This window comes from Notamacropus eugenii, chromosome 4 (assembly GCF_028372415.1).
Source record: "Notamacropus eugenii isolate mMacEug1 chromosome 4, mMacEug1.pri_v2, whole genome shotgun sequence".
In the NCBI taxonomy this organism is placed as follows: domain Eukaryota; kingdom Metazoa; phylum Chordata; class Mammalia; order Diprotodontia; family Macropodidae; genus Notamacropus; species Notamacropus eugenii.
The window spans coordinates 99746764-99890942 of NC_092875.1; the positions used below are offsets into that span (position 1 = coordinate 99746764).

The following is a 144179-nucleotide window of genomic DNA, read 5'->3' on the forward strand; positions in this document are numbered from 1 at the left end:
CTGTTGAGTCAGGCAGAATTCTATGCCAAACTAAGTGTGTATCCATATTCCTCTATCTTTGAACTAATTCTGATGAGAGTGAGACTCAAATATTGCTTGCCTCCTCATTCTTCCCTTCACTGCAAAATTTCTTTCCTGTGTATCTCTTTTATGTGAAAACAATTGCCATTCTGCCTCTTCCTTCCCCCCTTCTCCCAGTGTATTTCTCTTTCTCACTCCTTCATATTTTTAGAGATCTTTTCAATACAATCAGCTCACACTCATGCCCTCTGTCTATGTAGACCTCTAATAATGATAAAGTTCTTAGGAGATACAAGTGTCATCCTCACATGTAGGAATGTAAACAGTTTAAACCTAGTATGTCTCTTCTGATTTCTCTTTCATGTTTATCTTTTTATGCTTCTTTTGAATTTTGTGTTTCCATGTCAAATTTTTTATTTGATTCTTGTCTTTTCATCAGGAAAACTTGATAATCCTCTATTACATTAAATATCCATTTTTCCCAGAAGGATTATATTCAGTTTTGCTGGGTAGTTTATTCTTGGATGTAATCCTAGCTTCTTTGCCTTCCTGAATATAATATTACAAGCCATCTATTCCTTTAATATGGAAGCTGTAAAATCTGGTATGATTCTGATGTGACTTAATGATCTTTCTGGCTGCTTGCAACATTTTTTCCTTAGTCTGGGAGTTCTGGAATTTGATTATAATATTCCTAGGAGTTTTCTTTTGGTATCTTTTTCAGAAAGTGATTGATAGATTCTTTCAATTTTTATTTTACCCTCTAGATTCAAGGTATAAGGGCAGTTTTCTTTGATAAATTCTTGAAACATGATTTCTAGGTTCTTTCTTATCATGGCTTTCTAGTAGTGTAATAATACTTAAATTATCTTCACTCAATTGATTTTCTAGGTCAGTTGCTTTTCTAATGAGATAGTTCACATTTTTTTCTAATTCTTTTTTCATTCTTGTGATTTTGTTTTGTTTTTTCTTTCTGTGTCATGGAGTTATTAGCTTTCAGTTGCCCAGTTTTAATCTTTAAGGAATGGTTTTCTTCAGTGAGCTTTTTTTACCTCTTTTTCTATTTGACCTATTCTGCTTTTTAAGAAATTATTTTTTTCAGTGAATTTTTGTACTTCTTTTATAATTAGGCCAATTCTGCTTTTTATTAAGGTGTTACTTTCTTCAGTATTTTTGTACTTTTTTTTAAATAAACTGTTAATTCTCTTTATAATTTTCTAACATCACTCTCTTCCACCCCCCACTCCCATTTTTTCTCTACCACTCTTATCGCTTTCTTTAACTCTTCTAGGAATTCTTGTTTGGCTTGAGTCCAATCAGAATTTTTCTTTGAAGTTTTGTTTGTCGATGTTTTTACTTGTTGTCCTCTTCTGATTTTGTGTCTTGGTTGGTGGTACTGCCACCATAGTAGTTTTTATGGTCAGATTACTTTCTTTTTTTGCTTTTTGCTTATTTTCCCAATTTACTTCTTTAATGTGAACTTTATGTTTGAATTGAGTTCTGCTTACCTGGGGACAGGGAGTTACTTCTCAAGATTCTCTTTTTTGTTCTGCTGCTTTGAGAGCTAGTTCTGAGAGTCTGCAAGTTTTCAGTGCTTCCAAGATGGCATGATACAAGACAAGTATAGTCACTGCTTTCTGGTCTTTACACAGGAAGGAGTTTTGTTTCCCAGTAGCCAAAAGCACTAGTGCTTATCTTGACCCTAGAACTGTGACCAGATCTTCTGCTCTCCTGCAGGTGCCTATTCATCACTCCTCTCTGCCTTGGAAGTGTAACCAAATCTTTACAAATAGTAACTCATTTGAGTCCTGTAAATTGATGTACATGCTATTTGTTAGCCTTATTTTACAGATAAAAATAAATTAGTCAGGTAGAGCTTGTTATTGCCCATGGTCACAGAGCTCTTAAATATCTGAGACCAGATCTGAACCCAGATCTTTCTCTCTCATGTCCAGTGGATATTATTCATTGTTCTACTATGCTGCTTCTAAATGATAGTGAGGAAGAAGAGGAAGAGGAAGAAAATAATAACTCTTAAAGAGTTTTACTTAAAGTCCTCAAGTGAGGGGAAAACCAATCCTTCCTGTGGCAACCCAGTATATTTTTGGATAACTGTGACAATAAAGAAGTTTTTCTTTGTATCAACCAAAATGTATCACCCTCTCACTTCTACCTATAGTTCCTAGTTTGCCCTCTGGTGTCAAGCAAAACAAATTCAATCTTGCCTTTACAAAACATGGCAACCTTAAATAGATGGTGACAGCTCTCATGTCTGATCTGAGTTTAGTTTTCACTAGGCTAAAAATCCCTTGTTCCTTTAGACTATTCATCTCAGATGAATTTACATTTACAAATGATGATCAAAAAGAGGAAGTGATTTGTCTAAGGTCACACTATGAGTTAATGCCAGATTAAGGACTAGGAATCTGTTCTTTTATATATTTTTCAGACAATCTTTCCAATAAATCTAGGTACTTCTCTCCAGCATCATTATACTATGTTATACTACATGTATTTTATTTTTCCCTGTTACATATAAATAGATATTTTAACATTCTTTCTTTTAAATTTTCATTTCCAGATTCTCTCTCTTCCTCCCCCCTCTTGAGAGGGCAAGAAATATGACATAAATGAATCATGTGTAGTCATGTGAAATACATTCCATTTAAGTCACACTGTGAAAGAAAACACAGCCAAAAAACAGTCCAAGGAAAATTTAAAAATTATCTTTTATCTTCATTTAGACTCTACCAGCATGCTATAAATATTTTAAAATAATACTATACCAAATATATACATATACAGCATGCCACAAAGGTCTTAGTTCAGTTTTCAATCTTTAACAGCTTAAAAAAGCTTAACAAACTCTAATACCTTAAACCTGCCCAAAGCATTCTGTGATATTCTGAGATATACTGTGATGTACTGTATGTGATATACTGTTATATTATACTATTATAAAATAGATATAGTATAATATATGCATATATAGAATATAATTGTGTTCATATGTAATATGTAAAGTATCATAAAATTCAGTGATATTTTAAATTTTATTAGTTTAAATCATTACAAAATCTTAATATAATTTACTAGTTTAAAACTGGACTAAGATTTGTATGACACCTTGTATATTTACATATAAGAATACAAATGTCTATGTGTAGCTTTTAACTTTTCAAATAGCTCTTATCACAAGCTATCTTTATAACCATCCTTGATGTGTAAATAGGTAGCTATATTTTTTGTTTTGAAAAGATGAGGACATCCAGAGAAAATTAGTGAATTTTTTGATGTTCCCAGATACTTAGTAATAGGCTCTGGCTTGGAACCCAGGCTTCCTGATAATCAGAGAAATATACTTTCTACTGCACAGCTGCCCTCTCTCATTTAGGTGACAATAGCCAAACCCTGTAAATATTATTTAGCAAAGCTCATGGAAAGATTGGAAGGAGTTTGCAACAGATGGGCGTCTCAGTGAAGATATTTCATACAGACAGGTGGTAAGCTTGGGATCAATGATGCTGAAAGCAGTACAGATGAAATAAACAAATAAGATGGTCCAATATTGCCTTCTCTTATTTACCAGATGCCTCAGTCTCCATCATTGGAACAAACAACTACCCAAGGAGGTAAAGATTCATTTTCTAATTGCTGAAGGAGTGGCAGAGGCCTGCCCATTGGGTATGCTTTTCATTGCCTCATGAAAGCCATATTGACAGAGGGAACACAAGTACAAATATTCCCTCTGCTGAGCTCAAGGTCTTTTCTCATGTACAATTCACCTTGAACAAACAGCTCTGGTTTGTTTGGATGTAGTAATTCTGCTTCTAAATGCTTATAGCATTATGGAATATTAGAGCAGGAAGTGACTTTAGAACACATAATAATAGAATGTTAGAGGTAGAAGTCAAAAATAAAATGTAGACTATTAAAATTGAAATTATTGTTAGAAAATTGAATGTTAAAATACATACCCTTAAATGTTTTGTTTAAGTCCTTATGTCCTCATTGCCTACCAAAGGACTTTTGAGTTTTCATTTCATTTTATGTTATTTTGGGCACTGATTTTATAAGTTCATAAATGTGAGAAACTCATTTTGGAAACTTCCTTCCATAGTGCACATGAATGACTGTCAATGATTATTTATTAAATTGTATTGAAATTGATTTGAAGACTGTATATTACAGCTAGAGGAGACTTAAGAATACATGGAGTCCCAGGTCCCTTGCAGTACAGATGGGATGATGCGTTGAAATGGAACTTGCCTGGGAATTGGATAGAAGGTGGTCAAGTGAAAAGAGTACTGGATTTGGAATCAGGAGAACTAAATTGAATCCTAAGCTTTTGGTCAATTTATTTAATTTTCCCTGGCCTCAGTTTCCCCACTGTGACAGGGAGTGAATGAGTCATCCTGATCCTGTCATTCATTAGTTAGGTGATTTTGACCAAGTTGTCCAACCTCCCCTAGAGTTCATTTTCCTAAGATGAGAAGGTAAAGTCTTAGCAGGGACCTGAAAACACAGGGATGCTGAATGCTGGGGTAAACTGATAGGGTAAAGAGAATGAGAAGTACATGAGTTGCCAAGTTGTGTGACTAGCAAATGATGAAATCAAAATTTTAGACTTCTTATCCCAATCCCAATGGTCTTCCCATTATACTCAACCTCATATCAACATACAAATGTGTTACCAGGAATCATGATACAGTAACATCGCCCAACTACCTTTCAGCAATATAGCATGAGTTTATTTATCAAGTCAATTGGATGAGAAGCAACACCCACTGCCACAATTACTGTCATACACACAAAACAAAGAAGGAACATATAATGGAGATATCTGGATAGGGGCAAGGGGAAAAGGAAATTTTGTTAATAGAGGGCACTTCTCAGAGGTGCATAGATTGGTGGGATATAACAGTAGGGATCATCGAGGACAACAGAAAAATTAACAAGAAGATGAAGGATTTCTAAAAAAAAAAAAAAAGTTTTATCTTCTTCATGGTACTGATGAGAGTTAGTCCTAATATATTAATTCATGATGAGTTTTAGAAGTGTCCCTGTATATGTTAGAGAAACATGGCATCATGGAGTTGGCAGGGGTCTTAGAATACAGTTGATTTATCCCCTATCTGAAGTATGAATCCCTTACACAAAGGAAAGATTATTGTAGTAAAGGCAGCTGCCTTTCCCATTATCACCAGTAATAATTGCTAACCTACTGCCACCAAAAGGCAGATAGATAGAAGAACCCTAAAAGGAGCAACACTCTCTAATCCTGCTCCCTCTCCAGAATTAATGGTTCTGCTTCTAGCCCCAAAATCACAGTCATCATCCAGGGAAGCAACTTCTATTGACAAGGACCCAACCTTCTCAACTAGCTGCGACACAGGGCAAGCAAATAGGTCTGGCTGAGGCAATAAGACTCCTTAATTGGGAAAAGGGAGGCAGCAGGTATCAGACAAGTCAAATTGCCATGAACACTGATCAATATCTTCCTGACAAGGAGAATATAGAACTAGGATGGTCATTAACACCATGATTTTAACCTTGAAGGAAGACAGAGATTTTAAGAATGGTATATAAGAAAAGAGTACATCCCAGAAATGAGAGAGGAGCAGTGCACACAAGTACAAGAAGGAATGCTGCTTTTGAATCATGGACAGTGAATTATTGAATTTGGCAAGTAGCCTAGTTAGAACATAGAGTGTGTGAAATGGAGCAATATGAAACAAGACTGAAAAGGTGGGAGAAATCAGAGTCAAAGGCTTTAGAAGTAAAACTGAAGAGTTTGTATTTTATTTTACAAACAATGGGAGCTACTGAAAGAAACAATATTAGCAAGGCTACAACATTACTCTGGGAATCATGAGGTACAAATATTATACCTACTTTATATATGAGGAAGCTGAGGCTTATACGATTTAAGAGACTTGATCAAGATTATATGAAGAGCCAATGGCAGAGCTAGAGCTCAAACACAGGTCTTCTAACAGCATCTCTGTTTCTTGTGTTTTCCTCAACACATTCATCCATAGGAAGATTAAGCTAAAAGTCACAGAAAAGTAATGTAGTGCAGAAATGTAGGGATTAGAGTTTGCAAAAGTGTTTCTTTTCAAAAATCTATGGCAATAATTTTAATCCCATCCTTAATAAATTTTCTAAGATCTTGAACTTCATATCCATGATGGGCTTGCTATTTGTGGGAAGAAGAAGAAATAATCACAGAAAACATACTTCATTTATCAGTTTCACTGGTTTGTTATTCAATTCAACAAGCATTGATGAAGGATCTACTATAGGTGTAAGTGTGTAATAAGGACTAGGAAGATACAGATGAATCAGACAACTTCCTTGTCCTCAACAAGTTACAGTCTAGTGGAAGAATCATATATATATATATATATATATATACTCTACTAGACTACACTATATATAGTATATAGAATATATATATATATGAGATTCCTCTACTAGACTATACTATCTATCTATCTATATACATATACATACATATATACATATATACACCGAGAGAGAGAGAGAAAGAGAGGTCAGAAGAACAAGAGTTATTTGCCCATTGTCAGCAATGTTTAAAAAATTTTCCCTCTCTGTTACTAGTCATTGGAGATTTCAAAACTTGCTTTAAACATCCCAGAAAGATTAGATAAATGTGTAGTGTATTTTTATATAAAAAGTTATAATTAAATTCCCTCATACTGTGTATTGCACTATAGATGGTGGCTGCTTAGTTTGCCTCCTTTTTTTTTAGTTCTCAGTATTAGGTGGTATATGTTAAATACTCAGTCCAGATAAAGGATTACAATAATAACCTCTGGAAATGAAAGTTTACAAAAGTGGAGGATTTGAACCTGGAAAGGTATTTAAGAGATCAACCCAATTATCTCTGCACCAACTTCAATAAATTTCTTGAAAAAGTTTTATATATCCAATGCCTATACATTTTCACTCTCCTCGTTCCTCTCAATTTCTTGTTATTGGACTTGACTCTCACTATCCAAATGAAACTGTTGTCTCCAAGATCATCAAATGACTTCTTAGTCACTTAATCGAATGTCCCTTCCCTTTTCAGTCTTCATTTGTCTGTAGTTTTCAATACTGTTGATCTACTCTTTTACTTGACTCACAAGGCATCATGCTTTCATATTTCTTGGTTTTGTACAGATCATGTGTTATTTGGTTCTCCTTCTACGTTCTTATTATTTCTCATTTGCCGGGTTTATTGGTTCTTTGTCATCTTCTCAATGTCTTAGTATGGATGTTTGTAAACTTTCTTTAGATCTATTCTCTCTACATTCTTTCCCTTGCAAATTACATTCACTCCCCTCAGCTCCTTGCAGAAGACTCCTAAAGATATATCAGATCACATAAACTGAACTGAGCTCCAGATCTATAATACCAATTACTTGTGATTCCAGTCCATATTGTGCTTATTGGCCCCTCAACATGTCCCAAATTACTCTCTTGTTTTCATGATTCTCCTTTGACTTCTCTAATTTCTCCTCTTCCTTTTTACTGGCTTCTCCTCATCTTCCCAATACCTTAATATAGGTGTTTATAAACAATCTCTTTGTTCTACTCTCCATTCTTTTCCTTGAAAATCACACCTACTTTGATGATTTCAACTTTTCCCTCTCTGCAAAAGATTACCAAATATACACCTATAATAGTAAGTACCCCAACATACATGGAGGGGGAGTGTGTGGCTGTTATCACAGGTTCTTTGATCTGCTTCTCTAAAAGGAAAGGCAACTTTTGAGGGGTTAATAATCACTTAAATCAAGCATAGATGTCAGAGAAAATCAAAATCATAATTTCAGAGAAATCAAAAGTCAACAGATGGCGCTTTCACATTAACATACATGCATCTTTATTAGAGAGGGAAACACCAACACCTGGGCTTTCCAAGCCAGGCAGGCTCCTTAGCAGCTTCCCAGAGTCCTTCTCTGGCCAAACAAACACTTTCAGTCAGTTAGCCCCAAAGTAAAACCTCGCCTTCAGAGTATTTATATACTTTTCAGAGTCAGAGGGCATGACCCTCTGACCCAGTGACTCAATAGAAAAAACAAAACATACTTGGAAACTTCCTACAAAATTCCCCTAATCAAGCTTCCCTGGGCAGGCCCATCAATGGGTGGGGAAGATCTTCTTTAATCACATTATTCAATTAGAGGCACTTTTAGCAAAACAAAAACAGCAAAAGATTCTACTTTGCTTGGCCTTACACTGCATCAGATCACAAGAACTATGATCTGAGCTCTTGATCCATTACTCTAGCCATGAGATATGTCCATTTAGATAGCCTATTGGTACCTCAAAGGTGATATGTCCCAAATTATTATATTAACTTTTCCTTCAAATTTGTTCTCCTTATGGCTTCATATGTTTATCTATGATACCACAATCCATTATGTTTCCTATGTTCTTAACTTTAACTACCTATATTCTTAGTTTCTCAGCTCTCACATCTAAACAGTTAATAAGTTTTATTGATTTCACATTTCGTCATCTCTTATATCTATCCCTTATTATCTATTTCTATTGATACTATTCTAGAATGTGTACTCATTCTTTGCCAGAAGAATGCTCAAGTTTTCCCACTTTCCCCCTTGTTTTCTCCAGGTAACCCTTCATAGGGCTACTGGAATCTTTTTTTTTTTTTTTTTTAATATGTAGATCTAATCATGTGACTCCTCTATTCCAAAACCCTCAATAGTTACATATTACCACTCCAAAAGTTCAGAATTCAAAGTCCCTGGCACACAAGACCTTAAGACTCAGGCAATGCTATCTACCAGTATAACATAGTGGGTAGAGTGTTAAACTTAGAATGAGGAAAACCTGCATTCAACTCTTATTTCAGGCAACTTATTAACAGTTTGACCATGAGCAAGACACTTCATTTCTCTGACCTTCATTTCCTTTTCAGAAAAAATATAGAGTTTCATCTATGTGGTCTATAAACTCTTTTCTAGCACTAAATCTATACTCTTCTAAATTCAAACCTTATTTCATATTACTTTCTTTTGTACCCTCCATTCTCCAGGAAATATGACTACTGTCTTTCTCTTGAGAGACACTGAGCTCTTAGATCTCTGTGCCTTGACACCTATGGTTTTTCATGTCTGGAATGCCCTTGACTCACCCTGTTCATTTATTGAATCATGATCAAATGTTATATCTTCTCCCCAGGGGTCCAAGGCTTTCCTCCTCAAGCCTCACAGAGTAGTCTGTTTTGTACCTTTTAATATATGTGTATATTATGTAACAGTTTGCAATATAGCCAATTTTATTTGTTTCTTATCACCATGCTAAATTGTGGATTCCTTGATATCAGAGACCATTTCTTGGCCTAATTTTATATACCTCCCAATATTTGGCAAAGGACTTTAAATATAGCAGTCACAGGCTAAATTATTGTTCTTCTCTGACCCTTAAAACCTTTGTGAACCCGAGCAAGTAATTTCACTTCTGTTTGTCTCAATATCCTCATCTACAGATGTGTATAATGAAAGATCCTACTTCCCAGGGTTGTTGTGAGTATAAAATGACAAAAAAATTTTAAAGAATTTTATAAATCTTAAATGCTAAGTATTCATCATCATCATCACCACCGTCACTCTTTTGGTTATCATCATCACTATGATGTGATTTATACATAACACAATTTCTTCATTTTATAATTGGACATATTTGAGACCCTATATAATGAAATGATTTCCTGGACGTTACACAGGTAAGTGGCATATCTGGGATTTTTATGCATGTCTGTGGATTCTCAATCCACTCTTTCTGCAATATCCTTCTGCCTCACATAATAAATGATTTGCGTTAGTGAATGGAAGGGGGCAGGAAGTTGTCATGCTTCTTCAGGCTAATTATTGTCAGTTCATTTAGTGATCCCTCATCGACAATTTCCAGCTCCCTCATATTCTAGTAACCTTCTTCTGTGGATGAGGGGTGTGTCCGTAGACAACATTTGACATGAGGAAACTTCTGGGGGTGTTAGCGTACTACAAATTCAATATGAGTCAGGACGAATTTTGAATTCTTAAATATTTTCATAGACATATTCTAATCCCTGTTCAAATTGTCCAAAGGTCCAGAATGTAACCAAGTTAGAATTCAATGATATTCACACACACACACAAAAAAAAAAGTTTTGTAAACTTGGATAGGCTGCCATTCTTCATTACTTCCAATTCAATCTAAATATAAAGTCATTTATAAAGCATAAATTACATGAGAAGCACTGGAGCCATAGAAACAAAAATATAATGAAAAGAAAATGAACAATCCACATCTTCAAAGGACTTGTATTTTTTCTAATAAAGTGGCAAATTTTATCCCATAAAGTTAAGTTTAAGTCTCTCTGTTCAAGTTAACAAGCATTTATTAATTACCTACTACATATCAGGCACTGTGCTAAATCTTAGAGATACAAATGAATGCAAAAATTACATTGTCCCTAACCTATAGGAGTTTACAATTAAACCTTTGTTTGTTAACAGTGTCAATGTCATTCTAGATATTAGCAAGGAGATGTTTGGAGAATAAGGCAATTTACTATTATATCTTTCAAGGACTCTTACATTAGTATTTCACATGAGAGATATACAATTGGGGGGGAACTTGTAAGAAGATGTTATATCATATTCAATTTTTTTTTCCAACTGCAGCTCTGCTTGGTCACAAAACAAGATGTTTCTAGTTGTCTGCTCCCTGGGGTCCCCCTTCTTTTTGTGGGTCTTCTCTTACTAGATTGCAAATTCCTTGAGGGAAGGGATTGTCTTTTATATTTGTATCACTAGCATTTAACAGAGTGCTTGGCATAGAGAAGGTGCTTTATAAATATCTATTAAAAGCATTGAATTTAAATTTTTAGTGATCAAAAAATAGTAAGCAAAGTGGCATCTTATATTCTCCATATTATTTATTCAGTTGTATGTTTGTTAAAGGTGTGACCTGTTTCAGAATATTGTTTATAAAGTTTGTGAAAGATCCATCAGTTTCTTTCTGATAAATTCATCAAAGTTATTATTAGATATACAATTTATTATCACAAGGATGGTTAGAGACTAGAAAGAAAGTTTATGGGTCAATGGTTACTGATATTTTCATGGTCACCCTTATAGATATTTCTTTAATATATTTTTTCCATAATAATGAAAATCTGTATTCCTCTTCCTTTTCTCTCTGCTCTCAAGTTCTTTGTAATTTCTCTATAGCCTGAGAATCAGTGACTGTATACGCGCAAAATTCTGTGGCTTCCCTCATGGAGCACCTACCTCTGTGTAGCCTTGGTTCAAGTCATTTACTTTTCTCAACTTTTTAAATTCCTTTTTTATATCCTTATGCAATGTATCCGTGACTGTAATGTTAGAAGCCAAATGAAGTGACTTCACTGGCATAAAAAGACAAATCAAGCAATTATCAATCAATCAATGAGCATTTTTTAAACACTATGTGGTATTAGGTACCATACAAGGCACTGTGGATTCAAAGACAAAAATGACATTTCCCTCAAGGAGTTTACATTTTATCAGGGGAAACTCTGTGTGTATGTATGTATATATGTGTGTATTGATTTAAATACTTATATACATATGAACAAAAAGGTGTGTGTGTGTGCATATCCATACCTATATATGAATATGCATATACCTATATGTATACATATATGCTTACATGCAAGCATATATACAGCACCACCTAGCTGCCTGTATGTGTGTAGATACAGCTCATACACACAGGGTTGCTTCATTGGTTGTTGTCCGTTTTCAGAGGACCAAAAATGACATCACCATGATAAAGTGAAATTTCAGTGTGTTGGACTGTGGCTCATCAGAACAATACAAGCTCAGAATGCTCTACCACAGGCTGGACACAGATAGTCTGTGTGAATATTTGGGATGGAGACCTCAAATTTGCACATCCTATGTTTACTTTGTGCTGTCTCAATTTTGTTTTTCTCATAGAGTACAGCACCCTTTCTCATGTGGGCATGCCATGCTGAGCAGTCCTGTACCAGTGTCTCCCATGTTGCACAGTCAAATCCAAAGCTCTTGAGAGAGACCTTGAAAGTGTCCTTGTATCGTTTCTTCTGACCACCATGTGATCACCTATCCTTTGTGAGTTCTTCAAAAAATAGTCTTTTTGTCAAGTGTGTATTTTGCATTCAAACAACGTGGCCAGCCCATCAGAGTTGCGGTCTCTGAAGCATAGTTTGAATGCTTGGTGGTTCAGCTTGAGCAAGGACCTCAGTGTCTCTAGTACCTTATCCTGCCAGGTGATCCTCAGAATCTTCCTAAGACAGTTCAAATGGAAACAATTCAGTTTCCTGGCATGGCACTGGTAGACTACCCTTGTTACACAGGCAGACAACAATGAGGTCAGCACAATGGCTCTGTAGACATTCAGTTTGGTAGTTAGTCTAATACCTCTTCCCTCCCAAACTTTTCTTTGTAGCCTCCCAAACACTGAGCTAGCTCTGGCAATGCATGCATCAACCTCATTTTCAATGCATTCATCCCTGAAAAATACTCGATTTGTTGTAACCGATGGTTCCACCTACGGATGGTGTGGTGGTGGTTGATGGAGCACCTGTGTTTTCTTGGTGTTAATTATTAGTTCAAAATTATCACAGGCAGCAGAGAATTGATCCATACTTTGTTGGATCTCAGCTTCAGAGGCTGCATTGAGTGCACAATCATATGCAAACAGAAAATCATGCACCAACACTCCCTCCACTTTGGTCTTGGGTTGTAGCCTTTTCAAATTGAAGAACTTACCATTGGTACAGTAGTTGACCTTGATGCCATGTTCATCCTCATTGAAAGCATTTGACAATATGACTGAAAATATCATGCTAAATAGCATGGGAGCAAGCACACAGTCCTGTTTCACTCCATTGGTGACTGGGGACGCATGAGAGCATTGTCCACTATCCAAAACCTGGGCAAACATGCCATCACGAAATTGATGTACAATATTGATGAACTTCTCTGGGCAACCAAATTTTTGACATTAGCCCTCATGACTAAGAGTGTCAAAGGCCTTGGTCAGATCTACAAACAATGTGTACAGAACTCTGTTCTGTTCCTGGAATTTCTCCTGGAGTTGTTGGGCAGTAAACACCATATCGACTGTTCCTTGGCCCTTTCTGAAGCCACACTGGCTCTCTGATATATGACCATCTTCCAGGTGAAGGATCAGTCTATTAAGGAGGACTCTAGCAAGAATTTTGCCAGCAATGACAATATCATACACACATATAATGCACAAACATATACATGCATATATAACATAGATACACATGCACAGACATCTAGGTAGTGCCTTAGATAGAGCACTGGGCTAGAAACTAGAAAGATTCATATTCCCAGGTTCTAATCTGGCCTCACACAGTCACTAGCTAGGTGACCCTGGGGAAATCACTTAACACTGTTTGCCTCAGTTCCTCATCTGTAAAATGAGCTGGAAAAGGAACTGGCAAACCACTCCAGTATCTTTGCCAAGAAAACCCCAAATAGGATCATGGAGAGTCAGACACAACTGAAGAAGACTGAACATCAACTATAACCACAACAAACATATACATATATACCTACATGTATACATATATATTCATATATATATGAAAAAGACTTAACATCAACTAGAACACAAGCATATACATACACACACATATACATACATATTAAAAAGACATCAATTAGAACATATACATACACACATATATACATGTAAATTCACACATGTACACACATGTATACATACACACATACATGCATTCATGCATATATACATATTTGATAGAGATTGAGACTGGCCCGATAATTTCAATTCTATAGTGAACTTCCTGGTGAGTAAATTTCCTCTAGTAATGAAAGTGGCCAGGATGTATCAGAAGCAGCACTTGAAACAAGGCGTTCCTGGCTTCAAGGTTATCCTTTATACTATATTTCCTCACATATCACAGTCGATCTCTCTCTCTCTCTCTTTCTCATCGTAAACATGCATTATAGTTTATATCATTGTATTAGATTAGCCTGTGGCTGATTATATTAGACAGTGCCTGGCATAAAGTAGGTACTTAATTAATATTGATTGTTATATTTTCTATATCTGTGTGTATATACATATTTGTATATATATGTGTGTATTTACATGCCCTTTGATGATGTCCATGTCTATATTGAGCTTTGGAAATTGACTCTTGCCCAACTTATTTTGTCTTTTCTATGTATTTGTCTTTTCTTTTGTATGGCGGGTGCTGTCATAGTAAGGGAGAACATTTTTCATCAAGAAAGTATTTTAGGTATTCCTCTGATCTTACATAGTATGAGATCAACCAAAAATATCCACTGAACAACTACCATGGGCCTAGGACTATACAAAGCATTCTGGGGGATTGAAGAGTAGCTCAAGGCCATCAAGGAGCTTATATCCTAGTTAGTGAGAAAAACATACACAGGAAAAGTTAGAAATAAGCACAAGGGAGTTTCCTTCAATCCTAAATCATAGGGTCCATACTGAAGTTTATTGTAAAGAGTCTTCAAGAGTCAGAATACCTGGGTCAAAATTTAGGCTCTGCCATTTAATGGTTGTGTTTTTTGGACAAAGCATTCCCACTTTCTGGATGTCAGTTTCCTCATACATGAAATGGAATGGTTGAACTAGACTAAGATATCTAAAGTCTCTTTTATTCTAAAGACTGTGATCCAGTTATCAGTGCCTTTTGCTGAGAGATGAGGAAGGTCATTAAAGGCTTATACAGTAGAGAAGCCTTCATGGAATAGGTGCTAATTCAGTTGCCATTGAAGTACAGGTTGGACTGGCAAAGTTAGGAAGGAGGACGAAGTATATTAAAGGATGGAGGAGAACAGTGAACAAGGGGGGAAAAAAAGATGCATGTGTATGGGTGGAGGTGTGGGGATGGGGGTGTAGGTGGCTGTGTGCATGTGCCTATGCGTGTGTGTATGTGTATGTGTGTGCACTTATGTGTGGTACCCATGTCTGTACATTTAGAGAACAACAAAATGATTTATATGGTTAAAGGACGTGATTCATTTGGAAGCTATTATGAAAAGGATTTGCATTTGCTACTAGTAGAAAATAATGTTAATATTATTTTAACCTTTTCTAAAATTTTCTTACTTGGCAGCTAGGTGGGAGACAAAAGAGAGCTCCAGGCCTGGAGACTGGAAGACCTGCCTGATTTCAAATCCAGCCTTAGGTACTTATTTGCGCTATGTCCCTGGGTAAATCACTGAAATTCTATCTTCATCAGTTTCCACATCTGTGAAATAGAGAAACTTATAGCTCCCATCTCACAGGGCTGTTGTGAGGATGAAATAAGATAATATTTGTGCAATCTTTGCAAACCTTAAAGTGCAATGTAAATCTTTCTGAGGGGAAGGGTAGCATTTAGCCACAACAACTGAAGAGCCAGAAAGCAAAACAAAACGAAACAAAAAACTTGCCCCCAAATCTTTGTGTGGTACTAGCAAATGGTTTAACATCAGAAAAAAATATGATTTTGTGCATGGAAATGCCTATTAAAGAAAGTATTTCTATTACTGCAATCTGAGGACCATGGAAGGAAAGGGAAAGGGAATAAGCATTTATATAACATCTACTGTGTGCTAAGAACTATGCTAATCATTTTGTACATGTATGATCATATTTGATCCTCACTACAACTCTGCAAAGTAAATGTTACCATCTCTATTCTAGAGTTGAGGAAACTGAGGCGAACTGAAGTTAAATGAGTTGTCCCAGGTCACACAGCTAGTAAGTGAATGAGGCTGAATTTGATCTCATATCTTCCTGATTGCCGGTCTAGGACTATCCATCAGATACATGGAACTTTACATCTTTCACTTGAAATCTTGTCTACATGTTATCTCTGTCTGTAAACTGTGAGATCCTTAAGAGCAGAGATTGTCTCTATTTTTCTTTTTATAATCCCCAAACTTCAAATAAGTATTAATAAATGTTTTACCATCCATTCATTCACTGGTTGTATGAAATAGGGATTGAGTTCTCAATCAATCAGACAACAATTGTTTATAAAATATCTCCCTTGTTTCAGGAACAGTGCTTGTGCTGGGGATAGAAGACAAAGCTGAGATGGTCCCTGTTCTTAAGGAATAATCATAACTATATTCACTATGTCTCACAGGATTGGTGTGAAGATCAAATAGGGTAATAAAATACATATGCATATATGTATGTGTGTATGTTGGTTGCTGTCTTTTCTTCTCTAAGCTGACCAAAATGCCATCACTGTGCTGGAGTCAAGTTACAGCATGTCCCACTGTGGCTGATCAGATCACTATGAGCTCAGAATGTTCTACCACAGATTGGGCATTAATATTCCACGTGAACATTTGGGGTGGGTTCTCTAAGCTTGCTCATATCACATTTCTTTTGAGCGACTTCAATTCTGCTTTGCTCATAGAAGACGGCACCTTCTCTTATGTAGACATCCCATGTTGGGCAGTCCTGTGCAAGTGTCTCCCATGTCACACCATCAATTCAAAGTTCTTAAGAGAGACCTTGAGAGTGTCTTTGTATTGCTTCTTCTGATCAACCTGTGAATGCTTGCCCTGTGTTAGGTCTTCATAAAATAAACTTTTTGGCAAGTGTATGTTTTGCATTCAAACAATGTGACTAACCCATTGGAGTTGCACTCTATAGCAGAGTTTGAATACTTGGCAGTTTAGTTCAAAAAAAAGTCTGGAACTTTATCTTGATAGGTGATCTTCAGAATCTCCCTAAGACAGTTCAAATGGAAGCAATTCAGTCTCCTGGCCTGGTGCTGGTATACAGTTCAGGTTTCACAGGCATACAACAATGAGATCAGCATGATGGCTCTGTAGACCTTCAGTTTGGTAGTCAAATATCTCTTCTCTCCCATACTTTACTTTGAACCCTTCCAAAAATGAGTCTTCTCTAACAATGTATATGTGTCAACCTCATTATTAATGTGTATGTCCCTGGAAAGTATACTGCTAAAGTGAACTTTTCCACAGCATTCAAAACTTCTCCATTTGCTGTATCTGATGGTTCCACATATGGCTGGTATGATGGTAGCTAGCTGATGGCATACTTGTGTTTTCTTGGTGTTGTTAGGTCAAAATTATCACAAGCAGTAAATAATTGATCGATATTTTGTTGGATCTCAGTTTCAGAGATTTTCTTGAGTACACAGTCATCTACAAACAGAAAATCATGCTCTAACACACCTTCCACTTTTGTCTTGGCTTGTAGACTTTTCCAGTTGAAGAATTTACTTTCAATGAGGTAACAGACCTTGATGCCATGTTCATTCTCATTGATGGCATTTGATAATGTGGCTGAAAACATCATGCTAAAAAACATGGAAGCAAGCACACAGCCTTGTTTCACTCTGTTGGTGACTGGAAAGGACAAGAGCTTTATCCACTACCCAGAACCCAGGCAAGCATTCCATCATAAAATATGCATATATATATATATGCATATATATATGCATGTGTGTATGTGTACGCATATACACATATATATGTATGCATGTGTATATGTATACATACATATACATGTGTATATATATATGCATATGTATATAAGATAGACTTGTAAAGTATAATGTTTTATATGAACAGGTTTATGGACTAGACTTGCAATTTCATAGGTAGAAATAATTCCAAGGTATGGAATCCTCCTCTGAAAATGTAGATTATCACCTTCTCTCCCACTTATAAGCTTAGAACCTTGGAATACTAGAGACTATTAATTAAATGGCATGCCTAGTGTCACATCCAACATGTGACAAAGAATTGAAACCCAGGTCTTTGTTATTTTGAGTCTGGCTCTCCATTTGCCCTGTCACCCATTTGTATACAAATGACAGCTATTGTTTTCATTAAAAATTGGAGGAAGGGGAAAATCCCAAAGAACTTTGAGTGTTGGTCTTCATAAGAAAATATGTCCCAATCAGGCTGGTTTGCTTGGGGCTTATTGAATCCGCCTTATCTGGAAATGCCACCAAATGGTGGGTTGAATTTGCATACCGAAGTGTCTTGTTCCTCATATATGAATGATATCTTTAGCTCAATTGCATCAAGACCTATTTATTTCCTTACAGTATGCAAGAAGACGTTTATGTGTCTAGTTCATGAGGCTGATATGAAACACTTTTTTTTCCCTTTTGCATCTGTTGCCTCCCCATAAATAACCCAGTAGGTTCCCAGATACAGTTTCTTCAGGTAACCAGCTGTGATACCCTCCAGTGATTCATAAGACTAAAGTGTTTATGGGGTTTATGGAATTTAATTGATTATGAAGTTTACCAAGGGACACAGGAGAAAACCAGCTAATGGATGATGTTTACTTTGTGCCATTCTCATTGTGAAGGGCTCAGCATCATAAATTAATTTCACCTCTTCATGGCTCTGGGTAGTGAAGCTCATGTGATTCAAGGGAGAGTCAGAAGGAAATGTGAAAGGGTGTGTGTATAGTATGGGCACAGAGAAGAAAGAAGGTCAACTCTTGCTTGAAAGCTTCACATGACCACTGTACCATATGCTTGGGATTCATTCTCATGGCCTTATTTCAGAGCAGAGCTTTAGCTAGCACAGGGTCATCTGGACTTTGCTCCAATTTGTCAACACCTAAGGCATGATATTTCCTTTTTGGGGAGTGTTTATGTGGGGAAGGGATCACAACTACAATCTCCACATACCTTGCTCAATGGTTTTCCAGTCTTCTGTGTCTCAGCTTGGTGATTTTATTCCAGACATCACTCCCTACCCACCCCCACCCCATCTAGGGCCCTGTTCTACTTCACCATCTTATTACCTTATGGGCTCAGGAGTATTGGCCAGACCCTCTAGGAGACAAGTTGTTCTTACAGTTTTGACCATAACCAAGGTCATATTTCCCTGTGTGGAATTGCCCTCCACTACTGCCACCCTCACTAATCTGGAACTAACTTAGTTTGCCTCTGATGCCAAAAGCCTTAGTTATATCTCTGGAAAAATTCTTAGAACATAGAACATAGGTTGGTTGGTTGGTTGGTGTCCTTCATTCTTGAAGAGAACCAAAATGACATGACTATGTTCAGATCAATAAACAGTGAGTTCAGCTATGGCTGATCAGACCAATATATGCTCAGAAGGCTCTACCATAGGTCAGGCACAAACAGTACATATGAACATTTGGAGTGGAGATATATCTAAATTTAGAGATATAGAGTATCAGAGCTGAAGAATTTTAGAACAGAGTGTTCAAATAGAGTAAACACTATTGCAGAGAGAAGGGACCTGATGCAGTGTGATCTTAGATGTCTGAGGGAGGAAAACTAGAACCAGTCATATGGTCACTACTGAAGTTCAGACCTTCCTCAGGTCTTGCCTATGCTATTGCATCAGACTTAATTCCTGATTCCAGTCTCTCCCCTCTCCAATCTGTCTTGCTTCATAGTTACAATCAAATCATCATCATCATCATCATCATCATCATCATCATCATCATCATCATTGTCCTAAGGCAGGAGTCTCACAATATTATTTCACTTTTCAAAACACTTTCAGTGACTCTCTATTGCCTCTGGGGTAAGATGTCATCTCCTCTGTTAGATATTTAAGCTCCTTCACAATCTGATTCCAATTTACCTCTTCAGTCTTATTTTATAGCAACCTAAATTGAAAGTTGAAAAGGACCATACGGGTTATCTAGCAAAATATTCTCAAAGTAACTTTAAGGTCCAGGGTAGCAAATGACATTATGGAATTCAGACCCTGGTTCTTTTACTTCAAATCCAAGGCATTTTTCCATATATCGCAGTACCTAGCTTTTTTACATTATTACTAAAATACGGATCCAGCCACACCACTCCTACTCAATAAATGCTAGCGGCTCGCTATTACCTCCAGGATCAAATATAAAATCCTCTGTTTGGTGGCCAAAGCGCTTTATAATGTAACCCTTTCATATTTCTTTTCCATTTTTCTTATACCTTTATCACTTTCTTGCACTCTTAAATTTTGCTGTTCCTTACATGAAACATTCCAAGTCCCAACACTGTATCTTTTCAATGGCTATCTCTCGTGCTTAGAATGCTATCCCTCCTTATTTTTGCTTCTTGGTTTCCTTCAAGACTCATGTCAAATCTCACTTTTTTCAAGAGAATTTACTTGACTCTTTTCCCTCTCCCTTATCCAACCCTATTACTGGTGCATTTTCTCTGAGATTAATTTCCATTCCTACTATTTTTAAGTTGTGTGTCCATAGTGGTTTGCATATTGTCTTTCCCATTAAATAGGACTTTTTTTATGAACAAAGAATAAAAGTTTTTGCTTTTTTTTTTTTGGTATTACCAGTGTCTAGTACATGGCCTGAAGCTTAACACTTAGCAAATGTTTATTATTTGATGAACTGGTTGATTATTCCTTTTCATGAACTTTGCAATCCAATCAAACTGTCTACTAGTTATCTTTAAATTTTGTTGCCTATCTCCCTGAATTTGCATTCCCCAAGCTGAAACACACTTCCTTCTCATGTCTGATTCTTATCATATTTACCTTTCTTTGTGGCTCATCCCTGCTATCATCTTCTCAATGCAGCTTTGCCATATATATTCCTGGTTCTCAGTATTCTCTTTCTTCACAAATTAGCTTGAATTTCTTATCTTTGTACACTTTTTAGCCACCATTAAAATTAATCTCCTTGAAAGCAGTAGATATTTTTCATGAATGTCTCTGAATAATATCCAGTTCCAAGCACATTGACTTGCACATAGTAGGCATTTTGTTGAATTGAAATGATTGAATGAATCTAAGAAATGAAATCAGATATGGATGATAGAAATGGAGCTGGAAAGGAATCTTAGACACCATTAAGTCCAACATTTTCATTTTACAGATAAGGAAACAAAATCAAAAAAGAGTGTCCAGGAGTACACAGCTAGTGTCTGGAGCAGGATTCAAAACCAGGTCTTCTTTATTCCAAGTCCAACACTTTTTCCACTCATAAATGAGATTTTCATATCAATTTAACTAGCACTTTGTAGGGACTTAGTAGATTTTTAAATTGAGCTTAATGGAAATATCCACAAAGATAAAAGAGATAGTGATGTATTTTTCAAAATGTATTATCAAAACATGAAGTGACTTCTAGATCTATGCTGTTTTCTACCCTATTAGGAGATCAAGATGTTGAAACCAAAGACAAACAAGGTGTGTAGAGAGAGGAAGAGTGAAGTTTCTCCAGGTGACCCAGTGGAAAAAACACTGGGCCTGGAGTCAGGGAGACCTAAGATCAAACATGGCCTTATATATATGACCCTGGAAAATTATTTGATCCCTATCAGCATCAGGTTCTTCATCTATAAAAGGAGGATAGTAATATCAAATGGTTTGCCATTTCCTTTGCCAGTTCATTTTACAAATGAAGAAACTGAGGCAAACAAAGTTAAGTGACTTAGCCAGGGACACAGAGTTAGTGTTTGAGGCTAAATTTGAGCTCAGGAAGATAAAGTCTTCCCAACTTCAGTCCCAGTGCTCTAGGCACAGTGCCACTTAGATACCCCAAAAAGTAAATACTCATCATCATCACCATCATGATCATCATCATAAATGAGGCTTCTGATAAAATTTCAGTGGGGCAGGACAAAGAATGTGGTGAACCATATGGCAAGTAAAATTTTCTGGTGACACTCTCCTTTGCCAATTTCTTTTCATTGTACCATAGCCTGATGACTTTACTACCTCAGGTAACATAAAGCTTCTAAATTCTCTAACCGTGAACACTGACAAATATTGCCTTTCAAGTTGCCAGTGTATAGAAAATCTAAAGGAAACCTGAGTTGTTATTAATATTAATAAATGACAGTGATAAGAATAACAAAAATAGCATTTGTGAAACTATGGTTTTGAAATATTTTATAGATTTTCTCTCATTTCAATGAATCAATAAACTTTTATTAAGTATCTACTAGATGCCAAACATCTGAGAATACAAAAAGTGGCAAAAAATAGTCCCCATACTAAAGGAGCTTACACTCTTATTGAGGGGTGGGAAATAAGCATTTAGGGTTAGGGTTTAGGGTTAGATAAATAAGAAGTAATTAATATAGGGAAGACACTGTAATTAAGAGATTTGAGAAAATATTCCAATAAGAAAAGAGATTTAAGTTGGGATTTAAAGGAGCTAAGGAGATCAGTAGGCAGAATGGAAGAGGGAGAGTGTTTATGGGCATAGGGGACAGTCAGAGGGAATGATTGAGGTGGAGAGATGGAGGGTCTTAATCATGGAACATTTGAACTTCCCAACAGCTCTGTGAGTTAGGTACTATTCTTATCCTCATTATATAGATGAGAAAAAGGAGATTGACAGAGGTTAAGCGACTTGTCCATGATCACGGAGGTAATAAATATTTGAGTCAGGATTAGGTTTACCTGACTACAAATCCACCACTCTGTTCACTGTTTCATCTAGTATGAATGAGGAAGTGAAATAACAATAATCATTATTATTACAATGTCAGACACTATGCTAATCATGAGATATAGTCAATGAAATAAGACTTCAAAAAACATTGGAAACCCATAGGTGAAGAGGGAAGGGACTGCTGTGGAAAATGACAGGTCTCTAGGCATTATACCTCAAAGTCTCATCTATTTGGCCCCAGGCCCCAAGGTCATGGTCCAACTCCAAGAGGAGGATATGAGTGGATGGTGTAGAGGTAACATAGTTCCAAAATATTCGGGAAGTATTTGTTTCACAACTGCTCTAGAAAGTTATTTGTAATTACTCAGATTAGTTGGGTAAGTCACCAGATGACACTCCAAAACCTGGATTACCTTCTTTTTTCCTTGGGCAGAAAAAAGTTTGGTGCATCTGCTGTAAACAGAAAGAGCATTTCCAATGCAAAGGCAAGACCATGTGACTCCTCTACCTAAGAGCTCCAGTGGACTTTCTATTGTCTCTGAGATAAACTATAAATTCAACCATTTAGTTTTTAAAGCCCTAAACAACCAGACCCCAAGCTACTTTTCCAGACTCATTGCAATTTACTCCTTCTTTTTCATTCTGTTACTGAGCCAAACTGGCTTCCCTTCTCTTCTTCACACAGAACAATCCATCTCCCATCTTTGTTCCTTTGGAAGACTTGGAATTCACTCTCTACTTACCTCCTTTTCAGAAAGTCCCTCTCTTTCTTTAAGATGCAGTTCAGCTGCTGCTAAGTAAAGTGAGAAGAACCAGGAGAACATTGCACACAGTAACAGCCACATTATGAGATAACTGACTTTGATAGATTTGGCTCTTCTCAGCAATGCAGGAATCTAATACAACTCCAAAATACTCATGATGGAAAATGTCATTCACATCCACAGAAAGAAATATGGCATCGGAATGCGGAGGAAGTATGCTGTTTGCTCTCTTTTTTGTTTAGTTTAGTTTAGTTTTTTTTCTTTCTCATGGTTCCTCCCATTTGTTCTAATTCTTCTATACAACATGACTAATGTGAAAATATGTTTAATAAGAATATATATGTAGAGACTATGTTGGATTGCTTGTTGTCTTGGGGAGGGAGGAAGGAGGTGGAGAGGTAACATCCTAGGTGGACTGCACTTTACCGGGAACATCCTCTAATTACTGCCTTCCTGAGAAAATTCAGGAACCTAAGATGTTGTCTTAATGGCTTCCTCATGCTATGTTTATCAAGGAATTTCCCTTCTTCTTCTTTCTTCTCTATTTTTACTGTGCTCTAAGTTCTATGAGATTTTATGGGGAGGAAAATGAAGAAGGTGTTTTTAAAATACAGCCCTAAGACTAGACTCAAAGCGAACTTCTTATTAATGATTCCAAATATATTTAAAGATCTATGTTTCACCATCATCTTTATTACCATCAACTAATAATCATGCTGCAGTGTGACCCTGACATCATTAGAGGATGCAGATTATAAAGAATTCTGAGAATAAAAAAGCCACCAGGTGTTTCTTCTCAATGGAGACAATGACTTCGCCAGCTCTCCCTTTTTGTTCAATAACTTTTCAATTATTTTGACTACAATTCTTTTTAACAGCATGTAGCTTCCGTTGATGTCTAACAGACAGGAGAGCTGCTGAGTTCCTTTAAGAGCACTAAATTTAGAGCCAGAGTAGCATAGATATATTGCTGAGAGTGTCTTTATAGGCCATCTAGTCCAAACTCCTCTTTTTATAGTTGAGGAAATGGAGATCCAGAGAAGTCATTTGCCCCAAATCGTATCGGTATCAAATAGTCAATCAATAAACATTTACTAAGAGTCTACTATATCTCAGCCATTATGCTAAGTGCTAGGGATAAAAAGAAGAAAGGAAAAAGACATTCTATGTTCTCAAGAAACTCAAAACCTAATATGGGACATATCATGAATAACACATATGTACAAAAAAATGATATATACAGGATAAATTAACTTGACTTTGAACCAAACTCAGTTGCTCTGATGTTGAATTCTTTGTCTTGTGCCATGCTGGATTTACATCTAGATTTTCTGCTTATACCCGTTTGACTTTGGCCAAGTAATTTCCTTTCTTTGAACCTCAGTTTCTTTAGCTGCTCTACATTCTATAATTTATGACCTTATGAAACTATAAAGTTTGGAGATTACAGTTTTTGAGTACAGATTGATAAGATAAATGAAATGACAAAACCTCCCTTGATTGAGAGTCAGACAACCTAAGTTATTCTCCTTTGACTTCCTGTGTAACCTTGAGCAAGTCTTCTTCTTCTTCTCCTTTTTCTCCTTTTTCTTCTACTTCTTTTTCTTCTTTTCCTTCTCCATCTCCTCCTCATCCTTCTTCTCCTTCTCCTCCTTCTCTTCATACTCCTTCTTTTTCTTCTTCTCTTCCTCCTCCATTCTTCTTTCATTCATTCTTCTTCCATGTGAAATAGATCAATCAGATAATTAACACAAATTTATCAAAAATCCTCTATAACTTAGCTACTATTTTATGCACAGGGATACAAAAATGAATGCTGTTTTTGGCCTCAAGAAACTTGCATTCATCTAAGGGCATACGACACACTATGGGGAAATGGTGATCAGGGAAGGGAGGTTTAGTTTAGATCAGAGGTTCTTAACCATATGTGTGTGTGGGGGGTGCGAGCATGCACCCATGCACATGAACATATATGTCATGAACCCAATTGTAAATCTGGTGAAGCCTATAGATTCTTTTTCAAAGTCATGCTTTTAATAAAAAAAAAAAAAACCCTAAGAAAGATTACACAGGGAGATAACTAGATTAAAATAGTTTTCACAATATTTTTTTTAAATTTACCAACCCCAGGTAAAGACCACTTGGTTTAAGGTATGATTATAAGTATTCATGAAAAGTGAGGAAATCAATTCCTGCTTTGTCTGTTACATAGGATTATTGCAACTATCAAGAGAAATACACATACATACATGTTCTAAAGCACTTCGTAGTAGTAGTTTGCAATTGAAAGGTGGTGCAATTGTTGCAATAACAATGTTAATAATTATGGCCATTTTTATTTTAATTGAGATTGTTATTCTTACAGTTATTGAAGGCCTCCTCTAGGATGCCTTATAACAGTAAGACCATATAAATGAAGGTCATAAGATTCTGTCCAAAGTGAACCCAGTAACAAATTTGATATCATCCGGGAACCAGCCTTACTATGAACAGAAAAGTTCAACCACAAAGGATTTTTAAAAGGATTTTTGGTATTTTTTCACTTACAGTCATTCCTGAAGATGATCTTAGTAGGGTGTGAAAGGGATATCAGAGTAAAGGACAGTAACAGAGACCCTTGAAGTATCATAATAGTACACTAATGTTGCAGTAATATGATTATCATTTATCTCTAATTTGTTCATTTTTCCAGAACATCTCAGAATGAAATTTCTATTTCCAGCAGCCCTAGTGAAGTTTCAGAGGAAAAAAAAAGAACATGAATCACAACCAGTTTCCAAGAAACTGCATTTGGTTGTCATAAACAACCATGTGCATAAAACAGAGAATGACTGTGCACTGATATTTGCATAATATCTAGATGGGGAAGGAACATGACAGATGGGAATATGGAGGGAATTAAAGAAAAATGAATTTCTAGAATGAAATGAAAAACAAATTAAAATCAAAAACTATACTTCTCTATCAATGTGGAGGTGACTTCAAAACCAAGTTCCATGGACTGAAGAATATTAGGACACAGTGGGAAACAGACTATCTTTCTTGAATCTGTGAGGTTACCATATGTGGGAAGTGATTAGACTTCTGGAAAGGTGTCTGCTTATGTGATATATTATCAAGGGTCCTGGGAAAGAGGAATTATATACTTCTCTAAAGACAAAAGATTTTATTTTGGGACCAGTTCTCATCATCTGTAAAACAGAATGAATGGTGGGGTTAAATTTGATCATTGTTTTAGGTTCATTCCAAATTTGTCATTCTATTTTCTAATATACCATATTTTATAATCTATCCCTGTATTTTCTAATATACTGTATTTTAAAATCATCCCCAACTTTAAAATTTTATTTCCAGGTCCTTTCTAGCTCACATAATCTATGTTCTTACATTTTATGTTCTAAGTTCTCTTCCAGTTCTAAAATTTTAAGTTCTAGGGCCACTTTTAGCTCCAACATTAAATATTTCCAGTTCTATTGTCCTGTCTCATTGGCCCTTATTGGGGACAGTGATGATATAGTCTTACATTTTCATGGGTCTCCCTGTTTTTTCCTTAAAGAGGAAGACAGTAGAACCATAAAAATAATGTCATCACCAGTTATCTAAAATCAACTGAATGGGCAAAGTGGCCTTTGCTCTCCACTTGGCATATACTTTCATCATTTTCTGCCACACCAAATATGGCCCATCATTCAAGATCCAGCATGACTTCTACCTTCTTCATGAAAGGTTCCCCAATGAATTCAGCCCATAGTTTTCTTAGCAATCTCTGAGTCAGAGTACAATAGAAACAAAATCATTTTGAAATTAAAAGGGATGTAAGGGCTAATATAGTTCAACTTCATTTCAAAGCAATATCCCAGACACATGGTTTTGTATTCCTTGTGATTTTATTCTGTTCTCATTCCAGTTGTTCTGTATATAGAAAAATGTGTAGAGGGGGAGGAGCCAAGATGACGGAGTAGAAAAACACATATACGCTAGCTCCGAACCCACAGCCAATAAAATATCTGTAAAGAAGAACTCTCAACAAATTCTGGAGCAGCAGAAGCCACAGAACAATGGAGTGGACAAGATTTCCATTCCAGAGAGACCTGAAAATGTGACGCGAAAGGTCCTTCATGCAACAGACCCGGAGCAGAGCCCAGCCCTGCCTTGGCCATGCAGCACTGAGAGGAGCAGATCCAATCAGGCTTCAGGGACAGAATCTCCAGCAGTCACCCAGGTCCCTCCACCCACAGGTGACAAGGGTCGGTGAGAGGGTCTCTTTGGCTGGTTGAGAGGAGAGTGGGGAGTCCCTATAACTCAGGCCCCCTCAGGAGGCAGCAGCGGGGTGGCAGTGGACAAGGGCTCCCAAAGTAGGCAGGAGCTCAGATCCATTGTTGAAGGTCTCCGCATAAACTCCCTGAGGGAACTGAGCCCCATGAGGCGGCTCTGCCCCCACCTGAGCACCTGAACTTAATCTCACACTGAATAGCAGCCCTGCACCCACCCAAAGCCCTGAGGCTGGGAAGCAGCATTTGAATCTCAGACTCCAAGCACTGGCTGGGCGGATCTGGAGGACAGATGAGTGTGGAGAGGAAACTCAAAAGTCAAGTCACTGGCTGGGAAAATGCCCAGAAAAGGGAAAAAAATAAGACTATAGAAGGTTACTTTCTTGGTGAACAGATAATTCCTCCCTTCCTTTTGGATGAGGAAGGACAATGCTTACCATCAGGGAAAAACACAGAAGTCAAGGCTTCTGTATCCCACACATCCAAATTAAATATACCATGGGCTCAAGCAATGGAAGAGCTCAAAAAGGATTTTGAAAATCAAGTAGGAGAGGTGGAGGAAAAACTGGGAAGAGAAATGAGAGAGATGAAAGAAAAGCATGAAAAGCAGGTCATCACCTTGCTAAAGGAGACGCAAAAAAATGCTGAAGAAAATAACACCTTGAAAAATAGGCTAACTCAATTGGCAAAAGAGGTTCAAAAAGCCAATGAGGAGAAGAATGCTTTCAAAAGCAGAATTAGCCAAATGGAAAAGGAGGTTCAAAAGTTCACTGAAGAAAATAGTTCTTTCAAAATTAGAATGGAACAGATGGAGGCCAATCACTTTATGAGAAACCAAGAAATCACAAAACAAAACCAAAAGAATGAAAAAATGGAAGAAAATGTAAGATATCTCACTGGAAAAACAACTGACCTGGAAAATAGATCCAGGAGAGAAAATTTAAAAATTATGGGCCTACCTGAAAGCCATGATCAAAAAAAGAGCCTAGACATCATCTTTCCTGAAATTATCAAGGAAAAGTGCCCTGAGATTCTAGAACCAGAGGGCAAAATAAGTATGCAAGGAATCCACTGATCACCTCCTGAAAGAGATCCAAAAAGAGAAACTACTAGGGACATTGTGGCCAAATTCCAGAGTTCCCAGGTCAAGGAGAAAATATTGCAAGCAGCTAGAAAGAAACAATTCAAGTATTGTGGAAATACAATCAGGATAACACAAGATCTAGCAGCTTCTACATTAAGGGATTGAATGGTGTGGAATACGATACTCCAGAAGTCAAAGGAACTAGGACTAAAACCAAGAATCACCTACCCAGCAAAAGTGAGTATAATACTTCAGGGGAAAAAATGGTCTTTCAACGAAATTGGGGACTTTCAAGCATTCTTGATGAAAAGACCAGAGCTAAAAAGAAAATTTGACTTTCAAACACAAGAATGAAGAGAAGCATGAAAAGGTAAACAGCAAAGAGAGGTCATAAGGGACTTACCAAAGTTGAACTGTTTACATTCCTACATGGAAAGAAAATATTTGTAACTCTTGAAACTTTTCAGTATCTGAGTAGTGGGTGGGATTACACATACACACACGCACACGCACACAGAGACAGAGAGCACAGAGTGAATTGAATAGAATGGGATCATATCTTTAGAAAATGAAATCAAGCGGTGAGAGAGAAATATATTGGGAGGAGAAAAGGAGAAATGGAATGGGGCAAATTATCTCTCATAAAAGAGGCAAACAAAAGACTTTTCACTGGAGGGAAAAAGAAGAGAGGTGAGAGAAAAACATGAAGTTTACTCTCATCACATTCCACTAAAGGAAGAAATAAAATGCACACTCATTTTGGTATGAAAACCTGTCTTACAATACAGGAAAGTGGGGGAGAAGGGGATAAGCAGGGTGGGGGGTAGGATGGAAGGGAGGGCAATGGGAGGAGGGAGCACTTTGAAGTCAGCACTCTTGGGGAGGGATAGGATCCAAAGAGAGAACAGAAGCAATGGGGGGCAGGATAGGATGGAGGGAAATATAGTTAGTCTTACACAACACAACTATTATGGAAGTCATTTGCAAAACTACACAGATATGGCCTATATTGAATTACTTGTCTTCCAAAGGGAATGGGTGGGGAGGGAGGGATGAAGAGAAGTTAGAACTCAAAGTCTTAGGAACAAGTGTCCAGTACTGTTCTTGCTACTAGGAAATAAGAAATACAGGTAAAGGGGTATAGAAAGTTATCTGGCCCTACAGGACAAAAGAGAAGATGGGGACAAGGGAAGGGAGGGATGGTAGAAGAGAGGGCAGACTGGTGATAAGGGCAATTGGAATGCTCAGTGTTTTGGGGTGGGGGAGGGGACAAATGGGGAGAAAATTTGGAACCCAAAATTTTGTGAAAATGAATATTAAAAATTAAATAAATTAATTTAAAAAAAAAGAAAAATGTGTGGTTCAAAACTAGAAAAATATACCAGATGGCCACTGATCTCTGCTTCCCTTTCTTTACCACCAGATTTATTGATTTTCCATCAATATTGCATATCTTAGTACTCACTAGGAAATTTGAACCCTTGCAACATCTCATCTTGTGAATTTTACATCACCTACTCCTCTACCCCACCTCAACCACATGAAAAGTTGTTCATACCCTTGATCTTGTTACCATTTATAAATGCTTCAGTGTTCATAAGCTGAAATTCCTTTGTCTGATCTCAATCTAATGTTGTTCCCACCTCTGTCTGCCTAACAAACCCAAACTTGTTCATCTACATTTTTTATCTAAAATCTTGTTCTTTCTGAGATTATCACCCTTGTACCATACTTCTCCTTTCCTCATCTAGACCCTTTGGTAAACCAATTTACCTCAACACTGTTTTCTTCTCTTGAATAATTCCCTTGATGTCCTTTGTCAGATCACTGATTTCATCCCATCAAGCCTCAGGCATGGATCCCTCCCACCCCTGCTTCGTTGTCTTTTATACATGTACTGTTGAATTAAACTAGAGAAAAACAGAAAAGTATACTGACTGGATCCACTATAAATTTATGTTTCATAACCTCAACTGGGCCCTCACTGCTGCTAAATAATCATTTTATAGTTAATTAATTCACTGTCCCACTTACACAGCAGCTCTTTTCATCCCTCCTCAAAATCCAAATATTCTCTCTCTCCTCACCCTCTCTGCTGAGAACCTTGCCTCATGCTTTACTGAAAAAATGAGGACATTCACTGTGAACTCCCTCTTTTCTCCTCCTCCTCATCTCATATCACTCACATGCTTTTGATGCTACCTCCTACTTAACCTATTTCATACCAAAAGATGGCCCTTTTCCTTTCTAAAGCAAATTTCTGAATAAGGACAAGTGATCCCATTCCATCTCTTATTCTCTATTATATTTCCCCCTTTTGCATCTCACTTTGCCACATTTCCAATCCCTCCCTGTCCACTGACTGGTAACACCTCCTACACAGCCTACCTACATGACCTTGTCTTCCCTATCCACAAAAGCCTTCATTTGATCCATCCTTCCCATCTGGCAGTCATATATCTCTTTTCCCTTTTTTTTTTTTTTGCCTTATATCTTTGAGAAAGCTATTTACAACTCTACTTTCCTGTCACTCTCTTCTTAACTGTAGAATCTAGCTTTTGATCTCACTGTTCAACCAAACTGTTTTCTCCAGTTACCATTGATTTCCTAATTGCCAAATCTAGTGGCCTCTTGTCAGTCCTCATCCTTCTTGTCCTCTCTACATAATTTGCTTAAGGGCTCCTCTTGACCCTCCTAGCTTTGGAGTCATTATCAATAGTAACTGTGGCTGTTTCCCACCCAACCTCATGTCTTTCTTTTTCTTGACCTCGTTAAAGGGGCCATGCCCTGGTTACTTCTTAAACAGGCCTATTCAATGAATGGGCATTGTCTCACACTAAGGGAATACCTGAAAAGTCCTGGGCCTAAAGGGCCCAAAGTCTCCCAGTGCATCCTGGGTCATCTCCAGTCATTCAGAGGAATATCTGGTCACTAGATTCAGATGGGTCTGGAGGAGTACTGAGGCTGGTGACATGCACAGCCCTCCCTAACTCAAAACAAAGTCAAGTGCAAGTCATGTCATCATTTCTCTGATGGCATAGACTTCTTTGGTAATGAAGGACGAACACATATTTTGACACTCTCTTGATATCCTTTTCTCTCTGTTTCAGAATATTGCCCTCTCCTGGGTTCTGCCTATTCACTAGATCACTCCTTCTTACTGTTCTTTGCTGGATTCTCATTCAGATCACATCTACTAACCATGTTTGTCCCCACAGGACTTTATTCTGGGCCCTCTTCTTTTCTCTCAATATATTACTTCATTTGGCCATATTAGATCCCACTTAATTTCCATTTTTATGCTGAAGATTCTGATATCTCTGTTGACCCTCAGTCTTACATATACAACTACCTAGTAGAGATCTCCAAATGGATGTCCTATAGACATCTGAAACTGAACATATCTAAAACTGAACTTATTATCTTTTCCCATAATCTTTCCCCACCTCTTAACTTCACGATTTCTGTTAAGAACATTATCATCTTCCTAGTTCCTCAGGCTCAAAATCCAACTATTGCTGTTCAGTTACATTCAACTCTTCATGAACCCCTTTGATGTTTTCTTAACAAATATAATGGAGTGCTTTGCCATTTTCTTCTCTAGTTCACATTACAGATGAGGAAATTGAGGCAATAGGGTAAAGTGACATTGCTAAGGTCATATAGCAAGTAAGTATCTGAGACCAGATTTGAACTTGGGAATATGAGTATTCCTGACACCAGACCCAGCATCCTATCCACTGTACCACCTAGTTGTCCCTCACAAACCTAGGCATCATGTTTAACTCCATTGTAATTCCTTCCCTCTCCATTTCTAATCTTTGCCAAAGCTTGTTGATTTGAATTTTGTAACATCTCTTGTACATGCCCCCATTCTGTCACATTACAATTACCCAACTATAGGCCCACATCACACTTGGACTATTGTAATAGCCTGTTGTTTCCTCTCCGTGCTGCAAGAGATAGCCTACTAGAGTCCACAGTCCATCCTCCACTCCCTAAAATGCAAGACTGACCATTTTACCCCCTTACTAAGTAAACTACAGTGGCTCCCTGATACTTTCAGCATAAAATGTAAAATATTCTGTTTGACATTCAAAGCCCTTCACAATCTTGAACTGCCCTACCCCAGTAGACACACACATACCTTTCTAGTCCTCTTATATATTATATACCACCATTCTCTCTGCAAATCAATAACACTATTCTTCCTCCTGTACCAGAAACAATCATTCTATCTCTCAATGCCAGACATTTTCCCTAACTTATCATCCCTCCCCAGAATTCTTTCCCTCTGCCTGCTGACTTCCCTGATTTCTTTCAATTTCCAGCTAAAAGCTGGATCCTTTTAGAGAGCCTTTTCCAATCACCCCTTAATTCTAATACCTTTTCCTTTTTTCTTGTCCAATTTGTCTTATATATAGATTGTTTGTACATAGTTGTTGCATGTTTATCTTAAATCAAATTGTGACCTCCATAAGGGCAGGGATCTTCTGTTGTCTTTGTTTGTACCCACCCCCACAGCACATAGTAGGCATTTGATAAATGTTTATTGACACAATGAATATGCATTGGTGTGAGTGTGCGTGTGTGTATGTATCTGTCTTATGATGACATTTGGATTATAAACCTCTCAAAATAACAAATTATGGAAGCTAACTCACTCTAGAGATGGAAAGGAAAGGAAAGGAAAGGAAAGGAAAGGAAAGGAAAGGAAAGGAAAGGAAAGGAAAGGAAAGGAAAGGAAAGGAAAGGAAAGGAAAGGAAAGGAAAGGAAAGGAAAGGAAAGGAAAGGAAAGGAAAGGAAAGGAAAGGAAAGGAAAGGAAAGGAAAGGAGTATGGAGGGAGGAGAGCAAGGGAGAGAGGAAATTCTTACAATCTACTGGTTAGATTTAACATTTATACTGACTGTCCAGTGTTCTTATCCTTATACAGGAACATTTTATTTTCCCTTCGGACCTTGTTGTCCAGATTATCCACAGCCTATCTCTAAACACCATTTCAAAAAAAGCTCCAGGTATACTTTCCTTAAGCTCTCCACCCAAAATCGGTAGAACTTTGTCTTTGTTCCTTCGGCTCAGGATTATTCACCTTTTCTAAAATTTCCAAATCAAAGTATCCATCCTTGACTAATCTTAGAGTATAATATTTCCTTTCCTTTCCTTTCCTTTCTTTTCCTTTCCTTTCCTTTCCTTTCCTTTCCTTTCCTTTCCTTTCCTTTCCTTTCCTTTCCTTTCCTTTCCTTTCCTTTCCTTTCCTTTCCTTTCCTTTCCTTTCCTTTCCTTTCCTTTCCTTTCCTTTCCTTTCCTTTCCTTTCCATTCCTTTGCTTTCCTTTCCCATTAGTACCATAGAAACAACAGCAAGTCCGGAATACATGCTTGCTTTATTTAATTGAATCATCTCATAAAACTTTCTTTTTCCCGTTCTCGTGGCCCTTATATTTTCATTTACATTATAATTGTCTTTTTAGGCAGTTTCATTACATTTATTAGATTATAAACTCAATGAATGACTTAAGCAGAGTAATAAGAAGTAAGCAAGGAAAGGTATATGAAGGCCACGACTTTTACGTGGAACATTGCTATACTAAAAGGTGAAAAGATGTTGACAATTGTATCTCCATTCTCCAGTAACATACATTTTATCCAGACCTTGCTTCAGTCAGCACCTGTGTTCCTCTAAGCTCTGAGGAGAGCAGGGTGATAGCACCTATTGCTAATAGTCTCAGTGAGGGCATTCATCTCTTCTATTTTGAGACTAGCTTTAGGCAGGCAAAAAAAAAAAAAAAAGAAGTTCAGACATGGGGATGGATGTTTCTAAATTGGCTCATATATCAGAAACATCAAGTTGAGTATTTAAGAAGGAAGGAGAGAAAGGGATACAGGTGAGACCCCATTGTACAGCAATGTGGGACTCCTGGAAGTCTAGGTACATATGTAGATATCCTTTCAAGCCTTTGTGTATCCCCATGTCCCTGGAAAGGTCTTGTGTATCATATTGTTTCCAAGTGTCAAATAGCACCAAAAACACTAAAGGGCCAGCTGATCACAACTCCAGGTCACAGCATCAGCGATAGCTACAACCCTGCAATGTCTCTGGACCCCTCCTCTAGTTTTTTGGGGACCTTGGGTCAGAAAATGAGCGTGACTCCACCGGTCAGCAGTCATGGGAGGTTGATACCTGCTTCAAGTGTTTGGTCATGTGCTATAGGAATAGGGAAGACATTTCAGGGAATCTGGGACTTAATGGCATTTCTTAAGTCATAGGCTATGGGTTACTACTTGTCACTGTACTTACAGCTAGGACCACAGGAGTGCCTCCATACACCTTCCCAGCTCTTCCTGAGATCCCTATACAACTTGCTGTATTTTTCCATTCATAATACAGTGTTTCCAGCTTCATTTTGTGTTTTTTCCACCCTGAGAGGAGAAGCAGGGAGAAGCAGGAACAGATTTATTTATATATATATATACATTTTTTTTTTTTTCTCCCTGCATGGGGTGGAGCAGGTTCTCAGCGATAAGAAATGATCTTGCCAGAGGCTGTGGCAATTCTGACTTTCCAACTGCCTCTGTGTGATTTCAGACAGATCAGGCAACCAATGAAGACTTTTTCCTCCTGTCAGTAGAAAAGAATGTTTTTATTCAGGTGCTATAAGGAGAACAAAAGCCAAAGAAGAGACCCTGAAATCAGTTTTTTTCTTGCCCCAAGGAGAGATGAAAACCAATAATAGGAAGAATTTTTGTGACTTCTCTCCAGTTTTAAAGAAAGAAAAATACCTCGCTTTTGCAACATGCTTTGTAATTTAATTAGGTGTTTTCATAACATTATCATGTTTCATCCTTATAAAAACTAAGCAAAGTCATTTTCCTCTGTGAGCTGTGGATTCCTCATCTGTGAAATGATGTAATTGACACATGTAATCATTAAGCTAGGTGATGCAGTGGATAGAGTGTCAGGTCAGGAGTCAGGAAGGTTTGAGTTCAAATCCAGCCTTATATACTTACCAGCTATGTGACCATGGGCAAGTAATTTATTTTTTGCCTTAGTATTTTTTTCATCTGTAAAAATGGGATAATAATAGCACCTAAACCCCAGGGTTGTTGTGAGGATCAAATGAGATAATAAATGTAAAGCACTTAACACAATGCAAGGCATGTAGTAAGTACTACCTAAATGTTGTATAAAAACAAATCATATTACTGCTATTAGCATTTAATCTAACTTTCCATATTTTGTAAGGTTCTATGTCTTAATATTCTATGCACTATGCTGTAACATCCTTTTCAAATCTAAGAATCTGTATTCTACACCTTCATGTTTGTTCTATGTTAAAAGTTTCTTCAAGCGATTTCTCATAATACTCTACGGAGATTTCTTTCATAACATTTTATGTTCTTTCCTGTTCTACTTTTCTATGATTCAAAGAGTCTATGTTAATCACAGTAACAGCTGAAGAATCTGATATTGGCATGGGTGACCTAACTCCTGAGGCATGCTGATAAAAAAAAATTAACAACTGATTGTCTGAAAACAAAAATGTAAGCCAGATACATTTTTACTTTTTCTTCCTAACTTTCAGTCTAGACAATCACTACAACAATGAATCAAGCCCCCATTTGTCACATTTGCTGATTTCCAAGTTGTTAATGCCCACACTGATTATTTAACAATTGGCTGAGCTGTCTCCTGTACACCTCTGCTTAACTCCCAATATAGTAAGAAGAGACATTATTCAAATCCAACTCTTCTGACTAGAGAAGTTTCATATCTCCCACACAGGGGATAGAGTACTGATTTTTGAGTCAGGAAGAATTTACTTCTATTAATGCCTCAAATATTTCCCAGTTGTGTGACCCCAGAGTGGTCACTCAAATACTCCCTTAATTTCCTAATCTGACAAGTGAGAATGATAATAGGCATTATCTCTCTGGATAGTTGTGATCATCAAATTAGGTAACAAATGCAAAACCCTCTACAAAACTAAAAAGTTAAACATACTATTACTATTATTCTAAATTAGCTCCTAATTTTTGACATGATTTTATTTTTTTCCTATTCCTTTATTTTGGATCAAATGCAAATTTTTCTTTTTGGAAATTTAAAGTTCTTTGCAACCTTGCACCAACCTACTGATTATTATTGCTTTCTCTTACTTAATTTTTCAACTAAACTGGTCATCTTCATGTTCCCCACATGAACCATTCCATAGTCTGTCTTTGTGCCTTATCACAGACTTTCCTGTTTCTTGGAATTCACTCCTTCCACATCTCTGCCTCTTAGAATTCCTAATTTTCTTCCAAGCTTAGTTCAAATTCCACCCATTTCATGAGTCCTTTCTAATACCCCATAGTTATTATTGGCTCCACAAGTAAATTATCTTGTATGTATGCTATCTCTCCTCTGATAGATTTTAAAGTCTTTGAGAACAGGGACTCTTTCATTTAGATGTTTGTACTCCAAACAACTAGCCCAGTATATGCCTGGTGCGTGGGAATCACTTACTAAAAACTTATTGATGAATTTAGTGATCTCGATATTGAGATTAGGGCACTACCTAAATGACAAAAAAAGAAACTTACAAAATCACAAAATGTTAGAAATGAATGGAATCTTAAAGAATAAAGCCCAGTAGAGGAGAATTAGAAGGTCCATAAATCAGAGAGTATTGGAACTTAAAAGGACCTTGGAAGAAAAAATATTATACTATAGGATGTAGAATGTTATACATTCTGACAAAACTATTATCTAAATTCAACCCACTTACTTAACAAATAAGGAACAGGTTTAAAATGAAACAGATCACTAGATTGGAAACCATAAGGCTTTGGTTCCAGTCATATAACTAGTTGATTGATTTTAGGTAAGGAATTTAATATTTACAAACCTCTGTTTCTTCGTCTCTCAAATGAGGACTATAATACTCTTATGTTCTCATAAGATTGTTGTGAAGAAAGTGGATTTTATTTTTAATATTATAAACTGAAATAATTAATATTTTTACTATAACTCCCTTGTACTTATAACATTGTAAATTGATATACTTAATATAATTTTTATTATTAATTCTTTTTTTAATTCCACAGAATATTAATTAAATCCATGCAGGTTCTCCTGAAACCAGTCCCTCCAAGCCTTACAGTCTTCTAGTGACCAACATTGTTTCATTAAGTTGGTGGATGTCAACTTGGCAAGGACTGTTCTCCATACTTTTGAGTTTGCTGGGTCACCTTCACAACTGAGGCATTGGAATAATGGTTCAGTGGAGGACTTGTGCTCTTGTTAATGTTTCATTATCATCATGCCTCCTTGTGGGGTGGGAAGTAACCCTGGGTTTGCCAAAACTAAGTCAGAGGACTAAACTTTGAGAAGTCCTACAAAGTTGAAAAGATTCTTGATGAGATAGTGTTTTCTGGGGAGCAGCCCCATATATACAGAGAGACTCACTGCCAGAAGATTGCCCATAAAGTAATGAATTATTTGGCAATAGTAATTATGATATTTAAAGACTTTGTAGTAAGTCATTTAAGAATTGTGTTCTCCCCTCTAACCAAATTATAAAATCTGTTCAAATATAAGTAGTGTTATCAATGTACTCAGAAATGCATAATCACTAAATGTATGAGGTGGATAGGTCCTGAGAGAAAATCTAGTCCAACCAAGACCAAAAAGGAACACTCTACTATAATCTATTCAAAAAGTAGTTCTCCAACTTCTGCCTGTTAGGAAGAAACCATAGTAGAACAAGTTCTGCCTTTGCATTAAGAATTCAAATCCCACCTCTGATACTTTCTACCTATACAAACTTGAGTAAATTACTTAACCCTGGACTTGTCCATCTGTAATATGAGAGAGTTGGACTTGGTGGCTTCTGAGATCTAGATTTATGACCCCATGACCCATCAATGTAGACTATTTCATTTACTCCTCGGACCTGTATCATTATAGGAGTTGATCTTACGCTCATTTAAGATTCTGTCAAATTAAACACCAACTCTGGGAGATTCTAACTAGGTGGAAAGGTATCATGTATTGGCCTAGTGATAGACTGCATTTTCTAGGTGAAGACCATTTTAAGAAATCATTCCTAGAAATTTGACATTGAATTTGACATTTGAATTCATGAAATCATGGAATTAAGTACTGGAAAAGAATGTTAGAGATCCCCTTATCTAATTAGCCCATACCCAGTTTTTACAAGTGAAGTAAATCAGACCTAAAAGGAGAAAAATAAAAGAATCTTGCTCAAAATCATTTAGGTAGCAAATGGAAGAACTAACATATTGACTCAAATCTCTTATCTCAGAATAGTCATGCTTTCAAGTGGTAATAGATGAAATGGATGATGATGATGATGGTGATGATGAAGGTGATGTTTTTAGAGATGGTAGTGGGAGTGATATCATACTCTATAGCATAGGTCTTATAAAACAGTAAGTTAGCCACAGGAAGCCAAGATTACCCTCCCCTTTGCTTATAATTTAATTGTTGTTATTTCCAATTGTATTCCTACACTACCTATCTGAACAGTGGCATTATTCCATCCAAATATATCAATCAAATGTAAAAGAAAAACAAGACAAAATAAAACAAAATGCAGAAATTCTCAGCAGATGGTCCTAATTTGTCAGCTGTGTCATTACCAATCTAGGAGAGTAGAATTTTTTGCACCAGGAGATGATTCTTGAATTATATGTAAATGCACCATTATTGTCCTTAAAACATCATCAGTACTAAGGCACAAAGTGAGTTAATTTCCTTCATTTTGAGGTGTGCCTGTGACATCAAGGATCTGAAAATTTTCACCAATTTTAATCTCAATATTCAGGTCAGGTACATGTTCTATGTAGAGCATAACTTTGTATTAGGAAAATTAAATCAGAAATTTCAATTTATGGAATACCATTAATCCCAAAGCATGTAGGGAAGCAGCAAAATATTCCAGAATAACATCATGACGCTGGAGTACTAGTACTAGCCTGACAATTAGAACAGGAATTAAAATGGAAGGCCCCTTAGAAATCATCTCTTCTAATCCTTTCATTTTACTGGGGAGGAAAAAGGAAACTAAAAAAGAATGTCTAAAGTCACATAAGCATTAACAGAGCTGGGATTTGAATTCATGTCTTCTATATTCAGATCTCATGTTCTTTGCAGACTTCATTCACTATTTTTCTCTGTGAAAGTCAAACATTGGCTTCCTGTTCCATTCAATCTGGATACCAGTCACTCACCTACTCAGTTTATAGGGTTTGGATAAAAGCCAAATAAAAATAATTATCTGGAGGTACTTTGAGGGTGACCTATAAAGTACAATGGAAAGAACACTGGACTTAGGAATTAGGTGATGTGGGTTCTAGTTTCTAGATCTGCTACTGTATGAATGTAATGAAGTCATTTCTGTTATTTTGGCCTGTTTCCCCTTTTGTAGAATGTGGTGTTTGAACTTAATCACTTCTAAGGTCTCTCAAGGCTCTAATCCTGGATCAATTTCTATTCTCGTCTCTGATGTTGATAAGAATCACAGGGTGTTGACAACAAAAACAGCCAGCATTTATTTAACACTCAAAGGTTTGAAAAACATTTTACAATGTTATCTCATCTGTTATTCATAACAACCTCATAAGTGGTTATTAATATATCATTTTATCAAATATTAATATATCATTTTATAAATTAGGGAAGTGAGGCAGAAAGAGTTAAGCAATTTTTCCCTTAACATAAAAGGATTAAGTGCCACAGATGGGATTTGAACCCGGAAATTTTTATTCCAAATCGATCACCTGAATCATGATGCCATCCAACAAATGACTTCATTTAAGGAACTTAATTCCTCGGTCCTTCAGTATTCTCCTCTGTCAAGTGAGAGAATAGGACTAGATCATCTTTAAAATCCTTAAAAGCATTAGTACAGTGTGACTTTTTCGTTACGCTGTCATTTATAAAGATTATTTTTCTTTTGACACAACCTGGATTGGCTTGCAATGCCTGAATTGAGAATACATTTGCTCTTTGCCTCCAGCAAAACAAAATCGACGTTATGCAATGCCTCTCTCTGGAAAAGCATTAATGCATAAACCATAGACAGTGCAGGCTATTTTTGATGAGATTCTTAATCCACAGAGCATGGACATGTAATTGTTAACATTTTCATTTTCATTAGCAGCAGGCCTTGTGTTTAGGGTACTCCAAGAGATGAACATCTGGTGTTAATAATTTCACAACATTCAAAGCTTAACCAAATTACAACCTATTGTTCCAAGCAGATGGGATACAAGATTATATAATATGTGTGTGTATATACATATACATGTAAATATGTACATATATATGAGTGTGTATATGTGTATGTATATGTGTATATATTCATACTATATATGTGTATATATATATATACATAGATTTAAAATACTGCTTGCACAAACACAAACATGCATACACAAAATACCTCCTCGATTATTTCTCTGTAACATGCATCTGGACTCATTTTTCACAATGTATAATGAATTGGCTTTCAACACAAAGCAGCTATTGTGAGCAATCTTTTCATATTTAAACATATTCAGTAATGATTATTCATGTAAACAGGCTTTTTGTAGCTCAAATTAATCCTGGAATTGTTTTGACTGCTGTAAAATCTTTAACTCTGACAGCAGATAAAGCATGCAGTCCCTTTGCTTTAGGGTCTGGAGGAATAAGGAGAGCAGTCATTATCGTGAGGATGATAATAATAATTCAATTTGATAAGCATCTCTTAAGTGCTTATTATGTGCCTGGCACTGCCCTAGTAATGAGGGCATAAGAATGTAAATACATAGAGAAATAATAATGGTAAACAAACGAACAAAAAACTCTGTCTGAAAGATCATATTCTACTTATGGGGTTTACAGCAGGATATATACAGAAGAGTGAATGTACTGCATCAAAAAAGTAAAACAAATTAATTCCCAAGAGACAAAAAAAAAAAGCTAAAAACTGGGAAAGATATTATGTAGGTGGTGGTGCTTAAATGAGCTTGATTGGAAGTCAGGGATTCTAAGTGGGTAGATGCAAAGCCATCAGCATTTATTAAAGGCCTATTGTGTTCTAGTCTCTGTGTTCAGTGCTAAGGATAGAAATTTATCATCTACCTATCCATTCATCCATCTATGTATCGATCTACCTATTTATCATCTATCTGGCTATCTACCTCTCTCTCTCTCTCTCTCTCTCTCTCTCTCTCTCTCTCTCTCTCCAAATTTACCTGTCCTCAACAGATAACAGATTTTAAAATTCAATTAATTAATTAATTAATTTGATTTTGATAAGTTCTTCATTTTTATATTCTAATAGAAAAAACACAAACAGGTATATATAAATCTTATTTAAAAAAACATACAAAGCAAATAAAGAAAACTTCATAGAATGGTCTTATATAAGGTTGTGTTTAAGTTGGATCTGTTAAAAGAAAATTCATAGTTTACTGTGAGCTTGATAAAAAAATAACAAATATTTCAATATACAAAGAAAAAAATTTTTTAAAGTTTTTATATGAAACCATAAAATTCTGTTTTCATTGTTGTTGTCCCATGCTAAATTTAACATGTCATTATCAACTCTGACCTGCTTGTCCATGTTTCTTTTTAAATCTCCTTCTGTTCCCTTGTTTAATTATATATGTGTGTATGAGTGTATGTATATACACATATGTGTGTACACATGCATATGTATGGGTGTTTGTGTATACGTATACACCCATACATATATACACATATAACATATATATTATTTTTCTTTCTTTATGTTTTGTTTCTCTTACATTTCCTAATTTCTCTTAACAAAAAAAAAAAAAAAAGAAAAATCAATTATAAAGCCCTTAAATTTTACAGTTAAGTATAGTCAAGGAAATCAAATTCACCTATTGGTCATGACTCATTGGCACTTCTAGTTTGTCACCTCAGGAGAAGAAAGTGAGGTTGGTGATCTTGCACAGTTCTCCCGTACTCAAATCAAAGTCAACTGCAAGTCATGTCATCGTACTGATGTAGTGGTCCTCTTTGAGAACAAGGAACAAACACAACCTGTGAGTGAGTAGCAGCTGTCCTCCTCCTCCTCCTCTACCTCCTCCTTCTCCTCCTCCTGCTCCTCCAATGTTCTACTCAGGGGAAGGTACACTCCATGACCAAAAGCTATCTTTTTTCCTCTGGGTTTACTGGCTACATTTCTTGCTCAAAGATCAAGCCTTAAACCCAATTCACTCCGGAGCTCAAACACCGGACAGCAAGTCTCTACCCACCTAGCACAGAGTAATAGTAATTACTAAACAATAATTGTTTTTCTTTTACCCAAGAACCCTGAGGATCTTCCCCTCCCAGTTAGATTTTTTTTTTTTTTATTAAAGGGGCCATCTCTTGAGTAACTACTTCAAGAAGCCTATTCATTGAGTGGGTGTATCTCACTCAAAGTGAGAATGTGACAAGACTTTAGTCTGAAAGGGCCAGGGCCTCACATTGCATCCTGGGCCATCTCCAGTAAGTCCTGATGAATATCAGGCCACTGGACCAAGATGGTTCAAGAGAAGAAAGTAAGGTTGGTGACCTTATACAGCCCTCCCTCGCTCAATTCAAAGTCAACTACAAGTCATGTCATCATATTGATGTCATGGTCCTCTTCAAGAACAAAGGACAGACATAGCTTCCTACCTAATGAATAGGCACCTCTTTTTTCTCTAATTTTTTGTTCCAACAAAATATGCAGCAACCCTGGTATAGCAGAGGCAAATATTGAAACCAAGTATATCAACTGGAAAGGTAGATTCCAGTCTCTACAAGTAGTCCAAAAGAAAAGTTCTATAAAATTTAAGAAGAATATCTTGAAGATACCAGCAAATGGACTTTCAAGAGCTGGGAGTTATTCTTTTGCCGCAAATGTTTTGAAATTAAACTTGCATTCTTCTGGATTCAGGATGTACTTCTTCAAGAGTGTTTCATGGAGATTTTGGACTTTGTTTTGTGCTAATTATAGTGCTGAAGTAAATATCCATCGTGCTAGGCATTTATTTCTGTTTGATCATATTGCCAGCCTCATGCTCTAATTCTCGATTTTGTGCCAGAACACTTTCTGCACTCCTGGATTGGCTGAGCACAATCTGCTTAATTCTCTTCCTTCTGTAGTTTGGATGCTACTGATATTATAGTTCTGGAGTAAATGACCAAATTGATCTTAATCTTGTCTTGTAATTAACAGTTGAGTCTATGACCATAACAGAGTTGGATTATAAGTCACATGAACAATTCGTAGTTACTCTTGTTCATGCAGGTAATCTCACCAGAGTGGCTAATTCTTCATAATCATTTAAATTCATGATAACATAAGAGAGCCCCTCTTAGGACTCTTTGATAATTCTTACAGTAAGTCAGAGAATACAAAAGGCAGAGTTTGGGGCAGGATTTCATTCTAAACATGATGCACAGTGAGTGCAAGAATGGAGATATGACTTTGAGAGGGGTTGTTTTCTGTGCAAGATTCTAATTTTATGCCTCAAAGTTCATCTTCTTAACAATCAAGAGTCAAAAGGAGAGAATGATTTCCACTCATTTTATTTAAGTTTTTATCAAAATATTTAATTTATTTATTTTCAGTTTTCAATATTCACTTGCATGAGTTTAAAATCTTCTCTCCCTCCCTCCCACCTCCAAGGAATCCTGGTAGGCAATTTGATGTAGCGTCTACACATACATTCCTATTAAACACATTTTCATGTTAGTCATATGGTGTAGAAGAATTATAATGAATGGGAAAAACCATGAGAAACAAAATAAAAGAGATAAGAGCCTGTTTCACTTTGCTATCCAACTCCACAGTTCTTTCTTTGAATGTGGATAGCATTTTGCATCATGATTCCTTTGGAAAAGTTTTAGCTTCTAACTTTGCTGAGAAGGGCTAAGTCTATCAAAATCAATCCTTGAGCACTGTTGCTGTTACTGTATACATTGTTTTCCTGGTTCATTTCTTATACCACAATAGTATTCCATTATATTCATGTACTACAACTTATTCAGCCATTCTCCAATTGATGGGTATTCCTTTGATTTCTAGTTCTTGGCCTCCACAAAAAGAGCTGCTGTAAATAATTTTATACATGTGGGTCCTTTTTTAATGATCTCTTTGGGAAACAACCCTAGAAGTGATATTGCTGGTCAAAGGGAATGCACATTTTTATAGCCCTTTGGGCATAGTTTCAAATTGCTTTCCAGAATGGTTGGATCAGTTCACAGCTCCACCAACAATGTGTGTGTTTCAACTTTCCCACATCTTCTCCTACATTTATCATTTTCCTGTTTTGTCATATTAGTCAATCTGATAGGTGTGGTATAATGTGATACCTCAGAGTTTCGCATCTCTCTAATCAATAGTGATTTAGAGCATTTTTTTTCATATGACTATAGATAGCTTTTATTTCTTCTTCAGAAAACTGTTTGTTCATATCTTTTGATCATTTATCAATTGGGGAATGACTTGTATTCTTGTAAATTTGATTCAATTCTCTATATATTTTGGAAATGAGGACTTTATGGAGCCAAGATGGCAGAGTAGAATGACAGACCTGCTGTAGCTCTCCCCCCAAAGCTCATAAAATACCTGTAAAAATGACTCTAAACAAATTCTAGAGCAGCAGAAACCACAAAATGACAGACTGAAAGAGATTTCCAGCCCAAGTCAGCCTGGAAGGTCAACAGGAAAGGTCTATCACACCAGGCTCAGAGTGGAGCGCTCATGGAGCACAGCATAGCCTTGACTGCATGACATAGCAGGGACAGGACTGGAGCAGCAGGTTTCAGGGCACAGAATCCCAGGTAGCAGCAGCAGTTCCCAGATTCCTCAACCTACAAATGCCAGAGACAGTTTCAAATGTCAGTGAGAAAGCTCTTTCACTTAGGTGAGAAAGGAACATGGTCTGGTCCTGGCCCCAAGGCTGCGGCAGTGGCTGAGACAGCAGCATCCATTTTAGGAGCCCTCAGACTAAATCCCTTGGGGTAATCAAGCATCTGCTCTGAATCTCAGAACTGAGTGGCAGCCCTGGGGTGAGGAAGAGGACTGGTGTGGTAGAGCTGGAGACAATTGTGGGGAGGGAATCCTACTCCCAGATGCTGGGCAGAAAAGCTTGTTGTTGCTCCCAGAGCAGAGCACAAGTCAGGAGAGGAGTAAACTCCTCTCCCTTGATTGTGCCACCTTGGAGGAACTGAGAACTTACAGGTCCCTAGAGTATACTCTCTACTTGACAAAGGACTCAAAAGTCAAGTAACTGTCTGGGAAAATGTCCAGAACAGGGAAAAAAATAAGACTATAGAAGACTACTTTCTTGGTGAACAGATATTTTCCTCCATTCTTTTGGATAAGGAAGAACAAATCATACCATTAGAGGAAGACATCAAAGTCAAGACTTCTTCATCCAAACCTCCAAAATAAATTTGCAATCATCTCAGGTCATGGAAGAGTACAAAAAAATATTTTGAAAATCAAGTAAGAGAGGTGAAGAAAAAATTGGGAAGAGAAATGAGAGAGATGTAAGAAAAATCACAAAAACTGAATCAACAGCTTGCTAAAGAAGACCCAGAAAAATACTGAAGAAAATAACACCTTTAAAAATAGACTAACCCAAATGACAAAAGAGGTCCAAAAAACCAATGAAGAGAAAAATGCTTTAAAAAGCAGAATTGGCCAAATGGAAAAAGAGGTTCAAAAGCTCACTGAAGAAAATAATTCTTTAAAAACTAGAATGGCGCAGATGAAAGCTAATGACTTTATAAGAAACCAAGAAATTATAAAACAAAACCAAAAGAATGAAAAAAATTGAAAATAATGAGAAATATCTCATTAGAAAAACAACTGACCTGGAAAATAGATCCAGGGGAGACAATTTAAAAATTATGGGGCTACCTGAAAGCCACAATGAAAAAAAGAGCCTAGATATCATCTTTCATGAAATTATCAAGGAAAACAACCCTAATATTCTAGAACTGGAGGGTAAAATAAATATTGAAAGAATCCACCAATCACCTCTTTAAAGAGATCCAAAAAGAAAATCTCCTAGGAATATTGTAGCCAGATTCCAGAATTCTCGGTTCAAGGAGAAGCAGCCTGAAAGAAACAATTCGAGTATAGTAGAAATACAATCAGGATAGGATAAGATCTAGCAGCTTCTACATTAGGGGATCCGAGGGCTTGGCATATAATATTCCAGAAGTCAAAAGAACTAGGTTTAAAACCAAGAATCACCTACTTAGCAAAACTGAGTATAATACTTCAGGGGAAAAATGGTCATTTAACGAAATAGAGGACTTTCAAGCATTCTTGATGAAAAGACCAGAGCTGAATAGGAAATTTGCCTTTTAAACACAAGAATCAAGAGAAGTATGAACAGGAAAGAGAAATCATAAGGGACTTACCAAACTTGAACTGTTTATATTCCTACATGGAAAGATAATATTGTAACTCTTGAGACTTTTCTAATATTTAGATACTTGGAGGGATTATAATATATAGACAGAGGGCACAGGTTGAGTTGAATAGGAAGGGATGATATCTAAAAAAGTGAAATTAAGGGTGGAGAGAGGAATATATCAGGAAGAAAAAGGGAGAAATGGAATGGGGCAAATTATCTTTCATAAAAGAGGCAAGAAAAAGCTTTATCAATGGAGGGTAAAAGAGGCAAGGTGAGAAGGGGAAAGTGAAGTTTACTCTTATCACATTTGGCTTAAGGAAGGAATAACATAAATGCTCAATTTGGTATGAAAATTTATCTTGCACTACAGGAAAGTAGGGAAGAAGGGGATAAGTGGACTGTGGGGGGGATGATAGAAGGGAGGGCAAATGGGAGGATGGAATAATTAGAAATAAAAATTTTTGGGGAGGGACAAGGACAAAAGAGAGAATCAAATAAATGGGGGACAGGATAAGATGGAGGGAAATGTAGTTAGTCTTTTACAACATGACTATCATGGAAATCTTTTGCATAACTACACATGTATAGCCTATATTGAATTGCTTGCCTTCTTAGTGGGGATGGGTGAAGAGGGAGGAAGGGAGAGAAGTTGGAACTCAAAGATTTAGGAATGATTGTTGAGAATTGTTTTTGCATACAACTGGGAAATAAGAAATACAGGTAATAGGGTATAGAAATCTATTTGGCCCTACAAGAAAAGAGAGAAGATGGGGATAACGGAAGGGAGGGGTGTGATAGAAGAGACAGCAAATTGGGAGAAGTGGCAATCAGAATGCACAGTGTCTTGGGGTGGGGGAGGGGAGAGATGGGGAGAAAATTTGGAATGTAAAATCTTGTGGAAATGAATGTTAAAAACTAAAAATAAATAAATTAAAAACAAACAAAAAAAGAAATGAGGTCTTTATCAGAGACACTAGTTGTAAAAATTCTTTTGCACTTTTCTGCCTCCCTTCTAATCTTAGTTGTATTGGCTTTGTTTATATAAAATCTTTTCAATTTAATGTAATAAAAATAATCCATTTTGCATTTCATAATAATTTCTACCTCTTGTTTGATCATAAATTTCTCTATCCTCCACAAATCTGACAGATAAACTATTCCTTGCTTCCATAATTTGTTTCTAGTATCAGCCTTTGTACCTTGATCATGTATCCATTTGGACTTTATTCTGGTATACATTGTCAGATGCCTATGCCCAGTTTCTGCCATACTATTTTCCAATTTTTCCAGCAGTTTTTGTCAAACAGTGACTTCTTATCCCAGAAGCTGAGATTTTTGGGTTCACTAAACAGTAGATTGCGATAATCTTTGACCAAGGTGTCTTGTGTTCACTCACTTTAAATGCAAAATGCATCTGTCTCTATAAAGAAAGGGAATATCCATATTTACTTAGGCATTCCCATAGAGGAGATAATAATGCTAATTCAGGTGGTGATATAGTACATAAGATATAAACAGTCCCGAATTTGGTTTGCCTATCAAGATTTTTCCTTGCAGAGGCAGCTAGTTAATAAGTTGGATAGAATGCTTGGCCTTGAGTCAGGAAGACCTGAGTTCAAATTTAGCCTCAGACAATTACTAGCTGAGCCAAGGCAAGTTACTTAATGTTTCTTAGCCTCAGTTTCCTCAGCTGTAAAGTGGAAATAATAATAGCACCTATCTCCCAAAATTTCTGTGAGGATTAAATAAGATGGCGAAAGTAAGGTGCTTAGCAAAATGCCTAGTATACACTAAATGCTTTAAAATGCTAGTTTCCTTCCCTCACTCCCCTTTCCTTCCATTGCTTTCTTTTTCTTTTCTCTGTCCCTCCTTTCTTTACTTCCTATCTTCCTTCCTTCTTCCTTCCCCACTCCCTCCCTCTCTTTCATGTTTCCTTCCTCCTTTCCTTCCTCCTTTCCTTCTTTCTTTTTTCTTTTTCTTTCTCTTTCTTTCTTTCTTTCTTTCTTTCTTTCTTTTTCTTCCTTCCTTCCTTCCTTCCTTCCTTCCTTCCTTCCTTCCTTCCTTCCTTCCTTCCTTTCTTTCTTTCTTTCTTTCTTTCTTTCTTTCTTTCTTTCTTTGTTTCTTTCTTCCCTCCTTTCTTCCTTTCTTTCTTTCTTTCTTTCTTTCTTTCTTTCTTTCTTTCTTTCTTTCTTTCTTTCTTTCTTTCTTTCTTTTCTTCCTTTCTTCTCTCCTTCCCTCCTTTCTTTCCCTTTCTCTCCTTCTTCCTTCTCTTCTTTTTTCCTTCCCTCCCTTCTCATTTTTACATTTGCTTATGTTCTTTTTTATGCTCTGAATGCTCCCCTGTCAGGCCCTATCTCTTTGTCTCTACCCGTTCTTTTCCTGCCCATCCTTCAATGGTCAGTGCAAACTATATTGTCTAGGATGTCTATATAACAACTAGTTGTTTATTATTAGTAGTATTAGTATTATTATTGTCACTAATACATATGATTTTATTTTGCATTATCTTGCATTATGATTATTTTCAAATGTAACTGAAATTGAGAACTTCCCATTCTCTCTATTCTTCCCTCAAACCTCTAAAATTTACCAGGGTTCTTTGTGCCTCAGTAGTCTGACTCAAGGTTAACATGTATGCAATGCATTGACATCCTAGATGGTTAATTCCACAGTGTTAGGGAACATACCCTATCCCCAATATCCTGCACAGAATAGATCCTTAATAATTATTTTTGCTATCAAACTGAAATAAAAGAACTTTTCCTTGACAACTCATTTGCTGATTCATGTGTTTCATCAATAGTAAATTTTTATGCGCATTTTTTATGTAGCTAGCTGGTATAGAGAGTAATCATGACTTCATTCACCCACACCAAGATCCTAAAGATCATGCAAACATATTATGTTAGACATAAGGGAATCTTAAAAATCATCTATTCCACCTCTTTTATTTGTTAGTGAAGTAAACTAAGGCCTAAAGATATTTGGGGTCACGAATTTATTGCTAGAGATTTTAGAGATTATTTATCATAATAAAGTAGAATAAACACTGATTCCAGAGTGTGAGGTCTGAGTCAAATGTGAGTTTTGACAAACCATTTAAACTCCTTGAGCTTCTGTAGCCTTATCTGTAAAATAAAGTCTGTGCTAGATGTTCTCTGAGTTCCCTTTTAGACTCTAGATATATGCTCTTATATCCTTGTCTTACCCAATGGAATGATTACTCAACAACTTTAAAGGTACTCATGAACCCGCATTGGTGAACTTACCTTTATTAGTCAGCAAACAGGCAACAGCCAGCTGTTCTTCCAGCTGAATGAAATAAATCCTTTTGCTTTTCATTGTGTGCACAGAGTTTATCACATTACTGATAGTGAATGCTTAATAAATGCTTGTGTACTGATGAAGGGCAATGGAGTTGACAGAGATTCAACATACACATGAATTTCAATACCTAGTGAGCTTTGCTATCTGGTCCTTACTACCTGTGATTATGTCACCTGAGGGGGAAGCAGCAAGCCCCGCCCCCCCCAACCAACATCCCAAACACATTATTCCTGGTGAAATAACATGCCAAAGGTAATATATTGGTAGCTAGTGGCAAAGGCATGACTAGAAATCAGGGTTCTGGACTCCCAATCCAACTATCTCTATTGCTATACTCTGTCGCTTCTCACTATACCCCACTGCAGTTCTCCTGATTAAAATAAAATAATGGATTTAAGATGCTTTCAGAAAGAAGCTAAATGATGAGATAGGCATGTTTGAGTAATTCTCTTGTAAAATGTTCATTATCCAAGCCCTGGAGCATTCAGTTTAGATACAGTTTAACTTCTATTCAAGACTGCCATAGATAAAGAACACTGGGAGGAAGTCCATCTTTCCAGTGTCTGATTAACATACTCAGCACCACATGAAAATATATGGCATGCCCATAGGTTTGGCTCCTGAGGGAATTTCCATTACCAGGATGAACTCTATTGAGGATGACAATCTTTTTTAGTGTCATTAGGGTAGATGAGTTAGTAATGGGAGTACAGATTAGAGCAACTCTCATCATTTATTTCGGGCATCCCATCAGGAAAGCTTTTATAAACAGCTAGTTCCCTTAATTGAAATGTAAATGAATGATAAATTATGAAAAAATGTATTATGAAAAGTAAAACATGGTAAAAAAGACTAAAAGGAGCAGAAATAAAAGGCTTTATGCAATTGAGAAAATGAGTCTGAAATGTTAATTGAGGAGCAGGGAACATCTTATAAAACCAAGTCTCCCAAAGGACTAAGATGGAGGAGAGGAAAGCCACTTCCCCCAGACCTGAGACAGTGTGAATACTTTTATTCTTTGCTGTGTAGCTTGTGATGACATTCTGGCTAGGCTGAAGGAGAAAGAACAAAGGCTAATTTAGTTTATAAAGGTTTATAATGTGCCAGGCATTGTGCTAAACACTGGATATAGAAATTAAAAAAGTGAGACAGTACTTGCCTTCAATAAGCTGACATTCTAACAGGGAGATGACTCATGTAGGAGAGTGGCACACAGAAAAGGGAATTTTGCTGTGGGGAATCACAAGTCGGTGAACTGAAAAAATTGACAGGCCCTTTCCAGAGGAAATATACGGAATAAATGTGCCCAATGCAAGGGAAAGAAAGGGGCATGGGGAAGAGTATTCATTCAAAGACAGCGCAAGACCAAGATGGTATGGATTGATGAAGTGATGGTGTACAGAGGAATATGGGCATTTTCTGAGTTTTGGAGTCTTAGGTCAACTAGACAGGGGGAGATAAGCAAGTCTGACCTGTGTCAATGACTCAGCCCCAGTCAGGAAGTCTCCTGGTGAAATTCTCTAGGGTGGAGTTCCTGAGAAAAGGACACTGATCTGATGTAGATGGTTCTCTCTCCCAACTATGCTTCTGACTCTCTAGATTCTTTTACCTTGCCTCAACTTCCTTCTTAACCTCACATACGACTCCTCCATGCCAGGTCCCTTCTTCTTCTAATGAGATATAGTGGGGGCCAGGCCAGCCACACACCATTACCCTTCTAGCTATGCTTCTGAGTAGCTGTACTTAACTCTCTCTCCTCCAGAGCCATCTGGATCCAGTAGCCTGATATTGATCAGAATGACTGGAAATGGCTCAGGATGCAGTGGGAGACCCTGGCACTTTTAGGCTAAGGCCTTTTCAGGTTCTCACTTTGAGTGAGGTCACGCCCATTCTGTGAATAGGCCTCTTTAAAAAGTAAGTAGAGGGATGGCCCCTTTAAGAAAGAAAAAAAAAATCAGATTGGCAGGGGAACACCCTCAGGGTTGTGCCCAAAAAAGAAACAGCTGCTATTTACATTCACTCTGAGCTCAGAGGACCCAAACATATTACCATTAAATGGATAAAGTAAGTGAGGAAAAGAAGGAAGATTAGAGTAGAAGAGGGAAAAGAAGTAAGAGAAGCATACAGAGGAATAAACAGAGAGACAGAATAATAAGAATGAGATTTGTCATGTCTGTCTTGGAAATTGTCCTGGATAAGTTTCCTTGAATATTAACTTGGAACCTGTTTTTCTCAAGGCAGATTAATCATTGGACAAATTGACGTACATTCTGATAGATTACTGCAGAGAGAAGTTCAGAGAGCTCTGTTTTCCCACTTTGGCTCCTAATTTGCCTCTTGTGAGCAAATCTGCTTAATATTCAAAGCTTTTCTGACTCAACTTTTACTTATTCTTTTCATTTTGAACAAGGTCTACCATATTAGATTCCTATTCTACTCCTGGGTCCCATCCCATTAAGTTTCAATGATATTTATAAATGACATGTGAACAAATAGACAGGTCAGTCTGTAAAGTAGAGTGAATGAAGAGGGAAAAAATATGAAATAAACCTAGAGAAAGGTAGATTGGAGCCAGATAGGAAAGGACTTTACATATCATGTTCACGAGTCTGTATTGTATTCTAGAGGCAATAAAGAACTACTAAAATTTTGTTAATAAGTGAGTAACAAGGTCAGATCTGAGCTTTAGGAAAATGACTGGCAGCTATTTGGAGGATGAATTAACGAGAGGAGAGATCATCTTCCAGGATGCCAGTCAGGGCATTGTTGCAATATTCCAGGTGAAAGGTGATGAAGGTTTGAAGTAGGGTAGAGATCAAAACATGTTCATAAAAAAATAGAATCCCCTTTAATGCTATTACCTTCCTTCTCCATTGGTCCAATTTATCCTTTATCTATTTTGTACATAATTGCTTGCCTATTGTCCTCCCTATTAGACTGTGAGGTCTTTGACAGCAGGGACTGTCTTTTGCTCTTCCGAATACTGGGGTTACAAAGATGTGTTCTAGGACTGTGACAATGGCACACAAGCCCTATAATACAGTGAAAAATGCACTGACTCTAAAACCAGAAGATTTTAGTTCAAATCTTACTGAAGATACTACCTGTGGGATCTTGGGCAAGTCACTTAGCTTAGGTCTCAGTTTATTAATTTGCAAAATGAAGGGGTAGTACTAGACGGTGTTTGTGGGCCCTTCTATTCTAGCTTTATGATTCTATCTTGTGAGGGTCTACCATTATAGAAAGGATTCAAACAAGAGAGTAGTAATGAACTGCAAATCAGTTACCCAAGAGCTAGTTTTGCTAATTGGAGAAAGGAAAAGAGAGTGCTTATATAGCAGATAATGTGTGTGTGTGTGTGTGTGTGTGTGTGTGTGTGTGTGTTTGTGTTTGCCTATAGCAATGTTTGATAGTTATCTGATAATTAAGAGAATAGCAATTTCCACTAACTGTAAACCTCACATTGATGCAATAACAAACTAAAGGGTCATGGATTTACTGTTGGGAGATCACCATGAAGCATTAGAATCACCACAATGAAGCATTTGAAGAGATTTTAGTTGAAGAGTCCCTTCTGTAACTCATGAATAACTCATGAATCATAAAAGATTAGATAAATTTAGGGATAACAGATAACTAATAGATTATCAACATTGTTCTGAGGTGGATGTCAGATACCTGAAATTTTGAGACTGACACATGATGCAAAACTATGTTTTTCCATAACATATTTTTGTGGCTCACAGACAGGCTTGGATAGACCATGGATCTGTCCCAGTACAACAAAGTTTCTCTTCTTTCTCCATGCTCCTTTTTTTTCTCTAGCTACTGTTTGTGATACCTGCTGCTTATTGCAATTTCATATTTCTGTCTCAGACCTCTCAGAATCCTGGCGTGCCTTCTCTTTCTGACAGGACATGTTTGAATGTATCTTGTTTGGGTATTTGCCTTGTTCCGTACCTTTCAATAACTATGTTGGGTTATCTTATTTTTTTCAGATTGAGTCATTTGCCCCTTGAGGGAAATTCTATAGGTTCTTGGATTGTCTATAGCCTTCAAACTCTAATTAGACACCTGAAAAAAATCTGTCATTATACAGTAAGAAACTCAAGAAAGAAAATAAGAAAATACTGATGACTCCCAAGGACCCAGGAGACAAGCAGAGACATGGCCTATTTTCAAAACTTGAAAGCCAATATAAGAATAACCACTTTAAAAATGAAAAAAAGAGAGAGACTGTCTATGAAATAATGCTCCATTCCTTAAGAATAGAAAGAAAAGCCTTTATATAAAGGAAGGAGGGCAAGCATCACATTTTTTTCTAGAATAATGCTGGCCTACTTTGAAGACATCAAAATATGAAGTGATAGGAAATGTGGTGTTTTTATCCATATCTTTTTGGATAGTACACTGATATTTGGAAAGTCCTTGTTTCTGGAATTCAGGAGCTAATTGAGCTCCCTTTAACAACAATGGGCTCGTTCACTGACATGTTAATCGAAACTTAGGTAATGTGATAATGGAAAATTCCCTAGTCAGAGGTTTTAGTGGTAGATATTGCTTGAGAGTGACCCAAGTCAGAGCAGCTTATAGTCAGAATGGTTAATCCATCAGGAAAATCCCCATTAGAAACAGAATCACAAGTTAACTTTGGGTACCTCCTGTCAATGGATGAACTGAGGGAGAAAGGGAAGGGAAGGGAAAAGGAGGGAAGGAAAGGGAAAGGAAGAGGAGGGGAAATGAGAGGAGGGGAGGGAAGGGGAGAAGAGGAATAGAGAGATAGGTGTATTAATATCTGAACACTCCAGACAGACAAGGACCAGACTGTCACCTCCTTGTTTCTGGAAAACTGACTGGTGTATGTCTTGAACCTGAACACATTGCAGTGGGATGGTAATGCTTCTCAATACTCTCAAATCACTTATAAACTAACCAGGAATTCTAAGGGTTATATCCCATTTTTTCACTTCTATAAAACATTATACCATCCAGATCTAAATCCTGAAAGAACTGCAATCCAACTTCTCTCCTCTGGCATCTGATAATACTACTAAAAAAACAAAAACTCACTATAGTAGAGCAGAAAAAGCACTGGATTTGAAGTCATGAGGCCTGCTTTAAAATCTCAGTTCTTCCACAGGCTGTGTGACCGTGAACAACAAGGTCTTTAACCTCTATGTACCTTGGATTTTTTTTCCCTATGAAATGACATATAACGTCATTTCCAAATGTCTCATGATTATTTCCAAATATATCTTATGATTATTTGTGTACAGTTAACTGCCCTACAACCTATGAGGTAGGTGCTACAGATATTATTATCTTCATTTTCTAGAAAATAAAACTTAGGATCAGAAAAATCCAAGAGAACTTCTCATGATCATGGGAATAATATGTTATATTAAGGTCTCTGATCACCTTTTTTTTTTTTTTTTTTAAACCCAGGATTCTCTCCATGTAGGACATTTACTTATCAGATTAGTCTTTGTTAAGATATTCTCTGGCAAAAACCTACCTAACTTGATTCATGTTCAAAACCTTTAATGAGACTTCATTTCCTACTATTAAAAGTTGTAATGTCTTGGCCTGGTTTTTAAGACAGTACAGAATATGGCTCCTAATCACCTTCTGCCTGTCCCTCATGCCCAGAACCCTATTCTTCCTTTTCTCTGACCTTTAAGTCCTAACTTAAATTCCTCTTTCCATAAGAAGCCTTCCCCAAACCCTCCTAAGTGCCTTCCCCTTGCTAATTATTTCCTATTTATACTGTACATAATTTATTTTTCATATACTTGTTCCCATGTTGTCTTCCTTATTAGCAGAGATTGCTTTTTGCCCTCCCCCCCTTTTTTTAATCTCCATTGTTTAGCACTGTGCCTGGCACACAGTACATACTTAATAAATTTTTATTGGATGGTTGATTCACTGCAAATACATCAGATGAAATAAAATTGATCTGTCCTCCAAAACTTGCTTTATGCATTCTCACTGTCGAAATTTTGCTCACTATTGGCACACCCAGCCTTAGAATTCCCATCCCTTTTCCTACATTTATTTAAGGTCTAACCTTTCTTGAAATCCCAATTGATATCCTCCCTCATCACACACAGAGTTTTCTGTCCCATAATGACATCTTTAGCCTCTCCTTCCTTCCTTCACTTATTCAGGATATGTTTTGTAAACACTTTCTATATGCTAACTAGGAAGCTAAGCATTGGAGAATATGTAAAATTTAGGAAAGAAAAACAAAACAACTCAAAGCAAAACACTGTTCCTGCCCTCATGGAGTTTACAGTTGAGGAAGTGGATAAAAAACAAGTAGAGATAACTATGTAATATGCAATAATATAACTGACAAATCAGAAATTTGCAAAAGAAAATATTATGTGAGATATGTGGTGAAAGAATTTGGGCAACCCCAGGGATTGTTTTGTTTTTGAAAAGAGTTTTTAATTTTATTTTCTTCCCCAAAATAGATTTTTTAATTTTACTTAACAGACTGAAAGGAGAAAAGGAAGTGTCTAGGCTATTCAGATTTATTAATACAGCAGAGCTGAACATTTTTCAATGTTTCTTTTTAACCAGTGGTTTCCATTGTAAATTTGTTAGGATGTGGAATTGCAAAGAAAACTGATTAGGGATACTCAGCATTTTCAAAGGGTTCTGTGTTTCTGTTTAACGAACTCTGGTATTGTTGGTGTTTGAATTGGGCTTTAAAGGATGTGCATCAGGAATTCAAGTCAGGAAGGGGAGGAGGGATATTTAGGGCATAGGAAGAAATAAGCAAAGGTATGAATGAATAAAAGTACTGTGTGTGTGTGTGTGTGTGTGTGTGTGTGTGTGTGTCTGTGTGTGTGTGTGTGTGTGTGTGTGTGTGTGTGTGTGCGCGTGCTTGTGCTTGCATGTTTTGTATGGACAGAGTCAAAGCCTGGTCCACTCTGGCTGGAACAGGTAGGATGTGAGGAGAAATAAAATGAGATAAGTATGGAAGGATAGGGCAGTGCCAGATTATAGAATGTCCTGAATTTTAGGCCAATGACTTTAACTTTAAATAGGTTGAAGGTCACAATATCTCAAAGCTGGAAGTAACTTCAAAAGCTATCCATTATCAGACTACAGCTGGCTAAGAATCTCTGCCTTTACATCTTCCAACAGCTTGTCCAGTTTTCACACTGCAGGACCTCTACTGAGGGGGAATCCATTACCTCCCAAGATGCTGTTTTTTTCACTTTTAAATAAATCTAATTAAAATAAAGTTTGTATGTGGTTTTTTTCTTCATAAAAGTAAAATCTGCCTTGGAGAGAAAAGACATGTGTTAAATCCTTACTATATGCCAAGAGCTAAGGATAAAAAAAACAATCAAGTAAGACAGTACTTGCCCTCAAGGATCTTACATTCTAAAGAAGGAAGATAATCCATAAAACAGATGTGTTGATGAAAGAGGATTGTGTTGACTCCATTTAGAAAGCTAGTCATGGGGATTAAAGTGGAGACTTGATTCTGGGTAAGATTGAAAAAAAAATAACCTTCATATGATTGGTACAATAATCTCCCTAATATCCAGTTCTAATTATGTCACTTTTCTACAAACAAATAAAAAATACAACAAAATACTTCCAGTGAATCCTTACTTCCTATGTGTTAATGTATAATCTCCTAATTTTAATATCCTAGATCCTTCAAATGATGGTTTATCTTTTAAACCTTATTTCATATCATTCCATTTCATGAAGCTCATAATTTAACACAATGAGAGAAGTTTTGGTCTACCATTCTCAAGTTGCCCTTACTTGGTTTCGTGCTTTTCCTTACATTACCCTCCTACCAAGCCTGAAAAGGATTACCACTACCACCAATGCCATCACCATCACCATCACCACCACTACCATTACCCCTTCCATCTTTGTATTTTGAAGTCTCTCTGAGTTTAGCTTCCATTTTCTCTAGGAAACCTTCTCTCAATTGAAAGCAATCTCTTCCTTCTCAACTTTCTAACCAGTGCAGAGTCTAGAACCCTGGACCTGGCATCAGCAAAGTTTCAGTTCAAATCCAGTCTTAGAAACTCACTCTGTGACCCTGAGCAACCTTGGTCCATTAATCTTGATACATCCATCCATCCAACCTTGATCATTTCTTAATTGAAATAATAATAATAATAGCAACTACCTCCCAAGATTGTCATGAGAATGAAATGAGATAACATTTAAGATCTCTTTGCAAACCACTTCATAAATGCTAGCTATTATTATAGCTATTATTTTATTTTGAATTATCTGTCGTGGTAATCATTCCCTAGTGATTTGTGCACACATGCTTCCTTTTCCCTCTGTCTGATTCATAAATTCATAGGCTCAAAGGATCATAGCTCTAGATATGTATGCATACTTAGAAAGCTTCTAGTTCACACATTCCCACCCCTTTTACAGATAAGAAAACTGGGAATCAGGGATTTTAAGTGACTTTTCAAAGGTCAGAAAAAAGTGTTACAGGAGATTCAAACCCAGGTTCTCTGATTCTAAGGCCAATGATATTTCTAGGATACCATACTAATTCAAATTTTAAACTCATTAAACACTAAAGAGGAATTTAATAAATAATTATGGAATTTTTATGAGGGAATCTACATTTATTCCTATTAAATTTCCATGTATTGTATTAGGCTTATCTTTGTGGCACATTATGTTACTTGGAATGTTAAATTTTTTTTCCCAATTAATTAGCCATTCCTTTGAGTGGCCTATCATTTATGAATGAAAGAAAAATTCCCTTTGGGTCTTTACTTAATTCATTGATATTTTTTTTTTTGGATAGTAGAGGGTCAATGATAGATTTAAGAGTACTTGGTTGATATTTGGGAAAGATTACTCAATCACTTCTAAGTCTAACTTACTGAAAGTTGGCATTAATGGAGCCCATTCAATAAACCAACATGCATCTCACTCACTATGCATTGGGTAATAGAGATATAATATGGAATATGCCCATGATTCCATTGGTGTAGGACAACATGAGGGAGGAAACACTCTCTACCAAAGCAGACTGTCACCTATGTTACAATGTAGACTGTTATAGAAGGCTAATGGAGGAATTGCTTGTTCCTATGCACCAAGTATCGAGGACTTTCCTTTCATTTGTTTGTTTTTCCAATGTACTCAATGGGTTGGAGGAGACAATACAAGGAACAAATCAATTTGAAATTATTTGCTAATTAAAAATAATAAACAATTAAGTAACTTTGGAGGCTTAGAGAATTTCTTGAGTTGTTGAGAAGTTCAGTCACCCCTCTAACATCATCCATCCTGGAATATTCTACTTCTTCCAGGCTTACTTTCCTTGAGGGCAGGGGTTATCTTTTGCCTAGCATGTAGCACATTGACTGGCACATACTAGATGTTATAATGGATAAATACTTATTGAATGACTGACCTGGTCCTGAATAGAGGATTATGATTTTTTTTTGTTGGTGACACATAATCTTATGTACAGCATAACAGAATCACAGAATTGCAGAGTTAGAAAGGATGTCAGAAACCATCTTAACTAATACATACCCCAAAAGGAATCTCAACATAGCAAAAAAAAAAAAAAAAAAAAGGTCCTCCAAGCGTGCTCAAAGACTCCAAATAAAGAGTTCCCACCAAATCCTACTCATCCAGTTGATACTTCTTACCTTCTTTGTCTTCTTCCATGAATCTTATTTAGTTCTATTTTTGTCAATTTATTCTATAATTATTATGTTTCCATTTTGCACAGAACTATTGATGCTGATTTATTGCCTAAAAAAGCATTTTCAAGAATTTTCACAACTGATTATATATCTAACTGTGCTTGTTCCCAAATTTAGCACAAAACTATGTTTTACTGGGTGGAAACAAAGTATAATTATCATATTTCTGACATGGGATACAGTGCAGAATTTGCTGCCAAATTCCATGACAAGTATAAGAGAATTTTTCAGAAAAGACAGCCCTGTTTGGTGCCAAATTCAGTGATAATTTATAGCTCTCTGAGTTTCCACACCTGCTGCAAATTGCCCCAAACCCTCAACTTCTAATGATCCTGAGGCAGTGGAATTTTGAGAGTGTCCTTCACCTGCTAAGAGGTAACAAAACCCTGATCGGTGGGGCATCTCTGTCCCTAGTCCTTTCTTCCCCTGGTCAGACTGTATTAAGTCCTCTGGTGTGGCCATATGGAAGTCTAGTCCATTATTCAGTGCTAGAAAATGCCACTGAGAAGGGAAGCCCAGCCTAGCCTAGATTCATCAAGCCAGTTTGGTGGGGGAAGGTTAAGGGGGAAACAAACCACTGAGTTACATTGAGAGGGAGGCTGATAATATTGGCACCCTAGGTAAGTGTCATTTTCTATCTACAACTGCTTTGACCAGCAGCCCACAGGCCTGAAGTTAAAAACACAGCTTAGACTTTCATTTACTGAACAGGAAAATTAAAAAACTCAGGCTACTGATTAGATAAATAGCATCATGAAACAATTCAATCAATGGGAAAATATTATACTAGTAGCAGTGACTGGCACCTTATCTGATACTTTGATGGATACTCTGTGAACCTGTCAAAGTGAGTGTTCCCTCCGGTGGTGCAGATTGCAATCCACTCATGTCTGTCTATCCTTTGACTCTTATTTATGTTCCTTCATAAACCTGTCAAAGGGGGCTCACCTAACAAGTTGGGGGCCTTCTTGTATATCTCTTGACATTGCCTTGCACATAAAGGGCCCTTACAATAAATTATAATTGAATAAATCCTTGTTACTGTGAGATATGTGATTGATGGCATGGTTATTTTTCTCATTTTACAGAGAAACACATTGAAGCATAATAAAAATAATAACAAGATTTATACTGTGCCAGGTACTATGGTATTTTATAATTATTAACTCATTTAAACTTACAACAAGCCTGGGAGGTAAGGGCTCTTATTATCTCCATTTTATAGATGAGGAAACTGAAGTAAACAAGTGTCTTGCCCAGGGTCACACAGTAAGGATCTGAGGCTGGATTTGAATGTAGGTCTTTCTGACTCCAAGCCCAGGACTCTGTCCACTGGGTCACCTAGCTGTCCTAAAAGAATGCTAAGTGATATACTTAGAGTCAAATACCTAGACACGTAGAGTCAGGCTTGAAGATGTATGAACTCAGCTCCTCCAAATGTAAATTTACCTTTATCTCCCTTGAACCACACTGCCTACCCCTTCCCCGAATTTCATAATTTGCTTTAGCTGAAATACTCATCCTTAGATGGCTAACTTTTTGACCATGACTCTATATACATTTATCTGCAGTACTGATCAACTTTGTCAGCTTGGTAAAATGGACGAAATTGGGGGGTTCTTAATCTCGTTTGTGGTATGAACCTCGTTGGTAGTCTGGTGAAGTCTGTAGATCTCTTCTTAGAACAAAGGTTTTAGATGCGTAAGATTAAGTACGTAGAATTATAAGGGAAACCAAATATTTGTTACTGCTGTGGTTCAGTCATTTTCTCTTGGGACTCTTTGTGAATTCATTTGGCGTTTTATTGGCAAATATAATGGAGTGGTTTGCCATTTCCTTCTCTAGCTTATTTTGCAGATGAGGAAATTGAGGTGAACAGGGTTCAGTGACTTGTCCAGGGTCACACAGCTAGTGTCTGAGGCCATATTCGAACTAAGGGAAATGAGTCTTCTTGACTTGAGGACCAGTACTTTATCCACAGTGCCACCCAGCTATTCCCAAATCAGATATATTGAAATATATTTACCAAAACAGACAAATAAGTTTATTACACTTATATTAAAAACTCTTCTATGAGAACCTACACTTTCCTGGCATAGGTTTCAAGACACCAAGTACCTCACCAAGAGGTATGAAGATTCATCAGAGTAGAACTTGAGGTATAATCATATTTAGTGATTTAGATAATATTTTAAAATCTTTTATTTTAAAATATTCATAAATTATATTCTCCTCATTTCAATGTCATATTGAATGAGGAAAAGAACCTCACTCTATTTGTGTAGGGGATTTCTGTTCACAATATAGCAGTGAGCTTCCTGAAGCTCATCTTTTGGCTAGTCAGCAAAGCTTTTGCCCGTGGAAATCCAGGCACATTCTATTTCTTCAGAAAAGAACTGATTAATAACAAATAATCTTCAAGATGGACACTTACTGTTGTTCATCCTAATGCAAGTAGAGACTTGGTGTACATGAGAATAAGTCATGTCCCATTGGCTGCTGTCTGGATCCATGGCAATACCCTCAAAGTTGAGGGAGGATAGGGCATGACTAGGCAACTAGGTGGTATAGTGAAAAGAGTGATTGGCTTGGAATCAGGGAAGTCCTGCATTCAACTCCTTTACTAGTTATTGGCCCAAGGATAAGTGACTTCCTTTTCTGAAAGAAAGGGTGAGACTAAGCCTCTAATATCTTTTGCACCTATAAATCTATTAGCCAGATGTTTTTGGTTTTCATGAAACAAACAGTATCTTCTTGAGAATGATTACTCCAGTTTTTAATGTATTCACCCTTACCTTGTACAGACTTATCTAATTTTAGATGACTCTTATGAACACATTTGTATATCATCTGCAAAGCTCTTAGACATGATACTCTATTAGATTAAACAAGCATTTATAGAGCCCTTACTATATGTTATACACTCTGCTAGGCATTGGAAAAATAAAGACTCCAGAAAACCTGAGTTCAAATTATGCCCTTTGTGACCCTAGTCAAGTCATTTACTCTGTTTGCCTCATTTTTTTTTTTCTGTAAAATGAGCTGGAGAAGGAAAAGGCAAACCACTCCAGTATCTTTGCTAAGAAAACCCCAAATGGAATATTGAAGAGCTGGACATAACTGAAAATGATTGAAAACTGCACAAAAACATTTTCATCTTTGACTGTATAATTATATCATAGTCTATTTCAATAAGATTTTTGTCTTTGATCATATGACCATATCATTGCCTATTTCCAACAATATTTTCCTGCTCCTTATCAAGAAATCCAATTCAACACATACTTTTTGAAGCACCTACCATGTTCTTCACACAATAACATATTTAATAATTTTGGATCCTGTGGGATACAATCAGTTAATAGGATTCTACATTATCCTTGACTGGAATTTTCTCCCATGAAAGGCTTTCATTAGTATATTGGTTACCCATAAACCTTTGGGGAATTCTTCATTTATAATATAGTCTTCTAGAAACCATCACTCTTTCTTTTACATCCTAATGCTCCTACCCTATCTCCCACAACTTCTGCTTTTTGTGGTTAGTGGCGGTCCATTATCTATGTACAGAGATCCTCATGGCCAACATTTTAGAATTAAACATGATCTTTACAGTTGTATATTTGTTGATCATTTCATTGTAACTATGGTTGACATTAACCTAGGTGGTCTTGCATTTTCTGCTCTAATCTCTCTCTTTGTTCTTATTTTGAGAGTTAACAGCCAAGGTATCACGAATTTACTTACTCTTCAGTCCCCAAGTCCCCAGGCTACCTACATAAATCACACTCTTGGTAGTAAAGCTATAAAATTACTTACAAACTGATGAGCTTTCATTAAGCACTTATGTGCTACTCTGTGCTAAGCACTAGGAATACAAATAAAAGGGGCAGAGTCCTTACCCTCAGGTGGCTTATATTCTAATAAGGGAGGAAATATGAAGGATCATTAAAACATGAATATATAGATAAATATATGTATCCTGTAATGCTTTGAGTCCTTCAAATCTTGGTTGAAGTGCCATACCTCCTTCTAGCAGCAATTTTGATTCTCCCATTTATTAATCCCCACCCTCTAATCACTGTACACATTTCACATGCATCTTGCATTAATTTTACTTTTGAACAAATTATCACTGCCCAGTAGAGTGGAAGTTCTCTGAGGGTTTGAACTATTTTAATTTTTATCTTTGTATAGTTCTCAGTACACCATAGGTAATGAATAAATAGTGTGGTAATTTTTTTGATTGAGAAAGTAGAGTATTTGGAAGCATGGGTTTAACCTTTAGAATCATAATTCTATTCCATTCTAGACATATACTCATTTAACCACTATTTTAAACATTCCCCTGATTTTATTAGTAATCTCATTTTCACTTTTGGACTGGCAACCACGAGGTTCAGTGCAGACAAGTTGGTGCCATGGCCAGTATCCTACTAGGTGCTTCACTGGTCTTGTTCACCCTGGGCTCCCTATGCTTTTGTCACTTTAAATCTCAAGTTTTAAATTGCAGTTATGCCCCAAAGTGTAGTGCTAGTCCTTTGGACACTAGCCCAAGCGTGCAAAGTTAGTGATGCAGCTTAGTGAGAAAATAAAGGTGTTAAATACACTTGGAACCAGAATATCTGCAGCTGCTGTCATCTATGAGTTTGGTAGCTAATAAGTGATCAGTTATATCCTCAAAAAGGAGGAAAGAATTTATATAAAGTGTCCATGAAACCACTCCACAAAGTTCTAAGGTAACCTGTCAAGTATATAGTCTCTAGTAAAAGATTACAGGTTTTAGTGGCAGGGGGGAAACCTAACCCTCTTATTACCATAAATTCAATGTATCCACATTTGTGTTTTTACCTACTGTGATCTTTTCTAGGAATGTTACCCCTGCAAAAGTTGAGGATTGACTGTATCATAAAAGTGGAAAAAAAAGGGTCTTTGAAATTGTTTTATGATCCGAAGCTAGATGGGCAAAGAATTTTCATGTTCACTGAAAATTATAAGAAACTATATGGCACAGTGTGGAGGGTGCTTGATTTGAAGAAAGAGGTCTGGGTTGTTGTCTAATCTCTGATACTTGATAATTTGTGACTGGGAGAAAGTTAATTAGCATCTCTGGGCCTTAGTTTTATCTTCTATAATGAAGAGGATTGATGAGATAACCTCTAAGATTTCTTCCAATTTTTGGTCTATAATGTTATGAATGATAATGACTGACTCAGAAACTGATGAGGTTGAATTAAATGACCTCTACAGTCCCATTATGCTCTTTCCCTATTATTCTAAAATATGAAGTTTAGTGGTTCTGGGATAGGTGACATATTCTCAAAACCATAGATGTTTTTTAATCAAACTTCTTTATGCCACAGATGTAAGAACCATAGTGTAGAAAAACACAGACTTACCTAGTATTTCAAAACAATACATCTTCAGTATTATATAATTATGACTTCATAGAGTTTGTGCTGCGCAGGTTTGTATATAACAAGTTAACAAGCTAGTTATGATGTTAAAAATGCTTTAATGAATGATGTTTTGTTAATTTGTTGTTCACTTGTTTCAGTTGTGTCTGACTCTTAATGACCCCTCTGGGCTTTTCTTGGCAAAGATACTGTAGTGGTTTTCCATTTCCTTCTCTATCTCATTTTACATATAAACAAACTGAGGCCAACAAGGTTAAGTGACTTGCCCAAGATCACTCATCTAGTAAATGCCCAAGACCAGATTTGAACTCAAGTGTTCCTGACTCCAGGCCAGGCACTCTGTCCACTGCACCACCTTGATATACATTCTAGAAATTCTGGATTATTCACTTGGGACATATCACAGAATGCCAGAATCTCAGAAGGAGCTTTCTCAAATGTCATCTAATACTACCTTTTCTGAATAGAATTCCTCTCTACAATATCTAAGACAAAAAATAAATCATTTGCTTCAATTTTGAGAACACCCCAATGAGAAGCACATTACTTTCTAATCTAGCTCATTCCACTTTTGGACAGACCTAAAATCCAATGATCCTGGGTCATATCTAAATTTCTCATGATTCAAAATTGCTTAAATAGTTAATTCTAAGCTGTAGATTTTAGGGCTTCCTACAAGCTAATTTCTATCTTACTGACTAGCTTAGGTTTGAACTATTTCTTAGTGAGCCTTTGTTTTAGCTCATCTTCCACTTCCATGCCTTTGCATAGTACATTCTACACAAGGAGTAAAACCTCCCTTATCACTTTTGCCTTTTACAATCAGATTATCTGAGATGCTCTCTCCTCTGGAAAGCATTTGATAACCTATCTTTTTATTACTGTTCTCTCCCTCTGCAAATAAAAACCCTATAGTCACTTAACTGTACCAATGCTCTTTAAAAATATTAAGCATCAATACAGTGCCTATCAAGTACCAGTCATATGATAAATGCTTTTACAAATATGACATGTAATCATTAAAACAACCCTATGAAGTAGGTTCTATTATTATCCTCAATTTTAAGTTGAGGGAACTGAGGCAAATAAGTTAAGCAACTTATCCAGGGTCATATAGCTAATAAAATATCTGAGACCAGATTTTAGTTCAGCTCATCCTGATTCAAGGCCTAGTACTCTATCCACTATGTCACTCAGTAGACTGTAAACTCCTTGAAGGCACAGATTATTCTAAGTCTTATTTCTTGATCCTAGGACTATTTCTTCCTTCCTTCCTTCCTTCCTTCCTTCCTTCCTTCCTTCCTTCCTTCCTTCCTTCCTTCCTTCCTTCCTTCCTTCCTTCCTTCCTTTCTTCCTGCCTTCCTGCCTTCCTTCTTTCCTTCCAGAAGAACTGGGATTAGGGGTTAGAGGAGTTGTTTAGTTTTTTGTTTTTTTTCAGTCATGGCCAACCCTGCATGGTCTCTTGGTGGAGGTTTTTTGTTTTTTTTTGTGTTTTTTTTTGGCAAAGGTACTAGAGTGGTTTGCCATTTCCCCTTCTGCCTCATTTTACAAATGAACAAATTGAGGCAAACAAAGTTAAGTGACTTGGCCAGGGTCACACAACTAGAGAGTGTCTGAAGCTAGTCTTCCTAACTTCCTAACACTATACCCACTGTGCCACCTAGCTGCCCAGAGATAATCCCTCCAATTTAATTTCATTGCTATAGAAAACTCTTAGTGATAAAATTCTCTGGACCAATATAGATCAGAACTTTATAACTGATGGCCTTAGAAAACTGTTTTGAGCTTAAGTAACTTTCTCAGGGTCACAGTCCATATGTATCTGGAGAGAGATTTGAACCTAGTAGGTCCTAACTCAGAGACCAGCTCTCTGCCACACCGAGGTGTCAAACCCATCACCTGTGGGGTCCACAGCACTTTTAGTTTTGTGGAAATTGGATTAAAGTATAATTGGGAAATGTTTTTTTTTAATAAACAAAAATTCAATAAAACATTTTTAAATTATCAATATGGGACCTGCAAGGATCCTTATGTATGGATTAGTGGCTCTCATTTCTATTTTGGGATTGACACCCGTGCACCACACTACAGGGGCATCTCATTACACATACTTCAGATAATCTACTAGCTTCTTAATAAATTCTTGCTGAGTTTAATTGCATTGATTGTTTTATAGGAGATTTGTGTTTCAGGCAGAGCTGAACTAAGTGGGTACTGTGGTTTTTTTCCAGCTCAGAGTCTCTTTTAGAGAAAACTTTGGGAACAATTTGGCCTGAAAATCTTTAAATAGCAAGCCCTTGCTTAGCTTCCTGGTGAAACTTCCTCCCCGAATCTGTGATGAATAACATACTCAGGGATATAAGAGAAATGGAAACCAGAAAAAAAGAGAGGAAAGGGGAGACAAGTAATTCTAAGCCACAGACAAATCTTTCAGTCCTGTCATACGTCGAGATTAGAGGAGAGGTCAATTTGGGTCTTATTTCCTTGTTATAAATGGGATTTATTTATAGAGTGTCCAAATCAAACCCCACAGAACCCTGTGGGACAATTCCACATGGGGGATATGACTGGTATCTCAAAACCTCTAGCTGTACATTTCTAGCTGCCTATCAATCTAGAAAGGTATTTCAAAGTGCTTATCACTGTAATATCTAAGCACTTAGTACCCAAATCAACTCACCCATCCATAATATGCTCAAAATAGAAAACCAGGAGTCACAGGAAGCTGAAGCACAGAGAAGGAAAATATGTTGAATATATTTTGATTTTATTTCTGTTTTCTCTCTGATTTGTGCTTGAATGTCACCTTGGGAAGCAGTATGATTTAGGGTATAGAGTTTAGGATTTGGAATAAAAAAGACATGGATTCAAATCTTCCTCTGTCACTTACAAAGGAGGGAAGGAGGAAATAACCACTTATATAGAGCTAACTATGAGCTAGGCATTGTGCTTAGTGTTTTTATAAATATGGTTTCATTTGAGCCTCACAGCAACACATAATGCTCTCCAGGGTACTATCAGCTGTCTCAAGAAAGACATATTTCCTTCTTGTGCCTCAGTTTCTTCATCTCTAAAATGAGAAGGTTGGAATTAATGACCTCTAAACTAGCTTACAGCCCCAAATCTGCTGCTCTGAACTTGTTGACCATTCCCTTCTCTGGGATCCTTTTTCCTTCTTATGTGTTTTCAACACTCTCTTGGTAAACTTATAAGTTTTATGTCTCCTATTTTTTGTTTTCCTTTTTTGGATTATCACCAGTGTCGTTTACCCTATTTGTAAGTATAAGAAAGACAAAGACAAAGTATTTGTAATACTAGAAACAATAGAGAAAAGCACTTACTGAGTCCATCATTAAGCTAATTGGTTCAATTATCATCGTTTTGCAGATTCTCCAAACCATACATATCCAGCCCGAATCTTTTTTCTCTGAGCTCCAATATCCATAACCAATTTTAGAGTGTATACTTTCACGCAGATGCCCCATTAGCATCTCAAATTCAATAATGCCCCAAAGTGAATTCATTTTCCTTTTCCCCCAACCCACCTCCCTTGATAAGTTCTCTACTTTTGTCCAGAGCACCACCATCTTTCAGTCAATCAGGTTCATGATTTCAAGAGATATTTTCTACTCTTCCATTTCTCTCATTTACCCTATCTTATCAGTTGTTAAGAACGTTGATTCTATCTCCTCCACATTTCTTACTTGGGTCCCTTTACATAACCACCACCAGCTTAGTTCAATCTCCCATTCTCTCATACTATAATAGTTGTCTAATTGTTCTCTCTGTCTTGTACCTGGTTCTTTCCTAGGGTCATTTTTTGTTAAATTAGCATTTTTAAAATACAGGTCTGATCATTTCACTCCCCTATTTAAGAAGCTTTGGATATTTCCTTTCTTTAATAGGACAAAATTTAAATACAAATGCTTTGATATTTAAAATGTTCTGCTTTCTGTCCTTAGACCATCTTCCCATGAATCTCCTCCTCATTCATTCTCTATTCCAGGTAAACTGGACAACTTGATGATTGCTGAAGATGGTATCCAATCTCTTATATCTTCATGCCTTTGTAAGAGCTTTCCCCAGTGTCTGGAAAGCACTCCTTTGTCATCCCCACTTTTCAGAAATATTTTTTAAGGACTGAATTCAATTATGGCTACCTACAAGAGGCCTTTCCTGGGGTGTTAAGTTGGGTAACTACCTCCACAATTAATTTATTTTTTATTAGGAGTATCATAGATTTATTATGTATGCATTTCATATTCGCTTCTCTATATACATAGGATGATAAGATTATAGATACAAAAATACAAAAAAAACAGGGTCAGCCAGTGAATAGAATGTTGGGATTGGATCCAGAAAGACCTTAGTTCAAATTCAGCTTTGAATATTTTTTAAACTTCATGATGTTGAGTCAGTTAACTACTTTCTGCCTGAATTTCTTCAACTGTAAAATGGGGATAATAATAGCACCTACCTGGGAGGGTTTTTGTATGGATCAAATAAGATATTTGTAAAGTGTTTAGCATAGTGCCTGGCATATAGTAGGGATTTACATGTACTTTTATCTCTTCTTCCTCTATACCACACCAATTCCTTTATTTTACATATGAAGGTTCTGAAGGTCATGGAGGTTAATTGAGTTGCCCAAGGTCACAGGGATATTAAGTAACAGAACCAACATGTGAATTCTGGCCTCATGACTTCAAGGTCAATAGTTTTTCCATAGCACCATATTGCTATACACTATATCTTTCTTGAATATAGGAATTGTTTTTTGTTTGTTTGGTTTGTTTTCTATTGTTTTGTCTTTGTATCACTAGGACCCAGCATAGTTCTTAGAATACAGTGAACTTGATAGCTCCGAACCCACAACCCATACAACATCGGTATAAAGTAACTCAAGGCGAACTCTGGAGCAGTGAGGCCACAGAACAGTGGAGCGAAGGAGATTTCTGTTCCAGAGGGACCTGCAAACCTCTCCCAAAAGGTCCATCGTGCTGCGGATGCGGAGCCCAGCCCAGCCCTGCTGCAGCCGCGGCACCGAGAGGAACAGATCCGAGCAGGCTTCAGGGAAGGGATCTCCAGCAGCCACACAAGTCCCTCCACCCACAGGTGATGGGGGTCAGTGAGAGAGTCTCTTTAGTGGGTCGAGAGGGGAGTGGGGTGCCCCCATGATTTGGGCCCCCTCGGGAGGTAGAAGCTGAGGGGCGGCGGCAGACTGGGGCTCCCGGGCAGGCAGGAGCCTGGATCCATTGTTGAAGGTCCGTACATAAACCCCCTGAGGGAACTGAGCCTGAGAGGTGGCACTGCCCTGACCTGAGCACCTGAACTTAATCTCACACTGAATAGCAGCCCTGCCCCCACCCAAAGCCCTGAGGCTTGAAGCAGCATTTGAATCGCAGACCCCAAATGCTGGCTGGGAGGATCAGGAGGCGAGGTGGGTGTGAGGAGAATATTCAGAGGTCAAGTCACTGGCTGGGAAAATGCCCAGAAAAGGGAAAAGAAATAAGACTATAGAAGGTTACTTTCTAGGTGAACAGGTATTTCCTCCCTGCCATTCTGATGAGGAAGAACAATGCTTACCATCAGGCAAAGACACAGAAGGCAAGGCTTCTGTGTCCCAGCCCACCCAATGGGCTCAGGCCATGGAAGAGCTCAAAAAGAATTTTGAAAATCAAGTTAGAGAGGTGGAGGAAAAGCTGGGAAGAGAAATGAGAGACATGAAGTCAAAGCATGAACAGCAGGTCAGCTCCCTGCTAAAGGAGACCCAAAAAAATGTCGAAGAAAATAACACCTTGAAAAATAGGCTAACTCAATTGGCAAAAGAGGTTCAAGAAGCCAATGAGGAGAAGAATGCTTTCAAAAGCAGAATTAGCCAGATGGAAAAGGAGATTCAAAAGCTCACTGAAGAAAATAGTTCTTTCAAAATTAGAATGGCACAGATGGAGGCTAATGACTTTGTGAGAAAGCAAGATATCACAAAACAAAACCAAAAGAATGGAAAAATGGAAGATAATGTGAAATATCTCATTGGAAAAACAACTGACCTGGAAAATAGATCCAGGAGAGACAATTTAAAAATTATGGGACTACCTGAAAGCCATGATCAAAAGAAGAGCCTAGACATCATCTTTCATGAAATTATCAAGGAAAACTGCCCTGAGATTCTAGAACCAGAGGGCAAAATAAATATTCAAGGAATCCACAGAACACCACCTGAAAGAGATGCAAAAAGAGAAACTCCTAGGAACATTGTGGCCAAATTCCAGAGTTCCCAGGTCAAGGAGAAAATATTGCAAGCAGCTAGAAAGAAACAATTCAAGTATTGTGGAAATACAATCAGGATAACACAAGATCTAGCACCCTCTACATTAAGGGATCGAAGGGCATGGAATAGGATATTCCAGAAGTCAAAAGTACTAGGACTAAAACCAAGAATCACCTACCCAGCAAAACTGAGTATAATACTTCAGGGGAAAAACTGGTCTTTCAATGAAATAGAAGATTTTCAAGCATTCTTGATGAAAAGACCAGAGCTGATAAGAAAATTTGACTTTCAAACACAAGAATGAAGAGAACCATGAAAAGGTGAACAGCAAAGAGAAGTCATAAGGGACTTACTAAAGTTGAAGTGTTTACATTCCTACATGGAAAGACAATATTTGTAACTCTTGAAACTTTTCAGTATCTGGGTACTGGGTGGGATTACACACACACACAGGCACACACACACACATACATAGAGACAGAGTGTACAGAGTGAATTGAAGAGGATGGGATCATATTTTTAAAAAAAATGAAATCAAGAATACAGTGAACTTTTAATAAATGGTTGTTAAATTAATTTAAATTTCCATTGGCAGATAGGAACCAAGAATGACAGTAGATGAATCTGAAGAAATGAACATCAGATTCTGGTTAGCAGAGAGAAATTTGGTGAGTGTAAGACCACTGGGCAACTTGGTGGTGTAGTGAAGAGATCACTGGGCCTAGAGTGAGAAAGACTTGAGTTCAAATCTGGCCTTGGAAGCTTAGTAGCTGCTTGACCCTGGGTAAGTCACTTAACTCTGTTTCCTCATCTGTAGAATGAGCTCAAGAAGGGAATGGCAAACCACTCCAGTATCTTTACCAATTGCACTATTATCTATCCAATAACACTACTCACTTCACATTGGCCTGTAGCTGGGAAGGGTTTAGCAAAATTTTAAAAAAATGGGGGGACAAAGAGTCAGACATCACTGATTATGACCCAATGACAACAACAGTACCAACAAGACCATTGGAACCCTCAGGAGCAAACATAAGAGGAGTAAAATGATTTTGGACAAAGATGCTATGCTATGTGAAAAGCATAGATGTGGTTCTCAACAGAGACCTCACATGAAGGCTCTAGCATCCTGAAAGTGTTGTCCTGGCATACATATCCCGTCCTTTTCTTGACTTGTTCCCTGGGAATGTGTATTTCTGGCATTTGTCCTTTTTAACACATACTTGTCCACTTGTTTCCTACATGTTTGTCCTTCCTTTAAGTTCACTGGTCTACATATTTTCTGCATATGTAGCCTCATTCCTGATGATATGGTTACTGTGTGAAAAAGTCTAACTCAAAGTAGAAAGGAGGACTCTTCTCTTGTCACTTTATTTACTATGTGGTTTTAGTAAATACCTTTTAATTTTGAGCCAATTTGTCTTTACCTGACCAGTAAAAGTAAATGCACTAGATCATTGAGTACTTATGAGCTATTGACCCACAGACTACCTCAAACTTGAGGAGATTTTAAGAGAACATGTGTAACTCGAGAATTCCAAGGGGTTATATTGATGCTTTAAATCAATTATTCCATTATATCCTAATGATATTTCTATGTGGGAGGGAGGGTTGGTAGTATCCCCATGTTACATATAATGATATTCATATTCATTGAACTGAAGTGATATAACCCGAATTCAGGCCCAGGTCTATCAAATCTAAGACTGATTCTATTTTCATAATTTATAATTGCACAATTTATAACATACTGCCTCTCTGCTTATGACAAAGTTTAACAGGGTATTAACTATGAACTTTTCTGTGGTACTCAACAAACAACAAAACATAACAGAACAATGCTAACCCCAAAACATATACTGGGCAAATTTCAGTGTGGTGTGGTAGAAAGGGGTTATCTTCTGCGTCAGAAATTCTTGGTTTGACGACCAGTTCTTAAAGTTATGACATGTGTGATCATGTACAAATAACAATCTCTCAGCTTGTTTTCTCATTTATGAAATGGAGACAATAATATTTGCTTTACTTGTTTCAGAGAGTACTGTGGGGAAAGCACTGTGTAAGCCTAAAATCTAGCTCTATACATGTGGAGTTATTGATATTAAAGGTCTTAAGCTGAGCCATGAAAATTCCCCTTAACAAGCACACTCATACCTCTCCCCCACATACATGCAGACATATAGCTTCAAACTGCTCAAACCACCCTGTGATTCCCCTTTTGATGGCTCTCCAATTGGCCTACTTTATAATCTCAAATCTCTTAATACACAGAGAGCCCAATGCAACTGTGTAATGACTAGATTAGATGAGATCATGGTACCAATTTTTTCCCCAAACACCATACCATGCCTGTCTGCAGCTGTCTCAGCCTCTCTTGTGAAGTCCCTGGCCCTTGCTCTATCTTTTTGTCTAATCTTCAAAGTCATCTCAGATGCCCTGACAGCAAAGAGAATTTAAAGCAAGAGAGCACAGTTGGTCACATTTTTAAAAAAGGAAAAAAAAAGAAAACACTGGTTGAAGAAAGGAGATGGGGCTAGGGAAGGAGAGGTGAATACACATCGAGCTCACAGTCTGGCTCCAGAAACCAAGCCTTTTTGAACTGGGAATAAAATGCTCACATTCTAATTCCATTGCAAGAGATAACTTGATTTGATCATAATTCCCATGGGATAATCCTGATATGGTAAGAAAGGTTAAAAGAGAATTGGATTCTTCTGGATATTGATGAGGGCATTTTGGAGCTAAGCTTGTGTTTTTAGTCTTGTGTGTTCCTCCTAAGATTTTCTCCTAATTTAAGTGAATTAAATTAAAAGCAGCACTGATTAATTGCCTACATATGCTGAGACAGGAAGAAGGGATAAAAAGTTAAAAAAAAATCTCCTACCCCGAAGGAGCTTATATTCTTGTGATAGCAATCAAAATAGAATCTTTTGTTGTTTTTTGTTTTAGTATAATCAAGTGCCTGGGATTGAATCTTGCCTTTATCAATCAATAGTCTTTACAAGGAATAAAGTACAGAAACAAGAGTTTCTTTAAGTAGAAACAGTGTATGTATTTGTACTGTTAATTATTTCAATGTGAATAAATATATTTCCCACCCATTGAAGGGTGGAATTCCCATTGTGGGAAGCTTTTGTAGGAGGGTCCCAAGTACTTTTATTCCTTCTTTGAGGCCACAGGGTTGTGATGTCCTCTGGCTCTAAAAAAGGTATAAATACTCTGAGTTGAGGTTTTACTTTGGGGCTTAGTTTTGGTAAGAAGATTTGAGTGCCAGATGATGACTCTGGAAAGTCACTAAGGAGACCCTACCTCCTTCTCCTATTCTCTCCCCTGCCACCATTTGAGAACTCAGATGTCAGTGTTTCCCTCTCTGGTAACTATGGTCAGATACCTGTACCTGTCTGTTGAATTATGGTCAGGCAGAGAAAGCTGTGTCTGTTGATTACTTTGGGGCTTACTGATTGGAAGTGCTTGTTTGGCCACATGAGGATTCTGGGAAGCTGCTGAAGGAGCCTCCCAGGTTTGAGAACCAAGAAGTCATGCTTTCCTCTTTGGCAACTGTTGTCAGACAGTTGGAGTCCAGTGGTCTATTGAATTCAAGCAGAGGAAACCATGTCTATTCCTCTTTTGATTTCTCTGTATTTTCTTTGAAATTCAGGGTGCTGACTCCCTGAACTAACTGAATGACATGTATTTAGTTAAAGGAATGATCATGTTCTTGATTAAAGTGATTGCTAATCCCTAAAATGTTACCTTTCCTTTTATGAATGCAGATCTAAGAACTTGTGATAGCAAGCCCCACTGTGTAAGCTGGGGTGCTTACTGCTACAATTCTACTGAAAGGATGCAACCTTTCCAGGGATAAGTATGATGCAAGATCAGATAGGATAAAAGCAAAGATGTCTGGGTAAAATACTCTCAACCAATTTGAGAAGAAAGGAGAAAATACTTATTTTGCTGAGTGTATCAAGGAAGACTTCCCAGAGAAACAGACATTCAAACTGAACCTTGATGGAAAATAAGAAATTCGACAGGTATAGCTCAAGAGGGAATGGACTTTGGCATTTGTGAAATTCAGAAACAGGTGATGTCAGTTCAAGTGTATAAAGTAGGTAGTAGCTAAGTTTGACTATGATACAGTATATATATATATATATATATATATATATATATATGAAGAAAAGTCAAGTAAAATAAGTCTGCAGCCAGTTTGTGGTATCCCTTAAATGACAGGCCCTGCAATCTACAAAAATAATACCAAATTAATGTTACAGGATAAGTTTTTTTAAAGCACTTATAAAAAAAAATAAACCCTTTGAGATAGCTCAATCATCAATTTATTAAATGACTACAATGCACTCTGAGAGGCAGTAAGAAAGCTCAATGGATAGAGTGCTGAATCAATAATCAGGAAGACCTGAGTTCAAATCCAGCCTCACACACTTACTAGTTGGGTGACTCTGGGCATATCACTTAATATCTGTTTGACTTGAACCACTGGAGTAGGCAATGGCAAACAAATCCAGTATCTATGCCAAGAAAACCCTATGGACAATATGGTCCACAGGGTCATGAACAGTTGCGTACAACTGAGTCACTTAACAACAATATGCTAAGAAATCTGTGAAGTGCTTAGATTACAAAGAAAGGACAAAGGCAATCCCTAATCTTAAAGAACACACATACAGTCCAAAGCAAATAGGGGAGTGAGGACATCCCACAAATACTGTAACATTGTTTAAGGTCATGGGGTCAGTGTTAGGATAATTATGTCTCCTCACTTTTGTGTTGTCTTCATTATCACTGGACATCTTACTCTAGATATATTATAATGTTAATGAGAGTTGCTTGATTAAGGGATGCTTGTTAAATAAGAAGTAAAGATCTTCCCCTCCCATTAATAGGCCTCAGGTACTTTTTGTTAATTTCTGATGAGGCACTGGGTCATGAGGGTGGTACCTTCCGTGTCTGGAAAGTGTATATATATTCTGAGCTGAGTTTTTGCTTTGGGGGCTTACCGTTTGGAAGAAGGTTCATGGACCAGATGGGATTCTGTTAAAGAGCCCCTTGGTTTTGAAAACCCAGATGTTGGTGCATCTCTCTGTCTCTCTCTGGTAACTATGCATGTGTCTAATGGTCATATAGCTGGATCTGTCTGTTGATCTCTGGTGCATGTATTGCTTATGGTCAGACAGAAGCCCTGCCTGTTGGTTTTTATTTCTCCGCTTGTCTTTTCACTGATGGTATATGTGATTAAAGAATATTGTTGACCCTCAAAAGTTGCTGTCCCTTTAGAAAAGCAGATCCAAAAACCTGTGCTTCAGGCATTCCTGTGTATACTGGGGTGCTTACTGCTACACATATCTAGAATGTTTGGGGTGGAGGGAGATTTTTGCAGTAGTCATGAGAAGGTCTGTTGACCCCAGAATGTTTCTTATAGTTTGAAAGAAAGGTAATCTTCTCCAGTTAAACTCTTTGATACCAGAAACAAATTGTTCCTTAACAACTTGTTCTCAGCTCAGATGTACTACTCTGAGGCTACCATTCATCAACAGTCACACTACCCTGACAACTTTACCAACTTAGGACCTACCCCTGAATACCCCAAGCCTAACACAGATGAACACAACCTTATCGAGAACTTCTTTTCTGTTGGGTGGATGAAATAGAACATGTTTTCCCTTTTCTACAATACTGGTTGCTAGCCTAGGAGGAAACGAACAGACTTTCAACATAGGGCAATGAGACCTGGTCACTGTATGCCACAGGGGCATGTTCATCCTAAAAATGGATTTAAGCAACAACAATACTTGTCAAGTGTTTCATCACACAGAGAAAGCATTAGAGAATATTGTCTAGATCCAAATCAATTCAATGCATATAATTATGTGTGTATCATTTATTATGTACAAAGAGAACAACCACACATGTAATCATTGATGAAGACCATTTTCTTGAAAGTTTTATAACTGACTCTTCAAAGCTTCTTTGCAGTTCAAAGTATGGTTCAGAATCATAGAATCCTAGAATGGAAAGGACAAATATAGTGGTTGTATTTAGTCATGTCAGTTGTATCTGACTTTTCATTATCCCATGAACCATACTATCCATGGGGTTTTCTTGGCAAAGATACTGCAGTGATTTGCCATTTTCTTCTCTAGCAGCTTAAGGCAAACAGATTAATTGACTCTCTCATCCAGCAAATAAGCATCTGAAGCCATATTTGAACTGCGGTCTTCCTGACTTCAGACCCAGCCCTCTGTACATTGAGCCACCTAGTTGATACTCCTAAAGGTTTCTATTCCAATTTACCCCTAAAAAGAATCCCCCATAGAATATACCAAACAAATTTTCATTCAGTTTTCTCCCCTTCTTCCTTCCCCCAGACCCACAATTAAGGTGAACTGCCTACTTCCTGAGAGAGCCTCTTCTATTTATCAGGAACTTATTCCTCATATCAAGCCTAATTTTCCTCTTTGTAACACACTTGTTGCTTCATGTTCAGACACTCAATCAATGATACAACAAGTACTTGATAAAAAGCAAAAACAAGTACCTTTTTATAATTATAGAACAAGTAGGCTTTGGAGCCAGGGAGACTTGAATTTGAGTTCTCATATATTGGCTATATGACCCTGGCCAAGGCACTTAACTTCTCAATACATTAGGCTACTCTCTAAGATTGCTGGTCTATAACTCCCTATGTATTAGGTATCAATTACATAGACCATGTACAAGCTAGGCACTGGAGTTACAATGACAGAAAAAAATAGTCCTTATTCTCAAGGGACTCATGTTGTATAGGGAAAAATCTGTAAAAATGGCAGGATCACAGAATTTAAGAGAGAGAAGGAACCTCAGCGGCCATCTAATCTCATGTATTCACCAAATAGATTTCAAATCAAATGTATGAGGTAGTGGATAGGACATTTCACTTGAAGTCATATAAATGTATTCAAATTTCATCTTTGGATACAAGCAGTTAGTCAGCTGACCTTCCTGGACCTGTTTCATCATCTGTAAAATGAGAGGGTTGGACTTGATGGAGCCTAAAGTCCCATCCAGTTCTATGCGCCTGTTGTTTTTTAATATAACAGATAAGGAAGCATTCTATTTCTGTAAGAGGACCTCAAAAGAAGGATAGTTTCATACCTCTCAAGGTAGCCCATTACAATTTTGGACTGTTCTAACTGTAAGGAAGTATTATTGCCTTTCTTTCCTCAACTAAATTTCTTTATGACTTCTCTACAACATTTTCTTTATAATTTCCATCCTTTGCTCCTGATTCTACCCTCTGGTATCAAAAAGAGCAAGGCTAATGCCTCTTTCATATGACAGCTCTTCATATAGTTCAAAAGATCTCTCAGATCTCCTTTGGGTCTCTTCTCTAGGCTTCATATGTGCCATTCCTTCAAGCAATCTTCATATGTCATGAATTTAAAGTCCATCATCTTGGTTGCTGCCCTTTGGACATTCTTCACTTAGTAATTTCTTTTTTAAACTATAGGGTTTGGTATTGGATGAGGTATTCCAAATAAGGTCTGACAAGGACAGAATATAGAGGAATTGTTTCATCTGTATTGCTGAAAGCTATCTGGGTCTTCATATTCTCCAAATGGCATTAGTTTTTTTGGCTACTATAGCTCACCACTGACTCCTAATCAACCTTCAGTCCACCAAAACTTGCAAACTTTTTTTTTCAGATAAATAATTTTTTCACCATGTGGGTAAAGCATCAGAATTGGAGTCATGAAGACTTGATCTAGTGCTATATCACTTTATTACCCCCCCCCTCCATTTCTAGATGTTCATCAATCCTCTTCTTAGTGTTTTAGAGTTTTCCTGGGAATTGAAGTCAAGTCCATTGACTTACAGTTTTCAGAGTCTACTCTGTGCTTTTTTTTTTTTTTTGAAATAAGGTCATTTACCTTCTCCAGTATTATAGTACTTTGCCATTTTCAATGATACTTTAAATTTTCCAATCAGTAGCTCAAGGAAATTTGTAATGACTAAAAGTTCTTTCAGTACCTAAGAATATAGTTCATCTGGAAAAGTAACTTGATTTTATCAAAGGCATCTATGTGTTTTCTTACTATATCCTTGCTTATCTAAGATCAACTCCCTGTTATACATTTTTTATTCTGACATCCCAGTGAAAAGATTATTCTCCTTGGCAGAGAAAACAAAAATCAAAGAAGAATCAAACATTTTTACATTCTCTTTCTTGTCAGTTATCCTCCTTCTATCTACTTCCAAATAGAGACTCTCAATCTCTTTGTAAATCACTTTGCAAAAGTGAAGGTAATATATACATACATACATACATACACACACACACACACACACACACACAAAGTAATTTTAAAGAGAATTCAGAATTGAGGGGACCAGTAAAGGCCTCATATAAGAATTGCGTTCAGCTGATTTTGAAGAAAGTGAGAGATTCTAGGAGGTAGAAGAAAAAAAGGAGAGTGCCTTCTAGGCATGCAAGTGGAGAATCTGTATGATGTCATAGAGATTAGAAATATAAAGTTATCTAAGAAGTCCATCAATTAAAGCAATTTGGCTGAAATATAGATCATATGTTGGGGTTTGTGGGGCATGGTGGCAATATGTAATAAAACTAGAATGTTAGGCAAGAAAAAGATTATGATGGGTTTCAAATGCCAAACAGATTTATTTTTTATTTCATCCTAGAGGCAATTCAGGGCAATGAAACATTTTGAAAAGGAGAGTATCATGGTCTGACCTGTCTTTTAGTAATATGATCATAATAGTTAGAAAAGAGTATTGACATGAATTAGTAACTGAAAGGATGGGAATATAAAAGATATTTACGTATCAAGGATGACTGAGATGATGAACCTGAGTAAATGGAAGGTAAGAGTCAACCATAGATACTCTTCTGAAGACCAACAGAAATAATACAGTTATTTGGAGAAAAGGCCATAAATCCTCTTTTGGACATGTTGAAATTTTACCCTCTGGAACTAAAGAGAACAAAACTAATTCATTTTCTTCATGATACTTGAATACCAAATCAAGTCAATATGCATTTATTAAGCACTTATTATGTGCTAAGCACTGGGAATAAAATACAAGTAAAAAGAAAGACAGGTCCTGTCATCTAAAAAAACTTACATTTTACATTCTAATGGAGGAAGATAATACGTAAAAGGAAGTTGAAGTGGGGGAGGGTGTAGAGAGAGAGTGCGCAGGTAGATGACAAGAGTAGAGAAACTTTGCTCCTGGAGAGGATTGAAGAAATGTTAGACCTGGATGCTTTCTTTGAAAAGGAAATCCTAGGAGAAAATAGCAAATCAAAATAATGGGCTGTAAGAATGGAGATAACATGAAAAATCCAAGGGTGGACTGAATTTCCAGCATGAGAAGGCTTCTGTGACAAGAGAGGGACAATTCAGAGTCAGGAATAAAGCCTGGAAAGGAAAGAAATCAAGCTTCAACTTTGCTTAATTCTTGATCACAGCTATTCTCTCTCTTCTCTGTGTACCTTTCCCTTAGTTGCCTTTTCTTTAAGGTAAATGAGGTGGCAACATAGCATAGTGGGAATGAAAGTCTATGAAAATCTTGTCTTTGATGCTTACTGCCTGTGCAACACTGGGGAAGCCATTTAATGTCCCTGTTGCCTCAGTTTCCTCATCTACAAAATGAAGGGTTTGGATGAGATGTCCTCTAACGTCTATTCTATCTCTGTGATCCGTTGATTCCCTGTTTCTTCAGCTGATCATCATATAAACTTAAGATCTTCTATCATTTTGGTTGCCCTTCTCTGGATCACCTTGTATTAATACCCTTCCTAAACTGTGATTTCTAGAACTGAATACAACATTGCAGACCTATTTTGACCAGTAAAAAGTGTAGAGAAATTACTACCTTGTTTTTTTTTTGTTTTTTCGTTTTTTCCTGGAAGTTATTTGTATCACTCAATGCAACTGAAGATCTCATTAGATCCTTTGGCTCCTACATCACATGACTCATTCATATTTCTCTTGCAATCTACTAATATCCTCAGATCTGTTCCAGGAAAAACATGAAAACAAACAAAATCCTATTGTCTAACCATTCCTCCCACTTCCTTGTCTTTGGAACCTGATATTTTTTTTTTTTAACACAAGTGTAAAACTTTACATTTACCTCTTATTAGATCCAACCCAATGCCCTACTCTCTGAAGTCCTTTTTGGATCCTGGCTTTTATCATCCACTGGTTAGCTATCTCTCCCAACATTGTGTCAAAAGTTCCCATTTAATTAAACTGTAAGCATGAGGTTCTGCCCCTTCAGAGAACATGTTCAGCCCTCTCATAGCTCTGAAGCTGCTCCCGGGTCTCTTCTGTGACTGCTTAAAACTTGACAATGGATGTGACAAACCTTATTTTCTTGAGAAAGCTCAAATAGAAGTTCCTTATGAAATTGACATTAGGGTAGAGGAGGCAAAAAGCCTTCTATTTTCTTGATCATTTGCAGCTGAGAGATCATTTGAGATATTTATAAAATGCTTTCTTTGCACAGTTCTTGGCACATAGTAGGCATGTAATAAATGCTTATTTTCTGTCTCTCTCTCTCAGACAGAGAAGTTTGTCAAAAAAATTGAAGAGGAAATACCTTAAATAACTGAGTCATTGGAGGACATTAGAACACTACCCAAAGCTTCCAATAAAATGCTCTCTCTGAGCATGCCAAGTCCTTAATGAAACTGTGAAGTCAAGACATACCTGGAATCCTCCTTTAGAGAAATTATTTTTCAAGCTGACATTGATTCATTAGTGAATATTCATTGAGTCCTATCACTGAACTAGACTCAAGTCCAACTAACAATGTTATCATTCTAACCCGTGTCTCATCTATAAGGGTAATGTGAATAATTGTCAAACACTATAATGAAACCTAGTTATGCTATGACTATTACATTAAATCCTGTTTTTTTTCTCCTCTACCCCTATAAGACAAGGTATGTTCTTGAAAAAGGGAATTAATGCTAATTTACTTCATTTTTAAAATCAATAGAATTGTCATAATTTTTTCCAAATTCAGTTTTTATTTTATAAACCCCTTTTGATCACAAAAAGAAAAAAAATTGACTTATTTTATTTTTCTATCTTAATATATATATACACACACACACACTGTATGTGCCCCCATATATATGTATATATAGGCACACACAGACACATGTATGTATCTGTGTATATATATATGTATAAATATAAACATATAATTCTGTAAATTGAATAATAAACTAAAACTTGTTTTTAAATTAGAATTACTTTTTTAACTTATATTAAATGTTTCATTTTTAAATAATCACAAAATATGATGAAAATCCCCTTAATCCTTAGCACCAAGGAGGTAGCTATTTGGTTAAGTGGATAGAGTGCTGGATTTAGAGTCAGGAACATGAGTTTAAAAATGGTCTCAGATATTTATTAACTGTGTGACACCAGGCAATTAACTTAACTTCCATTGGCTTCCATTTCCTGATCTGTAAAATGTGAATAAGAGTACCATTTACCTCCTGGGGGTGTTGTGAACATGAAACAAAATAGAGATTTCAATTTTTTCAATGAGGTAGTGATGTCAATTTTAACTTCCCCTGCATTTTGGATAGAGAAAATAAAGATCAGTAGGTTTAAGTGTAACAAAGTGATAACAGAGTTAGTCAATAAGAGAGCCAGGATTTAAATTAAAATCTAGTGTCTCTTGTGAGCTCTAGTCTCACTTAAGAAATTTCCCAATGGATAGTTTTAACTCAAACTCAGCCCATTCAAAACTGAATTCATTTTTCTCTAAGCCTACTCCTCTACCGAGCTCTGTGAGCTAGGTGATGTTGTATCACACACACACACACACACACACACACACACACACACAGTGAGATACAGATATAGATAAGAAAAATGTGTATCATAGAAATGAAAATACTGTACTCACTGTTATACAAGTAGAAAAAGTCATAGCTAGTACTCCAATCTGTGCCATCTGACTCTAGGATAAATGCTCTTCCAAAGACATCATTGTGCTATCTATAAAAGAAATAAGATGGACATGAGAAGAAAGTGATCTGCTTTCCTCAATTTCAGCAATCATGTCATGTATTTAGAGCTTCACAGCTTATAGTGCATATCTATAGATGTTTTCTCATGAGATCCTTATGGATTCTCCTGTGTGCTGGTTATTACAAAAATGTTATATGTGTATGTGTGTGTATCTGTATTCATACACATATATAAATATATGTGTGCATGTATATAGATAGATAGATACATAAATACATAGATACATAGATACATAGATACATAGATGCATAGATATCCTATACTATTAGGATTTTTGTAGGGTATCTTATTGGTTTCTTTTGGGGGGGGGGAAATCACATTTTATCCTATTCCTTCAGGCTTTAACTCTGGCTTTTCCTAGGTCTTCCGTTCTTCTGCCATTGTGGGGTCATCAGACTTTGTGTCCTGGTACATGTTGAGTTATTCCATGTATGCCTGGTTCCCTTTGTAAAACTCATATTGACCATATCCTAGGCTATTCATACTAGGTCTGCCAATTACAGAGTGAAGGACTGGGGAAGAATGTGCCATTTCCCTGGTGCAGATTGGAGAAATGATTTCCCAAGGGTCACTTGGCTGAAATGCGTTTGCATGTGATAGATGTAACAGGAAGTATCTTTGCCAGCTGGGCAGCCTTGGAGTTTCCTTCACTTTCCAGCTCATGTGCCAACTCCTATAAGAAGTCTTTCATGACTTCATCAGAGATTAGTGCTCCGTCTCCCTTTATATTTATTCTTTTTTTATAGTTTGGATTTACTTATCTGTGTACATGTTATTTTCCCCCATTAGAAAGTAAGTTCCAGGAAGGCAGGGATTATTCTGTTTTTATCTTTGTGTAACCAATGCCTTTCACAGGACTGGGCACCTAACTGATACTTATTAAATTCCTGTTAATTTGAATTAGCTTGAATTTTTTACTTCTAAGCTAACAGTTATTTCTTTTATACCACAATGCCTCCATCAAATCCATGGTGACTTTTCAGGGATTCTATTAGACCCTCCTCATGTTTTCCAAACCCAGGAGGGATAAGGAGGAAATTCTTTCAAAGGAGATGGTAGTTGACCACAAATGGAGCTATTTCACAGGCTGTGTAGTGATTATAATCATTGTGTTGGAAGGCACACAAAAGAAATATCATAGGGTCCTTAGAGACCTTGAGCCTGATAACTGATTCAGGACGCACATGAGAGCAACACTGCATGAAGCCCTGCTCCTTAGGGTTGCGTCATTCTTTTATTAAGGTTTCTAAAGTCTATATTAACAGACTTCAATCACTTTCTTTCCTAGAAAGCAACCACAGGGTAACTTCTCCTGAACTCTGGAGACAGACCTTCTTCTATGCACCATCCAAAAGCAGTTTCCATGGCAACAGCTAACACTTGAAAAGCACTTGGATATCTTCCTCCTTCGTGCCGGACTTCTATCCCTTTCAGCCATTCCAATGTCATCAGGTAGTTGGGTATCAAGTTGCTAGAGCAAATGTTTCACAGCTGGTGGGAGCAGGTGTACCTATTAAATAAATTACTCAGGCTACCTATATGCTGGCAGATAAACGTATTTACTAGAAAGTATAGTGCTTAGTCCAAAGACCCCAGAAAGTCATACTCTTACAAGCTCAGCATATCTATTGGAACTCAAAAACAGGTCTTACATGGGAATGTAATCAAGAACTATAGGGTCTTGGAGTTGGAAGATCAAAGGTCATCTAGCTTGATCCCTACCTTAAGCAGGAGTACTCTCTATCACAAGTGATCATCCAGACTGTTTTTTAATATTTAAAGGGATAGAGAGCTCACTGTCTTAAGGTACCATTAATTTGGAATTGATCCAATTGTTACGTATTTCATCTATAGATTGAGCCCAAATCTACCTCCCTTTTAACTTCCTCCTGGCTCTAGCTCCACTCTGTGCACTGAGAAAAATTAATCTATTTTCAAGAAGACAGCTCTTTAAATATTTGAGCTTCATTATATTTTCTTTCAGTTGTCTCTTCTCTAGGGTAAAAATTCCCAGATCTTTGATCTCCTTTTACTCTAGCTGATGACCCAACTCCCACACCACTCTGAAATTGTCCTTTATTAAGATTCTCTCTAAAATGAACTTATTAGGACTAGATCTGAATCCAGAAAGAGTCTGACAGGAGAAAAGCACAGCAAGACAGGCACGTCCCATATTTGGAAGATATAATTTCTATTAATTCAGACTATATTTTTCCTTTAAGACATGAATGCTTTTCAGTGTAAGGGAGCCATAATTCCCCTATGCTGGCCTTAAGGGTTTCACAAAAGAACAGTCATTAAATTAATTATTGGAACCCAGGTGTAGGAATTTATATTTATCCCAATTAAAATTCATCTCAGATTTGGCCTTTGTTTTGTTTCATCTTAAACTGTTAAAGATGACAGATCCAAGTCCTTGACAGAAACTCTGAACAGAACACTACTCAGGACAGACCTCAGTAACACTCCACTGGAGCACAATGATCAAGTGTCTGTTGGACAACAAAACAAACCACCTTCATATAAACTACTCACTTTGCATTAAGGCAACGAATTGACAAATATGTATTAAACATTTGCCTTGAGCCAGACAATGTGATACTTTACTTATGTTTCTGTACTTACAGTAGAGACAAAATGCCCTTACTATTTCTTAGAGCTGATGCTCAAGTTCCTTTTTCTAGGACTTTTCCCTGCCTGTTCTTCCATGCCTGGAATATATTCCCTTCTCAACTTAGTTTCCTATGATTCTTTAATACCTTCAAGACTCGGGTAAAAGACCAGCTTTTACATGACACCTTTTTTAATCTCCCCAACTCCTGGTGTTCTCATCTCAACTGTTATATTTAAGTGTATCCTGTAAATACAGTACTTATACATGTATTTATATATGTGTTGCTTATAGAGATAACAATTCTTTCATATACATATAGATAGGTGTCAACATAGATATTGCTATCTCTTTCATCTATCAAGCAATTGATAGATGCAGTCTAGTCTCTTCTGATAGAAAAGAAGCTCCTTGAAGGCAGTTATATTTCATTTTGCTCTTGGAGCTCCATCATCTAATGTAGTACCGTATACATTGTAATTATGTAAGCAACATTTATCAATTGACTTACAAGGTCAGCACAGTCAACCAATTTTGAATAGTGCTGTTGATCAATGTCATTGTTTATGTCTCTCCATTATATCTATAAGAATAGCAGGACAGTGAAGTAAGAATCAGTGAAAGCTCTATTACAATGAAATGTTAATTAACATATTAAGCATGATTAATTCTATAAGCTTCTGGCTACTTGGTTATTCCTTTTCCTTACAAAAGGTCTGACATCCTGTTCCCCTAATCCTTGCCATTCAGACCCATTTCTTCCCTATATATGAAAATCATTTTCATCTGCTACTTTTCTCCATACAATTTTCTTATTCCATCTCTGTTCAGCCTCTTCCCATTCCATACCATTTTCTTCCTGGCCCTCTAAGATAGAGGAGGGTCCATTTATGCTCCTTGGGATCATAGAAGTATTGTTAATTTTTTTTCCTTTATCCTTGAATTTATGTCTTATTTTCCTTCCATGTTCTGGTATTAACCAAAGCCTGGCTATCCCTGGAAGATATCACATTACCTCTTACTCTCTCCTATGCTAGTCTACCATGTTCTTATGACCTATAATTCATAGGGACAGGAGGAGACATGGGCATATTCCTTATATTCTCCCTCCCCACTGTCACCTTAAGGCCATTGGTATGACATCATCATTCAATACCTTATCTTGTTAGATTCACATAATCTAGTTATAGTTCTATTCTAAACTTGTCATTGCCATTTATTATTGCCCCAATGACAGTAACATCTGGTTCTCCATTATCTTTGGTGAGAGGCAGCATGGTACAGAAGAAAGAATGCTGAATTTCAAGTCAGATGACCTGGGTGCAAATCTCAGTTCTGTCATTTGCTACACATATGATCTTAGGCAAGTCACCTTAACATATGTGGGCTTATTTTCTCAGCAGAAAAATGGGAGGTGTGGGAGAGTAAATTAAATAGATTTTAAGATCCATTCTAGCAGTAAATATATGATCCTGTTGGCAACAAATCTCCTTGATTATTTCACAATATCTCTGACCAAAGTGGGTTCCCTTAGTAAATCTTCTTCTTAGCTCTTCATTTTCCACCAGGTGCAGTCCTTGGATTAGAATCTACCTTTATCATGCCCTCCTAGAAAAAGCTCATCACCGGGAAACTCATCATCATGGAAATGCCATCAACTTTGATACTCATATCTCATTGGTACCCTCAATTACCTCTGATTAGAAGTCTGAGGGGAAAAAAAATCCTTCCTCCTAAAGACCTATTTAAAGAGATCTCAGAAGCTCAGTCAATTCCACCAGCTGCACTGCTTGGATTCAGCTCCACTGACATCATGCCCATCATCTGGAAACATCTAACTTAAGCTCCTAAGTTCCTTGAGGGCAGGGACTCTCTTTTTCTTATTTATATCCCCTGCACTAAGCACAGAGCTTGACACATAGTATGCACTTTAATAAACGTTGATTGTATTATATTGTATTGTAACTTCCATGACTTCCATCTCCATTTTACCTCAAAAGGGGTTTCACATTGGACCTCACCATCACCTGAAATTCTTTTACTTCATTGCCCTAAACTCAGAAATCTCTCTCTCTCTCTCATACCATAGTGTTGTCTTCTAAAGCCCCTTCAACCTTTTAGCTTCCAAAGCTGTTATTTATTTGCATAAATGATCTCTGGTTCCCCTACTCCAAGATATTATCTAACACTACACATGGCATCGTATTTCACCCTACACTGTTTGGTTCCCTTGGTAGCTATTTCGATAAGATGTTCTTCCTCCACCCTTAACTTTCCTATCCTCCTTGCACTTCTCTTCATGCAGTGAAAATCTTCAGTGCTGGTTCAACCCCAACATCTAACTTCTCTAATACTATTTCAGAGGTTTTGAAGGAAGTGATGACACAGTGTTAGTTGGGTTTATCACACATTTATGGTATCTAAACTCAACTGAGATCAAGCCAATGCTCAGCATTGCTTTCTTTTATTTCTCGTTGACTTCCCTCAGACCAAAAAGGGAGAGAGTATCCAGGATAATAGGATGCTTAATACTTTTAAGTAGTCACTAGGTGACTCAATGGATAGAGCTCAGGGCTGGAGTCAGGAATAAATTTCTCTTCTCCACTTATATCCAGTTCTTCTGTTATCTCCTCAGCTCCCATGTGTCTGGGGATTATTTCTAAGTAGATGACCCCCAGATCTCTGTACTTAGTCCTTATCACTTTTCTGAACACTAGTTACACATTTTCAACTGCTGTCTAAATATATGCAATTAGGTGTTCCACTTGCATATCAGCTTTAACATCCTGTACTCTGAACCCATTATTTCCCCCCTAAACATTCCCCTCATCCTAACTTTTTTATTTCTATTCATGGTCCCATCATTTGCCCAATGACCCAAGTTTGTAACATTAGAATTATCTTTAATATTTCCCTCTATCTCATCCCATCCCCAGTTTTGAAGGCCTAGCAATTCCATGTCTGAAATCTGTCCATCTTCCCCTCCTCCATTCGCTTCACCCCAGCTACCAAACTATAAACCCAGTTCAGGTCCTCATTGCTTCCCACTCTTGTCTGTTGCAATAGCTTTTCTTTTTTTAAATTAATGTCACATGCATATTTCTTACTGAACCAAGCGATGTAATGCATGAAAACAAAAGGACAGAAACAGTCTCTTCAACAATTAGCTTCTTTTTATTGCACCTTAACAGATAGCTTCCTAAATAGGAGGGCACAGCCTTTATTTCTTTATCAGGGTTGATGGCATGGTGAGGTGTTTGGAACTGATTCAGAATAAATATATGTGCTGTCACTCTGGCAATTGGTTATAAGCCAGCTTTGTCCTTCTCCAGTGTCTCTTCCAGTTGTTCCTGACCTTACTTTAGTTTTCATGCAAATCCATCTGCAGAAGGTGATGATTTTACATTCACTTCTTTGAAAGAAACCTCTTAATCTTTAAAATATCTTGGAAATGTATGGTGAATAGTTTGTTACACACAGCACCTCCACCTGAACCATGATAGTGAAATAAAGGGAAGAGCTATAATAGCTTAGTAATTGGCTTCATTATTCTTCACCGACCTTGTACTCTCTATACCATCCTTCATAGGTCTGCCACAATGATCTTTGTCATAAACTGATTTAATATGTTGCTCCCTTAAATAACAGCCTAGAATGATTCCTAGTTTGTGTTTGTGTACGTATACACAAACACACATATACATACACATACACCTAGATGTATTTACACAGGTGTATATATTTGTTTATGCAGATATGTATATTTTTTTCCTCTGGCTTACCTTCAGTGTTTATTTCATATTCTTCCTATGGTTTCCTTCAAGTCAGTTAAATCCCACTTTTTCCCCTATATTTCTCTCTCTTTTTTAAAACTTAATTGTTTTATGTTATCTTTCCTATTAGAACACAAGTTTCTTTAGAAATCTATTTTGTCCTACAGGAAAATTGAGGGGAAGAGGATGGAAGGGGGGAGTGATAGAAGGGAGGACATACAGAGAAAGGTGTGAATGGGGTGCACACTTTCCAGGGTTAGGGGGTGGGAAGAGATGGGGAGAAAATTTGGAATTCCAATTCTTGTGGAAGTGAATGTTGAAAACTAATAAATTAATAAATTTTATATATATATATATATACATATATATGTAAATATAAATATAAAATATATATATTTAAATGCAAGTTCCTTGAGTGCAGGGACTGAATTTGCTTTTCTTTGTATTCCAAATATTAGCATATCAGCATAGTGACTAGAACATAATAGGTGCTTAATAAATGCACACTGACTTTATTTACTGTGTACTGCAGACTCGTAGCTCTTCCCAGATCAACGTCTTAGAAAGTTCAGGTATATCCCTCCCATTACCTTCATACATTCATGGAGACCATTCCCATGCCCAGCAACTGCTCTCTTCTAATACCCACCACTTCAAGTACCTCCCCTTCTCTCATGTTTTTAGGCTGAGGTCAGTTGCCAGATTTTCCATGAAGCTCCTTATCTCACCAGCTAAAAGTGATCTCCCCGCACTTTTCACTTTCTTTTCTGTTTCGATTCTACAACTATATCAGTAGAAACAATAAGAACAATTAATATTTATGTAGTTTTTTAAGATCTTCAAGGGCTTTACATGTATTATCTCATATGATGTTCAAAACAATCCTGTGAGACAGATACTATTATTATCTTTATTTTACAGGTGATGAAACTGAGTCTGAGATTTAAATTGATGTACCTAGGGTTATACAATTATACAATCCCTTTAATAAAGGGATTTGTTCTATAAAACTTAAATTCAGGGAAAAGCCTGCACTCAAGGATCTAGAAGGCCACATGTGACCTCAAGGCCATAGTTACCCCACTCTTGAACTAGTAAGTTTCTAAGGCAAATTTGGAGTAATCCTCTTGATTTCAAGTCTAGAACTCTGCCCAATAGGGTTATCACATTGAACTTTATAGTATATTTATTTGTTAATATGTCTGACCACCATTGCCCTTTAGAATTTTAGCTCCTAGAACTCATGTAATTTGTATTTCATCTCATCTTTTTATTCTCAGTTTCTAGCAGAGGATCATTTAAAAATTTTATCATAATTTCTTTCCATAAATATTTATTGAATTGAAAGCTATCACAAGACTTTGCCAAATGCCAAGCTGAAATTCAGACACATTTCACACATCTACAAATTAATGATTCTGTCCATAAATGGAAATATAGTCAGTCAGTTGATAAACATTTATTAAGCACCTGCTATGTGTAATATATTTTGTTAAGTGCTAGTCAGAGAATCTCAGCTTTAAAAACAAGTGAAAAAAAAAAAATAAAAAAAAAAAATAAAAACAAGTGAAGATTCCAACTTGTACTTTATCCAGAATTCTCTTGCTGCCACTTCCCCCCATTACTTCCCAAAGAAGTTCATTCTATTTTCATATAACTCTGCATTTCACAGATAACACAAAAGAGACACTGGAGTTTCGGGACTCCAGCCTGTAACAGGTTCCCTCTTAATCTGGTCAGACAGGCAGACAGCTTTGGAGGGGTTAATAATCAGCTTTATTCTCATCTAGTCTTCTCAAATGTTTGTTGACAATGAAAGAACAAGCTCCTATAACATTCCCTAATCACCCTTTTTGCAGGGCCCAGTAAGAAGGGGGTGCAACTATGTCTCTATGGGGTCAATAGAAACAGTCACAGCTTGTGCACTCCCCTAAATCCCCTTAAACTTTGGGTGAGAACAGGTCAAGGCACACACAGATTCCCCTATGAGTTCGCCATAGTTTCCTTCCTCAGTGACCAGTGCCCGCTTGTTTTATAGGGCAGTAGACAAAGAAGGCATCTTGTCAAAATTAAGCTCACAAGTTAATTTTAGCAATATTGTCGTTCTACACAAACGTACTAAATGTCACATTATGTCGCCCCATATCTCACAGTGCAGCCTCAGCAGTACTTCCTGTCACTATGATTCTAGGAATTAGTATCTAGAATCCTTGGGGCTATTCTGGGAGTTATTATTTAACACCTGGAAACTAGACACTGCCATGGCCATGGATCCTGAGAAACTAACTGTAAAAAGGACAACAAAATCCTTGTTACACTCATAGTTAGAAAGTTTTTTGTTGGTATGTATTGTTTTATTTTTCCTTGACCTAAATTTGCTTCTCTGTAACATCCCCATTCCTAGTTGTACTACATTGGGTCAAACCCGAACCTAATTCTTCATCTCCATGATAACATTTTAAACAATAGGAAATATATTTCATATCCATCTTAAGAATTGCCTTCTCTAAGCAAAAGATCACCAGTTCCTTCAATTCATCTTTGTCTAAACCTTTTAACATCCAGGTTACCCTTGTGTATATTTCTCACTGTCCTTCCTAAGATATGGTAACGGTAACTTGTTGGGGGTGTAAACTCAGTTCCATGTGGACAGTCTCGGGCAGGTAAAAGTGAGGACTTCTAAACCTTAGAGTTCTCATGAGGCCCCCCAGGGAACAGCAGGGAATTGAAGTGTGAGACTGGGCTATCTCGTGCATTTCAGCCTCTTCCAGTGGGAAACGTGCTGGGAGAGAGCATCCCCGCCCTGGAGATTGGCCTGGGGTCTGAGCACACCTATTGTTGTCTAACAGGCATGGTATTCAGGTGCAAACTATGTGGCAGGAGAGCTTAAGTAGGGTCAGGAAAGCCTGAAGGCGCTCTTAGCTCTGAGGGGCCCTTAGAGGACAGAAGGCCCCTCTTCCTTCTCTCCTCTCTTCACTCTTCCCTCTCGCCTCTCTCCCCACTTCCACTTCCGCTTCCATTCTCTTACTGTAAGATCTTTGCCTCCTTGGGAGATTTCTCTCTCTCCTCAGGAAGAGTTCCCCCTGCACATGTAACCAAGACCCTGAATAAAGCCTAACCCTTGTTCGACTCTGGAAAGTCTCTTCTCTCATACGTTTATCCAGTTTGGCCAGCCGAAGACCTGCGATAGGTAAGGTAAGACTCGGGTAGCCCTCAGGCCTCTAAGCCTGGCAGTAACTAAGCACAATACTACAAATATAGCCTTATCAGGAAAGAATATAGTAAGGTCAGCAACATCTATGTTTTGAATCATACGTTTCTCCTAAAGCAGGCTAAAATCTCATTAGCAAGACTGCTACCCATATAACACTTCTATATTCAATCCACTCGGATGCCTAAATCTTTTTTTTTTATTCAATGGCTAAATAACTACATATTTCTATATGATATTTGTGCAGATAATCCAGGCATCATAGTTCTATATTATCTCTTTATTACATTTTGTTCTGGTAGAATGTAAGCTATTTTAAAATAGCTGGGTTTTTTTTTCCTTTTTTGTCATTGCATCCCCTTTATCTAAAAACGTCTTTAAACATAGTAGTCTCTTAATAAATGTTTGATGAGATAAGTTCTATCATATTTTATTCAACTTGTCAAGATATTTTTGGGTGCCAACTATGCCATCCAGTGTGTTTTTTTCTCAATATTATGTTATCTGAAAATGTGATAAGCATTCTATCTGTGCTATTTGAGTTATGGTTAAAAATGTTGAACACCCATAAAATCAAGGAAAAATCTGTTACGTTTCAAAGACCTTGATCCAAGTTGACACAGACCTATTAATGACTACTCTTCAGGTCTGGGAATTGACCCATTTCTAAATCCATCTGTGTTAGTCTGAAAAACCTCTCTTTTGGATGACTTCTATGAGATCCCTAAGGCTTGTCTGTAGTGAGCTGCTCTCTCTAGAAATAACTGCTCTCTGTGGTCTTGACCCTTTTCCCAGAATTCTCCACATCTGGAAACTTCTAAGAGTCATAGTTATATTGTTGGCAAATTTCTTGTATATAATATCAGAGATGAGAGAGCAATCGTATACATCTATTGGAAATGTTACTCCTGCTTTTCTTTTCCTATAACCTCCTTCTTGGTATCAATGAGCTACCCTGATATGTGGAAGACAAAGGACTCAGGTGTCTTCCTAAGGAACTAGAAAGAGTTCTGAGAATTTATCTTATCTTGACTGTATTGAATTGAGGCCAGTCTTTTATAATGCTACTATGTGGGAGGCTGAATTGCTAATTACTTTATGGGACTATTCCTTGTAACTAAGGAAGCCCACGTAGTGATGGGGAATAAGGTGGCACCTGCACCTAAATTTTCTCAGTGTCCTGGAGGATAACCCTATTGAAGAGAAATACAGTCTTCCAGCTCACCACTGCTAAATTTTTAGCCCAAATCTGTCCAGTTTTATATATATACAACTCTATAATCACAAGAATGACACTTTTAGATTAAATACTAATGTACTCAACAATAAAGCAAATGGAATCTTAATTGCAAATTCTTGTATAACAAAGTGATGCATAAATAATACATGATAATCCATACACTCTCTCAGGAATATTCAAATATTCTGTCTCATTTTGGATTTTAAGTCCATCTCCTCCCTTGCCAGAGGTGGGTGGCATGATTCATTTTTGTTTTTCTGGATTGTTGGTTTATTATTATATTACTCAGAGTTCCCAAAGATTTTCAGTTATTTTTCTGTATTATGTTGTTATTGAAGTCATTTCACTTTTATGGTCCTCAGTTTCTTATTCTGTTAAGTGGGAGAACTGGCCTAAGATGTTCTATACTCTAACAATGAATGTGTCTATAAATCTTTGGGCTGATAATTAGTTATAGAGAAATTTTAATTCCTGTAAAGGCATGAGGAATTATAAAAGGGAGAAAACAAAATTCTAAAACTAATATGAGAGGAATATTTTCCCCCCAATAGCTCTCACTAGCTGTTCAGCTCAATTCTATTCCAGTTGTATGCTTAAATTTTTCTTATTCAACTTTTAGCCAACTCTAATTGTTAAAATTACTCCTTTCACTGGGGAAAAATATTGCTCCCTAGCTCTGGTTATTTTTTTTTTCTTGTCCCAACCCCTAGGGTTAACTCTACTTCTACATGGCTGTTATCTTGTCCTTCTTCAGTCTGCTCTCCTTCAGACTAAGCATCCCTCGTTCCTTCAACTCATGTTCAAATGACATAATCTTCACATGTTAATATTCTTGGTTCCTCTCCCGTGGGCATAATTCAACAAATCGAAGGTGCTTTAAATATATGATTCACAGAATTGAGCAAAAATAATTCCACATGTATTCTGATCAAGAAGGAGTATAAACAAATTATAATCCCCCTCATTCTAGAAACTATGGTTCTCTTAAGGTAGACTAAGATCTAATTTGCTTTTTCAGCAGTGAATCAACAGTGTTGATTTCTATTTAATTTTCAGGCCATTAAAATATCTCAATTGCTTGGTAAGGTATGTACCATTTTGCTCTAATAGCTCCTCTCTCCGTCATCATAACTACTAATTTTCTGCCATGAGCAAGGAACTATGGTTTACTGTCTTTTCTCTGGGATGTTCAGTGGTTATCCAGTTTTTAGAATTCAGCTTCCTTTTCATTATACTTTTGTAGTCACTGCATAATTACTTGTTTTGGGTCTGAGTATTTCACTCTACATAATTTCATACAAATCATCCTATATGTTCATCAATTCCTCATGTTTATAATTCATTGTTGCTGTTGTTGAATTGTATCAGTCATGTCCAACTCTTCATGACCCTGTTTAGGGTTTTCTTGGCAAAGATACCAGAATGGTTTGCCATTTGTCTCTCCAGCTCATTTTACAGATGAGAAAACATTCAAATAGGATTAAATGACTTGCCCAGGGTAACACTACTAGTAATTGTTCGCAGTTAGATTTGAACTCATGAAAATGAGTCTTTCTGATTCAAATCTCAGTGCTTTATTTACTGTGCTATCTGCATCCATAATTTATTCCTGCACAATGATATTGTATTATATTCATACTGCAGTTATTCAATTAATTATTCCCCAATTAATAGGTACCTACTTTGTTTTTATATTGTTGCTACCACAAAGAATTTTGCTTTCAATATTTTGGTACATACTGGACTTTGGGATGTATGTTCAGTAGTATGATTGCTGGATCACATGTTGTGGACAGTTTAGTCTCTTGCTTTGAACAATTCCAAATTGATACCAAGAATGGTTGAAGCAATTCATAGCTCTACCAGCAATGTATTACTGTGAATGTCTTTACTCTGGCCATGTAATAATGACTCTTTCTATTTTTTAATCCTCTTTTACAAATTTGCAAGGTTTGAATGAAAACTTCAGAGTTGTTTCAATTATTTTTTTATTTGTAATGTGGAGAACATTTGCAAAAGGTCATTTAGAGATTGTGTTTCTTTTAAGAACTGTTTGTTCATATTCATTTAACACTTATCTAATACATATCCCCTTAAATAAGGGGAAATGATTCTTGATTTTATGTTTGTATCAATTCCTTATATATCTAAGATAATGGACTTTAATTAGGGTTTTTTTTTATGAGGATTTATTTTTCCCATTCTGTAATTAGTCATTCTATTTTCATTCATTTTGTTCATTTAAAACCTTCTAAAAAATGTGTGTGAATGAAATTGATCACATTTTTCCTCTTAAAATCGTCTTTATTTCTTACTTGGTTAAGAGCTGCTTTTTTTTTTCATTAGTTATAGTTGTGAAAGACATTTTCCTTATTTTTAAAGTAATATGGCCTTTTATATTTAGGTTGCTCAAACATTTTGCTCTTACCATAGTATCTGATGGTCCAATGAAGGTCTAAAGCATTGCATGCCTCTTAGTCATCTCCAATACCCTATTTGAAATATAATGTTGTGCAGTGAAAGATTGCATAGTGTAGAGGAAAGAACATATCAGATGACTGGGTTCAAATTCTGATTCTGCTGTTTAAATATCTTTATTATAATGGGAAAAGTACCTCCCCTCTTGGGCTCAGTGTTCTCCTCCATAAAGTAAGGAGGATAGACTAGTTTACCTCTAAAGTGACTTAAGAGCTATAAATATATTTTGCTAAGCTAACCCTTTGATAATTAGTTTCCAGGATTCTTACTCCCCAAATTAAAATTATACTCAAATGACTTTTATGTGAAAAAATATCTTCTTTATTGTGAACATTGGGGAAACATTTACTCATATAATATTCTTTAATTCTCCTATAATCCACAGTTTCTCAAAAGCCACTGACAGCAGCCCATCAAAAGCAGAAATCAATTCTTTTAGTAACTTAAGATGTAATATTCAGGAGAATTGAACTTAATGAGCATAATTAGATGCCATTTTATTATTTCATCTTTTACCTTAATAAAAGATATAACATTTATAGGGATCTTGAAAGCAGAAGACTGTGAAGTGGCAGAAGTAGGTTGGGAATACATTCTAACTCTGGTTAACAGTTTATATGAAGATATATAATAAACAGGAAAAAGTAAGCTAAGTTAAAATTATATGCAATGGAACTCTAGGCAAATTCTAAGAACCTAATTCGTACAATCTAGCCAAAGTACTCTCTTCCCATTACTGGCCAATGATCTTGGTAAGATAATCAGCTACTCTTTCTCCTATCATCTACCAATAGAAGACCAGCAAATTCCATATTACAAGAGATTCATGACTTCTTCAAGAATATCATCCTTCCTACTGCCAAAGTCACTCTTACAGATGAACAAAAATACACTTATAGAGAATTATTTAAAAAATGTATGTAGGTAATTATCATAAATATTTTTACTGCTGAAAACACAGGAATATAGATAATTGTTATTGTTTCAATAAGCATCTGCTTGTATTTTTTCATAAGCTTTTAGAACATTCCTTTCATTTAAATACCTTGTCAATCGATCCCACAATGTCTCCATAGTTGTGTCAAAACCAGAATAAATCTCTTCCATGTACATTATTCTAACAAGCTGATTGTTTTCCAGCCTCTGTAAGCATATCTGGGACCATGATGATAGAGGCTGAGTAGAATGCCTATACTGTCCTTCATGGTGGGGGAAAAAAAAACAAAACAATATAAAAAGTCTACTAGTCCCCAAGATTCCTTTGGTGACCAGACCTCATCCTCTCCCTGTAGAGCAGCAGGATAAAATGAAATCTGTCAAGGAGCTATTGAATTTCACCCACCACCCCCAAAATTTTTCATTGGATTACAAATGTAAGGATGGAAAAATAGATGTGATTGAAAGATACATGAAAAATTTTAAGGAATGAATAATTAGATAAGTGGATGAATGAATTAAATGGACAAGTTAATGAATGAACAAACAAATGAATGGGAGCATGAATGAAGGGATAGATGAATGCATAGATGAAAGAATGAGTTAATGAATGAGTGAATGAATAATGGCAAATGAACGAAGGCTGAGTGATGCATAAATAGGTAAGTGGAGAGAATAAATGAGAAAAAGGATAAATAATTAAACAAATGAATGAGTGTCTGATGCTTGAATAAACAAATGAATGATGGATTGGTTGAATAAATCCCTAGTGAATAGATGTGAGAATATTTTTATTGTTTTTCCTTTGTTCTCAAAGAGTACCATGGCATCAAGAAGGTGATGCCATGGTTTACAAGTGAATTGGATTTAAGGGAGAGAGGGCTGGGCAAAGTCACCAGCCTTACTTTCTCCTCTGGAGCCATCTGGTCCAATGGCAAGACATAAATCAGGAGGACTAGAGGTGATGATGTGAGAATCAGTGAGTGAATGAATGAGCTAAGAAATCCACAAGTGAATAGATTCATGGGTGATCAAATGAAGGAATAAGTGGATGAAGATGTGATGAATGAGTATCTGGAGATTACTGAAATAGGCTAGTTTTACTCCTTAACCCTTAGAAGAGATATGGAATCATAAGTGTCAACAAAATGTACAATTTTATTTCAAGGAGGGAAAAAAATTATTCTTTAATTCACAAATGAACCAACCAAATCAGCATGAAAGCTCATTGACTTTCTTGCTTTCTCTACTTTTTTCCCCAAGTGAGCATTCTCTTTCTCTTTAAAAGCTTCTTTTTTACCTCTAAATTTAATTTCTTTCGGTCAGATCAATGAATTTCACTTCATGTCAATTGTTTTCAATTACCTTCAGCTGATTCCTATAATAGATGGGGGAAGGAGATAATTTGCTGTTATAGGAGTTTTCATTCTGATCTAATTTTAGAAACACTGTATCCATTAGAGGAATATGAAAAGTTGAAGAAAGAAAACAATATGCTTACAACCAGTCAAGTTAATATGATAGCATAACAGCTTTGCTGTGCGTTGACAAGAGGATGGTAACTGATATTTCGAGACCAGACAAATACTTCTGTGCTAATAGAACAGGGACTTACCCAGTCTTTGAGCTAAGGCTCTTTCCTTGAAAATTATTTTTACCTGTTATATTTCCAATCAGAAACTATTTGGCTCTCTGTCCTTTTATCCCCAAATTTGCATGTTTTTTATTTAATTTTATTTAACTCTAAGACTCATACTAGGCGATTTTTATGGGAGATAGGAGGGAAGGTTGAGATATGAATTCACTAGATGAGGCAGCAACCTTGGCTTCATTTAGGAAGGAGAGAGAGAAAGAGAGAGACAGGGAGAGACAGAGAGAGAGAGAGAGAGAGACAGAGAGAGAGAAACAGAGAGAGAGACAGAGAGAGAGACAGAGATAGAGACAGAGACAGAGACAGAGGTAGAGGGAGATGGAGATGGAGACGGAGACAGAGACAGAGAGACAGACAGAGAGACAGAGACAGAGAGAGACAGACAATACATACCATTGTCCTCTTGGCATTCTAACTTTGAAATATAATGTCTAGATTTAGGTGTAGCATTTTGTAAAGGGCCTTACAAACCCGGAACATTCCCAGAAGAAGACATTCAGGATGGTGAGTTTGAGTTTGGAGAACATGTACCTTTGGATCAAGAGAGTTAGTTTGAAGAAGAGAAAATTTAAACGTGCTATGACTGAAGTCCATGGTTTTGAAAGGGAAGATTAGAATTGTTCTTCTTGGCCTCAAGTAGTCCTGGTAACAGAGTGTTTGCTGTAGTAAGGCAGATTATACTCCATGTAAAGGGAAAAAGAAAAAAATAACCATGACCACAATAGCAAAAACAACAACACTTCCTAACAATGACGGTTCTCCTAAAAGGAAGGAAACTAATGAGATAAACATTCCCTAAATGATAGGCCTACATGTGAAGTCTGTATTACTACTTGTGAGAAATAGATCAGAAGACATTTCTATTTGAATAGGAGTTGATGTAAATGTCCTGTGAGCATTCTTTCAGCTCTGACATTCTATGATTCTGCTTTCTTTTGACCAGTAGTTTCTTCTGATTATAGTTCTTTGTGCAAGACTTCATTATAAATTGTGAATTTAGTCCTCCATCAATGCATATGAACACCTGATATGCCAATCCAGAAAAAAGTGGCTTTTCTCTTTCTTTCCTTCCTTCCTCCTTTCTTAGTCCTTTTCCTTCTTTCCTTCCTTCCTTTCTACCTTCCTTTCTTCCCTTCTTCCTTTGTCCTTTCTCTTCCTTCCTTCTCTTCACAGAACTACATTATTTTATAATAACATAGATTAGTGTTGAGTGTGTAAAAATAATAGGTAATAGTTACTATTAGTTCATTGTTTTTAGGTTTATAAAGCACTTATATGGTATGTTGCTGAACCTTACAACAACCCTATGAGGAAGATGCAGTTACAGTGCTCATTGTTTGCATTAGGAAACTGGGGTAGGCAGACAGAGGTGAAATGACTTCCTCAAGGTACACAACTAGGAGGCATCTGATGGAAGATTTGAATTCTAGTCTACATTACTCTAATTTCAAGTCTTTACATCAGTTAATACTTAGTCTAACCTCTACATCACTAAAAGAACAAGTGGGAAAATTTTGATGCTGAAGTGTACAGTCAAACCATTATAAGTCCTATACCATAAATTTTAAGAGACTGTCTTTACATTAAAGACACACACGCATGCACATGCACACACACACAACAAAACAAACATATAAACAAAATTTGTTCCAGAATCTGAAGGCTTCCAGGAGATGGGAGTTAGCCCCAGGCTTAAGATAATGGACAGATTATGATAGTAGGCCAGATATGACACCAGAGTCTGAGTAGCCTCCTCCTGAACTTCCAAGGACCTCCAAGGAGAAGAGATACTTCTGCAGGTATTGTGCTCATTCCTTCCAAGACAACCTCCACATTCCACATTTGGAAAAAAGCATCTGAATGGAGTCCAGCATTTGAGAACCAAGAAAGTCTGGTAAGACATCTCCTGAGATGCTGCAGTCATTCTGGTGAACAAACAGAACAAAGGGCCATTTCTAGAGATAGTCCAGTGTGACTTGGACTCCAGCTGTTGATTCTCATCCATGACTCAGGGGACCTAGAACAACTAGCAGCCCAGGTATACAAGGAGTGACTGATTGTCCAGGGAATAGGACATCATGGAGGTGTCAGAGGCTGGAGTTGAATACTGGCTGGAGAAGCAGGTCAAGTGGCAGAGCTTTGCTCAGAGTAGCAGAATGATGTCAGTCAAACCTGTGGTCTTCCAGAACCCACAAGGGTGGACACCATCCAGGATCTGCCTCCATTGCAATAGGTCACACCTCCTGGTGGGTGGCCCCAGTACCCCAAGGTCCAGTAGAAGAAGGTTCAACTCTGTTCCTGCCTCAGAATCTTTTCTAGAGACCTGGTGGAGGTCTTAATACGTAATCCACACTTTTTCCTAGATTGCAATAAAAGGTGCTAGTCTGGTAAGAAAACATGAAGAAAATAAAAAGAAACACACAAAAAAATTTGTAGTGTTCTTTTAGTTCTCATCCATATGTCTAGACAAATATAAAAGTATTATACAAGGCACTATAATCAGTAATGTATTAACAATCAGAAAAAATTTGACATATACGATTTACAGTATAACAACTCCTCTCAATCATTCATAAAAAGAACTAGTATGATTATGATATAAACAACAGAGATTTGATCCTGGATCCAGAAGGACTTGAGTTCAAATCCTATCTCAGTACATATTAATTAAGTATGGACAAGTTATATCAATTATGCAAGTTATATAGGTTAACCTTTCAGTTTTCCTTACAATTCTTTAAGACCCTAAGTTGTAAAGAAGAATCCAAACTGCATCAGTAGAAACCTTATATGTTTTTGTTTTGAGTTCCCTGCACCAACAAAATCACAGGTCAATCTCCCACCCCCACTCCCCATATAAAAGACAAACAGCAATCAACTTCTTAGAAGGCTAAAAGATATTTCACTATGAAGTCTAACTTTTGAGGAAAGAAGTTTGGGAATTTACATGGTTGTATTCAGTCAAAAAGTCAAAGTAAGAATTAGAAACATTTTTAAAGATACAAAACATTTTTTTTTAAGGAAATAGAACTCATACTGAAACGAAATTTATCGTTCCATAATTAATTTTTTTTAAAGCATAAATCCACTCTTCTGATTGACTTGATTTATAAATGTTAGATGGAAGGAACTGATTTATAGATGACAAAAATGAAAAATCATTTTTTGACAGCATCAGGAAAGTTGGGAAGAAATATCACAAGAGTCTTTTGAGGCCTTCTAATGCTTCCCATTGACAAGACCGCAAACTAAAGAGGGGTCCGTTTGTCAAATTGTAAAGATGCTGCCTCATCTCACCAGTTATCTATACCAAGGGGGAAATGATGTGAACAGGAGGGAGGGTGGGGAAGGGAATTATCCTTGAGGCCAAGAAAACTCATTCTCAAATACTCCTCTTTCCTGTTTCTCAGGATGTAGTTCTTGAGAGAGTCATTGATAATATGAGGAAAGAGATTAGTAGACACTCTTCCACAGTTTTATTGTCTTGTCTTTTTCTAAGGCAGCTGATGCGATGATGTTTTCTTTTGGGTGACAAGCTGTTGAGATCACTGTATCTGTGTGACCATACAACTTCTGCACAATTTCTTCTGTGTCAACATTCCAAATGTAAACCATATTGTCTTCTGATCCTGACACAATTAGTCGTGGATTAGTCTCAGAAAAATTAGCAAAAATGCAGTATTTTTCATTCTTATGACCAGTATATGTCTTCAAGCACTTTCCTTTCCTAAAGTCCCATAGTTTAAGTGTGTTGTCCAGAGTTGCAGCAAGAATGTACTCTCCACTTGGAGAGAATCTCGCAAAAGAAACTGGAGGGTTCTTATCACAATTAATTGTTCTAATATATTCACATGCTTCTATATCCCATATTCGGCAGAAACCATCATAACTGCTTGATACCAGCAAAGATCCATTCCAGTTAGAATGAACAGCTGTAACTGGGTCTGAATGAGCAGTTAGACACTTGAGACACCTCCCAGTTTTCACGTCCCATATCCTAACACTTCGATCAAAGGAGCCTGAATAGATGAAATTGGACTGGGGACTGAAGTTACAGCAAAAGACATAATTACTGTGTCCCTTCAGAGTTTTTCTGCATTTCCCTGTAAAACAGTGCCATAGTTTAAGAGTTTTATCATCTGAGGCAGACACAAGAAGTTGGGAATCTGATGACCAGGCAATGTCTGATATTCCCAGTTTGTGACCAATTAGTTTTTTCAGATATTTCCCATCATACGCTCCCCAAATTTTAATTTGTTTGTCAGCAGAAGAACTTGCTAACCATTCTCCATTGGGACTAAATTTGACTGCAGATATTGCTTTAGTGTGCCCTTCTAGAGTGAATTTTAGCTGATAGTTGGGTTTTTCAGGCTCAAACAGTTTCTTCTCATGAGTAACTAGTATTCTGACTTCTGTCTCTGCTTTCTTCTCTTCTGTTGCCATAGTTCTGAAAGTCACCTTTACTCACCGAAGACTAGGGCTAAAGCCTCTGCTGTTCATAAAGATAGTAGCAGTCCCTGAAGAGGAACTATGATCAAATACTGGGAGAGACCACAGTCTCTCATCCTCCTCCTTGCCTTAACTTCCCCAGACCTACTGTTTTCACTAGATATTCATTACCTTTCTCTAACTTCCAGACCCCATTATGACAGCATCATAAGGTATTCAGCAGACTGGACTATGGTCAGAATCTTACCAGGCAGAGAAGCCAGAATGGTGAGATCAACAGATAAACAGATATCCTCTGCTGTTTTGAAGCACTGGACGGCCATACAAACTGCCCAAGAATTGAAATCAGGGAACCTGAATTCCCATCTTGATTCTTTCTCACCTCTGTAACCTTGGACAAGTCAACACCCTTCTTGGGAACCTAGTTTCCCTATCCATAACAGGAGAAGACTTACTGATCTCTAAAACTTACGTCAACCTTAAATTGTATGAGGCATATCTAGATCCAGAGAGAGAAGAGGAATCTGGAATTCGGTTCTTGCCAGTTATGTGACTATGAGAAAGGAACTTTGGACTTTCTGAGTGCCAGATTTCCTATTGACAAAATGAGAACAAAAATACACATCCTATGCACCACAACATTGTTTTGAGGAAAGAGGTTAGTATATGCCAAAGTACTAAAGAAATGTTAGTTTTTATTATTTTTGTTGACCTCCAAGAGCTAGCACCAGTGGGTACAGTGATAAAATCCCTGGATAAATGGGAATCAGGAGAACTGAATTCTTCTAGCTCTGCCACCCAATGTGGCAGAGCTTTTTCTATTTCTCTGGCCCTGAATTTCCCCCTTTGACAAATGTGGATATGGATCCATATGATTTCTAAGGCATTTTCCATCTCTAACATTCTAGGGTTGTAACTGTCCCACAAAAATAAACTATAAGCTTTTGGGATAATTCACTCATTTTATACCAGAATGCAAATAGGCACCTACACTTCAAATATTTCTGGCAGCAATTTTAGCAAATGTTACAAGAAGGCAGTTTTATTCATTCTAACAAGTCTTCCTCTTGATGAAAATAGGATGTGGAAAAATTTTCAGTTTAGCACATGGCTTAGAAGGGGTCACTGACATAAATGAACTGAAGGCAGAAATATTCAAGAGCCACCACCTACAAGTTACCAAGAACTGAATATTAAAATATTCAGTAGGAGCCTTCATACCACAGAAAGTCACTAACGAAACAAAGCAGGACTTGATTTGTATATATCTGTCCTTTGTTGCCGAAGAAGACCATGCCATCAGAGAAATGATGACATGACTTGCACTTGACTTTGTTTTGAGTGAGGGAGAGCTGTGCAGGTCACCTCCTCCTCCAGAGCAATCTGAACCCAGTAACCAGATTTTCATCAGGATGACTGGAGATGACCCAGGATGAGGCATTTGGGGTTAAGTGACTTGCTCAAGGTCACACAGCTAATGAGTGTCAAGTGTCTGAGGTGAGATTTGAACTCAGATCCTCCTGACTCCTGCACTGGTACTCTATCCACTGCATCACCTAGCTACCCCAAGGGCTTAATTTACCATTTTGTTGATTGTCTAGACATAAGAAAGTGTTAGAGAAAATGTTAATAATGTAGATTAAACTTAAAAATGCATAATTCTTTGTGGACATACATATATTTTTCATGATTATGTATACATGTGTGTATATGTATACAAGCAATATGTATATACACATATATATGCATATACAAACATGCACCTACATGTAAATATAGACATATGCGTGTATCTGTATACACAAATACATACATATACACACATAAACCTCTATACACATACCTCTGTATCTATAATATATACATACATATATATACGCCAATACACATACATCTATATATATATATACATATATACCTATACAAATATATTCACATACATCTATATATAAATATATACATGTACACCTATGTGTGTGTGTGTGTGTGTGTGTGTGTGTGTGTGTGTGTGTGTGTGTGTAAGCACCCAAGTGTTAGGTGACACAGAAGATAGATTATTAGACCTGGAATCAGGAAGACTCATTTTCTTGGGTTCAAATCTGGTCTCAAATACTCAATTTCCTTCACTATAAAATGAGATGGAAAAGGAAATGGCAGACCACTCCAGTATCTTTGCCAAGAAAACCCAAAATAGAGACGTAATTGAAAATATAGCTGAACAATATATGTATGTTTGTAGATAAGATAGATGGATGGATGGATGAATAGATTGATGGATGGATGGATAGATGGATAGATGGATAAATGCATGGATAGATAGATAGATGGATGGATAGATGGATGGATGGATGGATGAATGGATGGATGGATGTGGATATACAACTATATGTCCATATATATTCATGTAGATGGGCTGGAGGAGGATGAGGGCAGTGGTGGGAGTAAAGAAACACGGTTTGTAAATGAAAAGCAGGAAATGACATGGAAGTCTGGTTCCCATCAAGATGAGGTAGAAAGCTAATGTCTAAGATCATAAAGGTATACTTAAGGAACAGTCCAGGAGAGGTAGATAAGAAAAATACTAGGAAAGGTGAAGTTCTTTAAGGTTGCAGGCATACACAGTGAAGATATCTGGGGCAAGATCTGAAATAGGTCTTCCTGACTTCATATCAAACATTTCATCCACTGCATCATGCTTTCTCTTTGACCACCCATAAGACAACCAGCATCAGTGCTGTCATTATCACTGTTGTCAGGGAAACAGATTTGAATTTGCATTTGGAAAAGTGGATGAAAATTCCAGGTCTTCTATTTACTGTCAGTTAACCACTTTGGGTCTCTAGAAAAGTTGGTAAGACAACCACATTTCTAATGCACTTTACATTAGGTAACATATTAGATAGTATGAAATCCTCATCATCCTTATTGTAGATAAGCATTTCTCCTTGATCATTCATGTACAAATAAATCAACTTGGTATATTATAAACAATAAGTGTAGCATGATAGCTACATTATGAGATTGTGAGCATAAAAGAAGAAAAGAAAAAAATTAGGGAAAAATATATTGGCATCCTATATGGGAAATCTCACTGGCAGGCTGTTTTTATATTCATGACAAGTGTTTCCATTTTAATATGTTTGCTTACATGGAATACAGATTTTGATTTAATGACAGGCTGCTTAATTATGCCTTCATTTGTACAAATTGTAATATTGCTGCTGAATAAATGAAATAAAAAACCCTTTAATTTCTGTCCCAATATTTAATTTAAATCAATGATAAACAGCAATAGTTTCTTTGAGGCAATGTTAATTAATATTCAGGAGACTGAATTGAGTTTTGAAAGGCTAGCGTGAGTCACATATAGTTTTCATAATCAAATAGAAGAAATGCAACAACAAAAGAACTGATATACCGTCAAGGTAGAAGAGATATTATCTCACTCCTCCTGATGTTTTTTTTCAAAGAGAAAATGTAGAATTCAGTGATGCTTTTTGCATGTACAGGAAAAAAAGTTTAGCCATCTATCCCATCATTAGCTTCTTATAATTTTTTTAAGGATAGTTAGATAGCTCACACTTATTTAGCATTTGTTTTTAAAGCACTTACCTCACTATGACCCTGGGAGTTATCTAGTAGAAATATTAGCCTTATCCATTTGACAGATGAAAAATCTGATTGTCAAGAGAGGTCAAATTAATGTCTTAAGGTCTTAGTAAGTGCCAAAACCCAAGTCTTCTGACTTTGAGTCTATTGCGTAACTATTTACATAATAGAAGTGGAAATATTTTGCCCCATCTGCTATAAGAGATATCTGTTTTTTTTACAGAATTTCTACTTATCAGGGAATTGTACTACCCCATTGTGCCCATGGAGAAGCATAAGAGGATCAGGGTGAACATAAAGGCCAGTTCCTCTACATTTGGAGAGCAAATGAGTCAATGGAAAACAACCTGGGACCCTGAACCCAAGACCTTTGGAATAGTGATGTTTCCACCTGGTAGCCTCAGTCATCATTCTGGAAAATGAAAGCATCACCAATTTATAAATGAATCCAGAAAACTGTTCTTGCAGATGCTATAATCATGAAGACCTAGAAAAAAATGGTTACCAAAATACTCAACACTATCCAATGATTCAATATAAGAAAATTTTATCATTTTACCAGTGAAAATGATATTAAAGAAGAATCAACTTTTGCTTTGCCTCTGTACCCTAAAGATCATGGGACTTTTCCCTCTGGCTTACAGCTGAAAACTTCCATATATGTTTTTGTAGAATGTGAGATCCTTCAGAGCAGGGATTGTCTGTTCTACCTGTTACTCCAGTGTTTTGCACATAGTAAGTGCTCAATAAATGCTTCATACATTCTTTCAGTTAGTTTTTAAAAAGGAATATTTACTTTAAAGAAATAGGAAGAACCAAATTATATGTATTTTTCCCCAAAAATCTGAGGGCATACTTTATAATTCCATCTCTAGGGGGAATTGATTCAAAACTCTATTTAGTTTTAAACTAGGAATGTCATTCTCATCAACTAGCAACATCTAGATTCCTGTTCAATTAGACTTGGTATCTTGAATATGTCCTCCTTGCCATTCTGGGTCCTAATATTGCTTAACTGCAAAATCCAGAATCTATAAGGGGTGCCCTCTGGACCTTTTGAAACACAGGACAATGGAGGCTTTAATCTTTTCACCTAAATCAAAAGTGAACAAATGAGAAGGCCAAGGACCAAGGTCTTTTCCAAAGGCCACGTAGACTGAGAGGAGAGAAGGCCCCAAGACCTCTTCACTTACGGTATTGTCTCTCACTGGTACATGAGCAAAGAAAATAAAAAAAATTAAAAGTCACTGCAACTCCCCTAGATCATTCGGACAACATTATTCTCTCATAGGCTGAAGTGGTTATAGACTTTTTGAAGATAACTCTAGTTCTGGCTATATAGCCAATTTTATAAAATGCTTCTCTTAACTGCATGTCTAGCACAATAGAATCAGTTTTGGAAGGCCTATATAAACTCTATAAATTTTACTGGTTTTACAAGTCAGCAGGACTCTCAGAAGCAGCCTCCCCAGTATGTTTTCATAGGGAGAAACACCACTAATAGTACTCTGTGCAAGTAACTGTCCCCTATATCCTGATCTCTTCTCAGTAAATTTTCAGCAGAATGCTCATTGAGTCACATCCACCCTAGGCCATTCCCTATTCCTGGGTGGGTTACAATATATACTCAAAGGGAGTAAAGACATTGATAGACTGTGGTCCTTCAAATAAAAGTTCAGTTCAATATAGCAAACATAGAAGGAACATGACTGCTGCCTCTGCGAAGATTACAGTCTTAAGAAACAAACAGATAAGTGGAATAATAGTAATAGCTTACGTTTATATATCTTTTAAGGTTTGCAAGTGCTTTACAAAATATCCATTTATTTTATCTTTGCAATAAGGGAGTAGGTGTTGTAATAAACCTCATTTTAGGGAATGAGGAAACTGAGGCAGGCAGAAGTTGTATGATTTGCTTGGGGGTCACACAGATAGTAATTTTGTAAGGCTGGATCTGAACTCAGGTTTTCCTGACTCCAAGTCTCAATTCATGGTGTCACCTCTGTTAGAAAATTGTATATACTGAGTGAATAGTAGTGTAAAACAAAGTTCTAAGATATCTTTACCAACTGCAGAGATTGGGAAAGTATTCATATAAGGAAAGAGTTAATTGTGGGCTTCCAATCATGAGTAAGAACTTAACAAAAATAGAGAGGGAGGGCATTCCAGACAGAAAGAGCACAGGTTCAGTTAGGAAAAAAGAGCATTTTTACAAACTGTAGAACACATAAACTTTTGGGGGAGATCTTTACTATATTTCTCTGCCAATCTTATTTGTTAAAGAGGTTCTACCTAGCTTATTTCTACTGATAATCTTTTATTTTGTTTTTATTGGGGGGGGAAGGTAATTGTGGTTATGTGACTTGCCTAGGGTCACACAGTTAATGAGCTTCTAATTTCTGAAACTGAGTTTGAACTCAGGTCCTCCTGACTCCAGATCATGTGTTCTATCCACTGCCACCAAGCTACCCCTTGTTTTTTTTGTTAGCAAGGTCTTTTAATGAAACCATGACACATTAAGTGAATTAAAGGGTAATCCTCTGTCTACCTGGGGATCTTTTTTTTTGTTTGCTTTTTTGCCAATAATGAATGTTTCATTTTGGCAGGTTAAACCCCATTTTAAAAACTAAACAAACTAAAAACAAAAATTGGTTGGAGTCACTAAAAAGTTATTCAATGGGAGCTAAAAAATTAAGGAATGACTAAGGTAATCCTAGCCTATTCTAAATACACATATTTTTCAAAAACTCATACATTAAAATGTAATTGTAAACACAGAAATTGTGTGACTTGCAATCGTTGCTGACTAGAAGGTGGTAATGGATGATGGATTTATATTAGCTCTGTGCCCGATGGAAACTTTCCAAAAGCCACTAGAAGACAGAAGAAAAAGTTTTCTTTTCCTTAGTGGGGAAACAAAAGAGAGAAAGAGTCCCCTGCTCTATTAAACAGGAGGGAGAGAAACAGAGTAAGCCCAAGAAGGCTTGGCTCTCCTAACCACCAAGGATAGAAACAGAGAAAACAGAGCAACATTTTCTCCTATGTCTGTTAGGAATGAAAAAGAGATCTAAGAAAAAACCTAAGATCATTTATGTCTTTAAGCTCTGACTACATCTCCCTGTTTGATCAGGTCGTATGTTACTTTCTCATCTTGTTCTTTCTAGTTAGACATGCTTTAAATGAGAAAACTTTGAGTATAGCAGATGCTGAACTGCTACCATCTTCATTCTCAACCCTCTTAGAGTAGATAAATGCTGGGCAAACAAAGGTTATGAAGGACAAGTTAAGTAGCTGCTAGAATTAATAGTTACAAAACTTTGAGGAAAAGTTGGGGGAGTATAATAAAAATATGCACATATATTATCCTCCTCCTGGGAGACTGGCTTGGGAAAGCTGATCCTTAGCATCCAAAACAGGCTTTAAGGCATCATTGGGTTAGAAAGAATTGTCTGTTTGGTTTCTGACTTGCTTCCTAACTGCCTGTCAATCAGGCTTCCATGCTATTGTGATATGAAGAGTGGGCTGATTGAAATAGCTTTGGACTCATTGCCAAGTCCTCTCCCTGCTCAGGGCCTTTACAGCTGCTAAGGCAAATCTGATGGTAAGACTTGTCATTGGACCAGAGAACTGTTCGGCATCAGCTCCCTCACAACAGTGAGATTTGTTCCACACTAATCAACTCATTGTGAAGGCCTCTGCCAGAAGGCAGTCCCAGTGCTATCTTTGCTGTGAAGGGGTTTGGGGAAGGCTTGACTGAGATATTTGTTCTCTATGCAGAGGAGCTATTTGGGGAGAGAGAAACTACCCTGAAAGCTCTGTTAGTCACAAGAATTCCAAAGGATGTGTGGCTAAAAAGTATGTCTAGCAATGGATACCACATGGCAAACTTCCTCCCTATGCACTATGACTTAGGTGGGAAAAAAGAACATTGTGCCAGGATACTGAGGTTTAGAGAGCACTGATATCACTTAATTTCCAAAAGCATAGGAACAATTGACTTAGCAGATAGGGAGTGAGCAAGAGTAGTCAGTAAAAATAGGAAACTGCCAAATGGCATGGGCTTCCTTCCCATCACTTCCATTTCACCCAAGTTGCTTCATTGCATGTTCTTTAGCACCTTCTCCCTCCTCAGAGGGTACACTCCACCACAGGATGATTTTTTGTCTTCCCCCCTCAATTAAACTTGTTTTCAAAATTGATTTTCAGTTAACATTGATAATTCTTGACTTGGTATATCTTTTGCAAACTTTATCCCTGTGTGCAAAATGTTAGGTATGGTTATGGGTGCAAAGAGAATTAGAGTCCAACTTATTTCATAGATGAGATCAATATCAAAAGTACTATTATTTCAATTTTTTATTGTTTAGTCAGTTCAGTTGTATCAGACTCTACTTGACCCTATGGGTTTTTGTCCATGGGATTTTCATGGTAAAGATACTGGAATGGTTCACCACTATTTCCACATTTTACAAATGCATCATTGAGCCAAATAGGAATTAAGTGACTTGTCTAGGGGCATACTAAGTATCTGAGGCCAGATTTGAAGTCAGGTCTTCCAGACCACAACCCCAACACTCTATCAGCTGTAACACCTAGCTGTCCCATCTTCATTTTACAAAAGAGGAAATGGAGACTCAAAGTTCTTTTACCCAGGATTCCAGGATTATTAAGTAAGTGAGAGTGTTGCAGTTTAAATGAATATCTTCTAAAGTGCCAATTGATACCTGATACACTATAGCTTGCAAATCTCTCAATTATAATAGTTCTTTCCTCTAGGGTAGCCCTTCTGTGAAATACTAATGGGGCTAGTGGGCAGTTAGGTGGTGCAATGGATGGAGCACCAGTGCAGGAGTCAAGAGGACCTGAGTTCAAATCTCACCTCAGACACTTGACACTCACTAGCTGTGTGACTTTGGGCAAGTCACTTAACCCCAATTGCCTCGTCCTGGGTCATCTCCAGTCATTCTGATGAATATCTGGTCACTAGATTCAGATGGCTCTGGAGGAAAAGTGAGGCTGGTGACCTGCACAGTCCTTCCTCACTCAAAACAAAGTCAAGTGCAAGTCATGTCATTATTTTTCTGATGGCATGATCTTCTTTGGCAATGAAGGACAAACACACAATGGGGCTAGGTTGATGCACCCATTGCCAGAACTAGCTCAGTGTTTGGGAGGCTACAAAGAAGAGTTTGGGAGAGAAGAGGTATTAGACTGACTACCAAACTGAAGGTCTACAGAGCCATTGTGCTGACCTCATTGTTGTATGCCTGTGAAACATGGAAAGTTTACCAGTGCCATGCCAGAAAACTGAACTACTTCCATTTGAACTGTCTTAGGAAAGTTCTGAGGATCACCTGGTAGGATAAGGTATCAGACACTAAAGTCCTTGCCTGAGCTGAACTGTCAAGCATTCAAACAATGCTTCAGAGCTCAACTCTGATGGACTGGTGACGTTGTTTGAATGCCAAATGTATGCTTGTCCAAAAGACTATTTTATGGAGAACTTGCATGGGGCAGGCAATCACATGATGGTCAGAAAAAGCGATACAAGGACACTTTCAAGGTCTCTCTCAAGAACTTTGGATTTGACTGTGCAACATGGGAGACACTGACACAGGATTACTCAGAATGGCATGCCCACATCATAAAAGGTGCTGTGCTCTGTGAGCAAAGCAGAATTGAGACAGCACAAAGTAAATGTAGGATGCACAAATTTGGAGTATCTACCCTAAATATTCATACAAACTATCTGTGCCCAACCTGTGGCAGAACATTCTGAGCTCATAATAGTCTGAGCAGCCACAGTTGGACACACTGAAGCTTCACTTTGTCAAGTTGATGTCATTTTGGTCCTCTTCAAAAACAAACAACAGCAACCTAACCTGATGGGGCTCCGTGGCTCAGTGCATTGAACCCTGGACCTAGAGTCAGTAAAAGCTGACTTCAAATCTGGCTTCAGATACTTTCAAGTTGTGCGACATTAGCAAGCCACTTAACTTTTGTTTGTCTATATTTTTTTTTTATCTGTAAAATGGTGATAATAATAGTAACTACCTTCCATGCATGCTTTGAGGATCAAATGAGATAATAATTGTAGAGCACTTATTGCCTAATTTAAATGTTATTATTATTGTTTTATTTTTATTAAATATTTTTTTCCTTCATGAAGTCCTTTAATAAAGATTAGTATGGATCTTGACAACAGTATGTTAATAGGTGAGAAATAGCTACAACAGCACAGAAAAACGCTGGGTAGAATCTAATTGACAAAAATTCTTCAGGGGTGCCAGCCCAACCATTATAGAAAGCCCTCAAGAATGATGTCATAAGGTTGCAATGAGAAAAAATTCTGAAGAGCATAACAATGGGGAGTTGCATTAGAGACATGTGGATGCACAAGGAACCCATTCACCAAGTACTGTTATTGATATCAATTTTTAAAATCACCTGAAGTTCCCTAAGTTTCCTTCTCCCTAACCCTAGACAATTATTTCTCATATAACAAAGAATTTTTTAAAAGAAAAAAGTAATCAAAATTAATCAACACATTAAAGAATTCTGTACCTCTGCAAAAAATGTAAAAGTAAAAATAGGGAGATAACCTCTTGTATTTCTTCTTTGAACTTGTTTGATCATTACAGTTATCCAATATCAACTACATTTCTTTTGTTAACAAAATGATAAAATATGAGTGTTAAGAAGGACTCTAAGGCCAAAAGCAGTAGAATCTTTTGCTGTTTTTATTTTACTAAAAGTGGCTCTGATTGAATGTGAGTAAAGATCTTCCCCACACATTGATAGGCCTGTCCATAGAGGGAAGCTTGATTAGGGGACTTGTTTTGCAGAAGAGTCCCAAGTACCTCTTGTTTTTCCTATTGAGGCACTGGGTCAGAGGGTCATGCCCGCTGGCTCTGAAAAGTGTATAAATACTCTGAGGGTGAGGTTTTACTTTGGGGCTTAGTTTTTGGAGGAAGGTTGATGTTCCAGATGAGAGACTCTGGGAAGCTCCTAAGCAGCTCCCTGGCTTTGACAACCCAGATGTTGTTGCTTCCTTCTCTGGTAACTATAGTCAGATGGTTGGATCTGTCTGTTGAATTGTGATGTTATGTATTGACTATGATCAGCAGAGGAAGTCTGTTGATCTTCAGTTTCTCTGTATTTTCTCTGAAGTTCAGGGTGCTGCCTTTTTCCCTGAACTTTAACTGAATGATACATGTGCATGATTAAAGTGATTATTAACCCTTCAAAAGTTGCCTTTCCTTTTATGAATGTAGATCTAAAAACCTGTGGTATCAGGCTCCCCTGAGTATGTTGGAGTGCTTACTGATGCAAGGACCACGTTGGTCTTATAGCCCAAAACATGTAAGAAATGAATCACAGTTATAGCATATCAGACTCTTGATTATCCAATCTCTTCTAAAAGACTACCAATGGGGAAGGATATTTTACCCCCTAGAGAGGCACATTCCACTTTTGGTCAACTCTATTACAAATCTTTTTTGCTCTTTTTATGACATCTATTCTAAATTCTTTTATCAAGTATCAAACAGAAAAAATCTCTCTCATCCACATAACAAGTCCTCAAATGTTTGAAAAAAAGTCTCCTTCAAGTCTTCTCTTTTTTTCAGGCTGGACATGCTTAGATTCTTCAACTAGAGACATATAATATAGATTCAAACATGATGCAAAACCTTTCACCATCCTAGTTGCCTTTATCTGGACCCTCTCCATATCATCAACACATACTATGAAAATCATATGAGGTCTTATAAGGGTAAAATACAGAGAGATTATATTCTATGTATTCCAGAAAGCTATGTGCTAAATGAAATCGTAGATAGATAGATAGATAGATAGACAGACAGACAGACAGACAAGTAGATAGAATAAATAAAGCAGATATGTATTTATATGTATAAATGTGTATGTATATATGCATATATATATATATGTGTGTGTGTGAGTGCAAGTGAGTGTGCATGTTCATGTGCATGTGTGGAGAAAGAGAGAGAGGGAGAGAGAGAGAGAGAAAGCGAGAGAGAGAGAGAGAGAGAGAGAGAGAGAGAGAGAGAGAGAGAGAGAGAGAAAGAGAGAGAGAAAGAGAGAGAGAGAATATAATTCTGCAAAGAACCTGGAAGCTTTGAACAGAACAGATGATTTTAGACTTTATGTCTTTGCTTTAGTATCTTAGCATCATTCTCAAGACTGCAGTGACTGGAAACAGTGTCTGTATTAAGAGACACCAATAGATGATCTAATGATAAAAGACAAATGTTCTGTAAGGAGGCCAGTGGAAAACGTACAGTATACCTATGAGAAATGTCATGAATATTCACAACAAATGGAAGGAAAATATGGCTATAAATACAGAACTCTGAGTTGCCACATTTGTTCCATAAAATTAAGAATAGGTCACAAACTTTTTTTTCTTTAGAGGTAGAGACGAAGGGCATATTTTGTACCCATAATCCTACCATAGCAAATACTCACTTTCTGAAGACCAATTAAGACTTGCTGAATAAAGAGGCAGAGCCAAGATGGCAGAGAAAAGGTAATGACTCACCTGCGTTCTCCACCAAAACTCTCTGAACACTTTTAAATAATTTCGTAGATCAATTCCTGAACCAACAGTACCCACAAAAGGACAGTGTGATATAATTTTCTAAGCAAAGACAACTTAGATGGTCAGCAGGAAAGGTTCATTACATCTGGGTGAGTTCAGTTTGGGCTGCATCAGCAGAGTCCCAGTCCTAGCAAACCAAGAGTAGGCCTTGGAAGCCACAGAATCAGCAAAAGCAGTGGTTTCTTCTAGAACTTTGAGCTCATGGTTGGTAAGGGGTTTGAGCAACTGATCAGAAGGAGATTGAAGGGGTCTCTTAGATAGCAATGACTCTTTTCCTTTACCCATACTCAGATCTAGGTCACAGCCCTGGGTGGTTGTCCAAGGATGAGAGAGAAGACTAGCATATCAGAGATCATGACTGCTGTGGAGCAAGGACTATCGCAATAATTCCAGGGTGAAAAATAGAACTTCTGGTCTCTCACAGACTACAAAGCAAGTCAGGAGAATAGTAAACTGTTTTTCTTAACATCATACCACCTTGGAAGAACTGAAAACTTGCAGGTCCCTAGGAGTATCTCTGAAACAACTGCACAAAACCCTTGTAGCTTGGGAAAGTGTGCCCTCCAAACTGGAAGCAGAACTCTACTTTAACAAAGAGTTAAAAGTCAAGTAACAAGCTAGAGAAATGAGCAAGCAACAAAAAAAAAAAAAAACTTTGACCATAGAAAATTACTATGGAATATCAAAACACACAGTCAGAGGAAGATAAAGTCAAAGATCTTACATTCAAACCTTCTAAATATACATATACACATACATATATAATACATATATACATAGATATGCACATATACACATATGTATATGTGTGTGTGTATAAATTGGTGTCAAGTAATAGAAGAGCTCAAAAGAGATCATGAAAATCAAGCAAGAGAGCTAAAGGAAAAAAATGGGAAGATGAATGAGAGAGATTCAAGAAAATCATGAAAAAAAGAGTCAACTGCTTAGTAAAGGAAGCACAAAAAATGTTGAAAAAATAGCACCTAAAAAAACAGGCTAGACCAAGTGATAAAAGAAGTCCAAAATAGTTAACAAAGAGACAAATGCATTGAAAAGTATAATTGGCCAAATGGAAAACTTGATACAAAATTGCACTGAAGAAAATAATTACTTAAAAATTATAATTGAGCAAATGGAAGCTAATGACTTTATTAGAATTAAGAAACAATAAAACACAACTAAAAGAATGAAAAAATAGAAGACAGTGTAAAATATTTCATTGGGAAAATAATTGACCTAGGAAAAAGATCTAGGAAGCCATGATCAAAAAAGAGCCTAGACATAGGCTTTCAGGAAATTATCAAGGAAAACTGCCCTGATATTCTAGAACCAATGGGTAAAATAGAAACTAAAAGAATTCACCAATGACCTCCTGAAAGAGATCCCAAAATGAAAATCCTAAGGAATATAATAGCCAAATTCCAGAGTTCCCAGGGCAAAGAGAACATATTGCAGATAATCAGAAAGAAAAAATTCACATATCATAGAGCTGCAGTCAGGATAACACAAGATTTAATAGTTTCTACATTAAAAAAATCTGAGGGCTCAGATTATGGTATTGCATAGGACAAAGCAGCTAGTATCACAACCAAGATTCGCCTACCCAGAAAAACTGAGTATAATTCTTCAGGGGAAAAAAATGTATATTCAGTGAATATTGAGCATTCCTGAAGAAAAGAACAGAGCTGAATAGAAAATTTAACTTCAAATAAAAGACTCGAGAGAAGCATAAAAAAGTAAACAGGAAAGGAAAATCATAAGGAGCTTAATAAGGTTAAACTGTATGCATTCCTATATGGGAAGATGATACTTGTGACTCATAAGAACTTTTTCATTGTTAGGGCAGTTAGAAGGCATGTATACGGATAGAGGGCACAAGCGTCCATTGGATATGGAGGGATGATATCTTAAAAAAGATAAAAATAAGAGGTAAACATGGAATGTAGTGGGAAAAGGGAATTGGAAAGGTTGAATGGGGCTAATTATCACACATAAAATGGACTAGAAAAAGCTGTTATAGTCCTGAGAAAGAGGTGAGAGTTGAGGAAGAGTGAGACAATCTTACTCTTATTAGAACTATCTCAAAGAGGAAATAACATACATACTCAATTTGGTATAGAAATATAGCTTACCCTATAGAAAAGTAGGAGGGAAAGGAATAAGAGAAGGGGGAGTGGCATGATAGAAGGAAGGGCAGATCAGGGGAGGTACTGGCCAGAAGCAAAACACTTTTGGGGAAGGACAGGTTGAGAGAGACTATAAAATAAAAAAGAGAGATATAGGTTGGAGGAAAGTTAGTAATTATAGCTGTGAAAAAAAATGAGGCAAGTTTCTCTGCTAAAGGCTTCATTTCTCAAACATAAAGAGATCTGAGTCACATTTATAAAAATAAGAGCTCTTCCCCAACTGAGAAATGATCAAAAGTTATGAACAGTTTTCAGAGGAAGTAATCAAAGCTGTCTATAGCCATGTAAAAAAAATTGCTCTAACTCTTTATTGACTGGAGAAATGCAAATTGAAACAATTTCTGAGGTAGTAACTCGTACCTATTAGATTGGCAAATTAGATTGGCAAAAATATAGGACAGTAAAGGAAAGTGACAAATGTTTGAGGGGATGTGGGAAAAATGAGACTTTAATGTGTTGTTGGTGGAATCGTGAACTGATTCAACCATTCTCTAGAGCAATTTGAAACTATATCCAAAATACTATAAAACTCTTTGACCTTGTAATACCACTACTAGTTTGTATCCCAAAAGATGAAAAAGACTGAAATATACTTTTTTTAACTTTATTTTTCTTGAGTTATTTTGTCTCTGTTTTCATTCACAACATGACTAATATGGAAATATGTTTTGCAAGACTAAACATGTATAACCTACATTGAAATGCTTTCCTTGTCAATGAGGGGGGTACAAAGGGAGGAAGGGAGATAATTTGGAACTCAAAATTTTGAAAAAAAATGTTAAAAATTGTTTTTACATGTAGTTGGAGAAAAATAAAATACTATAAGAAAAAGTTTGCTGAAAAATTGACATTGACTCATAATGATAATGGGAGTCAGATTAGTAAGGGCTCATGCATTACAGCATGAGAAGAACACCCACAAGCCACCTATTCCTACCCTTAAAACTCTAAGTCATAGGAATGTTATAAAAATCTGATTTATCAGTGGCAATGGCAATGGAGCCTGAGTTGGTAGAGTGCCTCCAGAGCATATGTGCTACATATTTCTGTAAGTTGTCTACATATTTTAGATTTCTGACATTTGTGAGAGGTAATTCATACAAAGTTTATTTTCTATTTGACCTTTTATCTTCCTAGTTATATTAATTTTTTTATGGTAAAGCTTTTCACTTTCACAAGATAGAAATTAATTATTTTATCTTTTGTAATTATTTTCATTCTTTGGTTAAAAATTCACTTCTTATGAAAAGAGTGCTGCCATTTGAAAAGTCAAAGAATAATGTATTTGGCTTCCCAGATTCACTGTATTTTAGAATTGGATGTATTTCTATAGACCTGAAGACGAACCTATTACTGAAAAAGAATTCTCTTTACAACATAGCTAAGGAATGGCACTTTAGTCCTTGGTGAAATCCAATCACCACCAAGAATCCAATTCTACTTTTAGGCATTTCTAATTCTTAGATAATCCCTCACCCATCCACCTCCAACCAGATACAATTCTAAATTTTTCTCTTCCTAATTTCTGACTAGTTCCCTTAACTCTGCCATTACAGCCTTATAATCACTTGTAGTTATGATTTTTGTCTCCCCTCCTCAATCCCTCACTTTTTACTTTTCTAGGCAAAATAACTATTGTTTGTCCTGAAATAATGATATGGCATAGACTTGAGGACCTTAGCTCCTCTGGATGCTCAACTATGTGTACTACTCGTCTAATCACTTGTATTAGTAAGCACTCCAACATAAAGGGTGGGGCCTGCTACCACAGGTTCTTTGGTCTTCATTTATAAAAGGAAAGCAACTTTCAAGGGGTTAGCAATCACTTTAATCAAGTACATGTATCATTCCTTTAATCAAGCACATATATCATTCACCTAGTTCTGGGGAATCAGCATCCTGAACTTCAAAGAAAAATACAGAGAAAAATACAGACATGACTTCCTATGTCTGAATTCAACAGACAAGTACAACTTTCTGACCATAGCTACCAGAGAGGGAAACACCAACATCTGGGTTTTCAAAGTGGAGGGAAGGGGCTCTTTAGAGACTTCCCAGAGTCCTCCTCTGGCCAAACAAATGCTTCCAGTCAAAACCTCACCCTCCAAGTGAGGGTGAGGTACCTTTTTTAGAGCCAGAGGTCATCCCAACCCTTGAGAACCAGCACCTCATTAACAAAAGGTGTGGGCCTTCCTGCAAATCTTCCCTAATCAAACTTCCCTTCAAAAATATAAAAAAATGTCAAAATTTGGCTTCCTGGAGAAGTTTATCAGTATTGTACATCAATTTCATGATGGCATGTTTGCCTGGGTTTTGGATAGTGGACAATGCTCTTGTGCCTTCCCAGTCACCAATGGAGTGAAACAGGGTGTGTGCTTGCTCCCATTCTTTATAGTATGATGTTTTCAGCCATGTTGTCAAATGCATTCAGTGAGGATGAACATGGCATCAAGGTCAACTACCATACTGATGATAAGTTCTTCAATTTGAAAAGGTCAACCAAGATCAAAGTGGAAGAAGTGTTGGTGCATGATTTTCTGTTTGCAGGTGATTGTTCACTCAATGCAGCCTCTGAAGCTGAGATGCAACAAAATATGGATCCATTCTCTGCTGTCTGTGCTAATTTTAGCCTAATAATTAACATCAAGAAAGCACAGGTGCTCCATCAGCCACCACCACACCATCCATATGTGGGAACAACAAATGGAGAAGTTTTGAATGCTGTGGATAAATTCACTTACCTTGGTAGTGTACTTTTCATGAGCATACACATTGACAATGAGGTTGATGCATGCATTGCCAGAGCTAGCTCAGTATTTGGGAGGCTACAAAGAAAAGTTTGGGAGAGAAGAGGTATTAGATTGACTACCAAAGTGAACATCTACAGAGCCGTAGTACTGACCTCTTTGTTGTATGCCTGTGAAGCATAAACAGTCTACCAGCGCCATGCCAGGAAAGTGAATCGCTTCCATTTGAACTGCCTTAGGAAAGTTCTGAGGATCACCTGTTAGGATATGGTACCAGACACTGAAGCCCTTGCTTGAGCTGAACTCCCAAGCATTCAAACTATGATTCAGAGAGCACAACTCCGATGGGCTGGCCATGTTGTTCGAATGCCAAATGTACGCATACCAAAAAAGACTATTTCCTGGAGAACTTATATGGGGCAGACAATCACATGGTGGTCAGAAAAAGTGATACAAGGACACTCTCAAGGTCTCTCTCAAACACTTTGGATTTAACTGTGTAACATGGGAGACACTGGCACATGACTGCTCAGCATAGCATGCCCACATCAGAAAGGGTGCTGTGCTCTGAGCAAAGGAGAATTGAGACTGCACAAAGTAAACATAGGATGCACAGATTTGGGATATCCACCCCAAATATTCACATAGACTATCTGTGCCCAACCTGTAGTAGAATATTCTGAGCTCATATTGGTCTGATCAACCACAGTGGAACACACTGAAACTTCACTTTATCATGGTGATGTCATTTTGGTCTTCTTGGAAAATGAAGGACAACAACCAACCAACCAATCAAACTCCCCTAAATGGGCAGGCCCATCAATGGGTGGGGAAGATCATTGATCACAATAACAATACAAATACATATACTGTTTCTAGTTAAAGAAACTCTTTTTCTATACTTAACTCCTAGTAAAGATTCTTGGTTGATAAAGACAAAATTCAAACTGAGGCACTTGATCATATGAAAACAAAAGCAGCAAAAGATACCATTTTGTTTGTCATCAGATCAATATCCTTATCTTTGGTCCACAGAACTGAATAATATGTCAGAAGTGATCTCATTAAGTCAGAGTACACTGGGATTGTTATTCTGATTCCTGAGAGCTATTCTTCCTTTAATGTAATCTAAGAGTCAATCAACTTTCTTGACTGCATATTAAACTGTTGATTGGAATTGAACTTGCAACTCACCTAAATCCTCAGATCTTTTTTTCAGAAATACCTTCTAACTATGCCTCTCTTACCTTGTATTTGTTAAGCTGATTTTTAATGCAAGCATTGTTGATATTGTTCAATTGTGCCCAATTCTTCATGATTCTACTTGGAGTCTTTTCGGCAAAGACAATGGAGGAACTTGCCATTACCTTCTCCAAGCCATTTTGCAGATGAGGAAACTGAGACAAATACACATAGCTGGTAAGTGTCAGATGCTGGATTTGATTTTAGGTCTTCCAGAGTCCAGGCCTAGCACTCTATCTACTGAGCTACCTCCCTCTCTGCCCAAGTACAAGTACAAAATACTGTTGATAAAAGTACAAGTTTACTTTATTTGTACTTATTTTTATTAAATTATATTTGACCCAAATATTCCAGCCTGCCAAAGGCTTTTTGAATAGATCCCTGGGCCATAACACTGAAAACATCATGTCCATTTCACAGCAAATCCTTCATGAATTAGTAGTCTTTGTGCCTTGTTACTAAATCAATTCCTAATATATTTAATTGTATTATTGTCTCACCCATATCTTCCCATATTTTTCACAGTATTAATAAGAAAGTCTTTGTCTTACACTTTATTAAAATATATGTAAGAAATACCTGCAATATTACCCAGATTTCCTACTTAATATCATTGTCAAAAAATGAAGATAGGTAAAGCAAGATTTTTTTTTTTTAAATTGATAAACCATGTTGCCTTTTGGGGACTTCAAGTCTTCTTTCTAAACATTTGCCAACTATCTTTTTTGTATGTTCCAAATTCATTCACCAGCTATTAACAGTTTCCTTTCTCTTTCTTTTAAAAAAATGGACATCTTTTACTCTTCAGCAGTTTTGTAGTCATACTTCCAAGTGATCTAGTAACTATATCTACCAGTGCTTTCTCTCAGAGAGGTGACTTGGATTTACTGTGGACTGCTAATTTTTCCCTTAATATTCCCATATTTTCCTAGAGTATCAATGCTCTATTATTTCTTGATTTTGTTTGTTCAGATCATAGGAAAAAAAAATTTGACAGTCTCTTTAGAATATTCTCATTTGTAGAAAGAAAAAGATGAAGAGATGAATGCTAATTTAGCTAGATGTCTTTATGCCCTGTTCAATAGCAGGACACGAAATATAATTATTAATGGTCCACTGTTAATGTTGAAGGAGATCTCTATTAGATCAGTCAAGGGACTTGTGTACACAGTGAATCATAAGAAATTTTGTCTAAAGGTTTGACACAATCTAAGAAAACTGTATCTATGTCATAGAAAGGCAGTAATGATTATTTGAAAACAATGCTAGAGTTAAAGACAAAAGCAAAGGATGGATTATCGCTGTCAGTGAGTCATACAAAGGATATTCATTCACAGATAGAATTTTAATTAGATAGCTTCTGAGATCTTTCTATTTCTAAGGTCCTACAATTCTCTTGTCTTATTATGAATTCCATATAATTGTTCCATGAATGTAAAAACAACTAACTTCCTGGTGACTATGATATTGTTTCTACATCTTTCTTCACGTTTAAATACCATCAGAATATTCACTTAACTTGGACACAGAACTCCCATCTTGTAAATAACTTGGTATATGACTTTGGCTCAGTTGGGCATTTCCCCTTCCTTTGCTTTAAATTTTTTCTCTATAGGATTTTAAAAGTTTGATTAAATAACTTTTAAATTATCTGCCAATTTAAAAAGTCTTTTTTAATATTGATTAAAGGTAAGAATTGTCACACGCCAGGCCTAGAAGCCTGTGGGCTACCCGAGTCTTCCCTTACCTCTATCGGAGGTCTTCGGTTGGCCAAACCGGATGCTCGTATGAGAGAAAGGACGTTCCAGAGTCGAACAAGGGTCTAGTTACAAGTGCAGGGGAATTCTTCCTTAGGAGGGAGCGAAGAATCTCCCAAGGAGGCAAAGATCTTACAATAAGAGATTGGAAGTAGAAGTGTAAGTGGGGAGAGAGGGGGAGGGGAGAGAGGAGAGAGGAAAAGCGGAGCCTTGTTGTCCTGTCCGCTCCACGCCCCTCCGCCCAAGAGAGCTTTCAGGCTTTCCTGATCCTGCTTAAACTCTCCAGCAGCATAGTTTGCATTTGAATACCGTGCTGTTAGATAACAATAGTGTGCCCAGATCCGGGACAATCTCGAGGGCGGGGAGAGCTCTCTCCCATCACGTTTCTCACGGGAAGAGGCGGAAATACACGAGATAGCTCGGTTCACCTCGATTCCCAGTCGTTTCCTGGGGGGGTCTCGTGAGAACTCTAAGATTTAGAAGTTCCCACCTTTATCCACCCGAGACTGTCCACATGGAATTGAGCTTCCAACCCTAGCAGTCACACTTGGTGATAACTGAGGATAATGTTCTAGCTCTACCCTGTGTATAGTAGGTATCATGCTATCTTTTGGGAGGACCCAAATGTCATGCAGGCTGAATGAAACAGGTATTACTCATCTTTGTTTCTCCCTCTTCTATGTTCTACCCCTTGGTCTTGCAATGCATGTTAGTAGAAATAACAGAGTTGAAGAGCCATGCTGACTTTATGCATAAATTTAGTAGATACCCCCACCACATGTAGTCTGGGCAATCTGCTCAAAATGTCCCTATCCTTCAACCCTCAGTGAAGACTGGAACTCCATCATGAAACCTTCGGTTTATTTATTTATTTATTTTTAGTTAAGGGATCATGTCTTATAAAAACAAGCATATCTAAAGGATCAAGACCTGAAGGATGGAGATAACTGAAAAGATGTCAGGTAGGGAGGATTGTGGGGAAAAACTAAATATAATTTGCCTGAAATAACTTGGGGAAGAAGAGCAAGACTTTTCTAATTTCCTTTTTTTAAAATAGGAATATAGTAATAGTTACAGAACATGATATTTAGGTTCAATATTAGGAAGAATTCTCTAATAATTGCACTTTTAAAAAATGGAATGTCTTGTTTAAAGGTATAGTGAGCTCACTGTTACCAAGACATTGAGTAGAGACTGGAAAATGATTCTCAGTGATGCTTTAGTGAGAAAAGGGGAATTTTTGGCAAAGTATCCCAAATCAAATTCAGTCAACTCTCTTTCCCTTTCAGTTCTGGCACAAGGTCTTGCAGGTGCACACACATAAGATGCATAGATTTTTCCTTCTCATGGCCCACTAAAACAAGGGGGGAAAACCATTAGTCTTCTTGTGGAAGTAATCACCATAAATTAGCCTTTGAGATAATTCTCCAGATAGCTAAATGTCAACAGTAGGTCTATTCTAATTTTGCCCCTCTAATTATCTCTTTAATTTCCCCTTATTTTGATAGCTCTCTCACCCTATCCTCCTCCACCGCCTCCTCAATCAGGATCAAAACTACATTTTCAAAAGTCATCTGCTCTGTGCTTATTATCAGTATAATTATTTTTTATATAAATTCCTATAGTGTTCTCAGCCACAAAGAGTTTGACATACATTATTCCATTGATCTTCATTACAACCTTGTGGCATAGATAGTAATACATTTGTTCTCATTTTGCAGATGAGTAAATTGAGGCTTGGAGAGGTGACTTGATTCAATCATTCTTATCTCATACTGCTCCTCTATAAACATTCTGAATTTCCTTTAAACCTGGACTCTCTCCATTTTCTCTCCTTGCCTTTCCTTTTCTGGAATGTACACTCTCTCTCTACTTTCAATTCAATACAATTTGTACAATTTAATTCAATAAAATTTATTAATGGCCTACTTGTGCCAGACATTGTCCTAGCACTGGACAACCCTGTCTCCACCCTCAGCTAAAATAAATAAATAAGCAAACAGAAAACAGGTCCATATTCTCAAAGAGCTTATTCTCTCTCTCTCTCTCTCTCTCTCTCTCTCTCTCTCTCTCTCTCTCTCACTCACTCTCACTCTCTCTCTTTTTCTAGATGGGCAGATGAGGTTGGAGGGGGTGGATAAGGAATACAACATATATAGTTAAATAGTCTTCAAGAGTATGTGTATGTGTGTTGATGTGTACATTAAAAGTACAGTCTGGCACAGTTGATAGAGCACTGGCCCTGGAGTCAGGAGGACCTGAGTCCAAATCTGGTTTCAGACATTTATTACTGTGTGGCTCTAGGCAAGTCATTTAACTCCAGTTCACACACACACACACACACACACACACACACACACACACACACGTATGCATAAACACAGATAGATAGATGATAGATTAGATAGATAGGTAGTTAGATAGATAGATAGATAGATAGATAGATAGATAGATAGATAGATAGATAGATAGATAGATAGATGGATAGATAGATGTACAGTCTGTAACTGTGATTTTATTGGAATAAGGGCCTCTAGATATGAAAACTGCTTTTATCAATGTAAATCATTAATGGTTGTGTACTTTATAATCTTATTGAGTCACTTGTGGCACTGAAGTTTAAGTGACTTTCTCATGGTCATACAGTCATATATCAGAAACATAATTTGAACCCAGGCCATTCTGATCTCAGAACCAATTCTCTATGTACTAAAGTATATTGTCTTTTTATAGTATATTTCCTGTAACAAATTGTGCATAAAAAGCATTGTGTTTTGGGGAGAGTGGTGTGGGGGATGGAGACAAGATGGTGGAGTAGAAGCTGAGACCTGCCTGAATTCTCCCTAAAACCCCTCCAAATACATGGAAAAATGACTTCAAACAAATTCTAAAGCAAAAGTACCTACAAAATGACATATTGAAGCAAATTGCCAGCCCAAGAAAATCTGGAAGGTCTACAGGAATGGTCTATTACACCAGGCTGGGATTGTAGTGCAGTCCAACATGGACTGCGCTGGCACAGATGGGGCTGGAGCAGACCTCAGGAGACTGAAGCATGGGCAGCTATGGTGATTTCCAGACTTCTCAACTCACATACACCAAAGACAGTTTCAAAGGTCACTGGGAAAGGTCTGTCACCCGGGTGAGAAAGGAATGAGGTTTGGCCCCAGTCCAGCCCCAACCCTAGCCCCAGTCCCAGGGCAGTGGCAGCCATTGCCACAGCAGCGACTGCTTCTGGAGCTCTCAGACTACAAGCAGTGGGGGAATCAAGCAGCTGATTTGAGTCACAGTCCTGGGTGGTAGTCCTGGGGTGAGGAGGAGTGCTGGTGTGGTGGAACTTGTGGCAGCAGCAGAGAGAGAATCCTCCTCAGAGTTCCAAGGTGGAAAAGAAAGCTTATGGTTTTTCACATACCAGAGCAAAGGCCATGAGGGTAGTAAACACCTCTCCTTTGATTATACCACTTTGGAAGAACTGAAAATTTATAGGTCCTTAGAAATATTTCTTAAAATAACTGCACATAACCCATGAAGCCTGGAGCAGTACACCCTCCACTTAACAATGATCTCAAGTCAAGTAATTGGCTAAGAAAATGAACAAACAGGGGGAAAATCAGACTATAGAGTCTTACTTTCTTGGTGAAAAGGTATTTACTTACATCCTTGATGACAACAAAGATCAAAACATACAACCAGAAGATGATAACAAAGCATCCAAAGGATCCAAGAAAAACATGAATTAGTCTCCGGCCATGGTAGAGCTCAAAAAGGATTTTGAAAATCAAGCAAAGGAAGTACAGGAAAAATTGGGAAGAGGAATGATAGTGATGCAAGAAAATCATGAAAAGCAAGTCAATAGCTTGTTAAAGGAGATCTCAAAAAATGCTAACATCTTTAAAATGATAACACTTTGAAAATTAGACTAACCCAAATGGCAAAAGAGGTCCAAAAAGTCAGTGAGGAGAAGAAGAATACCTTAAAAAAGCAGAATGGGCCAAATGGAAAAGGAGGTCCAAAAAGCTCACTGAGGAAAATAATTTCTTAAAAATTAGAATGGAGTAGATGGAAGGTATTGACTTTATGAGAAACCAAGAAATTATAAAACAAAACCAAAAGAATGAAAAAGTAGAAGACAATGTGAAATATCTCACTGGAAAAATAACTGACCTGGAAAATAGATCTAGGAGAAATAATTTTAAAATTATTGGACTACCTGAAAGCCATGATCAAAACAAGAGTCTCGACATCATCTTTCAAAAAATTACCAAGGAAAACTGCTCTGATATTCTAAAACCAGAGGGTAAATGAGAAATTTAAAGAATCTACTGATTTCCTCCTGAAAAAGATCCCAAAAGGAAAACTTCTAGACACTTTGTAGTCAAATTCCAGAGTTCTCAGGCCAAGAAGAAAATATTACAAGCAGCCAGAAGGAAACAATTTAAATATTGTGGAAACATAATCAGAAACACAAGATTTAGGAGTTTCTACACTAAGGGATCAGAGAGCTTGCAGTATGATATTCCAGAGGTCAAAGGAGGTAAGATTAAAACCAAGAATCACCTAAATAGCAATATTGAGTATAACATTTCAGGGGGAGAAATGGAATTTCAAGGAAATAGAGGACTTCCAAGTATTCTTGTTGAAAAGATCAGAGCTGAGTAGAAAATTTGACTTTCAAATACAAGAATCAAGAGAAGAATGAAAAAGTAAACAGGAAATAGAAACCATAAGGGACTTATTAAAGTGAACTGTTTCCATTCCTACATGGAAAGATGATATATAGACAGAGGACACGGGGTGAGCTGAATATGAAAAAAATAAAATTAAATGTTGAGAGGAACGTATTTGGACAAAGAGAAAGGGAGAAGGAGAATGTAATAAATCATGTCACATAAAAGAGGCAAGAAAAAACTTTTACAAAGGAGGGCAAGATGATTTGACTTAAGGAGGGAATAACATACACACAATCTATCTAGAAATCTATCTTACCCTACAGGAAAATGGGGGGAGGGGATAAGAGAAGGGGATCATAGTAGGGCAGCAGATTGGATGAAGGGGTAATCAAAAGCAAATACTTTTGTGGAAGGACAGGTCAAAGGAGAAAATAGAATGAATGGAGTATGGGACAAGATAGAGGGAAATATAGTTTGTCTTTCACAATAAGACTGTTATGGAAGTGTTTTGCATGACTACACATGTATAAGATTTGTTGAATTGCTTGCCTTCTCAGTGAGACTGCATGGGGTGGGAGATTGGAAGAGAATGTGAAACTCAAAGCTTTAAAAATGATTGTTAAAAATTTATTTTTATTTTTATTTTTTAATGTTTAACAATCACTGCCATACAATTGAGATATTATCCCCCCCACCTACCCCCTACTAGCCCCCTCCCTCCCCACGACTGCATACAATTCTGTATAGATTCTACATATACTTTCCTATTGAGTATATTTTCACTATAGTCAAGCTATGTAGTCAGACTAAAATAAATGAAAGAAATCATATAACAAATCAGAACATGATACACAAACACATACACATACACAAACATGATCTGCTACATTTTGTGAGTGACTTCCACATTTCTTTCTCTGAGTGTGGAAGGCATTTTGCCTTGAGAACCACCTTTGGGATTTTTTTTTTTTATAAGAAGTTTTTGCGTTATTACAAAATTCCAAGTCTACCAGAAAAAACTCTCGCACACTGTGGTCGTTGCTGTGCACAAAGTTCCCCTGGTTCTGCTCCTTTCACTCAGCAACAGGTCATATAAGTCCTTCCAGGCCTCTCTGAAGTCTTCTTGTTCATCATTTCTTATGGCACAATAGTACTCCATTACATTCATATACCATAATTTATTCAGCCATTCCCCAATTGATGGACATCCCCTTGACTTCCAGTTTTTGGCAACTACATAGAGTGCTGCTATAAATATTTTTGTACATGTGGGACCCTTTCCCATTTTTATGATCTCTTGGGGATATAGTCCTAGTAGCGATATTGCTGGGTCAAAGGGTATGCACATTTTTGTAGCCCTTTGGGTATAGTTCCAAATTGCTCTCCAGAATGGTTGGATGCGCTCGCAGCTCCACCAACAATGAATTAGTGTTCCAACTCTCCCACATCCTCTCCAGCATTTATCATTTTCTTGTTCTGTCATGTTTGCCAATCTTATAGGTGTGATGTGGTACCTCAGAGTTGTTTTGATTTGCATCTCTCTAATCAATAGTGATTTAGAGCATTTTTTCATATGATTATAGATAGCTTTAATTTCTTCCTCTGAAAATTGCCTGTTCATATCCTTTGACCATTTATCAATTGGGGAATGACTTGTATGATTATACATTTGGGTCAGTTCTCTATATATTCTAGAAATGAGGCCTTTATCCCTGAGCTTAGCTGTAAAAATTCTTTCCCAATTTACTACATCCCTCCGGATTTTGGTTGCATTGGGTTTGGTTGTGCAAAAACTTCTCAGTTTAATGTAATCAAAGTTATCCATTTTGCATTTCATAATGCATTCTATCTCTCCTTTAGTAAAGAATTCTTCCCTTCTCCATAGATCTGATAAATACACTATTCCTTGCTTCTCCAGTTTATTCATGGTATCAATCTTTATACCTAAATCATGTACCCATTTGGACTTTATTCTTGTGTACGGTGTCAGGTATGGGTCTATGCCTAATTTCTGCCACACTGTTATCCAGTTTTCCCAGCAATTTTTGTCAAACAATGAGTTCTTATCCCAGAAGCTGGGGTCCTTGGGTTTATCAAACAGAAGGTTGCTATATTGCTTGCCTACTGCATCTTGAGTGCCAAGTCTATTCCACTTGTCTACCTCTCTGTTTCTTAGCCAATACCAAGTGGTTTTGATAATTGCTGCTCTATAGTACAGTTTGAGGTCTGGTAGTGCTAGGCCACCTTCCCAAGCATTTCTTTTCATTAGTCCCCTTGATATTCTGGACCTTTTGTTTTTCCAAATGAATTTTGATATTATTTTGTCCAGCTCTAGAAAGTAATTGTCTGATAGTTTAATTGGTATGGCACTAAACAAGTATATCAATTTAGGTAGAATTGTCATTTTTATTATATTAGCACGGCATACCCATGAGCAACTAATGTTTTTCCACTTACTTAAATCTGACTTTATTTGTGCAAAAAGTGTCTTGTAATTGTGTTCATATAATCCCTGGGTTTGTTTTGGCAGGTAGACTCCTAAGTTTTTTATACTGTCTACCCTAGCTTTAAATGGGATTTCTCTTTCTATCTCTTGCTGTTGGACTTTGTTGCTAATATATAGGAACGCAGAAGATTTGTGTGGGTTTATTTTGTACCCTGCAACTTTGCCAAAGTTGTTTATTAATTCAAGTAATTTTTTACTTGAATCTCTGGGATTCTCTAGGTAAATCATCATATCATCTGCAAAGAGTGATAACTTAGTTTCTTCTTTGGCTATTCTTATTCCTTGAATATCTTTATCTTGTCTAACTGCTACAGCTAACATTTCTAGTACCATATTGAATAATAGTGGTGATAATGGACAACCTTGTTGCACCCCTGATCTTATTGGGAATGCATCTAGCTTATCCCCATTGCATATAATGCTTGCTGAAGGTTTTAGATAGATACTGCTTATTATTTTATGGAAAGTTCCCTTTATTCTTACGTTCTCCAGTGTTTTCAGTAGGAATGGCTGTTGTATTTTGTCAAAAGCTTTTTCTGCATCTATTGAGATAATCATGTGGTTTTTGTTAGCTTTGTTGTTGAGGTAATTGATAATGCTAATAGTTTTCCTAATATTGAACCAGCCCTGTAATCCTGGTATGAATCCTACCTGATCATAATGTATTAATTTTGTGATAAGATGCTGTATTCATTTTGCTAAAATCTTATTTAAAATTTTTGCATCTATATTCATTAGGGAAATTGGTCTATAATTTTCTTTCTCTGTTTTGTCTCTTCCTGGTTTGGGTATCAAAACCATATTTGTATCATAGAAAGAATTTGGGAGGACTCCTTCTTCCCCAATTTTCAAAAATAGTCTATACAGTATTGGAATTAACTGTTCTTTAAATGTTTGATAGAATTCACTTGTGAATCCATCTGGCCCTGGAGATTTTTTCCTAGGGAGTACATTGATGGCTTGTTCAGTTTCTTTTTCTTTGATGGGGTTCTTTAAGTATTCAACTTCTTCTTCTGTTGATCTGGGCAATTTGTATTTTTTAAAATATTCAACAGTCTCTTTTAGATTACCGAATTTGTGGGCATAAAGTTGGGCAAAGTAGTTTCTAATTATTGTTTTAGTTTCCTCCTCATTGGAGGTGAGTTCACCCCTTTCATTTTTAATATTAGTAATTTGATTTTCTTCTTTCTTTTTTTAATCAGATTGACCAAAGGTTTATCAATTTTATTAGTTTTTTCATAAAACCAACTATTGGTTTTCTTTATTAATTCAATAGTTTTCTTAATTTCAATTTTATTAATCTCTCCTTTGGTTTTCAGTATTTCTAATTTGGTATTTACTTGGGGATTTTCAATTTGTTCTTTTTCTAGCTTTTTCAACTGCAAGTCTAAGTCATTGATCTCCTACAGCATCTTATCACAAAATTAATACATTATGATCTCCTCTTTCTCTAAGCATTCAAAGATGTAAAACTTCCTCTAATAACTGCTTTTGCAGTATCCCATAAGTTTTGGTATGTTGTCTCACTATTGTCATTCTCTTGAATGAAATTGTTGATTGTTTCTATGATTTCTTCTTTAACCCAACCCTTCTTTAGAATTAGATTATTTAGTTTCCAATTGATTTTTGGTTTCTCTTTCCATGGCCTTTTATTACATGTAATTTTTAATGCATTATGATCTGAAAAGGATGCATTGATTATCTCTACCTTTCTGCACTGGATTGTGAGATTTTTATGTCCTAGTACATGGTCAATTTTTGTAAATGTTCCATGTACCGCTGAGAAAAGGGTATATTCCTTTCTATTCCCATTCAATTTTCTCCAAAGATCTATCATATCTACCTTATCCAGTGTATTATTTACCTCCTTAACCTCTTTCTTGTTTATTGTAAGGTTGGATTGATCGAGTTCAGAGAGGGGGAGGTTGAGGTCCCCCACTAGTATAGTTTTGCTATCAGTTTCTTCCTTCAACTCCTCCAACCTCTCCTCTAAGAATTTGGATGCTATACCACTTGGAGCATACATGTTTAATAATGATATTGCTTCATTGTCTATGGTGCCTTTTAGCAGGATATAGTTTCCATCCTTATCCCTTTTGATTAGATCTATTTCTGCTTTTGCTTTGTCTGAGATTAGGATTGCTACTCCTGCCTTTCTTACATGAGCTGAAGCACAATATATTCTGCTCCATCCTTTGACCTTTATCCTATGTGTATCCCCCCATTTCAAATGTGTTTCTTGTAAGCAGCATATTGTTGGATTATGGCTTTTAATCCATTCTGCTATCCATCTCCGTTTTATGGGAGAGTTCATTCCATTCACATTCACAGTTATGATTACAATCTGTGTATTTCCCTCCAACCTCTTTCCCACCATTTGTGCTTTTAGCTCTCCCGTCTCCCTTCCCCTCCTCAATAGTATTCACTTTTCTCCCCCTCCTCCTGCAGCCTTCCCCTCCTTCTTTTAGCCCCCCTCCCTTTTACTCCCCTTTACTCTTATTGCTTCTTTCCTCCCTTTTAGCCACCCTCCCCTTTCTTCCCCCTTCCCCTCCTACTACCTATAGAGCTAGTTAGGATTATCTACTTAAGATTATTGTTCCCTCCTTTAAACAAATCAGATGAGAGTACCTCTCAAACAATGCTCATCTCCCTCCCCTCCTTCCCTCTACTATAGTTTTGTACTTCTTCCTGTGATATAATTTGCCATTTTCTGCTTCCCCCTTTTCACACCTCCTATTACAATCCCTGCTCATACTTAAATCATATTTTTGACATGACATCATTTACTTTATGCCCGTTCCCTCTACATATATCCCTTTTATCATAATAGCTGCACAGTTCTCAAGATTAACAGGTATCATCTTCCCTTATAGGGAGGTAAACAGTTTGCCCTAATTGAGTAGCAAGTTTTTGTTTTTGTTTTTTCCCCCCTGTTTACCTTTTTATGATTCTCTGGAGACCTGCATTTGAAGATCAAATTGTGTATTGAGTTCTGGTGTTTTGGTTAGGAAGCTCTGGAAATCCTTTATTTCGTTGAATGACTTTCTCCTTGCCTGAAATGTTATGCTGAACTTTGCTGGGTAGTTGATCCTTGGTTGAAGTCCCAACTCCTTTGCCTTATGGAATATTGGGTTCCAATTCTTTCGATCTTTTAATGTAGAAGCGGCAAGGTCCTGTGTGATCCTGACTGTATGTCCTTGATATTTGAATTGTTTCTTTCTGGCTGCTTGTAGTATTTTCTCCTTCACTTGATAGCTCTGGAATTTGGCAACAATATTTCTTGGGGTTTTGAGTTTGGGATCCCTTTCGGGAGGGGAACGGTGGATTCTTTCGATAACTATTTTGCCCTCTGGGTCTAGTACTTCTGGGCAGTTTTCCTTGATGATTTCCTGGAAGATATTGTCCAGACTCTTTTCTTCATCATGGGTTTCTGGCAGGCCAATAATTCTTAAATTTTCTCTCCTGGATCTATTTTCCAGGTCAGTTGTTTTTCGAATTAAATATTTTACATTTTCTTCTGTCTTTTCATTCTTTAGATTTTGTTTGACTGATTCTTGTTGCCTCATTGAGTCATTAGTTTCTACTTGCCCAATTCTCATCTTCATCGTATTGTTTTCTTCAGTTAACTTTTGCATCTCCTTTTCCATCTGACCAATTTTTCCCTTTAAGGAGCTATTTTCTCCATTTAATTTTTGTACTTCTTTTTCCATTCGACCAATTTTCCCAGGTAGGTTTTGTGTTTCCTTTTCCATTTGATCAATTTTCCCAATTACGTTTTGGGTTTCCTTTTCCGTTTGATTAACTCTTCCTTTTAGGGATTTATTCTCTCCAGTTAATTTTTGAACTTCCTTTTCCATTTGTTCAATTTTCCTTTTCAGATTGATGAATTCTTTTTTTATAATTTTAAAATCATTGGCCAGTTTTTCTTTTATTTCCTTCTTCAGCTGTTCCAGGTAATCTAGTTGAGCTAGCGAGAAATTCATAGTCCCTTCTGAGCTTTCAGATGGAAGTACAGTCTCAGCTCTGACCTCTTTGGTGTTTGTGTTTTGGTCCTTATCCCCATAGAAAGATTCTATGGTTTTTTCACTTTTCGTCTGCTTTTTCCGATTCATGATGTTGGCTGAGTGTTGTAACTTCTGGTTCTTTCAGTCAGAAGGTACAGATCTTTATGTTGAGCTGATGTGTGTCGAGGCTAAAAGCAGGTTTTTGTTTTTTGTTTCCCAGATCAACCCTGGGGTTAGTTTGTTAGGTCTGTGGGAGGGGTGGTCTGGTCTCAGGAGATCTCCTCAGCTGACCTGAGGCAAAGGCAAGGTCAGGGGATGGTGATCCCAGCTTCCCTATTGTCTTCCCTTTTCCCCTGAAGGGCTGGGGCAAGCCTAGATGTTAATGTGTGTTCCCGCCCCTCTTGGGGCTCATCTCCCAGCGCTGAGGCTTGCCTGGGTCTCAGTGCGAATTTTCTCTGCCCTGGGTCATCTGTCCTTCCAGATCGCCTCAGCCACAATAGGAAGAATCCCCCTTTGCTATTTTTCTAGCCTCTGGTGTTATGAGACTATTTGCCCCCTTCTGCTGTTCCCGCTGCTTCAGGATTTATCTGGGGAAATATTTTATGGTTCTTTCACTGTCGTCAGGGGGGAGGAGAGAGCATTTACTGATCACTCCGCCATCCTGGCTCCCGGAAGTTCAAGTAGGTGACTTACCAAAGTTTAATCTTCAGGGTGAAGGTTTCAAGGGCTGCTGCGCTGATATCTGGCACTCAGCGGCTCTTACTGGCTAGGTTTGGCTTGTCTCCTGCTCCGCTGGTTTCACCCGCCACTCTCGGGCGTCTCAGGTCCCTTCCACCCTGCTGCGCTGACCACGCTGCGCTATGCACTGGGGGCTTACCCCCGTGGAACAGATCCTTCCCGTGGACCTTCCAGTCTAACCTGGGCTCCGAATCTGTCAAAGTCTGTCGCCCACTGGATTCCACACTTCCAAAGTTTGGTCAGATTCTCCTTTCAGAGATATCTAGAGGAGTTTGTCCAGGAGCTTAGGTGAGTCGTTGCTTTCACTCCGCCATCTTGGCTCCACCCCCCTCAGTTGTCTTTTGTTGGAAAATTTTTTCTCTCTGTCTTATTGTGGGTTCCAAAATTTGCATTTAAAGCATTACTTAAGGTTTTTCAGGTGAGTTTTGGGGAGAGGTAGGCCAAGTACCTGCCTTTTCTTTGCCATATTGACTCTACCCTCATAACCTTTCTTTTTAATAAAAATACATTTACTTATATATCTAAGCTATTTTTGACCAGGACTGGTTGAAGAAAATTAAAGCTGTGATTTTAGACAGCACATACTATACTTTAGAGAGACTGAGTAAAATATGGTACACATGGCTATTGTAAAATAAAGAAGATCTGTGTCTAAGTGTTATTTGTGATTTAGACTTACTGTATCACTATGGGTAAATACTCTGTCTTCTTGGTACTCTTAAATGTCCTAATAGCTTTCCAGTATTAGTTAGAGACCTGTTACTGATCTGTAAAGAAAGACAGAATTTTTACACTGAGGGATGGGAGGAAGGGTTCTTTCTTCTGACCAAATCATAGGCCCAAATATATTTTTCTTTGATATCTTAAATTATATATATATATTTGTGTGTATCTATATACAGATAATTAATCAACAAACAATTAATCAACAAACATCAAGCATACATTCTACTCAATATTAAGGAAAAAATTTTCTAAGAATACAGTATTCTACATTGATTACATTCTGATGGGAGAGACAATACGTCCATATGTAAGTATATGCAACATCAATATAAGTGGATGAAAGCAGATCAGTGTAAAACAGCTAAATACACAGTAGGAAGGAAGAAGGCATCACTAGAGGAATGAGGAAAATTTCATTTAGAATTTGGTGCTTGAATGGCATATGAAAGGAAGTGAAAGAATAGGGAAGTAGAGATAAGAAGAGAGTGTGTTAGAGGGAGTGTATAGCATCATAGACGACAACCAGTGGAAAGTCTCAAAGAGGGGAGATAGGGGGTCACATGTGAAAAGCAGAATAAAGGTCAGTTTGGCCATATTGAAGAGTATAGAAGGAGTGTTAATGTCAAAAGATCCTGGAAAGATAGATTGAGAGCAGATGGCAAAAAAAAAAAAAAAAAAAAAATGGACAGGGCAAAGAATATGAACAGGCAATTTTCAGAGGAAGAAATTAAAGGCTGTCTATAATCATAAGAAAAAATTCTGTAAATCTCTATCAATTAGAAAAATGCAAATCAAAACAACTCTTAGGTATACATCACACGTATCAGATTGGCTAGCATCACAAAACAGGAAAATTATAAATGCTGGAGAAGATTTGGGAAAAATGGAACACTAATGCATTGTTGGTGGAGTTGTGAACTGATCCAGCCATTCAGGAGAGAAATTTGGAACTATGCCTCAATAGCCATAAAAATGTGCATATCCTTTGACCCAGAAATACCACTTCTAGGGCTATATCCCAAAGAGATCATAAAAACAGGCAAGGGACTCACATGTACAAAAATTTTTATAGCTGCTCTTTTTGTGGCTAATAATTGGACATTGAGGAGATGCCCATAAATTGGGGAATGCCTGAACAAGTTATGGTACATGAATGGAATGGAATGCTATTGTGCTATAAGAAATGATGAGCAGGCAAACTTCAGAAAAATCTGGAAAGCCTTATTTGAACTGAAGTTGAGTGAAATGAGCAGAAACAAGAGAAAACTGTACACAGTAATAGTCACATTGTTCAATGACTAACTTCTCAGCAATGCAAGGACCTACGACAACTCCAAAAGATTCACAATGGAAAATGCTATCCACATCCTGAGAAAGAACTATGGAGTCTGAATGCATATTGAAGTATACTATTTGCTCTCTTTCTAATTGCTGTTATTGTTTTGTTTGGTTTTGTTTTTTCTTTCTCATGATTTCTCCCACCCATTCTAATTCTTCTTTAAAATATGAATGATGGGAAAATATGTTTAATAAGAATGTATATGTAGAGCCTTTATCAAATTGCATACCATCTTGGGGAGGGGGAAGAGAAAGGAGACAGAGAAAATTTAAAACTTAAAAGCTTATGGAAGTGAATTGAAAACTAAAATTAAATACAGTAAAGAAAAATAAGGTGGACAGAGGAATTTATGTTTTATCCTACAGGCAAAGGGAAGCCACTGGAGTTTACTGAGCTCAGATGTACTTTTAAGGAAAATTACTTTTGCAGTCATGGAGAGAATAGCTTAGAGTTGGGGAAACATGAAACAGGGTGATTGATTAGAAGGTTGTTGTAATAAAGGAGGTGAGAATTGCTGAGGATTGGAACTAAGGTGGAAGCTATGTGAAGGGAGAGAAAGGGTTGAATGAGAGATGTTGTGTGGAGGAAAATAGGGCAAGTAAGGAATTAAGCTTAGCCCCCCATTTATGTCATGCAAAATCATATTTGTGACCTTTCTGGCTTTGTGGTTTGAGGCATATGGAAGAAAGGAGTATAAAAGACAGCTGGAAGAATATGTCAGTAATACAATTCCTTTGAATTATTAAAAAAACAAGATATTTCACCAAATGGGAATCTACTTTCTCTTGTCCTTAAAGCATGACTGGGAATATAAATCTCCTTTGTCTCTGTGATCTCACCTATGGATCAATCTCTGCTCAAACAAGCTAGAAATTGAACTCAGCAGGGAGGGTGGATCATCTAGTAATGTACTACGTGTACTTAGTACTCAGCGTACTGGACTACTTCTATGAACTGTCTTCTCTTATCCATGCAAAGTTATCGCCCATGCTGCCAAAATCCAAATCTTTTATACTAAGGTTCATTATATGCTTTGCTGAAATCTCTATTAACCAAAAGAATTCCCCAAACTATTTACAAATGGCATTTCCTAATCTAGAAGGCAGAATGAGAGAAGAAAATAGCTAGAAAGCAGCTGGACAAATGAATGAAGAAACCAAGACTCAGATTAACTAAAGTGACCCGCACAGATTCACATATATAGTAACAGTGGTAGGATTGGAACCCATTCTCTCAGATTCCAAAACTAATGTAATCACAGCACTTAAGAGATGGAAGGAACTTGTCAAATCTTCCTTATCAAGGAAATTTCCATTGAAGCATCTCTTTTCTATTGTCAACTGCTCAAAACCTTGAGCTCAAGTCGACAAGCGTTGGTCCAGTGCAAGGCTGTTACATTCATATTCAGAAAGCAGAGGTCTAGCCGTTATCACTGCCTTTCTCAAGAATCTCCAAAGACTCCTTCTTCCCTCTAAGATAAAATACAAATTCCTCCATTTGTCTTTTAGTGTCCTTCACAATCTGGTCCTAGCTTCTCTTTCTGAGGTCATTACACATTGGTCCCCTTCACACACTTTTATTCCAGTCAATTTGGGTTAATTTCCGCTCTGTCTGCTAAATATGACATCTCTTGTCTCTAGGTATATGCCTTATTCCATTCCAGAGTTTGCTTTGGTTATATTTGATATTTCCTAAAATGTACATAACCCCACCTTCACCTCTTGCAATCTGGCTTTTTATTCATCACTGAAGTTAAACTAAGATTATCATTTCTACCAATGGGTGTTTCATTTCTCACCATTTCACATATGATTCTTTCTCTGTATTCATGAGATATCTCCATAGTTCAGACCCTCATCATTTCTTATTTAGATTGTTGAAATGAAATCCTGATTAATCAAGACTTTTTCCCTGAAATCTATCTTCCAGTCAGCTGTCAAAGTGATTTCCTTCAAACAGAAAAATGATGAAGTCACTCTCATAATCCATCAATCAACATTTTAAGTGGCTATTATTTCTTAATGAATTCCTGTTGCTTGTAAGATCAAGTATGCACTCCTGATTGACTTTTAGAGTAATTTACTATCTGACCATAATCTCTCTGTGATCATTGTACAATACTCACATTCTTTCTCACATTCATAGTTTCCAAAATGATCTTTTCTGTGTTTTTCATATATGACACTCTGGTTTTATTGCTAAGAGGAAGGATATTCAGGAGAGCTTGGGATCTAGGATTTAGGAGGATCCCCATGGACGGGGTTACCTGGAGAACTATACAAATAGTAATAATCACTATGATATGAGTTAAGAGAGCAGATTGAACATGGTGCTGAGGGAGTATTATGCCTGTGCAAATATACTATACATATATATATATGTATATACATATATACATATATATGCATATATGTGTGTGTATTATCTTTCTCTATAGAATAAAAATTGCTTAAGAAAAACGATTATTTCCTTTTTGTTTTTATTGCCTGTAATGGTAACTATGAGAGTTAAAGATCTTCTCCACCCATTAATGGGCCTGCCCATTAAGAGAAGTTTGATTAGAGGAGATTTGTTTTGTAGGAAGGCCCACACCTTTTGTTAATTTCTAATGAGGCACTGGTTCTCAAGGTTTCTGATGCTTCATACCTCTAAATTTGCTACCATGCCTCTAACTAAAGCCCTGATTAACATCACCTCCCTCAGCCTCCTTTCATTTCTGATGAGAGGGCTAGCAGGTGAAATATCAAAGTCCTCTTAATGCCTTCCTTTATAGAGGGCAGAAACTGGGCTCAGGTCACTCCACTTTGCATCTGTTTTCCTGTCTGGTTTCAACTCCATCGAAATTGATGTCTGTCCCAAGATAAATTCATCATTCCTAAACTCCATGCTGTCAGCTCAAGCCCTGATTGATACCATCTTCTTCAGTCTCCTAGCCCATATAATAGGAGAGCTGAAGGATACAGTGTCAAAGTCTATCCAATGACTTCCTTCTTAGAGGGCAGAAACTGGACTCAGTTCACTGAATTTTTCATCTGTTGCACTGAATGGTTTTAACTCCATAGAACAAGACGTACTTCCCCTCCTTCTCCCTCATTACTTCTCAACTTATCACCATGCAGCTAGCTCAAATTTTGACTGACACCATCTTTTTCAGTCTGATTGAAGGACTGGAGGGCAGAGTATAAAACTCCTCCCAATACCTTCTTTGGTAGATGGCAGACATGGAACATAGCTCACTCCAGTGTTGATATGCCACCCTCTTTGGTGTGAACTTCTCAGAATAAAATGCTGCCTAACTGAGTACCTCATGTTGTCCCTCTGCCCTCTTCCACATTGTTTTATGTGTTGTTTCCTCCTTTAGAATGTAAATTCCTTGAAGACGGGAACTGTCTTTTTTATTAATTGTACCCCTATCACTTAGCACAGTTCCTTACACATAGTAGGGCCTTAACGTTTATTGGATTGAATGGATTGCCACCACTCTGGTTCAGTCCCTCATCATTTCACAAATAGACTATGATAATAGCCTACTTATTGATCATGCTGTCTTGACTGTCTCTTCCCTCTACTTCATCCTTCAAGTATTTGTCTTTAAAAATAGGTTTGACAATTTTACCCCGCTAAGTAAACTCCAGTGGATCTCTATCATCTCTAAGATCAAAGCTTTTGACAACCTGGCTCCTTCCTACTTTTCTAGGCTTCATACACCTTAATCACCCACATGTAATTTTTAATTTAATAACACTGACCCCATTGCTCTTCTTTGCACAAGATACTCCATCTTCTAACTGGGCATTTTTGTTAGTTTCCCCCATGCCAAGAATTCTCTCCCTCTTCATCTCTGCCTCCTGGCTTCCTTGGCTAGCTTTAAGTTCAAAGTAAAATCACACTTTTTATAGGAAGCCTTTCTAATTTCCTTTTAGAGTCAATGCCTTTCCCTCACTATCTCCAATTTATCCTATAAAGAGCTTGCTTCCACATAGTTGCTTGTTTTAATATTTTTATCCTTTATTAGACTATGAGCTTCTTGAGGGCAGAGATTATGTTTTGCCTTTCTTTGTATTCTAAACACAACACAGTGCCTGGCATAGAGTAGGTTCTTAATAAATATTGATTGATTGAGGGACTAATTAATCAATTGATTGAGTGCAGCATAGGTGGATGCACTATGTTCATAACTATTGCCCAGGTAACTATACCAACCACTTCTGCAGAATCATGCATACATAATCCATGAAAAATTTACTATGGATAGATGGACAACATGTAATATGAGTTAGATTTTGCAACAGTTCAATAGATTTAGATATTTTTAAGAACCTGACACTAGAGGGAGGAATTAATGGATCAGTATCAACCTGGATAGGTGCAAATAATGGAATGCTAGGGCAATAGTGTCAAACTCAGATAGAAATGGAGGGCACAAATCTGCTACATAAATATCTCTGTAGGTCACATGTTGACTTAGTTTTAAAATGTACTACTATCTCTATTTTTTTAATTTTTATTTATTTTGCTAAAACATTTCCCAATTACATTTCATTTATTTATTTATTTTTGCAAATTTTCATCTTTATTTTCTTTAGGTAATGAAGCCCTGGATGATGATTTTTGACTCTAAATCTGGACAATGACTGATCCAAGTACACCAAATGATGAAAAATGGATAAGGCAAATTCTCATCTTGATATGTTACTTGAGATTAAGTGATTACTCAAGGAAACAGATATGACAATCAGTAAACATTTCTAGTATTAATGTGTATAATGGATATAAATGGTGTTAATTTTTGGGAAAAAACTTAAAATGCATTAATTTACCTTGCCTAGTAAGTTTTTGTCTTATCAACTAGGAATTTATGCAATAAATGTAGGCATATGTCTACTAAGGCAGACAAAAAGTAATTTTTTGTGTTAGTAAAGTCCTTTGGAAGTCATCCCATCCAAAATTTCCTAAAAATACCTACATAGCAGGCAGATTCATCTCCCGAGAAAACTGACCATGATTGTCCCTCTAAGCACTGCAGTATGAGTGAACTTAGACCTCCAGACTAATGCTGCCCAGGTATTAAGGAAAACACTGGGTGTAAATTAAAATACAGATAAGTCCTAAGATATTGGGAAATTTTGACTGAAATTCACAAAATATTTCCTAACTGGAGGTTTTCATACCCTTGAGTATGCAGATGTCTCATTTCCATGGACATGAATTCTCTATGCATCCAAAGAGAGAAGTGCTGACAACACAGTCAACAGTAAAAATTGATTAGAATTCCAGGGCATTATATTCTGTGCATTAGGGAAGCCAACTCAATCATCTTATCACACTTCTCAAAAGAAGTCATAGACACTGCCATTCAAACCATTTGAGTTATAAAAAAAAAAATAAGTTATAAAAAACTTTCTTGTAAATTAGTAAGTTTGGGGTATAGAATGGACTAATTCACCACTCAACTAACTCCCTTCTCATCTGAAGTTTTATGATTTTTGTGAATATACAAATTGGAATTCTTGACGTATTTTACCATTCTGAGTATCAAAATTTTATCAGAACTATTTCATCCTAGATGTCTGCTCTCGAAGATTTTGTTTTTGTTTGAAGTGATAAGTAGTTGTGTTTTTCTCATTGCTGTTATTTCACCAAAGTGAAGCCTGAATAAGAAATTCAGAATAGGAGGGGCTGAAGATTTATTGAAGCTGAAAATCTGTTGAAGTCTTCTGCATATATATCTATATATATATATATATATATATATATATATATATATATACACACACACACATTTTTTTAGTATACACATATGTATACACACACATATATATCTATGAATCCAAGTATA

The 144179-nt window shown here is 37.0% G+C and overlaps 2 pseudogenes across 1 annotated transcript; one reads left to right on the plus strand and one right to left on the minus strand.

The window, feature by feature from the left end:
* The first annotated feature begins 38940 nt into the window (after positions 1-38940).
* LOC140502288 (zinc finger matrin-type protein 5 pseudogene) lies at positions 38941-102022 on the plus strand (annotated as a pseudogene).
* Positions 102023-102791: 769 nt separating this feature from the next.
* LOC140500418 (WD repeat-containing protein 5 pseudogene) lies at positions 102792-104354 on the minus strand (annotated as a pseudogene). Its single transcript, XR_011965727.1, has one exon. The product of XR_011965727.1 is annotated as a WD repeat-containing protein 5 pseudogene (transcript).
* Positions 104355-144179: the final 39825 nt, after the last annotated feature.